General features: G+C 36.7%; 1 protein-coding gene across 1 annotated transcript; it reads right to left on the bottom strand.

Annotated features, from left to right (window-relative positions):
* Positions 1–12314: 12314 nt before the first annotated feature.
* Positions 12315–13697, bottom strand: LOC149193657 (uncharacterized). The gene is made up of 2 exons (XM_089407388.1): positions 13198–13697; positions 12315–13086 (listed from the first exon to the last, which is right to left on the bottom strand). Exons 1-2 carry the CDS (start codon positions 13695–13697, stop codon positions 12315–12317), a joined length of 1272 nt encoding a protein of 423 aa, XP_089263514.1.
* Between the last annotated feature and the right edge of the window lie 130482 nt (positions 13698–144179).

The following is a 144179-nucleotide window of genomic DNA, read 5'->3' on the forward strand; positions in this document are numbered from 1 at the left end:
ATTGCCCGAGCTAGTTTATTTACATTTCTGTTTGTAAGCATATTTCAATATTTTACATTAATTAAATGAAGTATTATTTCCGTTGCATCTTTGTATTTATGGTTATCTCTGTAATTTCTTGCGTTCATGTTTAAATCTGAATCAAGGCTAGAATAGGATCACTAGTATAATTTTTTTGAGTAGAAGATGGTGCATTCATCAAAGATGGATTGCAGGCCAAAGGTGAAAATAATTCATACTAGGCACACTAGCAAAGAAATTTTCATCAAACTTGACATCTCTCCTAACAATATTTTGTTGAATGACATTGAAGAAGTATATAACATTTTACATCTTTATAGTATCCAACGAAAATACACCTCTCAATTTGTAGACTTGCACTTTCATTTTATATTCATAGATGTGAGCCCATGCTTCACTACCAAATACACGAAAGTGGCTTACATCTAGTTTAATGTTACTTCATGCTTTTGTAAATACTATATTTTTATATATTTTGTGGAAATATGATTAAATTTTTCATTACATAATTAATGGATTATTCCTATAAATGAGGACTTAATACCTTAGATTGAATCATATAATTTTCAATTTCTTTTAATATGTGATTATTTCTCTCAATAACATCATTTTGTTGTGGTGTATGGAACAATATGTTGCATTTGAATGTCTTGAGTAGTGTAGTAAGTTGTACATTTTTTGTTAACATATTCACTCCACTATTTGTTCTTAAGTGTTGAGGTTGATGTCCAATTTTCTCTTCTATAAGGGCCTTGTAGGCCAAAATCATATAAAAAAATCAACATTATTTTTCAAGAAATAAACCCAAGTTCATATGGGGAGCAAAAAGAAATCAATCAAAGCAAAGGAGTACTTGTACCTTGCAAAGAAGGAAAAGGAAGAGAAATACGAGAATCGCCATAACAAAGCTACAAGGGTACTAAGGAATGCCAACAGGAAAAATTGTCATTCCACCCCAAAGATGTTTGTAGATAACATAATCAGAAGAAATATCATATCTATGAGAAACAAGAGGAAAACCAATCACCATATTCTATTTACATAGCTACTACAATGACATAGTTTATATGACCAAGATATTCATGCCAAATTTTTTTCATGTTATCACTATGAAAAATAAAATTGATATAGTGACCCAAAGATGTCATATTTGTACAACCTAGTAATGTTATCCATGATTTCAATTGCCAAGACATGCTTATGATACTTTAAATGTTTGATTACAAATTGATAAGATGAAAAAAATCATTGTTTTTCCTTCACCTAAATAAGTGGTTTGATATACTAATAAATGGTTGCATGAAAGACATGGAACACATAATGCATCATTAAAATGGTCATCATCTAGCTAATCTATTCTAGATCCTATGGCCCTAAGAGATGTATCATCACCATTAATATTTGTTTGTTGTTACATTCATTAAGAATATGGATTTATGCTTAAATATATGATAATATGCTTAAAAATCAAGAAACCACTCATTCCAAGAAGTAGACATTGCATTCAAATAAAATTAAAAGGAGAAAGTGCATGTTTATACAAAGAAGAATTAGGAGGATTCAAGATTTATGTTGTTCTTCTTCATTTTCACTTTTAAGAATTCCATCTTTTTTAACCACTTAGACTCAATATGACCATCACATCCAAAAAAAGAATTTAATCTCTCTCAACCTTTTTGCATTTAAGTTCCAAGGATGTTGTTTCTTCTTAAGCTTAGGGCCTTGCTTCTATTGCGCTACCAAGTCTTTATTAAATGTAGCTACAATGTTAAACAATTTAAGGTGAAATATTTTATCTTATTCCACAATCAAAGAATCACTAAAAGTGACATAAGAATGAAGTTTGCAAATATCACCTTAAGTAATAAGAGCTGCTCTAACGGAGTGAAAAGTAGGTGACAAAAATAAAATAAACATTTCCAAGTTGAGTAAGAATAACATGTATAAGTTGGCAAACTTCCTTGTTTATCTTACATTTTGCAAGGTTTATGTTCTTAAATTGATATAGAAAATACTCAATGCAAGAGAAATCATTAGGATTTAAAGCAGTTGATTTATTTAGTAATTATGTTTACCACAAACTATTTTTGGAAATTTTAAAGATGCATCTTTGATTTCAAATCCTTAAATGTAAAAGTATTAATTTTTATATATTAACATCCCTATTAATCCATATGCTAAAACACATTTATTTTCCCATTTGAATCTCATTAATGTATTAAGGAGCAACTTCTACTCCCAAGGAAGCCTAGTAAAATCCTTACTTCAATCCTTACTTCATGGTAAATCCCCATATATTATTTCCCTGAGTAGTAGTTAAAAATGAAAAAGGGGATCCACTTGGAATTTCCATATTACAATATGAAGGTAATATAGCTTCAAAATTATAAACCAGTTATTTAAATGGAAAAGCTTGAAAATATTGATAGTTAAAAATATTGGCATTAAAAATAGACTTTGGATAAGAAACTTATTGGAACTTAAAGAAAAGCATTAAAAATAGCCTTTGGATAACATTTATTAGAACTTAAAGAAAAGCATAAAAGGTAACCACGACGCCATGTAGTTGGTGGAGGTTTAAAAATAGACATTGGATAATAAATTTATTAGAACTTAAAGAAAAGCATAAAAGGTAACCCGACGCCATGTGGTTGGTGGAGGTGCATGGTGAGGAGTACACAATGAGATTGCTAAAAGTGTAAAGAGACACATTGTCCTATAACCTCACTTTTATAAATAAGTTATTTTCACAATAAAGTAAGTGACTCACAAGTGAGAATCACATTTAGAATCAAAATTCTTTATAAATTGAAATTGCATATAAAATATAACTTCATAAATAATAATAAAAATACTTTATAAGTAATCTACCCTTATAATATAAGTAAAATAAACAGGCATTCTATAACTTAAAGTTGTGTGAACTTTTTTAATATATAATAAATAAATAAAAAGTGAAGAAACAAGTGAAACGCATTATTACAAAAGATATAACACGTTTATAAGAAAAAAATTAAAACCAACACAATCTCTTCTAAGTGCATGCTTTCCCTAGATTTTATTGCTTTTGTTTAAAAAAAAATAAAAAAATAAACACCATTAGCCCCTTAGGAATTTTATATAGTCTACCCATAAAATGCAATTGTTCTATTATATTTTAATTTATCAACATTATAATTGTTCTATTATATTCTAATTTATCAACATCTTTCAAGGTATAGGGAAAATAATATATTCCAAAAAAAGTTTTTTGGTTTGTTTTTAGATCACAAAAGCATAAAACAAAAAAAATAGATTAAGAACCGAGAGAAACTGGAATATATATAAAAATAATAAATTTAAAATTTAAGGAAAAAAAAATCATAAAAATGAAATTATATAAATAGATGAAAGATTAGTATATCAATATATATAGTTAAAATATAAAAAATAGGAAAAGTTTACTATACATAATCTATTAATGAAAAATGAAAATAATCTATATAAGAATCACTTACAATTAATCCTCAAGAAATAACTATTTATGCTCTTTAAATATAAATCATGGACCAAACAACTGATAAAGAATGGATCAAATGCTATCCATATTAAGAGAAGATGAATCATTAAATTAAGTTATGTCTAGAACATAATCATGGTTGTCAAATTAAATAATTACAAAAGCGTACTAAAGAAATACAATTGGAGTCGAGGTAGAGGAATTGCCTGGACGGCCAAAAATGGTCGGAATCCAGGCAAAAAAATTTCAAAAAATCTTGTAGAGGCAGTATTTGAATTGTGTTTTTGATGGTGGAAATGGATTCAACACCACCAAAAATGTGTAGGACACCTAAAATTTTGAAGTTTAACAACTATAACTTGGATTTACAAAAATCCTTGCCGGATTTTCTCTAAATATGACCAGAATTTCCATAACTTTCTAGGCAACTCCTCCGCCTCGTTAGACTAGGTGAATACAATTTATCTAATAACACATTAATCCAATTCTAACTTAACAAGTGTCTAAATATCTACCATAATCTTTCTACTACTAACATAAACTTAGTCATAGTCTTGGTTTGTACAAGAAAACACTACCATTAAAAAACAAAGAGAAAGATATATATATATATATATATATATATATATATATATATATATATATATATATTACATCCTCATGGCTAGTCCATGTATTTTTAAAGGCTATGGTTGTGATTAAAGGGAAAATATATGAATTCCAATTAACATGATTCAAATTGTAAATATTCAATCCTTGTTCAAGGAATGACATTTTTCACCTTTTACTACGAACTTCTACTGCCATTACTTAGTTTCCTTCCTCCCTTATTCTTTTCCAAGTTTTCTTTTTTGCTTTGGTTTGACTAAGAAAACTATTAATTAAGTGGTTCTACTAATGTGACCTTACCACCTCATTTTATAATTTTTGGGATGAGTTTAGAACCTTGAGAACCTTCTTTTCTAGATTCTTTGCATATCAATAGATAACTAAAAACATTATGACAATTTTAATTAATATGGCTTAACTTTTTTTCTCGGATACATCCAAAGACATTTTAAAAGAATTTAAATATGGTCTTTTGATTCTTACAATGTTAATTTAATGCAAATCATACACCAACCATAAACTATGCCATTTTGTGCTTCAATTATGCTAATATTAAAACACTTTAAATTCTTTAACTTTATATACTACCAATATTAATGATCTTAATATTTTAATTTAATACAACTCATATGTAATAGTCTTACCCTGTTAATTTAATGCAACTCACATATAATATAATATATATAATATTATGCTTCAATTTTGTTAAAAAAAATTGAGGTAAATGGTATGGCACATGGACACTATGTGTCCATATAAATTCAAATCTCTAAAAACATGCTATCTAACCATACAAAATAATTTTAATCCAAATATATCTAAATTCTGAATAAATATAATAATATTTAATTTTTAAAAATATAAATATATAATAAATTTTCACAAATATTATAGAATAGATTTCATTTATACAAAAAAAATTATACAAGTAAATGAGTATATATCTTTGTAAAATTTTATTAACCTCACTCTTATCAGTCAATAAATAATTAATGGAAATTACCAAAAGGAAAAAAAAAAAAAAAACAAACAAACAAACTAACTAACTTAATTACCCTGAATAAGAAAGGCACAACAGCATAAAACATTCAATGTCATGAAAGACGTAGCACCCATTATGGATCGAAAGAATGCAAAATGCTCCGGTTTGGAATCACATCGATCATCCAGCCAGAGCAGAGGATTTATTAATTATAATTTAGATTATTGGATATATAATATGATTTTTCGATTAGTATCATAATAAATATGTTTTTTGGGGTCTAATATACAAACTAAAATAAATTTTAATCCACTTTAATATTATATAATATCATGATAAAAGATTAAAAGATCGCTTTTGTCAAATTTGATAATAATAATTTAACATAAATTCCAAATAACAAAAATCTTACAATGCTAAATATTCAATCAAAATCAATTGATTCATGAATTATCATTTCTCAATTATTTTATTTTGCATTCAATTTTATATTATTTGTCTTTCATAAAAATGGTCATAAATAAATAACTTATTTAATATAGTTAAATTCCAACAAAATAATATCTAATATTATTTTTTTATTAATATTTTTCTTTAGTTTAAATGTAGTTTCCCAACATGACAGGTGCATTCACTGACCTCGGTTGCAGAGACCTACACAGTTTAAATGCTGTTATACATTTAAAAAAGAAATGATAAAAAAGTTTCATCACGTCGGAGCTAAATGCCACGTGAAACACTGCCTCCTTTATTGAAAATTCCAAAAGATTTCCTGAGATTCGGTGGACAGCATTGGGCTTTTTAAAATGTGAATAACAAACCTTATTTGCCATCCCAATGCAACAGGTCGCTCTCTCTCTGGGGTCCACATTTAAAAAAAAGAATACGTTTTAAATTTGATTTCTCGATTCAGGTTCACTTTATCTAAAATCCGCGATCATTAAACTAATTCAAATCCCGAAACTTGACCGTTTTTCAACGGTCATTTGATCCCTGAGCAACGGCTAAACGTTGTTAATTACATATAGTTGTGGTTTAACAATGGAAAATATAGGAAATTTATGTATAATTCTGAAAAAATTAGGGAGAAGTATGTGTTTTTATACAGTTTGAGTGTGTTTAATGGTTAAGAATATGTGTTTCTTTTAAAAGGTCATACGAGTTTAAAATTAGAGGAGATAGAGTATGTATGCCTCTCTAGACCTAACAGTAATATCCCTACCCTGAAATGGATCCCTTATCTCACAAACAAAAAATCTCATACACTAATTTGATGTGTTGACGATGATCTTAAAATTAGATAATAATAATAATATTTAAAAATTTTAATTATAATGATCCAGCTTAAAAAAATTTTTGATTGATAAAATGATGCTGAATTTATTTCAGTCATTAAAATTATAACCACACTCTACTTAAAACCAAGGCCATCACATATGTACATTTACCATGCCATGAGATTCGATTTCTTGTTTCAAGTTCAATTTATCTCAGCTCCACGGAATTCAAGACATTAAACTAAATTCAAATCCCGAAACCAAACCGTTTGAATTAATGCAACCAGTCGTTCACATCTGCATTTTATAGACAGAGATCTCGGGATTTGCTGTTCTGATTAACAAGACAATCTGTTTTGTTTGTACTTACATGGAACTTCCCCGCGAATCACTGATGCCTACATTCGGAGTATCATCGGATAGAAACGCGCGTTAATTAATATTTGTCCGAGACTTCCTTGATTCGTAACAAAACAGTGATATTAATATCCGTAGTTTAAAGACGCGGAGGAGTTGCCTCAAAAGTTATGGAAATTTCGGCAAGGATTTTTGTAAATCTAAGTTATAGTTGTTAAACTTCAAAATTTTAGGTGTTTTAGATGTTTTTGATGGAGTTGAATCCATTTCCACTATCAAAAACACGATTCAAACACTGCCTCTACAAGATTTTTAAATTTTTTTTGCCCGATTCCGACCACTACTTTTAGCCATCCGGGCAATTCCTCTACCTTGATAGACTACTCCATTTTAATATGCAACGTCTAATTTCGAAGTTATAAAAATAGGTTATTATTAGATATAATTATTTCATAAATATCATAAATTTGTTAGTTTTAATGGCAGTTGATTGTAGATTTAATTTGATGATCCTAAGAGCTAATCAAAGTTTTTAGGTAGAAATCACAGGAGAAATTTTTGGTAGGCCTGTTTCAAACCAACAAGTGTGGTTCATTATCAAGACCAAATGATGATGGTTCGAAACTTTCTACCAAATTTTTTTCTTATATGATTTCTAAAAAAACTTTAATTAGATCATGAAAACTGTTAATTTTTTGACATCATAATAAAAGTTAATTCTTTGACTTGTCATGATCATAAGATTCCAATATATAATTTTTGCCCATTATACTATATATATAAAAAATGTAACCAAACTACTAAAAAATTATTCACCAAATTAAAATAATTAAAATATAATTAATTATTGAAATTATTAAGCAAGCCAAAATTAAGTTTCAGCCAATAAAATTCAATTTTTTTCTCGGGAGGTTTAGTAATCAAAGTTGCAGTCAAGCATTCTATATGCCATGTCACTGTTTATGGGGAATACGGCAGTTAACGTTACCCGTGTTCACATTCAGTTCATAAAACTATCTCTGCTCTGCATCGATACCGGAGCCAGAGCTTCGTTATTTGTTCAAACACACCGTCAGTTTTGGCAGTTTTGGCTTTTATGTAATAGATTTAAATCGTGTAGTCTAAGGAGGCTGAGAAGTTGCCCAGAAAATTATGGAAATTCTAGTTATATTTAGAGAAATCCAGCAAGGATTTTTGTAAATCTAAGTTATAGTTGTTAAACTTTAAAATTTTAGGTGTCTTATAAGTTTTTGATGGTGCTGAATCTATTTTCACCATTAAAAATACGATTCAAACACGGCCTCTACAAGATTGTTTGAAATTTTTTTGCTCAGATTCTGACCACTTTTAGCCGTTCAGACAATTTCTCTGCTTCTTTAAACAACTCCTATATATATATATAATGATTGATTTTGTCTTCGTAATATTATATTGATTTTGTCTTCATAATATTATATTGATGATAGTAATCATGTTTCGTATATATTTAATAAAATTAATTTACAGGGATATAAGTTTCTGATTATATATCAATGATGGTGGTGAGATCAAACTTATATCAATATGATTATGGAATCCATTTATTTTATTTTTCTTATTTTAAAAGATTAAAGTATTATTTAAAATTTATTATATATTTAGTATTTTTAGTTTTTAATTTTTAATTTTTTAATGTTATAAAATTAACATATTTTTATGTCAAGGTATTATGGTAATCCAACCACTTAAATTTTAAAAATCAGTAGTCATTATAATGTAAAGAGTTGTATAAGTGAAATATTTTAATTAAAGAGTGATGAGTGTGGGAGGGGAATGAAAGACTTGTAACTTTAAGCTAGATAATGTATATGAAGAAACCTGGGCATGGTTGTGAAGGTGGGTATTTTCGTAATATTTTTATTTTTTTTTACGGTGAAAGTGTGTATTTTTATTAATAATTTGAATAGATTTATGTTTATTTAAAAACAAAATAAAAAAGATGAGACTAAATATATTATAAAATTTTAGAAATTATATTTAGTTAATAGAATTATAATTTTTTTTTTGTTCTCTTGTATGATTATTTAGATACATAAGGGCTTGTCAATTACATTAAAAATCATATATATATATGAGTAAATGGATGACATTTGCCAAAAATTTAAAGATTTTAATAATAAATTACATGTTTCTTTTATTGAAAGTTCTTATCTCCCATTAAAAAGAATGAAGATAATTTCATTTAGTATGGATAACCTTGTTGAAATAAGTTTTTTTTTCTTTATTTATCCTAAATTTCTTAATTTTTTTTAATTATATAAATATGAAGTTTTACATTTAATCAAAACATTATATATACTATAAATAGAGCTTCATATTGTTTTTAATAAAAAATCTTTAGAAACAAATCGCAAATATCACAATTTTCTAAACCCTAACTCTAAAAACTTTGATCTAAATCCTCTAATCTTTTCTAAACCCTAACTCTAAAAACTTTGATCTAAATCCTCTAATCTAAGAGGCAGAAATGTAAAGCTAAGAGCCTCAAGGTCAAAATATTGAGATATTGATAAAAATGAAAACTTTAAGATACCTAAATTCTATGTTTAAAGAGGTAGACCATTTCCATTACTCAACTGGATAAATACTTGATTCTATCATTAACATGTCTGCTAATCCCCAAGGAGCTTTATACAACAATACTTCTTATAAGGAGGTGGAAAGACATTTTTGTAGAAAGGATTAGTTACTAACCTATGTGATTATTAAAAAAACAACCTCTTTTGAGACCCTAGCATGACTTAATTCTCGATACTAACAAAGCACATACGAGTGAAAACATGCAAATGGGTAACACTTTCTACAGTGAAGCATGATAAGAAACAATGATGAGAACACGTAAAAAGTGAAGAAGAATCTTGAGTAAGAGTTTTACAATCACTTGGACAAACGGTTGAAAAACTCTAAGGTGGAAAGTTATAAAATTCTCGTTTAAAATATTTTGTTGGTAGAGTTTTTGGTCAATTAGAATAACAAATTCTCTGATATTCTTCAAAAACCTATAAATTTAATAAAAGAAAACTCCAATAAGTTTAAAGATATATTTATTATACCCACACAAATGGGTTTATATTTAAATCTATTTTGTAATGGCATAAACAAAAAATTACTTTCTTTAAAAACTGTTATTTTTTAAATAATTTTTGTCTTCAATTTGAGAATTTTAATATTTTGAAATTTTCTTGAATGGGATAAGTCATTCTAAATCTCCAACTTGGCCAACAAGTAATATAAATTTCATGTGTTTTTATTGGATCATTATTAAAATTCTGATTTTTTATTATAAAAGTTGTTTAATTAACTTTTGTGCATCCACAACAACCATCTACGATTCCTTCGGTTATAATTTTATTCAGTCACCCGCATCTTATTTTATTGGACAAATAAATGACCCTCCAGAATAGCCATCTACATTGATGGATCAATTATCAATACATCCACCATGAGAGCCTTAAAGTAAACTATAATTGGAGTAAATCTATCTCTCAATCTCAAGAAAGGGTCATTATAGGTACATCGGATCATTATAGGTACATATATCCTTTTCAATATTAATTTAAATGTATGTAATTTGTTTTGGAGCATGTGTTTGCAATCTATTATCAATCAAACTCTTCATCATCCATAGTCATTATTATTTGTCATTGATACATCCATTATGGAGGTATCCACTATTTTGGCCTTTGACTAGCTTAGGGTTAGAGAGATGAGCACACCCTTTCCTTAAATGATATCCTAAATACATGTATCTCCTACTACCAAATAATAAGTCATTGTAAGTACATGCACCATTTTTTAAATATTGATTTTAGATTGATGATTATATTAACACTATGATCATATAGATTTTAGATATGTTAATATAGTCATGTTAAAAGTAGGATAATGGAATTTTATTTTATTAATTTTATAAGCAATTAAAATCTCATCCAACTCATATTTTTACTTTCAAAGTTTTGGAGAATTCATTCATACATATTTTAATTTTTCTTTATATAAATTAATTTTTTTAATTTTTGTCATTTCTCAAAATTACACTATATTTTTAATAGTAATGTGGACAAAATTACTATTGTATTTTCTTATATGTAGGTAATAAAGTGTAGGAAAACATGTGTTGAGAAATCAATGCTTATAGGAATTATGGTTTAATTCTTTATTCTTGATAATTATTTGTGAATTATGATGTCTTATTTTACTTCTTTATTAGTTCATCTATCATCAAGAAATTACCAAATTATATGTATATGAAGATCACAAGAACAAGAGACACAAGGTGCAAGCACTCAACCAAGGCAAAACCCCTTCAAGGGGAAAACCTAGCCTAACTCTTTCACTAGTAGATTCAAATCAAGGTGAGAAAATCCAAGGCCATTTAAACCAAGACAAATACCTCCTCCAATCACCAAGTCAGCCATTCTTTCCAAGATATTATCCATGTAAAAGTCTCCAAATGACAACTTCCCAGTTGTAACTACAATCCAGAATTTCGGTTCCCCAACAACAAATTTTTGCCCCCCATCTATAGAATTTTGGACCTATGGTAGATTTAGAATTTCGACACCAGCAACTACTCAGAAACTTCGCATTTGTGAGAGTTAGATAGCACAAGAACCCGTTTTTAGGTCTTCCCATCTTGTTTCGTCCTTCTCCAGCTACTTCGCTCTCTTTTCTACTTCTCTTTCTTGTATATCGAACTTGCTGAGTGAGTGTTCCAAATAGGTTGAACTTCCTTTCTATATATAGCCTTTCTTGTAGGTTAAATTTCCCTAATGTAGGTCGAATTCATGGGGACAAGTACAACTTGGTGTGGAAGTGACAAATAACCTTTTTAATTAAAAAATAATTCTCTTTACACAATACAAAAGACCAAGAAGGATCTAATAAAAATGATAATGACTCTATTGACTCAAGACAAAACCTAGAAGCCTTCATTGGAGGCATTGACCTAGAAAACACTGACCGAAGCATGAAACCCATGCTTTAATAAGTCATTTTCTTTAATAATGAAATTTCTTTTGAAAAGTACAATTATGAAGACCAGCACTGGTTACATTCTTCAACATTTCATCTTAATTAGGGAGGTATTCATAATCACATACACATAAAGGTACATGGAAGATCTCAAAATGATATTCAAACTACGAAGAGATCTAGAACACGCAGTGCTACAAATTAGATACTTGACCTGCGTATTCTAATTGGGTGGGACTAAGTTGAACTCAAGCTTTAGCCACTCTAGGTACCATCAAGGTTTTAAGCTCTATCACCAACCCATGGATCTAGATGTGATCTGATTTAGAATATTAGATTGTTGTGCGAAGATCCTCCTCAGATTAGAAACAAAACGCTTTCATTGTGCTTAAGGATTCATGAATTTTTGCAAGTGAAATGATGAGTTTGATGTTAATTTTATGAGCAATTTTTTTTTTTTTTTTTTAACTGAAACGAGTATTTTATTTATTAAAGGCCAAAGCCAAGCAAGTATTACAAATCCCTTTCATTGCTTTTCTCTGTTTTTCTAGTGCTCCTAAGGAATGATTGCCATTTTCGGAGTCTCTGCATTTATGCTGATCATACTTTTTTCAAGATTGCATCCTACATTTGCTAACCTGTCTGCTTCAGTGTTTAAATCTCTGAGGATATGGAAGAGCTGTGCTGATGAGAATTCCTTCAATAATCTGTTTACTCTTGCTAGCTGCTTGTTTAGAACTGGATCTTTGAGACTTTTCTTGTGTATTAGAGACCTTATCAGCAGTTCTGAATCTCCCAAAACTATAATTTCATTTGCATTTCCTTTTCTGGTCAGTTGACAAGCTTTTAATAGACTGAGTGCTTCCGCTTGATTGTTGGTTTTTATCCCAAGTCCCCAACTGAATTCCTCTTTTCTGCCATTCTGAAAGTAAATGACGCCTCCTGCTCCTGATCTGCCTGGGTTTCCTTTCGAAGCCCCATCAAAGAAGATTGTACATTTACCTTGTGACTTCCACCAATTTTGAAAATTGTCCGAGTTGTCTCTGTACTGCCAGTTTTCCTTGTGGTTTGGGCGGATGATGGCATGAGTAGTTGGCATGGGAGTATAACCTTCCAGCCACGCCTTTTCTTCATTTCTGAGGTTGCTGTCTTTGACGCTAGTTTGTCTCAGAGTTTCCAGGAGGAGATCCTTGGCCTGCCTTGCTACTGCTTCTGCATTTATGTCTTTGTGATTGAAGACAGCTTCATTCCTGGAGAGCCACAACTTCCAACAAACGTATTTCGGTGCAGCAATCCATAACTTGTACCAAAGAGATTTTTCGTTGATGCTGTGGGGGTACCGAGTTTTCCATGTCAAAAACAAATCTGTGATCTGACAGCGTGTTGGGGGACTCACATTCAGCCCTATTAAGAAGTTGTTCCACACTTTCTATGCATACTCACAGTCAATAAACAAATGGACTGCTGTTTCTGAAGCATTCTTGCAGAGGACACAACGATGCGGGCCTACAAAGTTCCTTTTGCACAAATTGTCTCCGGTCAAGATTTTGTTGTGGAATAAGGTCCAGCTGAAGAAGTTAATCTTGGGAATGCTGAAGCTTTCCCATATCTGTTTCCAAATTGAATCTGGATATTGTGACTCCTGTTTTCCTTGCATTTGGAAGTAGCCTTGTTTGACTGTATACTCTCCTGTTTTCCCCCATCCCCATTGATCTTCCTCTTCCTTATGCACATGAGTAAAATCTGTTATTGCCTCTAACAAAATTTTTGACTGTTCTTTTAAGTGGATTGGGATGGTTGGCAACGTCCAGCGCTGCCAGTTGCCATTGAGGTCCCACTCTGCTATGTCCTCAATTTTCCTTACCCCTTTGGAGATTAACCAGGCTCTCAACTCTGCTATTTCGTTGATGGTGGATAGAGGGAGTGATTCATGATTCATTCTTTCCATAGCAGCGAGTTTTTGCCATTCCCAGGAATTTTGTATAAATGGTTTCGGAAAAATTCAATCCCTCTGCAACACAGCCTCCAGGCCTGCGTTCCTTTTGGAGATTGCGCTGGATTGAAAGATGATATTGGTTGCTTTTGTAAATATTTGAGGTTCAGCAGCTGACTGATTGGGTGCGAAGGTTCTGTAATTAATTGCCACAGGAGTTTGCCTCCCAATGCCAGATTTGCATGTTGGGGATCGCGGATCTGAAGTCCGCCTTCGGTTATTGGGCGTTTCACAGTCTCCCATTTGATGAGGTGGAAGCGTTCCTTGTTACCTTTCCCTCCGCTCCAGAGAAAATTTCGAATGATGCTGGAGATTTGATCAGTAATTTGTTTTGGAGCCAGCAGCAGCGAGGCTTGATATGTGGGCAGGGCAGAAAGCACGGATCGGATGAGGGTGATTTTGCCTCCGGTGGTGAGCCAAACTCCGCCCCACGCTGTTATCTTATTTTTGAATTTAGAAATCACTTCTTCCCACAGTTGGTTTCGATTGGAGCCCCTCGTCAATGGTAAGCCGAGGTATTTGATTTTTTCCCACAAAGCGTATCCTTTGAACCCCAGAACGTTGGAAATTCTGTCTGTGGCGTGCTGGTCGATATTCCAACTGTAAATTGCACTTTTCCTTTCACTGACTAATGCACTGGTGATGTTGCAGTACTGTTGAAGAATGGTTTTGAAAGCGCTTGCAATTCTAGTGGATGCACCCCCCAACAGAATTGAATCATCTGCGAATAGCACATGATTCACCGGGGCTATGCCTTGAACTATCCTTATCCCTGGAATGGTACCGACTTGTTTCTCTTGGGTTAGCTTGCGACTTAGAACGTCTGCCATCAAGATGTATAGAAAGGGCGAAAGAGGGCAGCCCTGCCTCAATCCCCTGGTTGCTTGGAAAAAATCCGTTGGTCTGCCATTCACCATTGGGGCGATCCAAACATTTTCTATACAAGCCTTGATGAGGTTTATGAAGTCCTGTTTAAAGCCAAATGCTGCTAGAACCCTGTACAGAAAGGAACGATTAACACGATCAAAGGCATTGCACATATCCAATTTAATGATCATACCTTGTTCTTTCCGGGTTAGGCTGGAATGGAGAGCTTCTTGAATCTGGATGACATTATCCATAATTTGTCTACCTTTTACGAATCCTCCTTGTGCCTGAGAGATGAGCTTTGGAAGTAGAGGCTTGATTCTGTTGGCCAGCAGCTTGGCCACAATCTTATAAGATATGTTGCAGAGAGAAATCGGCCTATATCTGTCAAAGGTCGCCTATATCTGTCAAAGGTCCTTGGGTTTGTTTCCTTAGGAATTAAGGCTAGGAAGGTAGAGTTTATTCCTCCTCCTACTTTTGCCTTCCTCAAGATTCCTCTTACCATTATGAATAGGTCGTTTTTGATGATTTCCCAACAGATTCTGTAGAAGTGAGCTGAGAACCCATCGGTTCCTGGAGCTTTATCCGGTTCCATGGACCAAACTACATCAGTTATCTCCTCATCCGTGACTGGGGTCAACAGAGAATCGTTGTCCTCCTCTTTGACTAGGTTTGGGATGGTTGAGAGAAACTCCTCTGCGTCCTCCTCATTTCCATTTCTTTCCGCACTTAAAAGATTCTGGAAATGAGTGATAGCTGCTTCTTTGATTTGTGAAAATCCATTGTGCACCTGTCCGGTTGTGCTTGTTATCTCTGCTATGTGATTACGGGAAACTCGTGCCCTGCTCTGTCTATGAAAGTATTTGGTGTTCCTGTCTCCAGATTTGAGCCACAAGCTTCTGGACTTTAAACGCCAGTATTCTTCTTCAGTTCTGAAACAACAATATGCTTTCCTTTGGGCAGTTTTTTCTATGTCTAAATCTGTGGGAGAGGGATCTTTCTCCTCCATTTCGAATTGGACTCTTTCCAGCGGAAGAACTGCTTCTTTCCTTTGGCTAGTTGGAGTTTGCAGAGATTTTTTGATCCAGTCCTTCAGAGCTTTTTTGGTGTTTTTTATTTTTTGTTCCCACACATAACTTGGGGATCCGTTAACATCTATCCTCCAGGCCGTTTGAACAGTTTCATAGAATCCGTCTTTGCCTGCCCAGAGAGGGCTGAAGCGAAAAGGGAGAGGGCCGAGATCTTCTTCCTTTTTGATACAGAGTAGAACTGGCTTGTGATCCGATGTAAGCTTGGGGAGGATCTTGGAGAAAACCATTCTATTGTCCAGCATTAATGTGCTACTGATGAGAAACTTGTCCAGCCTAGCAGAGATTTGATTTTCTCCTGATCTGTTGTTGGACCAGGTATATTTACCTCTTATAGGTTTGAAGTCAACTAGATCCCACTGCGTAATCAGATTTCCCACAGTGTTGACGAAGGGGTCTCTAGAGTATGTTGCTCCTCTTTTTTCTTTGGGGTCTAGTATGATATTCAGATCTCCTCCAATGACTATGTTCGTAGGGTTAATTTGTTCTATATAGGCCATTAGTGTCCTCTAACACTCTCTCTTTTCTTCATAGTGGACAGGGACATACAAATTAAAAAGAGCCAAGGAGAGATTACTTACCGTATGTCGCAGATCTGTGTGGATCCAATGTTGGGTCTCTGTGGATCGTTCCAAAGTGAAAGAGCTTTTTGACCAAAACGTGCCTATTCCACCGACCGATCCCCTTGCACTAACAGCCTTTCCTGAATCAAATTTCCACTTCAACATGCTGGTGTTTAGAAGGGTTTCCCCTTCTACTTTGGTCTCTTGGAGCATAAGGATGTCCGCGGACTCCATCTTCAATAAGTCTTTGATAGCATCTGCCTTGTTGGGATTACCCAGACCCCTACAATTCCAAGAGATCAACTGCATCATTTACCACTTAAAGGGGTAGGCCCTCCTCCTTTGGAGGCCCTAGGCCTGATATTCCTCCCTAGTGTCATTTCGATGGTAGCTTGACTGCCGAGGGTTTTTTGTCTTTCTGACTCCTCTTCTCTGGTTTCCTTGTTTGATCTTCGTCCAGCCCTTTTTGTTGTCCTTTCAAATGTTTCATCATCTGATGATCCCATATTCTCTATGGTTTTCTTCTTTTTTTTATTATTTCTGCGTATGAAGGGGAAGAAATATTGCTTGGGGTGTGGATTGGGTTATTACCTGGTTCCATGGTTTCAATATTCTCCTGCTGTGGTGGTTCTTCTTCCCCTGCTTCCGGAGGATCTGAAGGAGGCGTGAGGATTTCAAAGGGGTTTTTATCCCCCTCATTGCCTTTTGTTTCACTGCTTCCAGCGTTTTGGTTACTTGTGCTTCCATTATCTACTTTGTTCTCTGTCCCTTTAGCCTTGTTTTTGTTACTCTGTCTGCTGAATGTTGTCTTCTTTGCCTGTTTCCATTGATCTTCTTTATCCTTCTCTGTTGCCTCCTCGTTTCTTTTTTTGCAGTATCTTGCAAAGTGCCCGTACTCATGGCAGAATCGACACTTGAAAGGCAGCTGTTCGTAATCAAGCTCTTGGATGTGTGTCCAGTTTGCCACCGATAGCTGAATCGCTTCGGGTAATCCTGTTTCCAGATCGACCTCCACGCAGATCCGGGCACAAGAGTATTGATCCTTCCTTGGGGCCTGGTCTATGTATTTTCCAAGTGCGTTTCCTATGGATTGAAGTGAGCTTTGATTCCAGCAATGCAGGGGAAGATGCGGGAGGCGCACCCAAACAGGGACCGCCTTGGGCACATCTTGCGCTGGATCGAAATCAGTAGACCATTTGTTCAAGTAGAGTCCTTGAGGACCCATGAAGTATGGCCCGTTTCTGAAGATCAGGCCTCTGTCCTCTGTACTGTCGAACAAGAAAACGAAATACCCTTTGCCTACAAAGTAGACTTTGATTCCTTCATTTACCAAGGGTAACCAATTCCTTTTGACCCATTCTTCGACTGCTCTCGGGGATGGCCACAAACCGGTGAACTGGCCGATCAGACCTTTTTCTGCTAAATTCAGCGCAGATCTACAGATTTCCTCCTCTGGTAAGGCAACCTTGGGTATACTGTCCAGTTTTTTGACGAATTTTTGCTGCGGGCCTGTGACCTGGCGTTTTCCTGTTGCAGTTACGAGAGCCTTAAAGGCTTCGATCTCCGGAGGGAAGGGGGTAGGGGCCACAGGGCCACCTCCAGGCTCCATGAGGGAGAGCGCTTGCAGGTCGCTCAGAAGGCGCGGCTAGGGTTGCAGCGCCGCAGCTCGGAGCGATACTAATTTTATGAGCAATTTAACATAGTTAAGAGACAAAACAATAACATAAACATGTATAGAACATAATCAAAAACACATTACAATAGAAACATGATAAATAGTTCACCCCTCATGAGCTACGTCTCCTTGGTCCAACTTCCAATGGCTTGGGCCTCTCTATTATGCTCAAAAGTGTAAAAATATGTGTTTATAATGCTCAAATTCTTTTGAAGCCCGCTCCAATGAGTCCAAAATGTTAAAAAATGGCTCTCTGACCTTTTTCTGCATCCAATTTGGAGGAAAAATAAAGAAGTTATGAACTCTCGTAGTTCTCCCAATATTTGCTCCACAAATTGCTCCATTTTCGGCATGAACCTACAACTTCGCTCCAAAATTTCCCTAACTGGGCGAAAATTTTGCTACGTGGTGGTCCATAATCTATTGGCACTGACTGTTCAATCATAAAACGCAATTGGAGGAGAACTAGTGGCATTCACACTGTTGGAATCAGGATGAGGAGAACTTTGATTTGAAGCTAAGGTTATCGATATTTTGCCACTTTGAGTTTTGAGCCTAGTTTTGAGCACCTGATCACTCCTCCCCACTAGAAGCCTTTTGGACCCCAAAAGGATCACTTTCAATTTTCCAGCAGGTGAGGGTACAGTTCCCTCACCTTTCCAAACTCTATCCATTTGTATTTTAAAGGATTTGTACCCTTGAGCCTCACTCAAAGATAATGGATACTTCCCCTTTTTGATGTCCTTATTCTTCTATCAAGTATAGTGTCTTGCTGAATCTCATCAAGGAATTTTTGAGAAAAGTCTTCAATAAATGGAATTTGAATATTCTCTCCTTGATCTTTAATCAAAGGAGGCTCATACAACCTTAAATTCTCAACATTAACAACAACATAATTTTTCATATATGAAGGCAAATCCAACCTGAAGGCATTGTTACTAATCTTTTCCAAAATTCGGAATGGACCATAACTAGTTGGTTTTAGCTTTTTACCTTCTCCTTGGAGCCCCCTTTTGTTAATCTGAATTCAAAATTAAACACCAACTTGGAACTTATGATCTTGACGATGCTTGTCGTGCCTTGCTTTGTACTTGCCTTGGCTTTTCTCAAGTTGTTCTTGAACCTTTTGATGTACTAATTGGATTTTTTCCATGAACTTTCTTGCTTTTTCTATGTCGCTATGACCTTTAATAGCAACATCTTCGCCAAAAATAAAATCCAATGGAGATTTAGGCAAGTATCCCAAGCATGCCTCAAATGGCGAAGTTTGAGTTGAATAGTGCTTGGCTCGGTTGTAAGCATGTTGAATATAGTGTAAATGTTCATCCCACAACTTAGGATGCTTGTTGCGATACCCAAGAAGAAGATGTATCATTGTTTTGTTCACCAATTTTGTTTGACCATCTATTTGTGGATGAAAATTTGTACTCTTTTTCAATTTGGTGTCCATGAATCCCCACAATCTTGAACAAAAATTCCCAAAAAAGCGAGAATCTCGATCACTAAAGATGGATATGGGCAATCCAAAATGCACCAATGCATTCTGAAAGAATAACTGAGTAGTTTGTTCAAGTGTAACTTGCTTTTTACATGGCATCAAAATACACATTTTTCTGAACCTATCCACGTACAACTACATAAAAATAATCATGACCTCTTTTTGACAATGGAAGACCTCCTAAAAAAGCCATAGAAACACTCCCCCATGGTCGTGAAGGAACCGGAAGCGGTGTGTACAATCCTAACTTCCTATTGCTAGGCTTAGTAATTGCACATAATGAACATCCTTTTGATAAAACAAGGCACACTTTCAAGCATACGAGGCCAATAACAATACCTCTATAGATGTTCCACCATCTTACTTACATTGAAATGACCAACAATAAGAGAAGTATGTGCCTCTCTTATGATGTTAATTATTTCTCCCTGTGGAATACAAAGCTTGCTAAGATGTTACAAGAAGTTATCATGAAAATGATAATCCAATTCCTCTACTTTGTTACTTTGACTCAAGCTTGCATAAACATATTGAAAGTCATTATCTAATGCATATTGCTCAATATAACTTTCATGTAAAACAAAATTATGCTTGAGTAAAGTAGTTGCACTAACAATAGGCCTAGAAAGCACATCAACAACTTTATTGTAGATACCTTTCTTATACTTGATTACCAAGTGCAATTGTTGAAGAAAATCCATCCATAAGAAGTGACTTGATTGCTGCAACTTTGATTGTGATTGCAAGTATTGCAATGGTTGATGATCAGTGTGAATGACTGTTTCCTTACCCATCAAGTAGTGTTTCCATTTTTTCAGACTTTGCACAAATGCATACAATTCCTTGTCATATGTGGGATATTTTATCACTGCACCATTAAAATTTTCTGAATGAAAATAGACAGGCTTACCATGTTGCATGAGGACTGCACCCATGTGTAGTCACTAGCATCAGTATGAATTTCAAATGACCATCTCAAGTTTAGAAGTGCAAGTATTTTAGTTTTATTGATCTTTTCCTTCAATGCATCAAAGGCCTTTTTCTGTTTGCCTCCCCACTAAAAAACCTTTTTCACACTTATCAACGCATGCAAAGGAGCTACTATAAGGGAAAAATTAGAAATGAATTTCCTCCAATATTGGGTTGCTCCCAAAAAACTTCTTACCTCAGTAACTGTCTTGGGCCTTGGCCAATTCACAGTGACATCAACCTTGGAGGGATCTATTTTCAACTCACCTCCTCCAACATTATGACCCAAGTAAACTAAAGAAGTTTTTCCAAACTGCACTTTGATATATTAAGATACAACTGTTATTTTTTTAAGACATCAAGTGCTTTTTTTACATGCATGACATGTTCATCATAAGATTTACTGAAAATTACGATGTCATCTAAGTAGACTATGAAAAATTCATCAAGAAATAGCCTCAACACATCATTCATCACATGCGTGAATGTAGCGGGAGCATTACATAAACCAAATGGCATAACTAGCCATTCAAACAAACCTTGTTTTTCTTTAACATTGTCTTCCAAATGTCTCCTTTAGCTATTCTAATTTGATGGTAGCCACTTCTTAAGTCCAGCTTAGTAAAATAATTTTCATCTTTATATTGAGCAAGTAAATCATCTATTCTAGGCAGTAGATAATGGTTCTTTGCCGTAATTTTGTTCAATGCATGAAAGTCCACACACATGCGCCATGTTCCATCCTTCTTTGGCACCAAGACAATAGGTGAACCACATGGCGAGGAAGATGGTCTGATGATCCATTTATTCAACAACTCTTGAATTTGATTCTTAATTTATGCGCTTTCCATCACTGACATCCTATACATGCCATGTTAGGAAGAGGACAATATTGCTGCAACTGTATCTCATGTTGGATTCCTCTCTTCGGAGGTAATCCCTTTGGTTCCTAAAACATCTCATCATATTCGTTAACTACGTCAACCAATTCAAATTTCAAATTTGAATCACAACTTTTAAAAGCTTCATTATCAACATCATTCTTGGGTTTGATCATTAAAAGCACAAAATTCTTGCTTGAATTCACTAGTATTTTCATTTGCCCTACATTAACAAGCGAAAGATTTATTTTCTTGATATGAGCTCTCAAAATATATTCTACTCCATCTTTGAATAAATGATATTTTTTTTCATGTCTATGGAAGATAGCCTTTTTTTCATAAAGGTACAGGCTACCCAAAACTATGCCACAAATATCTAATGGCACAACATCAAGCTCCACTTCATCTATGAAACTTGCAGTAATGGCGAATTTCAGTTTACACTTTCTAGTAACCTGGAATTGCACATTGTCAAACACCCATCCAAGTGGATATGGTTTATGATGTGGAACGATTTCCATGTTTAAACTTTTGAAAATGTTTTCAAAGATAAGATTAGCTTGAGAGCCACAATCGAAAATTGTATAAATCTTGTTATGTTTTGAGATCACCCTTATGTGAAAAAGTTTTTATTCTCCTCTTTTCATTTGGAGTTTCATTTTGTGAGAAGAACTAGTGCTAGAAATGGATTCTTTTCCTTTTGACCCCATGGATGTGATTTTAGTTTCATCACCCGAATCCGATCTAAATCTCATTGAGTGTTTGCAGTTGTCTTTTGTTTCCCCTTGTTTTTGTTTCTTTTTGGCCTCATTTCGGGATGAAGCTTCCAACAATGAGCTTCATCGTGACCCTCTTTGGAACAATGTTTGCATGTAACTTTATCTCCTTATTTTTTGATAGATTCATTTTTATTTTCCTTCCCTTTGAAAGCCTTTTCCTTTCCTTTACTCTTAAATGGATTTTTACTACCTTCTTCTGGGGTGTTTTTCCTTCTTGCCTCAAGTTGAGTGGCTTGAACACACACATCATCTAGATTATTGGGATTAAACATTAATATAGTATGCTTAAGGTAACTATGTAAATCCCCTATGTACTTCAGCAATGTGTCTTGTGATTGCAAATCTACACCTAACATTAAAGACCTTTTTCTGAATTCTTGGGTGTAATCTTGCACATTTTGACCTTTAAGCTGTCTAAAGTTATGTCGATTCATGATGGATTTCTGCATATAAGCTAGAGGGTAGAATTGTCTTTTGATTTCAACAATGAAATTATTCCAAAAAATTGAGATCTTACCGTGTTTTTTAATCTCCTCTTGGGTCTTTTATTCCCACCATACCAGTGTTACACCCTCCATTCTCAAGGAAGGTAACTGAATCTTGATGTCATCCTCTTGAAGGCTTTGAATCCTGCAATAGACCTCCAACTGACGAATCCAATTATCAAGATTCTCTACATTCACTTCACCTTTATACATGGGCAGTTCAAATTTAACATCAAGTTTTAAACAAGGTGATTTACCAGTTCCTTCTGAAGTATGATGGTGAGTATGAGTAAGGGTTGTGTTAGTGGAAGAGAGTGAAGATGCTTGTGAAGAATAAGATGAAGAAGATGGTGGAGAGGGTGGAGGTTTGTCTCCATTTCCATTACCTCCTTTTGTAGAGCCTTCTCCTTTGGTAGGTTTGGAACTTTACCCTTGCAACTTGGTATTCTTCTCTTCATAGAGGACCTTCACCATCTCTGTCATGTCAAAGAAAGCCTTTATTAAAGTCTTCTCATCTTCTGTCATGTTTGTAGGTTCTCCTTCATGAGACATGATCTCTGGAGTGTCAACTAGAACTTGAGGTTGAATTGGTGTAGGAGATTGTGGCAAACTTTCTCTCCTTCCCCTTGACCCAAATTCAGGGCTTCTAACCCGCTTCCCTTCTCCTCTTTTGAGTTTTAACCTTGTAACCATGACATAAAATTGCAAAAAGTTAAATCCTTCTTTCACAAAGAAAACCTAGTGCTATGATAGCAAAATTGATCAAATTTAGAATATTAGATTGTGTGCTAAGATCCTCCTCAAATTAGAAACAAATTCTTTTATTGTGCTTAAGGATTCATGAATTTTTGCAAGTGAAATGATAACTTTTATGTTAATTTTATGAGCAATTTAACGTAGTTAAGAGATTGAACAGAAGCATAAACATGTACAAAACATCATCAAAAACACATTACAACAGAAACATGATAAAGGAGTTCACCCCTCATGGGTTACGTATCCTTGGTCCAGCTTCGAATGGCTTCGGTCACTCTATTATGCACAAAAGTGTAAAAATATGTGTTTACAATGCTCAAATGCTTTTGAAATATGCTCCAATGAGTCTAGAATGTTCAAAAATGGCTCTCTGGCCTCTTTTTGCATCCAATTTGGTGGAAAACTGAAGAAGTTATGACCTCTCCTAGTTCTCCCAATATTCGCTCCACAAATTGCACCATTTCCGACATGAACCTACAATTTCACTCCAAAATTGCAATAACTGGGCAAAAATTTCACTGCATAGTAGTCCATAATCTATCAGCACTGACTATTCCATTGCAAATCGTAATCAGTGGAGAACCAACAGTCTTATGCTCTGTGAACGCAACGGGGCGATGTATGATTGTGATACGACGGGCTTGATGGAACTATTAACTAGAACCCATAATCTTATCATATCTGGGATCCATCGCAATTCGCAATCGGTGGAGTCAGGGGGTAATAGATACATGGGACTATACACTTCTGTGATGTGCAATTGTGATTATCACATCGCACCCTGGGTACACTGGGGGTCGATTCATCGCATCACACCTGCCGAAGATGATTCTTTAATGCTGACCCACCCACGACATGAGATTTGTGAAATTGGGGGCCAATGGAAGCATAGCACTTGGCGCTTCCCCATTCGCTGAAGGGTCCTGCCACATCATCCACTCTTGCCATGTGTCCAAGTCAAACCTAAACTTTGACTTTCTCTAACTTCTTCATATGAGCTCGGATTCGAGTGGCATTTGCACCATTAGAATCAGGATGATGAGAAATTCAATCTAAAGCTAATTTTATCAAGATTCTACCACTTTGAGTTTCAAGCCTAATTTTGAGCACCTAATCAAGATGTGTATCCAAGGTTGGAGCTCCATGACCAACACCACCTTCCCTACTTTGAGATCTAGACATCAACACATAGGTTGGCCAAAGGTCCTCCCAAGCATATTTCCATAAGATGATTCATCTCTCCCTATCAAATAAACATTTAACATCAACCAATTCAAGCACACTTCTAAAATATTCAAACTTCTTATTCGAAAGATATTTCGTCAACACATCAACCACCTATTCATCTATCAGAAGATATTGTAGCTTGACAACCCCATCTTGTGCTAAACTCCTAATGTAGTGGTACTTGTTTTTTATATGTTTTATCCTTGCATGAAATAATGGGTCTTCAGACATCTTGATGCTACTTTTATTATCACAATTTATCACCATAGGTTCCATAGGCTTTCCAAACAAATTTAACAAGGGTTTTCTTAACCAAACAACTTTTTTTCCTACTTCACATGCAACACCATATTCTGCTTCGACACTACTTAATGCAAAAGGATATTATTTTCTACTCATCCATGAAATCATTGCAGATCCCAAACTGAAATAACCATTGGTAGTTCTTCTTCCATCAGTCTCACTGCCACCATAATCAAAATCGGTAAAACTTGTTAACTTGACTTATTTTCCATCATACTTCATGAATTGATGAATTATTCCACATCGGTGTCTCAAGATATGCTTGGTAGCTATCCAATGGTCATGAAGAGGCTCCAACTAAAATTGACTAAGAAAATTTACAATAAAACATATATCAGGTCTCATATTCACCAAGTACATAATATAGCCCACCAAATTACGATAGCTTGTAGGATCGATGAGACTAGAGTCAGAGTTTCTCAACTTCTTTAGATTATTGATCATGGGAGTGGTCATAGGCTTGGAATCCATCATACCGAAATTTTGTAACATCTTGATTATGTAATTCCATTGACCAAGATATATCTCACTGGGTTTCTTCCAAACTTCCAAGCCTAGGTAATAATGCATGAGTTCCAAATCTTTCATTTCAAATTTTGTTGCCAGAATTGTCTTGTATTCTAGAATTCTATGCTACAAACTTATAATAAACAAATCATCCACATATAATAGTATAACGACAAGTTCATTATTCACTATCTTTATGTATAGGTTTGCATCGATATAATTTTTAACAAACCCAATCCTTAAGAGATATCTAATATCCATTCTTGCATACTATTCCCTAGGAGCTTGCTTCAAGCCATATAGAGTTTTCTTGAGTCTGCAAACATGTGTATCCCTACTATTTATTTCAAATCATTTTGGTCGTTCAATGTATACTTATTTCCTTTTGACATCCATTTGATGGATATTCCAACCCATAGTATCATCTAGTGAAACCAAATATCTTATAGTAGTATACCTTGCACTAGGAGCAAAGGTTTATTCATAGTCTATTCCTTCCTTTTGTGAGAAACCCCTTGTGACCAATCTAGCTTTTTATTTTTCTATGCTTCCATCTATGGCATGTTTGATTTTGTAAATCCATTTAGAGGTGACAACGAATTTGTCACTTGGTCTAGGAATGATTTCCCAAACCATATTCTTCATGATGGATTGATATTCTTCCTACATAACTTTCTTTCATTCTTCTTGATGAGCGGCTTCTTCAAAGGTAGTAAGTTTTACTTCTATTAATTTTGTCACATATGTTGCATATCTTAAATATCTCTTCGATATTTTTCTTTCTCTAAAAGATCATTTTTGTCTGTGTCCTTCGACATATTCAAGTGTAGATTTTAACCAATTTGGCCTCTTCTTTGTCTTGGGAACGATTATAGGTTAAATAGTCTCACTTGGTCCTTATTCTTCTTCTTCTTAGTTTGTATGTGCCTTGTCATGATGCTCTTCTTCTTCAAATAATGGAACATCTTCTTCATCAGATTTGATTGGTATATCCTTGGATATTTTGTAGTCATGGTTTTCATCAAATATAACATCCTTGCTAACTTCAATTTATCTTCCTTCCTTGATGTAGATTCTATAATCCTTTGACGAAAGGATATATCCAACAAAGATACATTTTATACTTGCAGAGTCCAACTTCTTTCACTTGTCTTTTGGAACATGGATGTATGTGAGACACCCAAAGATTCAGAGATGGTCAACACATGTATTCTTCCTTGTGAATTCTTCTTTCATTGTTATATTATCAAGGATTCTATGAGGACTTCTATCTTTTATATATACAATTGTCATTGTTTCTTCTCCCCATAGAAATTTTAGTAGATCTTAATCAAATATCATAGTCCTTATGAATTCTTTAATGGTTATGTTCTTACTTTCTGCAACTCCATTCTACTCGAGGTTGTAGGGAACAATGAGCTCCCTCTTAATACATGCTTCTTTACAATATGTAATCAGCTCTTTTGAAGTGTATTCCCCTCCATTGTCAGATCTCAAAGTCTTTATCTTTCTTTCGGTTAATGTCTCAACTTCAAATCTAAATTCCTTGAAATTTTCAAATACTTTTTCCAAGTCGGTCAACTTTCTAAAGGAGACAGGGACGGGCACTAGGTGTCTATCTGGCTGGTCTGCGGAATTTTCCCAGCTAGTAGAGCGGGCAAGGTCTGTAGCCTCTACGCAATTTTTGAGGGGAATGAATCCCAGGGTGGTTGCCAGGTCAAATCCTCAGTTTGACCAGCTGGAAGCTGATTGATAACTTGCGGGCAGCACAATTTGAAATGACTTGATTAGTCTTTCTGCGTTGTTCTAGATGACAGCCGATTGAGTTGATGGCGGGGTGATGGTCTAGCTGTTAGAGGGGAGCTTGGTCGTCAGAACTTCAGCAAAATGACTAAGTGTGTGAATGAGTGAAAGATGAACATGTGATCTTGCAAACACACACCAAGATGACTTGACAACGAGATGACCCAAACCATCTAGACACACATGCTCAACAAGAATGACCGACAGTGTGAGCGACAAGTGCGACACTTGTGATTGATTGTTGATTGACTGTGATGACGCTTGCGCGATAGTGATTGTGACTCCATGTGTGACTATGACAACTACTTTTATAGTGAACACAACACGTACACACGAAGTGAAGACCTTGAGCATGACTAGAACATGGTCGCAAGCATGACTTCAATATAAACATGCAAAAACTTGGATAGAATGAACAAGCAAGGTGGATGAAAAGACTCACATGGGCTCACAAAGTGAACCCGAGTGTGTGTAGTCATCAAGTGAAACACTCAAGGGAGGCTTCAAAATTGGGTGTAGGCCAAAATTTTGGAGGGTGGTTGTAGCCGCTACAACAGATTGATAAATAAAGGATGTGTGCAGCTTGTTTAAAATTCCACATTGACTAATTATTTATTTAATCATATAGTATAATCATGGTTAAACATGTATCAATTTTTGTAAATTAGACTAGAGAATAAAGATCTCCCAAACAGTTTAATCTTGGTAAATCAGTTGTTAGGTAGAAAATGACATTGGTTCAACAGTTTAATCTAAATCAATAGGAGAAATAAGTGATAGGATTTAAGTATTCTTTCATTTTCCATAAAAGAAAATAATTATGGGTTTAATAGTCTAAATGCACCCCTTTAGAAAAATAAAAATGTTAACGTAGTTAAAGGGTAGGTAGAAATAGTTTGGTTTTATGAATATATTCGTGTTTCCCTTTTATCCTAAGTCTGAGTGACGTTGTAAAAGAAAAAAGGCACAAAGAGATAATGCAAATTCATGAAATTTTTATCCAAATTTTTATCTTAAGTTTCAAGCATCATCAAAGAGGCATGTATGGAAAAAAAATTGTTTTGTCGTTTATGGTTAAAAGGGGCCACAGTCAAAGCATCAGGATTCTCTGCTCTGTAGGATCGACGGAACTCATTTATTGTTGGCCCCCCCTCTCCATCCTAGTTGTACTATTGCGGGGGTCCAAAAAGGTGGTATTTCTCTATCAAGCCCCATCATTATGTGGCTTCCTCTCCGTGTTTCGCACCCGCCCAAACCAATACCACTTACTGCCTCCTACCCCCTTTGAAAAACGTTTTCTCCCTCATCCATTTACAGTGTCCCTACCTGACACCTCCACCAATCCTATCCCGCCACATTTCCTATCTGTTGCCCAATTAAATTCTTTCCTGGAAAAATTATCGTTGAGCATTTAATTTTCCTTCCTGAGTAACTGTTCAACTTCAAAGGTCTCGCACCAACCTCCAACAAAACTGGCCATCCTTCCTTATAAAACCTTGAATAGTCTTCATAGTCACTTTCACTCACTTATTCTCCATAATTCACAGTTTTTCTGCAAAGCGACTAGTTTCAAAACATTTTCTGAACCAGATCAAAATTATTAGCATTTTGTCTTACCCTCCCTTGACGGCTCACAACCTCAAATTTGTTCCCGATAAGCTTTTCCTTCCATCACCATTAATCGTTCTTTGTTCTAAATATTCCTCCAAAGAGAAAGAACCAGGAGAACCTTGTTAATCCATTAATCCCTCCATCCATAGACTTAGATCACATTCCATTAGATGATAGGGATTATAGGATCAGTGAGACACAATGCGATTGTGAATTTTTGGAGCTTTACTATTGGTTGGAGGCAAAACATGCTAATAAAACAAATGAAATTGGACTATGGGAGTCCAATCTTCCTCACTATATTATCCCTCTAACTTTCCATGCCCCTGAATTCACCAAGAAATGCCAAGCCTATTATGTTCCTAACAAAAGATCCATTATGACCCCATCTGGTGAGATCCTTTTTTCAATCACTGCCCAATCTATAAACCAGATGATGCTAGCTCCCCTCATGGAAAATAGTGCCCCATTTTCCTTAGAATCCCTTACCAAAATATATCAGAAGCTTGATTTTGCCACAAGAGCCAAAAATTTTTATATCTTCTTACTAGAAAATGCCCAATTACCAAAAAAGAATTGTCCATACCCTTCCTCAATCCTCCCTGATCAAGCTAAACAGATCATAACCATAATTTCCTACATTTTGGGTTATTATTTTGATCAATGGGTAGATGAACCCATTCTAGTTTTCCTCTCCATCTTTTCCACAAATAGAAAACCATCTATTTTGTTTAATTTCTGTCAATTCCTGGCTGATAACATCCGTGAGAAATTTCTTAAATTTCCAACGGAACAAGTGTTTAAGTACACTTCAATTTTATTTTATATGTTTTTATATTATTAAGAAGACATATTTAGATTTTCCATGCAGAAACATATTTATTTTTTCCATGCAGAAGTTAGATGAAGAGGGAAACCAGCAGCCTGTAATATTTTGGACATCTTTAGTGATGAAAGAACAACAAGAATTTTCCTATAAAAAGTTCATTGAAGAGTTTGTTCACCCAGCTATGAATATCCTAAAGAGCTCAGCGCAACCTAGAATCAGTGAAGACATCAAAAGGATTCTACATTTGACAGATTAGGTCAGGACTAGAGATTGGTATTTATACTAGAATTATAGAGAAATTAGAGTTTATGGATGCGTGTTAGCACCATACAAGCTCCAAAAATACGTCCTTATGAGGGTTTTTTCCCTTTAATATATCAAACAAATGCTAAATTGAGATGATATTCACTTTGTGGTGGCAAAGAATAATTCCTAGCTTTTGATAAAGACATAGGTGTGCCCTTTCATAAGCAATACCAGGTCAACAGGAGAAGAAGAAGATAAAATCCTTAAAGAGATGAAATTCAGTTTGAGTTTCACATGGTCTTATGACCCTTGGTATCATTTCTAAGCTGAGAGTAGAAAACAAAACTACTCCATATAATCGTACCCCAAGGCCTGAGATAGAGAAATATGTGAACCAATTAGAATAGGTAGAGAATACATTACAAGAATCTGAGGAACAATTGTTTTTTACTTCAAATTTACAGACTCCCACCCCTCAAGAAAAAACAATTAAAAGATAGAGAGAAGAGGGATCATCATCAACAATAGATAGTGAGGCCAAAGATTTTAGATTTAGTTACAGGAAAAGAGCTAAGATGACTCCTAGGACAGATGCAGAAAAGGAGATAGAAGATCAAGTTGTCATCATAATTGGAGAAACTCCACCTGCAAGCAACAAATTTGTTACGTCTCCTACTGGAACTTCAATATCACATGGTAAAAAAGAAACAAAGCTATCTTTGCAAGATGTCCAAGGAGAAAAGGAAAAAAGTGTTTTTGATAGGTATCGAGAGATCAAACTTAAGAATGAAATTATTAAGAACAACACCTACAATTAGTTTTGGAAGTAGACTTCTAGTTCACAGAGTAGATTATTATCAGTTTTTGATACATAACAAGGAAAGATGCAGATGGCCTTCCTTGAGGCCCAAATTCCACATCCAAAGACACCAGCAGATTACAAGAGCACATCATTTGAATTCAGCACCAAAGATATCCATCCCATTGATCAAATGGAGATGCATAAACAGATTGGTGAGATGATTTCCTCTACCTTAACCAATACTTCCATGTCATTGTCAAAGCTGCAAGTTTCATATGCAAATGTTTAGTCCCAGTTAAAAATGGAAAAGTTATCTTCTTTAGCAAAGGACAAGAGGATAAAATATTTGGAAAATTTGGTAGTCAAGATAGGATATGATCCTAAGGATATAAACGCTACAGAGGAGATCGTTAAGAAGAAAAATCTTGACATTGCAACATTGAGAAAGTAGTTGAAACTCCCAGCCACAGAGGACCCCCTGACTAAAGATATTGAAGAAAATAAAACACAGAAGGCTGACATGATGAAGTTAATCATAGAGCAGAATGTTTAGATCAAACAAATGCAGGTAGAAATGGAGAAAATGATCAAAGAGAAAGAACAGAGTCAAAGGGTAGCCATATTCCCCTTGGATGATATACCCATCACTCAAGTCCTAGCTATAGGAACAAAAAATTCTTCAACTCAAGCTACAAGTGCTGAACAGGTGACAAAAACACTAGAAAATATGTCAATGTAGTCAAAAGAAATTAATAAGTTGCATGGGAAGCTCAAAGCTCTGCAGGAACAGAAAGCCAGAATTGAAACTTCTCGTTTAGTTGAAGTACAGAAGTCACAAAGGTTACTAGAGAGGTTACAAAGGGTAGAGAAGGATACATAAATTGGTCAAACCTTGGCCCAAGCCAAGGAAACCATTTGGATGGGTATTCTGGACTCCATGAATTATGTTTGGTCATCCATCCATATCATTTTCAAATAGAAAGAACTGATACAAAATTCCAGTAAAACCATTGTTGAAGTAAGGGAAAAGCTGGAAGACATGTCTACAGAAGCTTCCAACATCATCAAATTCCTGAATTCAAAGAATAAGTATGAGCTTGAAGAGATAGGAATTAGTGATAGGACTGCCATAATCTTTGAAGTCAAGAAGGTTTTGACTAAAAGAAATCTCATTAATCATCTAGAAGAGAAATGTGAAACACTGTTGTTGGGAGTAAACAGATTCTTCAACATGATTGAAGCATTAATTCAGAAAGGATTGCCTAGAATATATGTGATTTATGACAAGCTAATTACTCAAGAAGACTATGTTATGAAGATGAAGGAAGTGACCAGAAGCAATATTAAATTCAGTGGTTTAAAAGGTGGCATGACAACTAGAGAATTCTTAGAGACAATGGAAAATGACTTCTTTATCCAGCATGAGGTAAAACATATCTTCACAGTAAAGCCAACATTTGCAAAGTATATTGAGGTTGATGAGATTTACCGAAGGGTAATTAAGTTAACCATTCTAGATGAAAAAATGTGGGAGGAACTATGTGATTTATTGGATTAAAAAGCAACTCGAATGTAGTAAGAACATCAGCCAACACATCAGCCAACACAACACAATTTTAGGATGATTCAGAAACCGAATCCACCAAAACAGAGCCACCTCTTCATGTAGTTGTCCACCTTGCCTATGATTATGCAAAATATTGATTTTATTGTTTAGGATAATGCTAATAATACACTGTTAGTTGAGACAACGATTTTGTAATTATTTTGTAATTATTTTTATAAATACTTCACTATTTGAAGTATTACAGGTTGATTGTTGAATATAATTTTCCTCTGTGAATTGTAATTTCCAAGTTGCTGGAAGCATCAATAATACAAGGACATTCTTCACAAGATTCATGTGGTGTACGAAATGGTGATTTTTTTCTTCAGTTTATGTGTTTAATCATTGTTTCCTTTCTATGTTATTTATGAAAAGCTTAATTACATAACAAAATCTGATTTGAATAGGATATGTTATACTGAACACCCTATTCTGGCTGTTAGTAATTTATATGTTTTCTGCTGAATTCAAATTAAGGAATCCTTCATTGCTCCTTAGTTTCTATTGAATCTTATATTTCTTTTGTTTCATAATCCATTTAAAATTATGAAAGATCCAACTAGTGCAACCTATCTTGCCCTGTGAAACTCCTTCAAATTTTGATGCAAATCCAATTAATCTTTAGAATCCATAGCCCAATGGAATTATAACAATTTAATGAACCAAACAATCTAATAAAAAAAAAATCAGTACAATAATAACTAGCCTAAAATTTACACCAAACATAGCTAAATTTTAGAGAGAGATCCCTCTCTGAATCTGACAGGGCTAGATCCTAGCTTCCAAAGTGGTTTTGATTTTTTCCTATGTGTTTACTTCCTCAACCTCAAAAATGTAGAATGACAACACCCCCCTCCTATAACAATATCTAGGGTAAAGATTGGGTAGGATGTGGTAGGTATACTTCATATTCCTCTTCCAACCGTAAGGGTAAGCCATGCTCTAGGGATGGTTGAGTAGGAGGGTACAAGACCAAATACTTAGACAAATGCCCATTCTTAATGGTCATGTTCCTAGCCCTACAACTTTTGTAAGCATCAACAGTGGCTAGCCATGGCCTTCCAAGGATGAGAGGATAATCATTGAATTTGGTCTTGGGCTGGAGAACTAAGAAGTTAGCAGATCACTCCCAAGAATCAATAGAGACCATCACATCCTCAAAAACTACCTCAGGGGATACTTTGGATCTGTCTGCAAGATGCAATACTATTATGGTCTTTCTTAATGATCCTTGGAGATCCAGTTTGAGCATGGTCTCCTTAGTCATTACATGTATGGTAGCCCCAAGATCAATCAAGGTGTGGGGGAAAATGATGCCATCAATGTGCACATCTACCATAGGACTTCCAGGGTCTAGTTACTTTGGGAAAATCAATCTCCCAAGCATTAAGTCAAAAAAATGTACAATTCCATTAATGGTAGGGGTGTCTTTCTTTCTCCTCCTAGGATGTTTGAAGCATTTCTCCTTGATTAGCTTGTTGTAGATGGGGATATCCTTGATGGCTTGGAGAAGTGCAATTTTAACACACAATTTTTTGAATTCTCCTAGAAGTTTACTCTCTTCTAGGGTGTGCTGACTAGGATGGATCAATATTTCAGGAAAAGGAGGTTGACTGGATTTAGGAACACTCTCTTCCTTTTCCTCTTCAAGCTCCTTAGGCGGAGATAGAGGTTGGTTATCTAGAAGCACTGTTCCATACCTGAGGTTTATTTCTTGAATTTCCACCGCATAGGTAGGATAGAATGTTTCTCCACTATAGAACTATTGTTCCTATTTGTTGTTCGGGTTTGGATTTGGTTGAGCAGACATTTGAGGTTTCTTAGGTGGAGCAAGATGAAGGAGTTGTGGTTGAGATGGAGGTGGAGGCAGTAAGGCTGGAGATTGGTTGAATGGGGGCCTCCACCCTTGTGATGGGGTATTCCACTGAGGATGTGGGGGAGCATATGGCTGAAATGACTGATTGGTAGGTTGGGAAGGGTATTGAGGTGCATAAGACCAAGGAGAAGGTGTGGACCATGAAGGATGAGCAGGAGAACACCAAGGGGGAAGGGATGCATTCTAATTGGGATTGTAATATGAATAGGACACCCCTTGCATTCCATGCTAGTATGGTTGAGGTCATTGAGGCATCCTTTGGTTGATATAACAGATTTTTTCAGCCCCACCTTCAGTTCCTTGATATAAAGCTTTCAATCCAGGCAGAGAAGGAAACTTATTTGTGGAGTGGTTTTCCTCACAAAATGAATAGGCGTCTATAAAATTCAATGGACATTCATTTTTGGGGTGCCTTCTAGTGCATCTAGGGAAAATGTCAACTAAGGCTTTCTCTGCTTCTCCTGCTTCCTCTTGATCTGCATGGTGTCCATTTGCAGAGAAAGGGTATGAAACATTTCACTTTTAAAGTCTTCCAACATGTTTCCAATTTCACTCTTGATAGATGTGTTGGAGGAAGAGGAACTAGCCAAAGCTTGATTGGCCCTACCCTTCTTTTTGGTAGCCCTAGAATGATTTTTGAAAACTGTCTTGATATCATCATAAGATAGCTGATAGATGCCCCCTCCAGACAACATGTTTAGGGTTTCTAGGATATCTTCCCTGATCCCTCTAAGAAGGACTAACTTGAGTGATTTAGGATCAAGGGTGCATCTGGCCCTTTTGTAGCTGAGTTGGAACCTTTCCTCATAATCCTCCAAGGATTCATCATGTCCCAAGGTCATTCTGAAGATTTCCTCTTTGGTGTCCTTGGACCTATAGTAATCCCTATACTTGTCATTGAATGATCACTACATTTGATCCCAGGTAGTGATGTTGTCCATAGGTAAACCCATGAATCAACACAAGGTTGCATCCTTAAGGGTGGATGGGAACAAATTCAATTTCTAATCATCAGAGGTATAATCATAAGTTCTGCAGATGACAAAAAACTCAAACAAAAAGGTATCAGGGTCTTCTGAGGTTAAGCCATGGAAGTGAGGAAGGGTAGAGGGGCTTATGTTTTTCATCCTATCATCTCCATTAGTTTCTCTAATGGGAAAGACACCCTCATTTCTGTTTTCAATCCTCTTCATGTTTTCATCCATGGTGTAAATGTGTGGAATGGTTTGTTTTTCCTATTCCCCAATAGTCTCTTCAAAGATCTTTGGTTTCTCACCTAATGGGTCCTCTAACTCCCCTGCAGTCAGAGAGGGAAGCTGATAGCCACCGAAGAAGAGGGAAGGTTTATTGTCTGATGATGTGGGGGTATTTGGCAAAATTTTCCCTAAATTGTCTCTACTCCTATAAGGCATGAAAGAGATTTTCCTTCATTCTTTTTTTTAGGTCTTTTTTAGAATCACTTTCAAAACAGAAAGAAAACAAAAATTGCAGCTATTTGCTAAATGAAAATTAGAAAGAAAAAAAAGAAATGAAATCTACCTAGACACCTCCCTAACAATGGTGCTAAAAAGTGATGAGCCTCAGTATTGCAGCAAGGATGCTACAACTCTTAGGGCTACCAACTTTATTTTATCAACCCGAGGTTTCATACAAACTTGGAGGTGACAGTGCTATATACACAACAGATGCAACATTCTACTCATGTCACTTCTCACTGGGGCACTATACCACTAACATCCTAGACCAGTATTCTATTGACTAGAAGGAGTCTGACTACTAACAATGAATGTAAAGCTAGTTTTAATGCAAGAAAGAAAATGCTTTCCTATTTAGGAAATGAAATTTAGAGTGGCAAATGTTATGAAATTCCATAAATCATCTAGCTAGGAAATGACACAAATTACTTGCAGAAAAGAACTATGCTAACCTTGCAATTTATCCTCTAGCTATTAGCACTGTTTGGAAATGGAAAGTTTTTCTATCATTCTAGGACTCATACATACATGCACTAACTATCGTATTTTACATTTGCAGAAAAAGTATCTTTTAATTGTTAAATTTAGAAATGTAAATGCTATGCTATTTTTTCTGATCTTGCAGAGGGAGAAGGCATGGGAGAGTTGATCTCAAGTGGCAATGATAGGCATGGAATCCAAGATGAGGGCCTAACCTACTCTTATACTACCATCTTTGTTCAAAATAGGGTCAAACAGGTTGCTACAAGAGATCCTGTAGCTGCTATAGGAAACTGCTACAAGATGTCCTGGTTTGCTATAGGAAGTTAGCCGAAGGGCTTAGGGGGGCAAGAAAAGTGAGATGAGGTGCTAGAGAGATGTATGATGGTGATAGAAGGTGTAGGGAAGGTGCACATTACCCAAGACTAAGCCCAACACTCCAAGGAGGTTGGATTTGCCTAAGGTGGTTGTAAAATAGAGGTTCATATTATGGGCTAGTATGCCTTGGCAGAAGGTGGAGAGGACCTAGGTGAAGTTGGTTGGATGAGTTCCTCCCTGCAGATCAACAATCCCTGCAACAAAACATGTTTTTCTTTTCATTTATGCATCACTACATGTCAACATGGAAAAGATGAATTGAATTTGAGAAAGCTGATCTATCTATTGTTAAGGACTAGATCTATGAAATGGAATGCCTTTTAAGCTACAACAAACTTAAGGAAACAAGATAACAACTACAGGTGCTTCCAAGAAATCATAAACAGTGATCTAGCTAAGAATGAACCCTAAGCTATGCAATGACCAAAAGACAAACTCTGTTTTTGGGGTTGTGAGAGTGGGGCCCTCTAATCATGATCCCATGAGGGAGATGAGATAGAGGCCACTGTCACAATATTTTTTGAAGTACTTTCCTTCACTACTGCACCACTGATCTACCTCTTCAAACTAATGGAAACTAGGTTAAGCAATAATTCAAATACTTGTTAAGCTAAACAAAACATAAATAAACTTCAGCAGCTAACTATCATTTTAATCTAAGAATACATATACAAAAAGAGGAACTTTTGCTACTAGGGTTGGGCCCTAACCCAAGAGCTTCAACCCTCTAATTCAACTCAATGCTAGATCCAAACAAAATTTCTCATTATCTTCAAAATGTCAATTACAACATAACAAGAAAAATCACAATGGTTTAGCTCAAAATGGCCTCTTGGCTACAACAAATGATGGAATACTAATGAGTCCCTTAGCTCTCTTATTTATACAAAACTGGAGCTCCCAATATCTCCCTAGAAAATAGGGAGACTTGGCTCCCTAACTCAAGAATGATTCTTTCTTAACTATCACTGGCTTAGCTGCAAATGGACTTAGCTTACTTGGTTTCTAGTAACTCTGAGTTGATGGGATATGGTGGAAGAATCTTTGAATGATTTAAGGATTTAAGGAGGGAGACAAATCTCCAAAAATCTCTCTTGATTTTCCACTTCGAGTTCCTACACTTAAGTCAACCCAAAATTTCTCCAATTCCTGCAATTAATACATATTAGGCCACATGACATAGTAACTCACCTTCACCCTTCTCACTAAGAAAAATATAACAAAATATGTAAATAAATGTGAGAAAATTCAATTTTAATAAGCTGGAGAGTGGCATTGTGACCCATATAGTTTACCTATTGATGAGCCTCATCACATGTGTTGACCTTTTCTCGACCAATCAAGAGCTTAAGAGACGTATTGTTGCCACTCAGAGGGCACGACTAGATCCCACCATCCAGTATGCAGGGAAAATTGTGCAGAAATTAGCAGAAGCAGATGCTTGAAAACATTGATCATCAAGGTTATGGAAGAAGCTCAAGGGCTTTTGCAACAAGTTCATGACCAGTCTGACTGTTTGGCAAGAAAGAATCAACATATTTATCCTTTGCGTCATAATGCTAATTATTTGTTTAGTCAAGCCATGGGTACTCGACACAAGACCCAACAGAAGGAACTTTAGGCACAAGTAGATAGCCTTAGGACCCAAATCCAAAATATCGAAGATGAATTGGTCAAGACCAAACAAATACTCCAAGTCCTTCAACCACCCACACAAGCTCATCTAGTGATCTTTTATATAAATTTGAAGGTGATGGGAAAATTTGCAAGTAAAATTTTAATTCTTTTAAGCAATGGATCACTTTGAAAAAGCACTTAACATTATGGTTTTAAAAACTTAGTTAACAGAATAAAAAAATAGTCAAATATACCATATCAGAAACACATGAAGGCAAAAATGATAAAGAAGTTTACCCCTCTCCCGGGTTACATCTCTTGGTCCAGTTTCCAATGTTGGGCCTTTTTCATTATGTGCTCAAATTTGTGTTTACATAGATTTATAGTGCTCAAAATGTAAAGATTATGTCTCCAATGGCTCCAAAATAGTAAAAAACCCCTAGATGGGCTCTTGTTGGGCTCAATTTGGCCAAAAATGAAAGAAGTTATGCTCTAGAGAAGTTTCCCTGCTAACTACCTTACAATCTAGATTGTTTTGCTAACTATTCTATGAATTCTACATTTCTAGGGCGCATCAAGTGACAATTTCACCTGGCATCAGTGAGATTCCCGCCCATTCAAGTGCATTTTGTTGCTTCATTTAAATGTGCAACAAGGCCTTCTACGAAAAACTTGGGCCACATGGGGCCATGCACCTATGGGCTGGGGCTAACCGATCGCCCCTATCGGCATAGCCCCCAAGCTCTCGTCATCGGTTATGTGGCCACCATATAACTAGGGTCATTCCCCAAAAATTTTCATCCATACAAACTTTGCTATGCCTGTGCCACAGCCCTATGTATCACCATATAACCCAGAGATGAGTTTAACTGTTAGCCCCCTTGGCTATTAATGCTATAGTGTTTTGTTGTGATCCAGTGGTAATACAATCCGGGTTTTGAAACCTTGGACTGGGGCTAAAAACGAGCCTCAACTCTCATATTCTTGCAGTCCCGTGGACAGTAAGGTGATCAGGGGCAGAGTCTAGCCACGACTCCTTCCCCCCGAATTTAACCACATAAAATTTAAATAAACATTCGCCACTGTGGTTTAATAAGTAACACCCACGATCTAGTGGTAGGGTGTTATAATGCTTGTTTTCAGGTCTTGTGTTCGAATCCAGTCGGTGGCAGTTTGGCCCTTGCCAAATTTTTTTGGCTCTCAGGGTGCCATGTGTGAGCCCATGACTGGGCCACATGCAACCCATCATTGGCCCAAATAAAAACTCCAACCACTAATCAAATGCACCCAAAAATCAACCAATCACATGAGGACACTGGGCAGCCTTCCATTTCCTCATGAGGTATAGTAAGCTTGCTCAGTCACCCTGCCCAGTCAGCGTATGGACTGGCCAGTCAGTAGTCCTGCATCCAACTTATAAATTTTTTACCTGTTTGGGAAAATGATCAGAATGTGATATCAGTAGCATACGATATCGGTTTTGAGCGATTCAAGTTGTGTTAGATTCAGGTCATCAAGATCTACACTTTGGAATAGGTTTTGAGCACTTTTGAACACTATTAATTTTGAGCACTTTACTGATCCCTTGGATCACTCCTCCCCACTAGAAGATTTTGAACCTCCAAAAGAATATTTTCAGTAAAAAAAAAAGATGAAATTATAGTTCCCCCACCTTCCAATCTCAATACATTTGGATTTTCTTGGATTTGTACCTTTGAGCCCCACAAGAAGGTACTCCATGTTCCCTCTTTTTGAAGTTATTTATTTTTTTTTCTTTGTCAAGGATAGGGTCTTGCTGCAATTCTTCAAGAAATTCAAGAGAAAAATATTATATTATAGGAATCTAAACATGCTCTCCTTGATCTTCAATCAAAGGAGGCTCATATAATCTCAAATTCTCAACATTAAAAACTCCATACATTTTCATATATGGAGGCATATCCAATCGAAAGGAATTATTACCAATCTTTTCTAGAATCTTAAAAGGTCCATAACTTATTGGTTTCAGTTTTTTACCTTCTCCTTTAAGCCTCTCCTTTCTAATGTAAATCTAAACTTCATCTCCAACCTGAAAAATGTGGTCAACATGATACTTATCATGCCTTGTCTTGTAGTTGGCCTAACTATTTTCCAATAGTTCTTGAACCATCTATTGCACCAATTGAACTTGTTCAATGAATCGCTTGGCCTTATCAATGTCACTATGTCCATCAATAGAAACATCCTTCCCAAAGATAAAATCTAAAGGAGATTTTGGTAAGTATCCAAAGCATGCCTCAAATGGAGATGTTTGATTCAATGAATGCTTTGCCCAGTTGTAAGCATGTTGAATGTAGTGTAAGTGTTCATCCGAAAGCTTAATTTGTTTGTTGAATAACCACGAAGAAGATGTACTACCGTTATGTTCATGACTTTTGTTTAACCATCGGTTTATGGATGGAATCCTATGCTCTTTTTCAACTTGGTGTCCATGAGTCCCCATAAGCTTGACCAAAATTTCCCGACAAATCGATAATCTCGATCAGAAATAATAGATTTGGGAAACCCAAAATGCACCCATACATTTTGAAAGAATATTTGTACAGTATGTTTAGCTATAACCTGCTTCTTACAAGGCATCAAAATACACATATTTCTTAAACGATCCACCACAACATAATCATGATTTTTTTTAGACAAAGGCAGCCCTCATACAAAGTCCATAGAAACAATTTCCCAAGGACAGGAAGGAACTAGAAGTGGAGTATACAATCCTAACTTTCTATTGCTAAGCTTACTAGTAGCACATAAAGAACATCCTCTTACATATTGTGACACACTTTCATTCATACGAGGCCAATAACAATATCTTTGTAATTGAGCCACTATATTGCCTACACCAAAATGGCCAACAATAAGAGAAGTACGTGCTTCCCTTATGATGTTGACTCTTTCACCTTGTGGAATGCATAGCTTTCCAAGATCGTATAAAAGTTTATCATGAACATGGTACTATAATTCTTGTAGTTGGTTTCCTTGACACAAAGTTGCATATACATCTTTAAAATCATCATCTAAAGCATATTGTTCAACATAGCTCTCATGCAACATAGAATTATTCTTAAGAATAATTGGTGCACTAACAATTGGTCTAGATAGAATATCAACAACCTTGTTATAGATACATGTCTTATACCTTATCACCAAGTGGAATTTTTGCAAGAACCCATCCGTATGAAATGCCTCGCTTGTTGTAGCTTGGTTTTTATTGCAAGTATTGAAATGGTTGATGATCAGTGTGAATGATAGTTTCCTTTCCCATCAAATAGTGTTTCCATTTTTTCACACTTTACACCAATGCATACACCATTAAAAGTTTCAGAATGGTAACAAATGGGCTTACCATGTTGCATCAAGACTGCTCCCATGGCATAGTCACTTGCATCAATTTGTATCTCAGATGGTTGTCTTAAATCAGGGAGTGCAACTATTGGAAATATATTAATTCTCTCTTTCAATGTATCGAAGGATTTTTGTTGCTTGCCTCCCCATTGAAAAACATGTTTCACACTTGTCAAGGCATGTAATGGAGCTATAATTGATGAAAAGTTAGAAATGAACTTTCTCCAATATTGGGTTTCTCCCAAAAAGCTCCTAACCTCTGTTACATTATTGGATTTAGGCCAATCTACAATGACTTTGACCTTTGAGGGATCTATCTTCAATTCACCCCCTCCAACAATATGTCCCAAATACACTAATGAGGTCTTTCCAAATTCACATATAGACATATTTAAAAACAACTTTTCTTTCTTCAAGACATGTAAGATTTTCCTAACATGTTTGACATGTTCTTCACGAGTTTTGCTGAAAATAAATATGTCATCTAAGTATACTATCACAAAGTCACCAACAAAATACCTTAAGACATCATTCATAACTCTCATGAATGCTGCAGGAGCATTAAAAAGCCCAAATGGAATAACCAACCATTCAAACAAACCTTTCTTTGTTTTTAAAGTTATCTTCCATATGTATCCTTCAGCAATCCTAATATGATGATAGTCAATTCTCAAGTCCAACTTAGTGAAATACACAACATCTTTCCACTGATCAATTAAATCATCAATTCGAGGAATAGGGTAACGATTCTTTACTGTAATCTTGTTCAAGGCTCTGAAATCCACACACATGTGCCATGTATCGTCTTTCTTTGGTACTAAAACAATTGGAGACCTGCATGGCGATGTGCTTGGTCTACTGACCCCTTTATCAAGAAACTCTTGGATTTGTCGCCTGATTTGTACATTCTCCATGAATGACATCCTGCACATTCCAATGTTTGGAAGAGGACAAGATTGATGCAATTGGATCTCATGTTGGATTCCTCTTTTAGGTGGCCATCCTTTGGGTTCCTGAAAGATCTCATCATAGGTGTTAACAACCTCAATCAAATCAGATTTTAATCTTGCATAACATCCTTGGAAGCCTTCATTTTCAACATGCTCCTAGGGTTTCATCATCTAGAGTACAAAATTCTTACTAGCATTAACAAGCCTCTTCATTTGTCCAGCATTCGCAAGTGATAAATTCAACTCCTTGTTATGTGATCTAACAATGTACTCAATCCCATTTTTAAACAAGTGATATTTATTTTCATGGCGATGAAATATGGCTCTCCTATCATATAGATATGGATTCCCAAAAAAATACCACAAATGTCAAGTGGAATTACATCAAGCCCTACCTCATCTATAAACTCTACAGTGATGGAAAATATCAGTTCACATCTTTTTGTGACATGCAAATTTTCATTGTCACATATCCATCCTAAAGGATAAGGTTGAGGATGAGGAATGGTTTCCAAGTTTAATTTCTTAACAATGTCTTTTGAAATAAGGGTTTTTTTTTTTTTTATCCACTATCAAACAAAGAATCTATCTTGGAATGTTTTGAAAAGACTCTAATGTGGAAAAACACTATTCTTTCTTTTTCATGTTTAGTTTCATTGAGGCTACTTGAAAAACTAGTACTTGTAATAGAGTCCTTACCATTAAATCCCATGGCTGTGATCTTTGTTTCATCCCCGGAATCGGATCCTAAATCATGTTGTGTAGTTGTAGTAGTATTGTATTTCCCTTTGTTGTTAAACCTTTTGGGTCTCATTTTAGGATGAAGTTTCCAACAATGGTCTTCATCATGGCCTTCTTTTGAACAATGTTTACATGTAATTTTTTCTCCTTTTTGGTTGAAGCATTCTTCTTCCCTTTTCCTTTGAATTTACACTTTCCTTTATCTCCACTCTTGAATGAATTTTTGCTTCCCTCTTGGGGAGCATTCTTCTCTCTTGCTTCTAAATGCATTGCCTGTACACAAACTTCATCTAGCTTTGTAGGGTTAAACACGAGAATTGTGTGTCTCAAATAGCTATGTAAACCTCCAATGTATTTGAGTAGAGTGTCTTGAGAGGATAAATCTATACCCAAAATCAAAGTTCTTTTCCTAAATTCTTGAGCATATATTTTCACATTTTGACCCTTAGCTTGTCTAAATTTTTTCCAATCCATTATATATTTTTGCATGCATGCTCATGGATAAAATTGTTTTCTTATTGCAACAACAAAATCATTCCAAGAGGACAAATTCTTACCACTTTTCTTCATGTCCTCTTGAATTTCAGCCTCCCACCAAATGAGTGCTGCACTTTCCAACCTAAGAGAAGCAAGATGAATTTTTGTCTCATCGTCCTTGATTCTTTGTATCCTGCAATACACTTCAATCTGACGAACCCAATTATGTAATTTCTCAACATTTACCTCTCCATTGTTCATAGACAATTCAAAATTTATGTCAAGCTTTTACTAAGGAGTTTTACCATGTCCCTTTGGAAAATTTTGAGGTTTTTGTGAATGGTTAGAATTATAAGAAGATGAAGATGAGGATGAGGATGGATGTGAAGGTGGTGTCTTATCACCATTCCTTCCATTCCCTTTTGGAGTTTTGTCTCCATGTCCTTTTATAGGTTTTGAGCTCTCTCCTTGCAACCTTGAGTTCCTCTCCTCATAAAGGACTTTTACCATTTCGGACATTTCAAAGAAGGATTTTTTGAAAGTTCTCTCATCTTCATACATCCCTTCAAGACCTTCTTCATGTGCCATAACTAGTGAAGCTTAAGACATGTGTGTTCTCCTTGAAACAGTTTAAGACCTTGGCTCCAGAAGTTCTCCTTCTCCTCTTTTAAGCTTAAGCCTTGTAAGAATCATAAAACACTTATAAACAAAATCAAACCTTCAAAATAACCTTGAGCTTTGATATGAAACTGATCTTTTATGTAAATTTTGAAGGTGATGGGAAAATTTGCAAGTAACATTTTAAATCTTTTAGGAAATGGATCACTTTTCAAAAGCACTTAAAATTATGGTTTCAAAAACTTAGTTAATAGCATAAAAACATAGACAAATATACCATATCAAAAACGCATGACACTAAAATGATAAAGGAGTTCACCCCTCTCCTAGGCTACATCTCTTGGTTCAGCTTCCAATGTTGGGCCTTTTTCACTAAGTGCTCAAATTTTTCTTTACATGGATTTACAATGCTCAGAATGTAAAAATTATATCTCTAATGGCTCGAGAACAATGAAAAACCCCCAGTCGGGCTCTTGTCGGTCTCAATTCAGCCAAAAACGAAAGAAGTTATGCTCTAGAGATATTTTTTTGCTAACTGCTCTATAAATTGGACTGCTCTGCTAACTATTCTATGAATTCTGCATTTCCAAGGTGCGTCAAGCACCAATTTCTCCTAGGACCGGTGAGATTCCCATTGGTTTGGGTGCATTTTGTTGCTTCATTTAAATGCACAATAAGGCCTTCTACGGAAAACTTGGGCCACATGGAGCCATGCGCTCAGGGGCTTGGGATAACACCCACCCCCATCGGCATGTCCCCCAGGCTCTCAGTAACAGTTTTGTGGTTGCCATATAACTGGTGTCATTCCCTAAAACTTCACACCAATCCAAACTCTACTATGCCCACACCACAGTCCCATGTATCACAATATAACCCGGGGCTAAGCTTAATTGTTAGCCCCCTTGGCTGTTAGCGCTCCGGTGATTTGTTATGGTCTGGTGGTAATATAATACAGGTTCCAGAACCTTGGTCCGAGGCTAAGCCCGAGCCCTCGGCTCCCATCTTCTTGTTGTCCTGTGGCTGGTAAGGTGACTGTGGGGCAGGGCTTAGCCCCGACCCCTTCACCCAACACTTAACCACATAAAATTTAAATAAGCATTCTCTTCTATGGTTTAATAAATAACAAATGCAATCTAGAAGTAAGGCACTATACTTCTTGTTCTAAGGTCTTGTGTTTGGATCCGGTCAATGGAAATTATGCCCTTGCCAAATTTTGTTGACCCCCGGGGTGCCACGTGGTGACCCATCATTGGCCCAAATAAAAACTCCAACCACCAATCAAATGCATCCAAAAATAAACCAATCACATGAGGCCACTTGGAAACATACCATTGGCCCATGAGGTACAATCATCTTGCCGAGTCACCTTGCATAGTCAGCGTATGGAATTCCCAGTTAGCAGTCTTGCATCCATCCTGGAATTTTTTTACCTATTTGGGAAAATGATCAGAACATGATATCGGGAGCATACAATATCGATTTTGAGTGATGAAAGTTGCATTACATTTAGGTCCTCTAGCTCTATGCTTTGGCATAAGGTTTGAGCACTTTTGAAGACTTCGAATTTTTATACTTTACTGATCCCTTGGATCATCTAGAAACACTGCAGCAGATCAATGAAGAAACTGACACGCAGTGGAATACTATATTAATGACACATCTGACCTAGCCTACTACCATAATTATGATGTAGTTCCTTGCTTAGGAGGGCACCCTCATATTTACATTGCATGCAACTATCGACGCATACACACTGTTCAGAAATGAAACCATTGAATCGATCCCTGAGTTGGGTCCTTCGTTTAAAGGAACCAGTCAAGGGGAAGTAGTGATCCAAGGAGAAGCAACATAGGGAGGAGCACTAGTAGCATCATAAGCACTGATATCACTGACAAAGGATTGAATGGGGGATGAGTCAACAGACTATGGTCGAGGCCTGTTGGGTCCTTCATTTTGGGAAAAAAGGTGACACATTGGAAGGATGACCACATTTTTCCAAAGATAACCGTTGGGAAGTTGTGGAGGAGACAACTGGAGAAGAGTAAGTGATTGGTTGAAGACCAGCAGTGGCGAAAACATGGCCAGAGAAGTTGGGACTTAGGCAGCCACAACCGAGCAGAAAGGAATACTGACAACCAAGTAGTATAAGCAGCTGAAAGAGGAAAATGTTATATACCTAGGGGGGATAATATGGGGTACCAAGGGAGGTACCCAAGGTAATAATGTAATAAGGGGATGGGCCATAGTAATAAATAAGGTGGTTAACCCATGTCATGTAAGGGACCACAAGTAGTTAATAATAATGTAATGGGCCCATGGTATTAGTTGATGGTATGAGGAAACCATGGTAATGATGCATGGTATTGTATGTATGAGGCCTATATAAAGGCTAGAGACTCCACATGAAGAGGAAGAGAAGAATTATTGTATGAACAGGCATATGGCTTGTGGAGTGCTCTCCTTCCTTAAAGAGTGAATGTATGGTGTTGCCCTACCTCAAGGGTTTTGATCAATAAAGAATCATTTCATATTATTTCTGGGTTTCTTTGCATTATCTTATATTCCAATTGTTGTAGCTTTGATACCAATTGTTGTGGATCTAACCCAAAAATACTATAGATCAGATACGAAAATATAAGATAATGCAAAGAAACCCAGAAATAATATGAAATGATTCTTTATTGTCAAAACCCTTAAGGTAGGGCAACACCATACATTCACTCCTTAAGGAAGGAGAGCACTCCACAAGCCATATGCCTGTTCATACAATAATTCTTCTCTTCCTCTTCATGTGGAGTCTCTAGCCTTTATATAGGCCTCATACATACAATACCATGCATCATTACCATGGTTTCCTCATACCATCAACTAATACCATGGGCCCATTACATTATTATTAACTACTTGTGGTCCCTTACATGACATGGGTTAACCACCTTATTTATTACTATGGCCCATCCCCTTATTACATTATTACCTTGGGTACCTCCCTTGGTACCCCATATTATCCCCCCTAGGTATATAACAGAAAAAGGCGAACCATCCGAGGAAAAAGTGGCATTCCAAGCAAGTGTGGGATATAAAAGAAGACTGAGGGGAAAAATATGGGGGAGAGATAGAAAGGATACCAAAATTCTATTGTGGAGTCATTTGAGCTTGCTCTGGTTCTTATTATCTTGATTGTGTATTCCTCTTTCACGTTAGTTTCATTTTCTATCTATGAGGATTTCAATCTGGAGTACTGTTGATGGAGTTAATAGAAGAAGAGATTATAGGGATACATGAGTACTTTGTGTGTGGGTTTGTGTGGCTTTTAAAATTTTTAATATGTTTGCACATGTATGATGTTCTTTCTCCTCATGTGTTTGATCTGTTACGATTGGGTTCCTAATTGGTATAATTCTGGATTTATTGGCATTGATATATTCCATATGATTCTTCCTGATACCAGATTCCAACCCTTAACTAACTAAGTTTGTGACACGCATCAGGTGAGATGCCTTATTTGTCTTGGATAAGGTGAAAATGTTGGCATTGTGCTAGACTGCAACAAAATTTTTGTTGGCCCCTACACCTGAACCCAGGGTCTCAACCCTTCCATTATTTTTCTGCCAAGAAATACTATGCCAGGATAAGTAAAATAATTCCTAAAATTGATTGATTTGCATTAATGTAAACAAAAATATTTAACAAGAAGAGTTGTTACCCTTGGGATTCATATTACAATGTCACTTCCTATTCTAACCCTTCATTTTCCTTTATTTACATATTTACAATTTTTATCACCCAATTCATGAGGATTAAGTATCTAACACTAATACTATCTCTCCTTGGTATATATATAGGAGACAAAGTGTAAAATTAAAATTAAAGGGCACAATGAAAGGTTTTAGATGACCTCCTAAAATAACAAATAAACTAATATTAAATTCTAATTAGGGGCTTAATATAGGGGCCCCAAGGGCCTTAACAAATCAATACATTAGCATATACATAGGTAAAACCTCAAAGAGGGAAGTAATCAATGGCCCAAACCAACATGGCCACTTGAGGCATGATGTGAATGAAAAAATAAAATATTCTACATAATAGCCTAATTATAATCAATCATCAATAAAATACCCTCCATTCTATTTAAATAGAAATCATGGACCAATCAAGTGTTAACCCATAGATTGTGCAACAAGTATTGAAGAGAATATGAGCCATTGGAGATTTTTTTGTCTAGAACATAATCATGATCAATCGATTAGATAATTACAAAATTACACTATTAAAACTCACTTTATGTATAAGATACATTATACCATGTTGATTTTTCTAAATCCTAAATTCCTAAATACCTTAATACCCCTCTTACAAACAACTTGGGACGTGATTAAAAGATTTAGAAAGGTGATATAATAGGGAAAGGAAGAAGACAATTAAAATCTATCCACCCCATAGTGAAAACCTTTCAAACTCCTAACATATATTAAATATGGGAAAAGTTCACTTCTATGTGTATTTGTGAAAGCATATAAAACTTAATCATATACACCAAAATAGGGAACTTGAGAAATCAATTAAGTGTATCTCGATGTGTACTTTCTGCTAATGTTGAAATAGATATTTGATCAAATGAAGGGAACTTTAATTATTGTAGTAGAGAGTAGCTAGATGTTTTTCTAGAATCTAAACTTTGAAAGGATTTTTCAAAGCCATGGGGTTCCTTCACTTCGGTTAATTTGGATTAGTGATGAGTCCAAAACAAAGACTTAAAAATATAACTTCCACTGGACTTCCAATCATTAGGGTCACTAGTCTAATTGGAATCAATGAAATCAACCAATAAAGAACCCACCTAAATTATAGAATATCTCAATTTAATTGTAGTTCACTTTGTTTATTTGATAATGGATCCCATGGAGTATTTATATATACTAGGAAATCATACCAACAAAACTGGATATATCATTATGGGTATGATTCAGATACAAAAGGCTTCCAACTAAGTAATGGTAAAAAGTGACATCAACTTCATGTATGATATAGGAGGAAATAAGCTTGACTCTAGATTGGAAGTTAGATAGCGATGGTGTACAATAAAATTCCATTTGAATGCAACAAAAGAGGCCACATGCATACTTTAATTGGAAGAGGCAAATTCCTTCATTGGCTTGACAGATTTGGGGCTCAAGAAAATAATGTGAATTTCATAAGTTTGTCATTTCAAATTTATAGTTAAGACTATATTTCACATGGGTTAAAAGTTATGGGTCATTACTAGTGAGTATAATATCATCAACATTGAGAAAAAGTACTGTGAGGTGGTTATCAACTTTCTTGGTATAGAAATTGGGGTCAGAATGATATATAGAAAATATATTTTCCATAAGAAAGTTATCTATTGTAGCATATTGAACCCAAGGAGATTACTTAAGGACATAGAGATATTTTGTAAGGTGGTAAACACAATTAGAGTTACTTAGAATATACGTAGGAGGTCATTACATGTAAATTCCCTTTTGAAAATCCCCATGAAAGAAGGCAGATTTAACATCCATTTGGTGAACTTCCCTTTTTAATAAAGCTACAAAGGATAGAACAAAGCAAGTCTACTAATTCATTTCGCTACAGGGGAGAAGGTTTTATTATTATTATTATTATTATTATAAAACTAGAGTCACTTAGAATATACGTATGAGGTCATTACACGTAAATTCCCTTTTGAAAATCCCCATGAAAGAAGGTGGATTTAACATCCATTTGGTGAACTTCCCTTTTTAATAAAGCTACAAAGGATAGGACAAAGCAAGTGTACTAATTCGTTTTGCTACAAGGGAGAAGGTTTTAGTATTATATATATATATATATATATATATATATATATATATATATATATATATATATAGATATATGTATGTATGTATGTATGTATGTATGTATGTATATATATACATATATATATACACACATATATGTGTGTGTGTGTGTGTAGATATGTATATGTATATGTATATGTATGTATGTATGTATGTATATATATATATATGTATATCCTTCCTAAACTAATTAATCCTTATGTATTTCAATACTTCCATATGATTCATACTTATCTCTATACATCCATTTACATTTGATAAGTTTTACAAGATCCCAAGTATCATTCTCGAATGAGGAGTAATGTTCTTTATTCATTATTGTATCTCAATCTAGATAGCCAAAAGATTTGAAAAATCTTTGATATCATGAATGCTTGAAACTTAGCCAAAAAAGAGGAGAGGCTCCATGGAACTATAGAATTGTACTACATTGATATGGATGATCATTGGCAATATAAATAATCACTTCTCATGTTGTACAAACCCATCTAGGAAGTTGAGGTGTTAGTGCAAGTTCATATTCAATGGACACAAGTAGAGGATGGTGAGTAAGTAGATGTAGATTTTCATCATCACGATTATCATCTAAGGAAGAAAATACTAGAATAGGATCACTAGTATAAAAAATTTGAGTAGAAGATGGTGCATTCATTAAAGACGGCTTGCAGGCCAAAAGTGTCAATAATTCAAACTAGGCACACTAGATAAGAAATTTTCATCAATCTTGACATTTCTCCTAACAATATTTTGTATTGAATTACGTTGAAGAAGTATATAACATTTTTCATCTTTATAGTATCCAACGAAAATACACCTCTCAATTTTAATACTTGCACTTTCATTTTCTCATCATAGATGTGATCCCATGCTTCACTACCAAATACATGAAAGTGGCTTACAATGTCTAGTTTAATGTTACTCCATGCTTATTTCAATATTATATTTTTAAATCTTATGTGGGAATATGATTAAATTTTTTATTACATAATTAATGGATTCTTCCTAGAAATGAGGACTTAATACCTTAGATTGAATCATATAATTTTCAATTTCTTTTAATATGTGATTCTTTTTCTCAATAACATCATTTTGTTGTGGTATATGGAACAATATGTTGCATTTGAATGTCTTCAGTAGTGTACTAAGTTGTACATTTGTTATTGACATATTCACTCCATTATTTGTTCTTAACTGTTGAGGTTGATGTCCAAATTTCTCTTCTATAAGGGCCTTGTAGGCCAAAATCATATAAAAAAAAATCAACATTATTTTTCAAGAAATAAACCCAAGTGCATATGGGGAGCAAAAATAAATCAATCAAAGTGAAGGAGTACTTGAACATGGCAAAGAAGAAAAAGGAAGAGAAACATGAGAAACACTATAAGAAAGCTACAAGGGTACTAAGGAATTCCAAGAGGAACATTTGTCATTCTATCCCAAAGATGTTTGTAGAGAACAAAATCAAAATAAATATCACATCTATGAGAAACAAGAGGACAACTAATCATCGTATTCTATTTACATATCTAATACAATGAACATAGTTTATGTGACCAAGATGTTCATGCCAATGTTCTTTCATGTTATCACTATGAAAAATAAAAATGATATGGTGACCCAAATATGTCATATTTGTACAACCTATTAGTGTCATCCATGATTTCAATTGCTAAGACATGCTTATGATATTTTAAATATTTGATTACAATTTGATAAGGTGAAAAATTCATTGTTTTTCCTTCACCTAAATAAGTGGTTTGATATACTAATAAATGGTTGCATGAAAGACATGGAACACAGAATGCATCATTAAAATGGTCATTATCTAGCCAATCTATTCTAAGTCCAACAAACCTAAGAGATGTATCATCCCCAATAATATTTATTTGTTTGTTACATTCATTAGGAATATGGCTTTATGCTTAAATACATGATAATATGCTTAAGAATCAAGAAAACACTCATTACAATAAGTAGCCATTGCATTAAAAGAAAATTAAAAGTAGAAAGTGCATGTTTATGCAAAGAAGAATTAGAAGTAGATTCAATATTTATGTTGTTCTTCTTTATTTTTACTTTTAAGAATTCCATCTTTTTGAACCACTTAGACTCAACATGACCATCACATATAAAAAAGAATTTAATGTCTCTCAACCTTTTTGCATTTAAGTTCCAAGGATGTTGTTTCTTCTTATGCTTAGGGTCTTGCTTCTATTGCACTACCAAGTATTTATTAAATGTAGCTACAATGTTAAACAATTTAAGGTGCAAAATTTTATCTTATTCTACAATTAGAGAATCATTAAAGGTGTAAAAAGAGTGAAGTTTGCAAATATCACCTTAACTAATAAGAGCTTCTCTAATGGAGTGAAAAGTAGGTGACAAAAATAGAATAAACATTTCCCAACTGAGTAAGAATAACATGTATAAGTTGGCCAACTTCCTTCTTTATCTTATATTTTACAAGTAAAGGTCAATGTCCTATAGAAAATACTCAATGCAAGAAAAATCATTTGGATTTAAAACTATTCATTTATTTTTAAGTTTTTGGGTTGGAATCTTGTTATGTTTACCAAAACTATTTTCAGAAATTTTGAAGATGCATCTTTGATATCAAACCCTCGAAGATGAAATTGTTAATTTTTTTAGATTAACATCCTTATTAATTCATATGCTAAAACACATTTATTGTTCCATTTGGATCTCATTAAGATATCAACAGCGCAACTTCTATTCGTGAGGTAGCCTAGTAAAGTCCTTACTTCATGATAAATCCATTGTATATGATTCCCATGAGAAGTAGTTAAAAATGGTAAAGAGGATCTCACTTGGAATTTCTATATTACAATATGAAGGTAATATAGCTTGAAAATCATAAACCAATTATTTAAATGGAAAGGCTTGAAAATATAGATGGTTAAAAAAAGCATTAAAAATTGGTTTTGAATAATAAAATTATTAGCACTTAAATAAAAGCATAAAAGGTAACCATGGTGCCATGTGGTTGGTAGTGGTACATGGCGAAAAGTACATAAAGAGATTTCTAAAATTGTAAAAAGATAAATTGTCTTATAAGCTCACTTTTACAAATAAGCTACCTTCACAATAAAGTAAGTGACTCACAAATAATAATCACATTTAGAATAAAATTATTTATAAATTGAAATTGTATATAAAATATAAATTTACCAAAAAATAATAAAAATATCTTAAAAGAAAAAAATATTCTATAATAAAAATTGCGTGAACTTTTTAATTAAAAATGAAAAAATATATTCAAAGGCATTATTTTTTTTTTCTCGGTAAAACTATGCTAATATATTATGTACAGAAGACAAAATTTACATCGTATCAAAACAGAGAGAACCAGGCTCTGGGAATATCATCCTGGAGCAGCTGAGGCCAATCAAAAGAGCTAGCCCACGCAGGGGCGCCAAACAGAGAATCTAAACCATTCAAAAGAGCTAGCCCACGCAGGGGCGCCGACCAGAAATCTAAATTATCCCACGCAGGGGAGACTGACATTATCCAGCCCATTAACAAAGTTTCTAGGACACAAACAAAAAGCACAGATGCCAAAACTAAGCTAATACAGATAGCATTAGAGACCAGAAGACCAGACAGAAGAGCCATGTAAACCTTGAGCTCGGGCATCGCTATTCTTCCAGTTGCACCTCCTCTACCCGGCACCAACCGTAAGCCTCCCTTTCCGCAGCAGTGGGGGCAGTGTCCATATGGATATCTTCTGCTTTGTTGGTCCTCGCCCTCTGATCCAGCATGCTTTTCGAGACATTCTCCAGGTCTGTGGCAGGATCCTTTATTTCTTTCTCCGGGCCAGTATCAGGATCCTTTGTTTCTTGCACCTTGCTGTCAGCTTTCCCCTGCCCACGTTCATCCAGAGAGTCATTGTCTTCCTGGGAATTTTCAATGAACAGGACCGAAACGTGCGCACTGATCTGGGGGTTGTTCATGGAACTGCTAAAGTTAAAAATAGCAGAGCCGAAGGCGGGCAAGGAAGCCGAGCTCGATGCACCAGCGTCCATGAATTGACTTGAATGAAGGGGATTAGCTCCAGTGGAGCGAATGCTATGGCAATGACAACAGTGGGCGGAAGTATCAGCAACGTGAGTGCGAGAGGTTCCTCCCCTGGAGGTGCCTCGACGGCTAAGCATACGCTGTCGAGGTCTCACCATCCTTACAGGGATCGAGGAGAGGAGATTCAAACAGACAACAGAATAACCCAAACAGACAGCGTGAGGAACAGACTGCGGAATAACCCAAACAGACAGCGAGACGATCCCAGCGGAGACGGAGAGGCAGGGCATCTGAGATTGCAGAGACCTGCCAGAAGGAAGAACCAGCAACATTCCCTGACCTGACGCAGCGACATGGTTTATAGCCTCAGCTACCTCACCTTGGAACGCGCCCGCCATAACTGCAACCTCCACGCGAGCCGAATAGCCGTGCAGGGCATTTACTCTGCTCTGCTGAATAGACTTATACCAGCTACCATTTACGCTTGTGCCAGCATTAGCCCCGACGTCTGCCACGTGATGGCATATGGCCAGCATGTGACCTGCGGCACACTCCCGTCCCATCCTAACTAACACCCGCATCTGGAGTATTCAAAAGCATTATTACAAAAGTTTTCATTTTTAAATTAAAAATAACATGTAACCTCCTTTTTGTGCATGCTTTCCGTAAAAGTTATTTCTTTTGTTTTAAAAAATAAATAAAAATTAAACACCATTAAAGACTTAAAAAACAGACAAACAAGCAAATTTCCTTACAAATATAGAAACTTTATATTCTTGAGATTAGATTTCAATTACTCTACTCATCAAATGCAATTGTTATACTATATTCTAATTTATCAACGTCATTCAAGGTAAAGGGAAAATAATATATGCCAAACAAAAAAAGTTTTTATCAACATCATTCGAGGTAAAGGGAAAATAATATACGCCAAACAAAAAAGGTTTTCTTGTTTGTTTTTAGTTGGTTGAGATCATAAAAGTTAGTTTAAGAAGTGTGAAAATTTGGAATATATAAAAACAATAAATTTAAAATTTACGAAAAAAAAAATAATAAAAATGGAATTATATAAATAAATTAAAGATTAGTATATTTATATATATAGTTAAAATTATTAAAGATAGTAAAATTTATTACATTAGACATAATCTATTAATAAAAAATAAAAATAGTTTATATAAGAATTTCTTACAATTAATCATCAAGAAATAATTTTCTATGTTCTTTAAATATAAATTATGGACCAAACAACTTGATAAGGAGTGGATCAAATGTTATTTATATTGAGAGAAGATGAATCATTAAATCACTTTATGTTTAGAACATGATCATGGTTGTCAAATTAAATAATTACAAAAGCATACTAAAGAAATACAATTTACCTAAAAACACATTAATCCAATTCTAACTTCACTCCTAAGTGTCTAAATATCTACCATAATCTTTCTAATACTAACATAAACTTAGTCATAGCCTTGGTTTGTACAAGAAAACATTAACATTAAAAACAAAGAGAATGTCATATATCTATTACATCCTCATTGCTAGTCCCATGTCTTTTTAAAGACTCTGGTTGTGATTAAAGAGAAGGAACATGAAAGGGAATGGCATTTCTCACCTTTTCCTCCCAACTTCTAGTGCCATTACTTAGTTTCCTTCCTCCCTTATTATTTTCCAAGTTTTCTTTTTTGCTTTGACTTGACTAAGAAAACTATTAACTAATTATCAATTAAGTAGTTCTACCAATGTGACCTTACCACTTCATTTTATACTTTTTGAGGTGAGCTTAGAACCTTGAGAACCTTCTTTTGTAGATTATTTGCATATCAATAAATAATTAACAACATTATGACAATTTTAATTAATATGGCCTTACTTTTTTTCTCAAATACATCCAAATGCATCTTAAAAGAATCTAAATATGGTATTTTGATTGTTACAATGTTAATTTAATGCAACTCATACACTAATCATAAAATATGCCGATTTTGTGCTTCAATGATGCTAATATTAAAACACCTTAAATTATTTAACTTTATATACTACCAATACTAATGATGTTACATGCTAATTTAATGCAACTCATATGTGATGTGTTGGTTTTACTTTGTGGGTTTTCCTAATTACTTTAAACCCTAACCAAGATCTACTCCTTTGTAAGAAATTAAAATTAATGCACAGCGGAACTTACTTTCCATCTTCAAAGGCTCCTGGTCTTGACTTGAGTTATTGGCTCTTGAATCCTTCCAAGAACTTGCAATCCTTTTCTCTGGCTATCCTAAATGACAAAGTATCTAGTCTTCAATGGAGCAGACAATTTTTCTGAGATGATTGCAAGCCTTGGAGACTCAGCCCCTTTATAGCAGTGCAAAACCCCAATCCTAGGGCAGCCGAAATTTAGCTGAAACAAGTCTGTCAAGAAATCTGAAATTTCAGATTTCATCAGATTTTGAAATCGGGAACTTTCCAGAAAAAACTGAAATCAATCAGAATAGATTCTGATTTCCTTATTCAGCTCAAATTTATTACTGCTATTATTTTAATCAACTATAATCGGTCCATTAACAGTTATAATTGTTTAACATTATTCTATATGTATTTGTATCCAAATCCTTATTTAAATACGTATAATGCCATGACTTAATTAATCACATTATTTGGCATATTTTAATCATTACATAAATGTAATCTTGCTGACAATATTTGATATCATAATCATAATGCACGTATGTCCAACTTAATTATTGTAATTAGACGTCTCTAAATCCAACAATCTCCCACATGGACAAGTGCAACCCTTTGATTATATATCCTTAACTTTATTGCATGAAACTTTTCCGTCTTTACTTATCGTATTTCTTAAACAATTCCGTCCATCAATTATGCTAACAAAGGACTTATGCGGCATTTGTCACATTTATTCGCAACTAAACTAACATAAATCACGCTGCCAACATAACTAAATGACATGAATCTGATTTGGACATATAGTTTAGAAATTACACGCAAGTGTGATTAGACGTGCCTATTTCTAATTGAGTCACCTTTACTTTACTGTATGAGGCCCAAAAATTTAAACTTTAAAGAAAGAAATAATGAAACTGAAACTGAATGCAACTTGTATATATCATCAAAATTGTTTACAATTGCATTACATAGAACATCAAAAAACAGAACTTAAAACATATTTAGACTCCCACATTTTCTAATTATCCTAAACAGATATTACACCCATACAAGCAACATGTTGGTGAAACTTCTTGGGTGGTAATCCTTTAGTAAGAGGATCCGCAATCATGGAGTCTGTACCTATGTGTTTTATACATAATTCATTATTCTGCACTCTCTCTTTTACAACCAAAAACTTAATGTCAATGTACTTCGACTTTGATGAACTTCGGTTGTTCATTGCGTATAACACTGCTGAATTGTTGTCACATAATAATTTGAGTGGTTTCTGAATAGAATCCACAATTTTCAGACTTGTGACGAAGTTCTTTAGCCATACGCCATGATTAGATGCTTCAAAACATGCAACAAATTCAGCTGCCATAGTGGAGGAGGCTACCAATGACTGTTTAGCGCTCTTCCATGACACAACACCACCTGCCATCATAAAGATGTATCCTGATGTTGACTTCATGCTGTCGACACATCCTCCAAAATCAGAATCGGTATATCCAATGACCTCGAGCTGTTCCGATCTCCGATACGTGAGCATATAGTCCCTTGTTCTCTTTAGGTATCTCAACACTCGCTTGGCTGCCTTCCAGTGTTCCATACCTGGGTTACTCAAATATCTCCCTAGCATTCCGGTAATGAACGCAATATCCGGAGGCGTGCATACTTGTGCATACATGATGCTACCCACGGCTGAGGCATAGGGAATATCTTTCATGAGGTTTTTATCTAAGTCAGTTTGGGGACATTGTTTCAGACTAAACTTATCTCCTTTTGATATAGGGGTATCTCCTGGTTTGCTGTTTTGCATGCCAAATCTTGTTAGAATCTTATCGATATAGTTCCTCTGGGATAACCTCAGAATACCTTGAGATCTATCTCTAAGTATTTCAATCCCTAGAACAAATGATGCATCACCAAGATCTTTCATTTCAAAGTTCTTAAATAAAAAATTCTTAGTTTGATGCAACATGTCCTTATCGTTACTGGCAAGCAATATGTCATCTACATATAAAACCAAGAAAATAAATTTACTCCCATAGAACTTAAGGTATATACATTCATCTACTATGTTAGACTCAAAACCAAATGAGCTAATAACTTGGTGAAACTTATAATACCATTGTCGAGATGCTTGTTTTAGCCCATAGATAGATTTCTTAAGTCTGCAAACCATAGACCCTGCATCACCTGATACAAAGTTTTCTGGCTGCTTCATATAGATCGTTTCATCAATGTCACCATTGAGAAACGCCGTCTTTACATCCATCTGATGAAGTTCTAAATCATAATGTGCTACAAGCGCCAATATAATCCTTAAAGAGTCTTTCGATGAAACTGGAGAGAAAGTCTCTTTATAATCAATGCCTTCTTTCTGTGTGAAACCTTTCGCAACAAGACGTGCCTTGTATTTTTCAACATTGCCTTTAGAATCCCGCTTAGTCTTAAATATCCATTTGCAACCAACGGGTTTCTTGTCTTTAGGCAACGGAACGATATCCCAAACGTCATTGTCATACATAGATTTCATCTCTTCATTCATGGCATTAATCCACATTTGAGAGTTAGAGCTTTCCACAGCTTGTTTGATATTAACAGGATCATTTTCAAGCATGCCAATGTCAAACTCACGTTCTTGAAGATATGCATAATCCTTTGATTGTGTAGATCTTTTCTCTCTAGTAGATCTCCTAATTGGCACAGGCTCTAGATTTTCTTGAGGTTCATTTACAACTTGATCTTCAACAGGAGGAAGAACATCATTACCAACTTCTGACTCTCCCACAGGCCCTAGGCCATCAACATTTGTCATGTCAATGTGAGGGTTTGGGTTGGGTTCAGGTCCATTTGTGTTCTCTATTCCATGTTGAGTTTCTAACTGAGTTGTTTGGGATGATGAAGTTTGCACATTGTCAAAAGATGTATTTCTAAATGCAATCGGAATTTGAACAAAACTAGGACTTTGGTCCATAGTCTCATTCGCATTCGTCTCTTCTTCTTCAAAAATATTATCTTTTGTCATATCTCCCCCCACAAACTCATTATCCTCAAAAAATTTTGCACTTCCTGACTCGAAAACTGTATGTTCTGTTGGATTATAGAATTTGAACCCCCTAGATCGTTCAGAATAGCCTATAAAGTAACAACTAACGGTTCTTTCGTCCAGTTTCTTTTTGCTTGGCTTATAAGGCCTAGCTTCACATGGACATCCCCAAACTCTCAAATGATTCAAGCTAGGCTTGCGCCCAACCCATAACTCGTAAGGGGTTTTGTAAGCTGCTTTAGTAGGCACTCTGTTAAGTATGTATGCTGCAGTCTTTAAGGCTTCTCCCCACAAATTCTCAGGTAGAGTTGTACGAGCAATCATACTTCTCACCATGTCTTTAAGGGTGCGATTTCATCGCTCAGCAACACCATTCATTGCAGGTGAACCTGGCAACGTATACTGAGGCACAATTCCGCATTCCTCTAAGTATTTTGCAAAGGGACCTTGACGCTGTTCTCCTGATCCATCATAACGACCGTAGTATTCACCACCACGATCAGAACGAATGGACTTTATACGTTTGTTAAGTTGTAACTCAACTTCCGTTTTGAACTTTATGAACACGTCTAATGCTTCCGCCTTTTCTTTTATTAAGTAAATATGACCATATCTTGAATAATCATCTATGAATGTGATAAAGTAACGGTCACCATTTCTTGTAGCCTTTGGAAAAGGACCACAGATATCCATATGAATCAATTCTAAGACATCATTACACCTTTTTGCATCATACTTACGTTTATTAGTTTGTTTTCCCTTTATACAATTTACACAATCACTTAAGTTTGTAAAATCTAAAGGTTGGAGAATATCATTAGACACAAGACGTTCTATCCTTTTCATAGAGATATGTCCTAATCGCTTGTGCCATAATGTTGCAGATTTCTCGCAAGTTAATTTACGTTTTCTATTATCTATATGCAGTGCCTCTGAATGTGAAGTGTCTATATCTAGAAAATAAAGATTATCATAAGAAGACAGGATACCAGAAGCAAGAAGCTTAGAATCTTGACACAAACTGAAATTTCCATTACCAAATGAACATACATAACCATTTTTGTCCAAATAAGATACAGAAATTAGGTTCCTTCTGAAAGATGGAACCACTAAAGCATCAAAACTTAAATAAAATCCCGTCTTACATAATAATCTAAATTTTCCTATGCTTTCCACTTCTACTTTGTTGCCATTTCCTACGTAAACGTAGCGCTCTGCCTCACTTGGCTTGCGATGGCTTAGGCAACCCTGCATCGACATACTGATGTTAGTCGTTGCACCTGAATCTATCCACCAAGTATATCTGGATACAGAACTTAAATTAACTTCAGAACAAACTAAAGCAAGAGACATACCTTTCTTTGCCAACCATGCATGATAGTTGGTGTAGAATTTCTTTGTATGTCCTGGCGCTTTGCAGAAAAAACAATTCTTTTCTTCTGCTTTCGCAGAAGTATCTTCCTTCTTGCTTTTCTGCGCGACATTGTTTGCAGCTACCTTGGTAGGTCCCTTTTCCTTGGCAGTAAACTTGCGCTTCTTGCCTTTACCCTTAGGATTAGATGTTACTACATGAGCACTTTCTCCCTTAGTCATTTTCTGTCTCTCTTCCTCCTGCACCAACTGAGCCTCAAACTCAGGTAGTGTCCACGTCTCTTTTTGACAATTATAAGTCATCTTGAATTGACTAAAGTTAGACGGGAGAGACAGAAAAATGAACTCAATGAGAACCTCATCAGAGATGTCATAATTATGCCCTTTCAAGGCACGTTGCAGTCTTGTCATCTCAATAACATGCTCTCTAACCCCTTCTTTTCCCTTGTATTTTATTGTTGCCAACTTCACAAAGAGTGTACTAACATCAGTCTTTTTACTCTTTGTGAATTTTTCTTCAAGGGCCTTAAGGTATTCAATAGCGCCTGTCTCTGTATCAGGTATGATGCCTCGAAAAGTCTCATGGATCGTTTGCTTCATCACCATTATGCACATGCGATCTGAATGCTCCCATCTAGCAATATCAGCCTTCTCTTGAGGAGTTACCTCACTCTCTTTATTAGGCTTGGGGCGATCAAATCTCAGTGCTGTGTCCAATTGCATGATCCCTAAGACTAATTTCAGCTTTTCCTCCCACTGTTTGAAATTGTTCCCCATGAGGGGCTTAATCTGACTTAGACTTGACATTATGTTTGGATCTGAAAAATTCAAGAACAAGGAAATAATTTAGATACGATGCGTCACGATTTAATCATAATTCTAAAATCTATTTAAAGGCATGTGTAAAACTATTTGCTCAATTAAAATTTTAGCCAAAACACCATTCAGTAATGAAACACCTTTGGGTGCAATCATTACCTTCAGGCACTTTGGTGTAGTGAATAAAGTACAAACATGTCAATCTACCTTTGGGTCAGATTAACATATCCATGAACTAACGACCAGGCCAGTCAACGGGGGGAGGAGGATCACATACGGATCGCTTATGTTCCAAGCTCCCGATGCTTTTCTAGACATCGCTAGTCCATGTGTGTTGCAACTTATTTTTATACACTACCTTTATGCACCAAACAACTTAGCAGGCGCCAACCCTCCTTTGGGAAAGCTAACACCCACGTCCATTGCCAGCACGTTATATTAACTTGTGCTCCAAGACTTCTATAGCACGCTTGCATACTAGTTATGAGTAAGCCCTTCTTGATGGCCTTTTACCATTGGCTAACCCCAAGGGTTCAACATTGGGCTCTTTTACCATAAACGAACCTCAACGCCATGAGTCAAATCATGAACCAATTCTGGCAATATGCCTCCACCGCAATATCACAATCAAATAGGAGCAACCAGGCTCCATGATCAAATATAAGTGAGCAACCCCTCTCAAGCTCTCAGGAAAGAGCACATTAGCCCAGTAATACAATGATAATGTCAACCCTTATAAATAGAATTGCTCCGGATATATGAAGACCTTCCCAAGGCGAGACAGACATCTCTAATGTTTCGAAGTCCAATATCTAAACTCATCCAAGCATCAAGCCCCTGCTAATTTGAAATTTCCGCATCCAACATCTATTCATGGGAAAAATCTAACAGCATACAGAAAACCATGTCTATAAAGTGACTGAAAGTAATCTGGTTGATTCTCTGGCTACTGCTCAATCAGTTAAAAGACAAAGAACCCAAAAAATGCTTAGAAGTCAAAGAGATCAGTCCAATAGGTCCTGTTATGAAAACTGAAAACGTTGTCAAAGGAATCCACAACCCAGACGGAGAAGCTGTAAAGGGGCATTCCTGTAACTTGAAGATCGTGTGAACAATGAAATATTATAAACTTAATCTAGTCAACTAGATCATGCAAGTCGAGATTATATAAGTCCAGGGATATAAAGCATCCATATTGTTACTAGCTTAGTATTGAATGAAGGCAAATTAATATGATGGGCGAAGATCCAAATTTATCAAACTCCTATGATCAGACCCATAAGCAATGTCAATGACATATTTGCTTACTGTAAACAGTTTCTGCAACTTATGTATCCATCTGTTTCAATTCAATATTTTACAGAAAGCATCTGATATGCCTAAATTAGTAAAATTAACAAGCAAACAGCTCTGGAAAAAAAAAAAAAAAAAAAATTTCATGACCATCTCAGCTTAAACTATAATCTATTAGACGAGCCCAGAGACCTTGGATACCTTGATTTTGTCTTAATTTATAGTATGTCTAAGAAAAGACTAAGTAGATGAGTTATGGTATCAGCAGTATGCCAGAGTGTCAAAACTAGCTGTGTATGACCACCCAAAATTTGACAAACACTGTTAGACGTTTGACAAAATACCCAGATTGAATTTTGCCTGAGTATGAAGTTCTGGAAACATATTCAAACTATTCTCACCAAATCACACAGAATTTTGACAAAATTCCTCCGTTGACAAAATACCTCAACGAACTAATAGCTGCTCATGGAAGAAAAAAGTGGATATTCAGGCATTCAATCAATATTCAGTTACTTACATAAGGTTGCTCTGATACCAATTGTTGGTTTTACTTTGTGGGTTTTCCTAATTACTTTAAACCCTAACCAAGATCTACTCCTTTGTAAGAAATTAAAATTAATGCACAGCGGAACTTACTTTCCATCTTCAAAGGCTCCTGGTCTTGACTTGAGTTATTGGCTCTTGAATCCTTCCAAGAACTTGCAATCCTTTTCTCTGGCTATCCTAAATGACAGAGTATCTAGTCTTCAATGGAGCAGACAATTTTTCTGAGATGATTGCAAGCCTTGGAGACTCAGCCCCTTTATAGCAGTGCAAAACCCCAATCCTAGGGCAGCCGAAATTTAGCTGAAACAAGTCTGTCAAGAAATATGAAATTTCAGATTTCATCAGATTTTGAAATCGGGAACTTTCCAAAAAAAACTGAAATCAATCAGAATAGATTCTGATTTCCTTATTCAGGTCAAATTTATTACTGCTATTATTTTAATCAACTATAATCGGTCCATTAACAATTATAATTGTTTAACATTATTCTATATGTATTTGTATCCAAATCCTTATTTAAATACGTATAATGCCATGACTTAATTAATCACATTATTTGGCATATTTTAATCATTACATAAATGTAATCTTGCTGACAGTATTTGATATCATAATCATAATGCACGTATGTCCAACTTAATTATTGTAATTAGACGTCTCTAAATCCAACATGATGGTCTTACTCTGTTAATTTAATGTAACTCATAGGTAACATATACAAAATATATATATAATCCATAGTTATACAAAAAATATATATAATCCATAGTTACACGGGTACCACTCCCAGACATTGGAGAGCACGTGCCCCATGTTCCCTCACTCCTGGGAGCTTTGGAGCTAGCAGGAAACACTCCAAAATCACTAGGAGCTTCACTGCAACATATTTTGATGTTTCAGGTACTTATTTTGAGCAGATTTTGATGTTTTGGATACCTATTTTGAGCAGGGAAGGTACCATTTGTTTATTTTCTAAGTGATACATGCTAGGCCATGTGGCTGGGCTTGACTGCATGAACTTTGTAAAGTGACAAAGACGTGGAGATGTAACAAAGGTTTCAACAAAATATAGACAGTTGCTAGTCATTCCTTGACAAATTTTGTTGCAAATCTTGAATTTCAACAATTGCAAATAAGTCTACTCTTTTGAAGCCTATCTTGAAGCTTTAATGATAAGATTCAACAAATTACAGTGATGGTCAGAAAGAGAAAGAGTAGTGTGTGTGTTAATTTCATTTTATAAATTTCCAAAATTGAATTTCGAAGTTGAACATAATACAACATTGCATGAAATGACATAATAATCGAGTACCGCTTTCAGAGTTCCACATGTATCTTTGCTGGGAAGGAATTTGATTGGCAAATCATTGATGGATTAATATTTTGATTTTTTGGTTAGTGTTTCAAAGTTCAATCTTTTACATATTTCTTTGCAAGATGGAATTTGATTAACAAGTTTTGGATGGAAATAAAAAATTATTTTATTTTTATTTTTAATATATATTAAATTTTAATATATTATATTATTGTCGTTGTCAACTTGACGTTTCTAAATTTAGACAAAGCTTCTAGATACTTGTTCCTACGGACCTGCCATAAACTCATGCAACATAAATGTAATCTTATGCTTCAATTTTATTGGAGAAATTTAGCTTGAGTGGTATGGCACATTTTTGTGTCCCTATTTATGTAAATTCAAGTATTTGAAAACATGCCATCTAATAATACAAAATAATTTTTAATTGAAATATATATAAATTCTTAATAAATATATTAATTATTAATTTTTAAAAATATAAATATATAATAATTTTCTACAAATATTAAAATAATTATATAAATATATTTAATTATAAAATATTTTAATAATAAAACGAGTTAATTAATCTTAAAACATTTTATTTATTAATATATATATATATATATATATATATACGTTAAAAAATAAATTTCATTTATGCACGAAAATATACAACTAAATATATTTTTGCTGCACCTAAGTATATCTTTGCAAAATTGTATTGGCCTTATTCTTATTAAATTTATTAACCAATAAATAATTACTTTAATTAAAAAAATAAAAAACTTAATTATCCTCGATTAAAAAAGCAGATAACACCATAAAACCTTCAATGTCCGAAAACAACTAATACCCACTATGGATCGAAAGAATGCAAAATGCTCCTGTTTGGATCATCCAGCCCCAACGGAAGATTTATAAATTATAATTTAGATATATAATATGATTTTTTTTTTGTTAGTATCATAATAAATATGATATATATATTTTTTTTCTAATACACAACTTTATTCCACTTTAATATATATAGCATCATAATGAAATGGATCAATTTATAAAATTTAATATCTAATAATTTAACTTAAATTCCAAATAACAAAAATCACGTTAAAAAAATTATTTAACAAATATTTACAAGTATAAACATTCAATAAAAATCAATCGACTCATGAATTATCATTTCTCAAATCTCTTTTTTGGTTTTTTTCTTTCATTCAATTTTATGCTATCTGGTTATTAGTTTTCCATTAATGTTTTTTAGCTTTACCATATCATTTTTCAAAGCTAGTTTAAAAATTATGTATTTTTGCCTTGTAAGTTATGTAAATTTTGGTTTTTTTTGAAAAAATCTGACAAAAGGTTTAAAATTCATAATTTTAGTTGTTTTAAACGTTTTTGATGGCGTTGAATCTATTTCCACCATAGAAAAAACATGATTCAAGTAGGGGAGAGATTCCTAATGTTGTGCAGGGACCACTAATTGATATAGTACTGGTCCCACCAAACTACCATAAATTGAGACTTTTGAAACCAATATTTAAACAAAAATAAATAACATTAAGTATAAATAGGTATTAATTTATGTCCAAAATTTCCCCATACATTAACTGGGCCCACAACTGTCCATAAATAGTATTTTACTAGTTAAAACTGCAAACCATATTGACCCAACTAGAAAACAGCTAAAACCATAAAGGCTTCCAAAATGGCCTATTCTAGAAGTACAAAGCAGCGGTCACTTCAACCCCCACTCATCAAAACTGCAGCTTTGTATCCCAAAGGAATATGCCTACCTGCAAATAACAAAAGGGAATGTATGTCAGCCATAACTACTGTGTTGTTCAACAACTAAACACCCTATGTTCAATAAATGACACCCAACCCAACAATATTTAAACCCACTTTGTGCAATAAATGACACCCAGACCCAATAATTGCAATAAATGACACCCAACTCACTCTATTTCTCATTAAAACAGATCAAAGCACATGGATCAACAAATAACCAATTCCCAACCATTAGATCACATCAAATTAAATCCAGACCACACATTCAAAATGAAGCCATTGCAATCCATGTGCATCCATGTCCACCAATTAAATTCAAGTGCCCAAAACTATAAAAGAAGTCCACCCACTGTTGAAGTTGCATCTTATGCTTTCAAACCATTCAACAAACTTGAAGACAACATCACAAAATAGTTGCCAATATATTCAGGTTAGTTATATGAATTACAACTCATTCTTCTTACAGTTCTGTTTTCATTGTTTTCATTTATCAGATTTCTTACATGATCTGTCTGGCCATAACTGCTAGAAGGATACCTGGATGGTTTCACAAACAGCCATTGAAAGTCATTGTTCTTACAGTTCTGTTTTCATTTATCAGAGTTCTTACATGATCTGTCTGGCCATACTAAATATTCAGAGTAACTAAATATTCCGAGGGAGGTTTTTCTTGGTTTTCTTGAAGATAATAGGGACGCGGTTCAAAAGAGTTCCATGCTACTGTAGCAAAAATAAATTCAAAATTTTATTTAATAACCATGCGGCAACAATGATGAGAACAAGAGCAAACAATCTTGATTATAATTTATCATAAACTAGAGACACATCAACAGGGCTCTTTAGTGCCTTCATTACATAGGTAAGCCTATGTTTTTGGTAGTCATTGCTTGATGCTAGATAGTGCACAAAAAAACTCTGTTCGGCTTTAACGTTCAAATTCTCTCTGATCTAGGAGTCACCCTTGGATCTCATCATGAATTATTTTGGCGGCTGAAAGCATTTTAATTTAAATTGGCCGCATTGAGATCAAGATTAGAACAATCGAACAACAACGCATATGGAAATTTACAGAAACCAGAACAATCGAACAGCAACGCATATGGAAATTTATAGAAACCAGAACAATCGAACAACAACGCATATGGAAACCAAGATGACTCTAACGATTGCTTCCGAGTCAAAGTTCAATTCCAGTAATCAGAAATTATCCCAATATAGTTTAGCGTCAAAAGAGACTTCACTAATTTGAATGAGTATGGTATCAAAAATCATTGTGGTATTGGCATGGACCATTATCTTTGTTGTGTTTTATAGTGAGATATGGGCTCAAAGGAATCATGCTTTGAGATGGTCAAAGGAGGAAAACAAAACATTGATAAACTACTTGACAGTTATCATGGTTTTCATCACTTCTGAGATTTTGGCATTGCTTCTTTTTATTCTTCCTTGAGATTGTTGCTTGCAAATTTCCTCTTCAACTACTATTTCCAAATCAAACCTATGGTCTCTCCAATGAACGCAAAATTGAAGATTAAAAATATTCCATGCAAGTGGCATGTTTTACTTAATCAAAGTAACAAAATTTATGTGGTGTGATCATGGGTCCTAGTTATTCATGTATTTCATGGACACCTTGATATGGTATTCCATTCTCACATCCTTCATTTTTTGTGGGAATATTCTCCCATCTTGGTGAGATAAGGAATATTAGACATTTGAGGTTGTGAGTGCTATCCAAAACCTAGAGAAAATATTAAAATGTAAATCCATCAATGTGAAAACTAATTTTTGCAGGTGGCCCTAGGAGGTGAATTTTGACTGCTTGTTTCAGGGCAACGAAGCAAAATTTTGAAAATCCACGAGAAGTTGCAGTACTGAGACATTTTTGGCAATGCCAACTATCATAGAATCCTACTTGAATCCATATAAAAGTTCCTAAATTGATGAACTATGGATTTACTTGGAATGACATTTGCAAAATTTTGACACTGCCCTATGAAAGTTAAACATTTACTCTCATTATGAAAACAGATGAATACATGGAAAAATAGCTTAATTGCAAAATTTCCTGGATCACTTTGGGTTTTGGTTATAAGAATTTATAAGCAAGTGTTACATTGTCGGTCATTTGGTGCCATTGTCAGCCTACACAACATATGTACTCCACAAAGATCATAAAGAGTTACAATTGGAACTAGTGGACTCTTCAAGGAATCTGGCACAGATAGATTTAAAAGGGTTTAAAGCAAAAAACCTTAGGTTAGGTATTAATGGGTGGCATTGTCAGCCTACACAACAAAAAGATTCCATGAAAACCATGAAGAGTTACAACACGGAATTATGGACTCTGCCAGGAATCTAGAAAAGATATATTTACAAGGGTTTAAAGCAAAAACACTTAGGCTATGTATCAAAACCCCTGATCCATTGTAAGGCTATTAATACATGCAAAAAATAGCATTTCAAATGAATCTAAGCCACATCAACAAGAAACAACATCAGAAACACAAAACAATTTCATCTCCATTACAAAAACAAAATCCCACTTCACCACTGAACCCTTAATGGGATAGACAGAGTATCAGGCCATCCCCAAGGGTTCCAATATCGTTCTGGTCTCCCCCACCAAATAAAGAAGAGAGGCAAGGGAAAAAAATCCAGGTGATTTTGACAAAAATCCTCGCTCTCAGAAACCTACATCTAAACCGAAATAAGTCCCCAGGGACAATCGGGTCTGCTTCTCCGAACAACATCCAACCAAACAAAAGATGAATGAATAAAATTCATTACTAAAAAGGATAAAACTTGATCATTTCTAAGCACTCATTCCATCGACGCTTGAAAATTCACATATCAAACTTCAAAGATATGAAGTAGATGACTTGACTCGGCCTAATCAGGGTATAGATTGGTAATACTAGCATCAGATTTTTCAAAAAAACATCACAAAAAAACATAATGACTTACCAACATTGGAGCTACATGAAAACGAGTATAAAGGATCGAACCCATGACATACCTCTACAGAGAAGTTGCAGTACTGAGACATTTTTGGCAATGCCAAACAACAAAAAAATGGAAAATGATAATTGAAACAACTATCATAGAATCCTACTTGAATCCATATAAAAGTTGCTAAATTGATGAACTATGGATTTACTTGGAATAACATTTGCAAAATTTTGACACTGCCCTATGAAAGTTAAACATTTACTCTCATTATGAAAACATATGAATACCTGGAATGGTGGCGATGTACTGCAATGGAGAAGTTGCAGTACTGAGACATTTTTGGCAATGCCAAACAGCAAAAAAAATGGAAAATGATATTTGAAACAACTATCATAGAATCCTACTTGAATCCATATTAAAGTTGCTAAACTAATGAACATGCAGGCAATTGAGAGACCACGAAGTAATTTGCAATGAGAGACTACGAAGTAATGCAATAAGTAATGCAATTCGATTTCCTGTAACATACATGTTGATAATTTCCTGTAATAAAGGAAAAGTATTTTTGCAGAAGTAATAAAGCATAATTTACAAATATTCTAATGTCTAAATGCATGCAATAATTTTACAGGTTGTTGCATCTATGGCAAAAGGAAGTTACTCTGCTCGTACAAGGAGAAGTGGTAGGAGAGTGACAAGGGGTCTGTAGCTGCGATGCACATCGTCTGATGATGACAGGCCAGCTGATGTTAACACACCATCAGCCACAGAACCACCATCAACAACAGTCCAAGGGGCAAGCTCAACTAAAAATATCAGTGCTATAAGAGGATGGACAAAAGAACAAATATTAGTTGCAATTGACGACATAGAGTTTCATGGATACTCAGTTTGGGCATCTGCAAAAAAACATGGTATTCCTCCCTCATCAATACATTATTGGATAAATGGACTGACTCATACAAAACATAGAGGGCCTCTTACAGTTATGACTAAGGAGGAGGAGGCCGAGGTGGTTGAGTGGTGTAAAGAGATGGCCCAACTGGGACATGGGCTAGAGTTGATACAACTCAAATCAACAGTTGCTCAAATCTGTCAAGGGAGGCCAAACCCATTCAAAGATGGGTTTCCTGGTAAATCATGGTGGTTTGGGTTAAAAAAAAGGCATCCAAAACTTGTATTGCATACTGCTGAGGGCCTTGACAGAGACAGAGCATTAAATTTGCGCCCTGTAGTTGTGAAAAAGTTCTATGACACACTTTCTAGTGCTTACGATAAACATTCTTATGGAGCAGACCATATATGGAACTGTGATGAAACAGGTTTACAGGCAGGGAGGAATTGTGGCATGCGGGTAATTTCCAAGAGAGGGAGCCGAAATGTGCCAAAGATTTTGCCCAAGAGCAGGGAGTGGATAACTATTTTATGTTGTGTCAATGAAATTGGTACTTCAATCCCAGGATTTTATCTATTCAAAGGTAAAAATCAACTGAAAAACTATATACAGAACTGCGAACCAGGTGCATGCATCACTGCACATCCCCATGCATGGATGACTAAAGAATTGTTTCTAAGTTGGCTTTTTCACTTTGCTGCATCAGTACCAGGTGGCGTCTTGCCTAATAACAGACACCTTTTGATATTAGATGGCCATGGGAGCCACATGGCTGTACAAACAATTGAGGAAGCAAACTATTTAGGCATTGACTTGTTGACATTGCCAGCTCATACCACTCACAGACTGCAACCCCTTGATGTTAGTGTGTTTAGCCCTTTCAAGAACTATTTCAGGTCGGAGCGCGCTGCATGGGTGGCAAAGAATCCAGGGGTTGAGGTGAAAAGGTTTGAGCTAGCAGAGCTTGCAAGTAAAGCTTTTAAAAGGGCTTTGACACTATCAAATATCAAGGCTGGCTTTAGGAGGACAGGAATCTGGCCACTAAACTATGATGCTCTTATGCATGATACTAGTTGTAGCCAAGCGTTTCATGTGGATGGTCAGGAAGAAGGGAATGCCCAAACAGGTGTTGAAGTGCAAGAAGTAGATGACCAAGATGATGTTGTTGTAGCTGGTAATATGATTTCCCTGTCTCAAGGACACTTATATGCTGAAGATGATGAAACTGTATGTGAAACACAATATAACAATGAACAAATTCGCAGTAACATGGAGATTGTTCCACCAACTCAAGAACATGAAATTCCTGTTGCTGATATTGTTGAACATGCAGTTGACAATGACCAATTGACATTGCCAAGCCAAGTAACCCCACCTTCATGGCTAGCAGAAGCAATGATCAATATGAATGCACATAGTGTCTCAGCAACCAATGAAGAAAGCATGAACATGCCCTCACAACCAGCAGAATTGAACAGTGAAATTGTTCATTTTTTTGTGGACAATAGATCAATGGAAGAAGATGAAGGACATAATGAGGCATCAAATGAAGATAATGATATAGTTTAATCAGTTCCAATAGATACTGAAAGGGAAGTACCAAGCAATGACATGCAGGTGGGAGGGGTGGAGAAGACACTTGGACGGTTCCTAAAGCTACCAGTATAGAGAGTATCAATGAAAAAAAACAAGGTGCACTGGGTAGTCTTCGTCTGGGCCGAAGCTCACAGTGACTCACCTTAGAGGACTATATAAACCTGTTAGTTGAGTCTGAAAAAAAGAAATTTGAAATGCAAGAATTAAACAGAAAAAGAAGGATCTAGTCAAGGAGAAGAAGGCAGCAAGGATTGTTGCAGCACAACGTTGAGCAGATGAAAGGATTAAAAGAGATAAAGCAAGGCAAGTTAAGGACCAACAAAAGCAAATGGCAAGATAGGAAAAGGAAAAATGAAAGGCACAACAAATGCTTGAAAAGGAACAAGGGATGATCAATATGGTTGACAATGATACAAGAATAGCTGATGAAACCAGGATTATTTCAAACTCATTGGACTCCATTGCAGATAATACACCATTATTCCAAGATCTCATAAACATTCAAGTGCCTCACTATCAAACTGAGGGTTTACCCACTTGCCTTATTCCTACCAGAGTTGGTGCCAATTCTATGTATGCTCATTACACACCTCCACTTAATGCAGGGGTCAGTAGTGCAAATGTGAGGTATGGGTACTCAATACCTCCATGGTTGGAAGTTGCAAATTGGAGTCAATCATATGGTAGCAATCAACCATTTCCTAATCAACCCTTGACAGGTAGGCCAACCTACCTGGCTCAAGAAGGTAACTAGGGGAGTTTTGGCACTCAAGATTCTTAGGGCCATAAAGAATAGGGGTGCCATATGTTTTTGGTTGTAACCATATTATGATGTGGATTTTGGATGGATTGTATCTTTTCCTTGTCACATAAACATTTTGGCTTACAACCTAGGTTGTTTTATTTCATAATGTGCGATACATTGTAGCCAAAATCCATTTAGAAGGAACATCTATAGTCTATTATAATGTAGAAATCTTACAAGATTCTCAGGGTCCTAAAGAATGGGGGTGTCATATGTTTTTGGTTGTAACCACATTATGATGTGGATTTTGGATGGATTGTGTCTTTTTCTTGTCACAGAAACATTCGGCTTACAACCTAGGTTGTTTTATTACTTTGAAACGCTAACGACATTATGGTTCTATGCATTCACTACATTGAAAAGCCAACAGCATCTTGGTTGGTTGTAAAGCAATTTTATTTGCGAGCTAAGCACAAATGTTTATAAAAAATTGATTATTAACATTGAAAGACTATTTATTACAGTGGAAGAAATGCTAGTACCTAGAAAGACAAAAAGAGAAACCAATGAAGTCTGCCACCCAATGGATGCAAACATAATAGTTAGACCTGAAACCAATGGCTCAAAAAATACACCAACCTCTGAAATATTTAAGAGAGGTGATATCAATCCACAAAAGATGCTACAATGATAACTTAGATACTTATTCCCCTTTTGAAATTGTTATGTCAATTCATATTATGCCTTGGGGCTTCTTTTTCCACTGCAAAGATGAACAATATTCCACAAAATAAATCACTTAATACTTCACCGTTAGCTTCAAAATGATGCTCCCAAGACTGATAAGTGATTTCTTATGGATATTGAACTTTAGCAAATTGATTTCTTCTTACTGAAACAAGTACACTAGATCTCGAAAAGCATATTTCAGATATCAGAAAACATATACCAGACCTTAGAAAAACACTATGAAAGTCACCAACAGAAAAACATATGACTTTATTAGCCTCTTATGGTCAATGTGAAATGGTCTTAGGCTTATTATTATTGTCTTATGGTATTTATTAAGTCATAGTAGCAATATGCTTTAGATCTAATTATTCATTGCAGTCAACAAGGATCATAGAAAGCAGGCCACTATAAGCAGTTTTTCAACTTTGAAAGAATAACCTAGATCTAAGTAAGCTTACCTACAACATCTAGAGCTAAGAGAATGAGAGGGAGGATATGTCGATGTGATCCTTCATACAGCTGTATAGTGGCATGGTCCATTGCAACAACATCAAGGGAAACTGAAAAGGAAGCTAGGGGTGACGATGCCTGAGAGTAGGACAATGCCTGAAATGCTTTGGATCTAGCAGTTCTTTTAGATGATGAGGAAGTAATCATCAACAAGAAGAAACCATCCAGTTAGGTTCCATGTCTCATATCCTGCTAGGTCTCTTACTATAATTTGACCTCTGCCCCGACAAAAGACAAATTAAAGAGGACAAATACCTACTGAACTGCTTGGGATCTATCATTTTTTTCAAATGACGAGGAAAGATGAAGCAATCATCCACATCCACACAATCTCGAAATCATTAATCGACATGCTTACTAAGTTCATTCACATCCACAAGCCTATCTCCAAGACGATGGTGTGGAAGGAAAAGTAAATGTTAGCAACCCTCAACTGAAAGTAGCTAATTTAGAAACTAAAAGCCATGCACAAAAGTCACCTTTATGTTAATTTTAGATCTGACTTCTATAAGATTCCTTCTCTACTTTAATAATGCAACAATTTTGGAACGATGATACGATGATAAGTATAGGAAGGATATATTATGTAAGAGTTAATATTCCTGAAGAGTAGCTAGAACATGTTGTGTTATATGAAAAATACAAATCAGAATGTCAATGTAATGTTTTGCAATGAGATGAGATGCAAACATGCAACGCTCAAATAAGAAAGACAAAAAGAGAAACCAATGAAGTCTGCCACCCAATGGATGCAAACATAATAGTTAGACCTGAAACCAATGGCTCAAAAAATACACCAACCTCTGAAATATTTAAGAGAGATGATATCAGTCCACAAAAGATGCTACAATGATAACTTAGATACTTATTCCCCTTTTGAAATTGTTATGTCAATTCATATTATGTCTTGGGGCTTCTTTTTCCACTGCAAAGATGAACAATATTTCACAAAATAAATCACTTAATACTTCACCATTAGCTTCAAAATGATGCTCCCAAGACTGATAAGTGATTTCTTATGGATATGAAACCTTAGCAAATTGATTTCTTCTTACTGAAACAAGTACACCAGATCTCAAAAAGCATATTTCAGATATTAGAAAACATATACCAGACCTTAGAAAAACACTTGGAAAGTCACCAACAGAAAAACATATGACTTTATTAGCCTCTTATGGTCAATGTGCAATGGTCTTAGGCTTATTATTATTGTCTTATGGTATTTATTAAGTCACAGTGGCAATATGCTTTAGATCTAATTATTCATTGCAGTCAACAAGGATCATAGAAAGCAGACCACTGTAAGCAGTTTTTCAACTTTGAAAGAATAACCTAGATCTAAGTAAGCTTACCTACAAGCACATAATTCTGTAAAATATCTTAACTCTCAAACACATCCATCTTCTATTGAATACAAAAAGAAGTTAATACACAACAATAGCTCAAAACCAAAACTTACTAACCAACACAGTGGCGCACCCTACATTTCCTTTCTCAGATAATAGAATAAGGTAAAATAATGTCTCTAAACACATGTAATAAGAACTTGGTTTCACTGTGTCAAACCCTAACCCTACTCAGAACACCTAGTACACCCTAGCTCCATGGATAACTACACACCAGGCAAATCTGTTGGTGCCTCCTATAGAACTAAGCTCTCATCCAGAAATAGACAACTCCCATAAAAGCACCTTGGATAGCCTAAGGATGTACGCTATTTGAAAAGCAGACCATGCATGCACCCTCAAAACTGAACTAAACTTAAAGTCAAACTAAACAGTAACAAAAGACAAACCAGAATTGCTAAATCTGAACAACCTGCATAATGGAATTAATTGAAGGTGGAAACACACGAAAGATATTAAGATTCGCATATGCATGTTAACACAAGTATGCACCCTCTACACAATGTTCAACCCAAAAAGAACAGTAAGGAAATGGTTAAGAAACCAGTGCACTTTCCAACAATAAATTTCTTCATTATGCTCAGTCCATTGTTGTGAGATGGCTATCAATCAATACGAACAATCACAATATCCTTACAATGCCTAGGGAAGGTCATTATTTTACAGTTGATCACGCATATCCTAGTTTGTGTGCTAAGCAGGTATTATCAGACGACATAATTCATCACATTATCGGGAGATAAGCTTTAACTCTTGATGTTGTAAAGAGTGAAACATATTGAACTCCAATTTTGCAAGTTCTAAAACCTTTTGAGTCTTCATATTTGGCGTCGTGGAAACAAACAAATGTCAAAAACATTAATTGAAAAATTTACAAGGAGCTAAATTATTAAGACAGATTTTTAGTGATACAGGTTAGAAAAGCAACAACATCCCATGGCTTAATTGACAAAACCGATTTTTAGTGATACAGGTCAGAAAAGCAACAACATCCCATGGCTTAATTGACAAAACCCAGAACCTGTCTGCAAAATTTAATCTAATTCCAATAAACAAGGTGAGGTGTTGAAAAACACATCAGAAAATGGCTGGTAGGATTAAAATCCTACCAGATAGAAGCCATGTCCAAGTCCAGGGCTCGCCACACCTTTGGCGGACCTTCTCCAGCGCTCGCCACACCTGCCACACCTCCAACAAGTGGGAAATTAGCAAATGGAGAAAAAAAAAACCAAAAAAACACACAAAAACCACCAAAACCTGTAATTACCTGTAAATGCCACCTTCAACCTCGAACTGGCTGAAATTGGTACTGGCTCCTCCCTGCGAATTAAACAACCACCCAGGAAACCTTAAACCACCAGCAGTCCAGACTGAACAACAATTGCAGGCGGAAAACCACAAGAACAACAGAAACCCTATTCCAACCATGGATTCATGCAAGCAAACAATGGCGGACATCAGCTCAACCATGGCGGACATCATGCGTAGGTAATGGAGCCCTCCCGCGCCATTGTTGGCGGAGGGCTTCGAACAAACACCGGACTTGAACAGAAGACCCACAGGGAAACCACACATCGTGGCAAAAAGGCGGAAACGAGCGGGCGGAAGGTCGACAGTTGCAGTTTTATGGCCTGACACGCTGCACAACATGTGGCAGTCCAAGCTGGATGCGTGTCGTACAACGTCGCGTGGTGTCCACGTGCTCGTAGGCCAGGTGGAGGGGAGGGCGCATAGGTAATGGCGTCCCTCCCCTAATGCATCTACAATTTTTTTTGAACTTTTTTACCCAGATTCCAGCCACTTTTAACAGTCCAGACAATTCCTCCACCTTCATGGACGGCTCCTTTTTCAACAATATAATGGAAAAAAATATCGCTTACTTTGGTTGCAGAGACATAGTTTAAATGCTGTTATACATTTAAAAAACAAATGATAAAAAAGTTTCATCACGTCGGAGCTAAATGCCACGTGAAACACTGCCTCCTTTATTGACGATTCCAAAAGATTTCCTGAGATTCAGTGGACAGCATTGGGCTTTATAAAATGTGAATAACAAACCTTATTTGCCATCCAATGCAACAGGTCGCTCTCTCTGTGGAGTCCACATTTAAAAAAAAAAAATTACGTTTAAATTTGATTTCTCGTTTCAGGTTCATTTTATCTAAAATCCACGGAATTCAAATCATTAAACTAATTCAAATCCCGAAACCTGAACGTTTTTCAGCGGCCATTTTATCTCTGAGCAACGGTTAAAGGTGGCTAATTACATATAGCCGTAGTTTAATATTAAAAAATATAGGAAAATTTTTTACAATTTTGAGAAAATCAAGTAGAAATATATGTTTTTTATACCGTTTGAGTACGTCTAATGGTTAAGAATATGTGTTTTTCTTAAGAGGTTCCATTTTCAAAACTAAAGGGGTAGAGTTTTTTTTGTAGATTTAGCAGTGATATCCTTTCACTGAGATAGATCCCTTGTCTCACAAACAAGGGACCTCACACGCCAAGTTGGTGTATAGATTGACGGTGACCTTAAAATTGGATAGTAATAATAATATTTAGAAATTCTAATTATAAGTGTCAAGACTCAAAATTTTGAAAGACAAAATAATTTCTGATGAAGCTGAATCTATTTCCACTATTAAAATTCACCCCATACTCTACGTAGAGCCAACACTATTACCTACCTACATTTACCATGCCATGAAATGAAATTCGACTTCTTGTTTCAAGTTCAATTTATGTCATATCCACGGAATTCAAGACATTAAACTAAATTCAAATCCCGAAACCAAACCGTTTGAATTAATGCAACCAGTCGTTCATATCTGCATTTTATAGAGAGAAATCTGGGGATTTGCTGTTCAGATTAACAAGACAATCTGTTTTATTTGTAGTTACATGGAACTTCTCCGGGAATCACTGACGCCTACATTCGGAGCATCGGATAGAAACGCGCGGTGATTAATATTTGCCCGAGACTTACTCGATTCATACCAAAGGAGAGATTTTAATATGCAAAGCCTTTTCTGAGCGGTAAGTTCAAACTTTCAAAAATTGGTTGTTACTATTACTATTATTATTATATCAAATATAATAATAATATCAGATATAATAAATTTATAATTTTTTTATAAATATAATAAATTTATAGATGGCGCGATGATAAAATCGTTCACAAAACAAAGAAGGGCAAGCATTATTTGCCAATTTTATATATTTTCCTAATTTTTAAATATCATATTCATGATAGTAATAATGATTCAGGTGTTTTAAATAAAATTAATTTACATTGATATAAGTTTCTGATTATATATTAATCATGGTGGTGAGATCAAACTTATATCAACATGATTGATTATGGGACATGGAAATGTATATTCACGCAAAAAAAAAATTCAATTTATTATATTTTAATTAAAAAATGGATGAGTATGAGAGGGGAAATGAAAGACTATGAAAAAGAAACTTGAGGTATTATTGGGGGTATTTTTATTAATATTTTTATATTCTGTATTATAAAAGTGTGTATTTTATTTTTATTAATAATTTTAATAGATTTATGTTTATTAAAAAAATATGAAACCAAATGTATTATAAAAGTTTAGAAAAGTGTATTTATTTAGTAAAATTATAAATTTGTATTTTTTTTAGGATTGGTGAGACATGTTTAGTGGGGTTGAACTTCTAATTACTTGAATATACAAATGATTGTCAATCTCATTAGAAGTTCCTTTATTTTTTTTAAATATATATGATTAAATAGATGATATTAGTAAAAAAATTGGAGATTTTAATAATAAATTACATATTTTTTAAATTGAATATTGGCCTACATTCTATATGTATATACACAAAAAATAGTAAATCCTTGAAAAATACTCTACATATTATAATGCATTTATCTTACATGACCATCCAATGGATATTAAGTCACTCTAATCACGAGTATTACAAACTTATCTCTCATTAAAAAAATGAACACAATTTTATTTAATGTGGGTAGCATTGTTGAAGTAAGTTTTTTTTCTTTATTCATCCTAAATTTCTTAATTTATTTATATTTTCTATATAACTATAAAATTTTACATTTAATCAAAACATTGTATATACTAAGAATAAAAATCAAGTATTAAAAAAAAAAAATCCTTGAAACAAAAATTCTCACTATAACAATTTTCTAAATCCTAACCCTAAAAACCTTGGTCCCAAAACCAAACCCTCTAATCAAAATTTTTTCTAAATCATAACCCTAAAAACCTTGGTCCCAAAACCAAACCCTCTAATCTAAAAGGCTGAAATGGAAAACTAAGAGCCTCCATCTAAACCTCCTCAAGCTGAGAATATTAAGCTATTGATAAAAATGAGAACTTTAAAATGCCTAAATTCTATGTTTAAAGATGTAGACCATTTCAAATGAGTGAAAACATGCAAATGGGTAATCTAGAGTGAGGCATGATAAGAAACAATAATGAGAACGTGTAAAAAATGAAGAAGAATCTAGAGTAAGAGTTTTACAATTTGGCCAATAGTATGTTCATTTTAAATAATTATATTATGAAAAAATTTAAGTGGGAAGTTTATAAAATTTTCATTCAAAATATTTCTTTGGTCGAGAGTTTTTTTTAACTAAAATAATAAATTCTTTATTATTTTTCAAAAGCCTGGAACTTTCATAAGGAAAAACAACAATAAATTTTAAAAAGCCTATAACTTTAATAAAGAAAAACTTCAATAAATTTAAAGATAATCTATTAGACCGGCACTAATGGGTTCATATTTGAATCTATTTTGTAATGGTATAATTTTTTTATTTATTAAAAATTATTATTTTTAAATAATTTTATCTTAAATTTTGAGAATTTTAATATTTTGAAAAATTCTTGAATTGGATTTAGTTATTTTAAATCTCTAATAGGACCAACAAAATTTTAATATTTTAAAAAGTTTTTGAATTAGATCTAGCCATTCTAAAATTTTGATTTTTTATTATACAAATTGTATAATTAATTTTTGTGCATCCAAAAAACTATATATTATTCTTTTGCTTATAATTTTATTCAGTCACCCACATTGTCTTTTATTGGACAAAAAAATGACTCTCCACAATAGTCGTCTACATTGATGGATCATGTTGGACACCTAATCCTCTATGGTTGGTGTGGAATGTGAACAGCCACCGGAGTCCAAGAGACCACTTGGAATATGAATCCAAGGGTCACACCATGTACTATAAATGTATATCATCTCAATAATATATGTACTCTAATGATTATCTTCCACATTAGTTGTTTGCATTCCATGTGAGTTTAACATGGTATCAGAGCGGGCGAATTCCTGCCTTGCTCATGTGTGAGCCACTATGTGTGTCTGGCCTTTCTTTACTTGTCATTCTGGTCACTGCTCTTGATATGTGGGATGTACACATTGAATTGTGTTGGATGTTGTGAATTTGGTTGAAAACATTGAAAACTTGGACACTGCATTCATTTCGGTCAGCTGCGTTGAGTTCTGTATGCTGGTGTTGAAGCGTTACTCAGAATAAAGCGATGAAATAATGAATTGCAGGATTCGTTTTTATAAAATTGATTTGGAATAAAATCCCAAGACCCCAAAGCGTTGTTTTTGAGTTCCTGTTGTATTATGAGGTTGTCTGTCGCTTTGCAGTGCCATGGAGGATTTAAAATTGGATCTTTGATGCCTTGAATTGGTCTATTTATTACTGCTGCAAATTGTATGCATGTGTCCTTGCTGAGAAACCCATTGTTGAAACCTTAGGCTGATGGTTGCAGTCTTCTTAAGTGAATTGTGCCCACATCTAAGTTTAAAAGGTTGTGTCATTTGTTTCAACTAGAGTTGTGCCAGTTATTTTGACCAGTACCCTCTCAAAATTCTCATGGTTCACATCACAATAAGCTGGGAATTCCATTTTAGCGTCCCTTGAGAAGCCTCTCCCTTATGTTAACCTTTCACCTCCATTTCCATGTTCATAGTTGAATGTCATGGCATTTGAATCTCAGGCCATCAAGAATATGATTGAGGATACAGACTCTACCAGCGCTATTCCATTGCCAAACGTTTTTATAAGATATTCTTGAAGTCTTATTTGAAATACTGAGGAAGAGTTATAGATTGTGGATCAGCCTGATTAATGAACCATTGCAACATTTGGTTTTCCCATGTGAAATTTATAGAGTCAAGCCAACAATATGGGCCTGTCATACCATTGCAGCTAGAGTAGAACCTCGAGCATTGGCAAGCGTAGAGATGCATAACAGTCAAATGTGCATTGAACGATATGCGGATATATTATGGTCATATTTTTGGTTCTACGTTAACTCCTGATTCAATCTATAAGTTGTTGCACTCTCCCATGGAACGATGTCGAATTGGATAATTTATTACAAAATTAAAATCTTAGTGGGTCATATTATTGTGGCTGTAGCAGACTCATCATTTTTAAAAGGGATCAAAGTATTCATCCATTTCCTATCTCTGTATATAAGAAAAGGATTGAATCATTGAAGGGAGTCGAATAGTATTTGTTTATTAATCAAGAGGAGACCAAATTCAAAGGAGTCATTGGTTGTTTGTGATCCAGATCTGAAGTTCCTCTTGGAACCATTTTTCCTATCCCTGTAGCAACTTATAATTGGAAAATACGAGTTGGTTTGATTCCAATAATAGTTTGTTTAGAGAGTTGGGTTGGTTTCAATAACACCTCCAGATCAATAAATTCAATCTTATTATCAGTGGGATCTCATTGCAAGTGTTCTATTCCTAGTGGCAGCCATATGATATATTTTCATCAGTTTATTGCATCATATACCAGAGGGTCGAATTTCCTTTGGAGGGTCGAGTCACTCGCTTCAAGGGACAAATTTTTGGATGATTTATTGGAAGGAAAATTTCCATCCCATGGTATCATAGGAAAAATTATTATCTTCACCTCTACTATACTTATTGTGCAGAGCCTCCATCAACTGGCACAGGAATACTCCATCAAGGGTATTTTTATTTATTTTTATCATTGCAACCACTTTAGCCATCTAATTCGAGAGATTCACCTGATTTGTTCAATGAAAATGACCAAAATTAATATAGTATTAGAGTTCTTAAAAAATCTGATACATTCCTCTGATCATGACACAGTCGAAATCAACAAAACCACTCTTGTTGACATTCAAACATGTCTGCATCATACACAGGAAAAGGTACAATTTTTGGAGCTTGAATCTCAGCTTCAACAAGAAGAATTACAACAATGGAGTCATCATTTTGAACATGTTTCTGTTCAGAACATTGAGATAGACTCTCGTCAGCAACAAGAATATAAATTTGAGGTTGATTCACATTCAGTGCTTAGTTCAAGAGAATAATTGCATGCAGAAGCAAAAATTCAGCTTGCACTTCCCAAGAAAATCATCAAACCTTGGGAAGAGCTTTTCCACAATAAGCACAAAACTGGACTTGGATATGACAAGGAGGTTTCCTTTCATATTCCAGATTACTCAAAGCCCATCCAGTTTCAGAGTGCTGGATTTCTTCATCACAGTTCACCTTCAGCTGTTTCAGATTATGTTCCTTTTCCACAGCAACAACAACAAAATGTTAAATTCCAACATTGTGAAAGAGTTGACCATATGAAATATCACAAATCTAATCTTCATCCATGTGAGCACTGTCATAAAACCACTCATTCTTCAAACATATTATTCAGAAACAAGCCTCTTGGAAGAACAAAGATTCATATTAGATGGATCGCTTCTTGGTAATGGGCATCAACAACCAAGAAGATATTTTAGTCGTATGTCAGAACTTGTTCTAGAGTATTGAACAATATTTCAGTTGAGTTTTATCCATCATCTCACCTTGTATTTGATAGGGGGGGAAGTGATGGTCGTCTACAAGCTTCAAATCCACATCAAGCGAGCCTAAGCCACAACCTTCCATACCAGATTCAGAGTTCTAGCTAGAGACAAAGATGCCCCTGAGCATACATTCTGTTGATAATCACACTTAAACCATATATGCGGGGTTGAGACATCTCTTCATAACATTAGGGACACTTCCTCTAGCAGAAGACTTCAACTTCTTGTCAGTTTTGGAAGAGTTCTAAAAATTGCATTAAGCATTCCATAGTTTTTGGTCATCCTTAAACCATCACAGGTTGAGACCTTGTTATAGACATTTTTGTGCCCTACAAATCCAAGCATGAAATGTCCATAAACCAAGGGCTCCTAAGTCCCTAAAAGTCTTGTTCTAACCCCTAAAGGAACAAGGTCAACAGATTACAGCTTCTCCCAGAAGTTCTCCACCAAAAACTGCTCAGAATTGGTCAAAACAGGATAATTGCAGCTGCTCCACTGGCTAGGTGCGTTGCATCTCACCCAAATGCACTGTGAGGGTGCATTGCATTTCAAAACTCCCTTCTGTAGGGTGCGATGGGCGAGAAATGACAAATGGCAGTGTCATTCTGCGAGGTGGAGAGGCAATGGAAGTTTCCAGAATCTTCTCCTGTGACACTTGCCTCACTGAATTCGACCAAGGATGAGTAAGAGGCCCTCAGTCTCGAAGTGGAAGAAAGAACTGACAGAGAGAAGACACTAATCAAATCACAAGCTGACTCATCCTCCTTACAGATATCTATATATGGATCCCTCATCCCAGAGATCCGGGGGCTGGAATTTGGCATATTGTAAGGAATTGATGTTGGTTTCTAGAGACAAACATCAGATTGTTGGGTGATTTATGCTTTGTTTAAGGTGAAGAGGGGCTTCTTTGCTAGGAGGTTGATGCTGGGTCGGAACCACTGGTTGTAACTCCTCCTGGATTTTTTCTTGTTCATCAGTAAAAGCTATTTGAGTTCTCCTCCATCTTTTTATATCATTGATGCTTGTTACATTTGTATGGTTAACTTAAATCTGATCCTAAGTTGTTTATGAATATAGATCCATGTCTTTGTATAGTGCTATGCTTATGTGATCTTTCAGGTACTTTGTGAAGCTGGGCGTGCTAGTGAGCAAGTAGCTGGAGACTATCAAAGAAGAGAGGGATCGAATCAAAGGATTAGCGCAAGACACAGGTTAGTTCTTTCTATTCCTCTCTATTTATAATTCATAAATGAGATACAAAAGTAGCTTTTATCTGTTTGTTTCTAAGGTAGCTGTCACACCTTAGTGGGATAGAGTAGTTCTAAATAGACACTTTTCCCTATAACAAAATGGCGACTCCATTGGGGACTGTCTAATTAGTTTGTTTGTGTATCATTCTTTGTTGTTTGTTTCATAAACTTATAAGTAGCTTTCGAACTGCATTTGCCATGACAAATGCAAAGTAGATAACTGCTGCTTCAATCCATTCACTGAATCTGTTTATGATTCAAACAGCTGATTCACAAACTATCTGATTGCCCCTGTGATAGCTCTCAGATCCTCCTTAGATCTACCCCTGATTGTTGCATTACTAATTGCTTTTTACTCGGCCAAAAACCAAGGACTAAACTGCAAACTGTGACCCGGAACCCGGACAGAGTCTCGTTTCTGGCCCAGCGCAGGTACTGTTCAAAGATCCTGAATTTCAGCGCACTTCCTGAAGGGGCAACCTGCGCTGCATTTCAGATTCTCTGTGTTACAGGTGCGCTGATCAGACTAGCTCTGTGCAGCTGTGGTTCTTGTGCTTCATCCTTTCCAGTTCTATCCCTGAATTTTGCTGCCTGTGATCAGTATATGTCTGTTGAAACCTCTTTTCCTTGCTATTATTCTGCCTCCTTTGTACAAAAGAACTGTAGATGTTTTTGTGTGTTTGTTGAGTCGTTTACAGTTTTCCTTTGCAAAAGTAGCATAGTCGTATTGTCGTCCTTTGATTTGAATCTGTTGCAAGTGTCGATTTCGATCATAGGAGAAAGTTTGATTGCTGTTGATGGTTGATTATCCTGCTACTATTGCCTTTGGTCTGAATTTGTAATTTTCTAGTGTCAAGAACGAGTGTTCATTTCAAAATCGTAAGGTGTCGTAATCATCTCTGTTTTTTATTTCGAAAAAGAGCTTGTTTATATTTGTCGCTTAAAAAGAAATTCAGATTTGTACATCAACTTTCCTTTTAGCATCAATACTAAGAAAGTCGGAAAAAAATACATGCATGTGCATTTGCATATAGACAGTCTGTTTGGCTTGATTTAGGAAAGTGCATTTACAGTGTGCTCTTTGCTCTTTTTGAAAAGATTCTGTCTTTCTTTTCCCCTAGTAGCTAGGATTTTCATTGCACAAAAGAGATAAAAGTTTGTTTATCATCTTTAGATTGCATTTTAGGAATTACATCTACATCTCGTGGTGAACCCGAAAGGCAAACTTCAATAAACAAGATCAACTTAAAATAAATTCAATGAATCTAACAACGCTTTGGAACTTAACGCACAACATTTAGAGGTCTAGGCTAGAGACGTATTCCGGCATCGTAAAGTCTGGTAACTGTTGTCCTCACTGATGGTTGGGTGATTCCTCCACTTTGAGATGATAAGTGCCAGTACGGACTTGTGCTCCCACGTACCGTCGAGCATATTTTGGGAGACCCCTATAGGATTAAATCGTTTATCCTTACGAAGCCGTGTCTGCTGCCCTATTGATCGCAATGCACTGAACATAGCATTCGGGAAGATTGACTACCGTACCGTAAAAAGTATTCTGTAGTTTTGTGATTGGTTTGGTACTCCCTCTACCTGGATCTCCAGAGCAGTCCCTTTCGTTCCTTTTCAGACTCCTTAACGGAAAAGGTCCATCTGAGCACTTGTCACTTTAGGCTCATTAAAAATCGAAGGAGACTAGAGTCATCTTTTTTTTTTTCTCGACTCTTAAAAACTGAAAACAAGTTGTGTCGAAGCGTCTAAAATTCATTTAATTCGGAAACATACTTCCCTTTTATTTTAGTTGATCGAGTAATCTGCAATCATGGAAGAAATTCAATTGAAACCCCATCGTTCGCGGAGGCTTACGAGTCAACCGTCTTTGTCTCCGAAATCGAAGCCAGTACGGACAAAGCGAACTCGTTTAACCGGTTCCAAATCTCCTATTAAAGTTAGAACAAGTGTTCCAACGACATTAGAGACTCGGGTTACTCCAAACATTTCTAGGATCCTTGCCTCTACAGAAGAAGTTCAGCAACCACTGAAGGACAGTGATACTGATCCTAGTCTGAGAGTAAACACTTGTGTTACCGAACCAGTTCCATCTACAATCGGTTCGGAGAGTCTTACTCTTCAAACATCTGTCGCTGCCAATTTCACCCCTTCTTCGGCACCAGAAATATTTTATGGACCTGACGGTCTTCCCCTTCCACCTGGTCTGATTGCCATAGAAGAAATTGTAGAAGATCCTCAAACAAGTACTCGAACGCAATTTGGAGTCGGGATTACTCTATATCCTTCTTCGTCAGAAGTTAGTCTACCACCAGCGGAAGCTCCTGTAGAATCGCCAGGTAATATTTTGGATAGACTACAAATTTCTGAACAACCGTCAACATCTAGGACTGTGTCGTCTGACACAGTGACAAAAGAACTCCCTGCTATCACTCCGACAATGTTCGCCGGTATACCATCTGTCCCGACTAGCTCTCAGCCGCTAGAAGGAGCCCACTCAGGGGCTATTTCGACAGTATGGTTCGTTCCTGTTTGTTCATCCGGAATAATATCCGGAAACTCTTATGTTGAGTCTCAACAAATTGATCCATTTGGAGTTCAATTTGGGCAGTCCGGCCCCCAAGGGTAGATAATTCCCTTGAGTTCTGAATTACCACCGTATGGGGGGCAGTATACCCTTTCATTATCCCCTCCGGGAGGATATCCATACGGGAGCTCACAGCAACATTCAGGTTATACTGGAATTACCTCAAGTGGTTGGGTACCTATACTACCTCAACAACCAAGAGTTGTATACTCAATGCAACAATGCGTACCTATGTCGAATATCCCGACTACGCCAGCTATTGTGACGGTGTCGCAAGTTCAAGCGCTACTTGTTGTATGCCAACCTCAGGTTTCTCAGGTTGTAATGCAACAGCCCCTTGACCCTACGACTCAACCACAATCGCTGACTAGTGGAATGACACAAGTTCATACGGGTACAATTACCCCTCATCTTGGTCAAACTGTTAGTATCGGGCAACAGCACATGGCTTCACAACCATGGCTGGTGCAATACCAACAATCGCAATTCCAACAAGTATACCAAGGTTCTGAGCAGCAAATCTTTGCTAACAGTGGACAGCCGTACATTCAAAACGGTCAAAATCAACCATTTTACAATGGTCATGTCCACTAACCTTACCAAACATATCAGCATCAAATGCATTATGCCGATATGCAAAGACCAACTGCTCAAGCAATCCCATCTTACCCTGGGTATGCTTCACGTAACCTGAATCAACAGTTACCATTTGTGGCAACTGTGGAGTTACCTGATTTAAACCGGTTAACCAATGATCCAATTGCTTACGCCCCTTGGTGGCCAGCGATTTCGCATAAACTTCCATCAGACATTCCTAAATTTAATGGAAATCCGGGTGAAGATCCATCGAATCACGTGATGACCTTTCATCTATGGTGTTCGTCGAACACCCTAAATGATGATTCGATAAGACTTCGCCTCTTTCAGAGGACGTTAACGGGTCCGGCGGCAAAATGGTACATCGAATTGCCTAGAGCTTCGTTCGACAACTTCAGTACCTTAGCCACAATCTTTTTAACCCATTTTCAATTACCAATAAGGTACGAAACAGGAACATAACTTCTTACCAATTTCAAACAGACAACGGCCACTCACATATCTGATCATATACATGAGTGGCGACGTCGTCGTAGGATGGTAAAAATGTATGTCCCCGATCAACTATTAGCTGAATGGTTTATCAAGTCATTACTGCCTTCCATCACGGAAGATGTGGCTAAGGGGGGAGTCGTAACAGAAGAGCAAGTTATCGCTCATGCGCAATATCTGGATTTGATTTATACTCAGTCCAGCACGCTCTACGATAAAATACCTGACGCCCCTAGACCGGAATTCTCAATTCCTCCTCCTGCTAAATCGAACAATGACTCTCATGCCGGCGATGGCGTGATTGGCACAACAGACACAAAATCAACAAAGGCTACATCCAAAAAGTCCCGTAAGATTTCAAGTCAAAATGCAAAAGACGAACTTCTTGCTTCGGAAGTAAATGCCGTATCGACAGATAAAGGCAAAGAAACCAAACAACCAGGGAGAAAGAAGAAAGGCAAAGGGAAGAAGAAGAAACAGGAGGAATCATCACCTGAAAAATCTTCTTCAAACCCTCTTGGAGATAGGAAACCAAAAAATCCATGCTTGATATGCGATGAGGATCATTGGACCGCAAGTTGTCCACACAGAGCTGAGGTTAAAAAATTCTTTAAGAATTCGAAAACCTCCGCAGTGTTAACTGATCCATTTCCAAATCCAGGAACAAATCTGGTTGAAAGTGAAAATGCTTCCCCGTCTCAAGTGCTAATGTTGTCGGTTTCAAAACAGCAAAATGATGCTTTGATATCGATAAGGAACAAGGATTATGGGAATCCACAGCTGTCGAACAACAAGGATAAAGATCAACCAAGTAGTTCGACAACAACTTCGACAGAAGTTGTGCCACCCACCATTCCTGAATTGACGATAAAACTGCCAAAGGGAGTAGTACACAAGTCGACATTTAATCCCCACGCTAGAGCAGCACAACATTATAATATAGTGGAATATTTGGCCCAATCGCCATCTGCTATGTCGAATCTTGAAGTACTACAAAATTGCCCATCCCAAAGGCAGGCTTTATTATCAGCCATTGGTGGGATAGACCCAAAGGATTCCAATCTAGTATCCTTCGACCATAAAGGATACGATCCTCAATTGCCAGCTCAACTAGCTTTCCTTGTTCAAGTGAAAGCCCTCAACAAAACTATTCATCGAACGATTATTGATGAGGGAGCATCTACATGCATTATGTCGATGAGTTGCTGGAAAACTTTAGGATCTCCAACCTTGTCGCGATCTTCGACGACATTAAAAGCATTCGACGGAAGGACATATACCCCATATGGTATCCTAAATAACTTGAAAGTTGAACTAGGAGGGAAAACGGTAGAAATAGATGTTGAAGTCATCGATGGGAATCTTGATTACAACATCCTACTAGGAAGACCATGGATATATGCCATGACAGCTGTTGTGTCGACCTATTTTAGAAATATTGCATTTCCCTTTCAAGGAGGGATTACAATCGTCGATCAACAAAACTTCCTCCCCAATGGTTCTCAAGTTACTGGAAGCATTCCCATGATCCATGGAAGCCCCCATTCGCTTCAGAATATCGGAGTAGGCCTACTAAAAGATCCTATACTAATGGGAACTTTCGTTCTTCCACCCCCAATCAATCTGGCGGAAGTAGCGTCGATAGGAACCTGCAACATGATATCTTCTAAAAAGATCTCAGAAAACGATATCGACATGGATCATGCAGTGGTTTTTCCCCCAAGCCCAACGGAAATATTGTAGCAATCAATGTTCCTAGCATGGGAGGCAAACCCAAATCAACGCTCATCAAGCGTTTGGATAGATAGGTCCAGAGAATATGGTACCCCTTCAGACCCTTGGTCGCAAGTGCATGTCACCGACGAAGAAATTGTCCAATCTATGGTAATTGAAGGGACACCATGGAATGATTCCCACCATCGTTCCCTTCTTCCGGATTGTGGAGAAGATAATCAAGATGACCTGTATCATCCTTCAGTTTTTGAATTCCTATCAAATACTGTAAACACGGTGGATTCTGAGCGAAACTTGTCCAATATTGAAGAGACTATCGCCATAAATATCTCGACCAAAACAGATGTTGTAGAGAATATTTATGTCGGCAAATGTTGTTCTCCTTCAGAACTAGAGATATATAATGCTCTTTTTCGCGAATTCAGAGATGTCTTTGCTTGGTCATATGATGAAATGCCAGGCATTGACTCGAGTATCGTTGAACACGAAATTAAGATGTATCCCGATGTCAAACCAGTACGATAACGGATACGGCAGGTGCACCCCAAGAAAGCCGCTGCCATTAAGGCAGAAGTTGAAAAACTTCTCCATGCTGGTTTCATCTACCCGGTTCCTCTAACCGATTGGGTATCGAATATTGTCCCCATTATGAAAAAACAAGGAACAATTAGAGTGTGCGTTGATTATAGGGATGTAAATCAAGCTTGTCCAAAGGACAACTACCCTACACCCTTCATTGACCAGATAATTGATGAATGCGCCGGATGCGAAATCTTTTCATTCATGGATGGATTCTCCGGGTATAATCAAATAAATATCCGCCCACAGGACCAGTCTGATCCAGATTTAAACAGTAACGCAATAAAATACAGATATAACCATAAATATAGATATGCAACGGAAATAATACTTCATTTCATTACTGTAAAATACTGAAATATTCTTACAAACAGAAATGGAAAGAAACTAGCTAGGGCAATGGTAGCTTATCTCTGAGGCGAGATGTGGCAGCTACATGCCTTTGAACTGTTCTAAAACTGTATTACAATGAGGCTCGAAGGCCTATTTATTGTTGAGAAACAATGGAAAACCCTTCACATCCTGAAACCTAACCCTAGAAGATGAAACACCAAATTGTGGGCCCCGTTTGGGTAAATTGGTACATCAATTTCCCGGGGTCGTAACTTTGGCATACGATCTCCATTTGACGCGTACGATAGCTCGTTAGAAAGATCTATCCGAGTACTACCACTTTGGGAGGCAACGTCGATCCAAGGACCCATGTTGCCCCAGATTTCCAAAAAAACGTCGTTTAGGGCCTCAAAACGGCTCCGGAAGTTCAGGACCCGAAAAACTACTAAAAATAGTAAACTGTGCTACAATTTAGGAAACTAAAAAAGCTGAAAGAGACAGTTGTGGGGGTCCAAATGGGATAGATGTGTGGCCACAAACATCCACCTGGATCATTCCTCCCCCCTTAGGAAGCAATGGTCCCCATTGCGTTGAGTTCCTCCATATGCTGAACTTGTCCTGCAATCTCTGATGTGTCCAGTGATGGTGGGAAGCATGGTCGACGATGGTCCACATTGAACATTTGGTGTAGGCGAAGGAATGGAGGAATGATGTGCTCCAAAGCATTGTTCCCATAGCCTTGGTACTGCTGTAAGGACCATGTCGGAGTGATCTGAGCTTCTGATGGGTTCTGGTAAGACGTTCTTTCTGTCGATGCAACCAGAATTTGTTGCCCACCTGAAACTTGTGTGGTACCCATGTGGGTGAGGAGAAGTTGTTCCTATGTTTTGTCATGATCGTATCCCTTTGCTGTTGCTGCGGCGTGGAGGAACCCTTTGCAGGGGTCATGGATGTAGCAATGATCTTCCCCTTACTTTGGGAGTGAACTAGACAGATGAATTTCCTGGTCTGTGATATGAGCTTGCTGCCTTTTTTGGTAGTGATCAAAGATGTGGTAGTAGGTGGGGCTACCTCCGGTATCCTATATAATGAATTATTCAAAGAAATAATGACAGCACGAGGCCTGGACTCATACACAACATGTCACCTCCACAAGTATGGCTGGCCTAATAATACATCACAAACATCTAGAGGTGTAACATCACACCATACCTCGTCTGTGAAGGGTTTGATATTGTAGGGAAGGCGGCACTGCTGACGAACTTTTAGATCTCGTCCTTCATGAAGCCACCCGATACTGTACGGCTGTGGGTGTGGTGTAGTGGGTAGGCCCAACCGCTTCACAACCTCTGCTGAAATGAGGTTATTTTGGCTGCCACTGTCGACAATGAATTGCAGCGGTGAACCCTTCACCCACATTTGTGAGTGGAAAAGACGCTCCCCCTCTTCTGGATCTGTAGGTTCATTCTTTTGGATCTTGGTGGTGGCAATAGTGGCACTGGGATCTGCATCAATGATCTGCTTCCCTTTGCCGTTCCCCTTGTCGGGTTCTCGTTCAGGGTCGGAACATGCATCTGATTCAGAAGCCTTCAACTAGGCCACGAGCGACTGCTTGGTCCGACACTCACTTGTGTTATGAGTGGGACTCTTGTGGAACTCACACCACTTTCCTGTGTCCTTCTTCGGCTTCATGGTGTTGTTCTTTTCTTGTGGCTTTAATGGGTTGTCTTGGGTCACCCCGCCTTGGCTTTGTCCTTTGGGCTTCGGATTGCAGATCCAAAGTCTCGCTTCTTCTGTTTGAACTTTTGCTCAATTTTGACAGCGTATCGGTATGCTATGCCGAGTGAGGGGATGTTCAAGAACCCTATCTCTTCCTGGATGTATCTGTGTAGGCAGCCACGATATTTGAGTACCATATGCAGCTCAGAATCGTTGATACCCAACTGTGTGCGAAGGGTATGAAAAATGTTTGTGAACTCCAACACATCTTGGTCTCCTCCTTTCTACAGTGTGGTCCATTTGATGTATTTGTCCTCATAGCTTCCCACAGGGTAGTACTGCTCCTTTATGGCATCCCGGAAGTCATTCCAAGTGGGTGCGGTTGAAAATAGTGAGCCTGTACTTTCATCCTTCTGCTCGCAGTAGGTTTCCCACTAGTCCTTGACGTGGGGGGCTACTTTGAGAAGAGCGAAAACAATCTTTTCCCAACTTGAAAATTCATGAACAGAAAAATACCCATCTAGCAGATTTAACCATTTATCTACGGCATCTGCGTCTATTTGACCCTCGAAGATGGGGATTTCAAAATTAACTTGTACCTTAAATGGCGTGGCGTTTCCAGAGTCGCTGTTGGAAGCCGATGCGTCGCCTCTGGGTAGCCGCTGAAGGATCTGCGCAAAGATGTCCATCATCGCGTTCCTTTGCCGCTCGAGGGCTTCTTCAAGCAAGATTTTGATAGGATCTCCTGCCCCCTCGTCTTTCTTCTCATCCGCCATGGGAGGCCATCGGGATTTGCGAGGCTGGTCTTGCAAAGGTTCGACCAATTCAAGCCCTAACTCCCTATATCCCGACCTCGTTGGGGACATGCAAAGAAAAACAGAGAAAAAGCAGACCGCTCTGATACCACTGATCCGGATTTAAATAGGAACGCAATAAAGTATAGAGATAACCATAAATACAGATATGCAGCAGAAATAATATTTCATTTCATTACTGTAAAATACTGAAATATTCTTACAAACAGAAATGGAAAGAAACCAGCTAGGGCGATGGTAGCTTATCTCTGAGGAGAGATGTGGCGGCTACATGCCTCTGAACTGTTCTAAAACTGTATTACAATGAGGCTCGAAGGCCTATTTATTGTTGAGAAACAATGGAAAACCCTTCACATCCCGAAACCTAACCCTAGAAGATGAAACGCCAAATTGTGGGCCCCGTTTGGGTAAATTGGTACATCAATTTCCCGAGGTCGTAACTTTGGCATACGATCTCTGTTTGACGCGTACGAGAGCTCGTTAGAAAGATCTATCCAAGTACTACCACTTTGGGAGGCAACGTCTATCCATGGACCCATGTTGCCCCATATTTCCAAAAGAACGTCGTTTAGGGCCTCAAAACGGCTCCGGAAGTTCAGGACCCGAAAAACTGCTAAAAATAGTAAACTGTGCTACAATTTAGGAAACTGAAAAAGCTGAAAGAGACAGTTGTGGGGGTCGAAATGGGATAGGTGGGTGGCCACCAACATCCATCTGGATCACAGTCAAAGACTGCATTTATTTGTCCGTGGGGCACATTCGCATATCGAAAATTACCCTTTGGTTTAAAGAACGCAGGGGCGACGTTTCAGAGGGAAATGAATTATGCCTTCCATGACATCAAAAACATCGTTAAACCATACCTCGACGACCTTCCGGCTCATTCGTGAAAGCGGACTGATCACCCGCAACATTTAAGAGCGATATTTCTACGTTGCCGACACTACAAGATACGACTCAATCCACACAAATGTCTATTTTGCGTCAGTTCTGGTCGTTTACTTGGCTTTGTAGTCTCGAAGGACGAGATTCGTCTTGACCCATGTAAGGTCTAGGCAATCATAAATTTGCCTCCACCTTCGAATTTGCTTCAGATTCAGAAACTCCAAGGGAAAGCGAACTTTCTGAGGAGGTTCATTCCAAATTACGCCGAACTTGCTAAAGGTTATACACATCTTTTGAAAAAGGAAGTACCCTTTGTCTGGGATCAGGTTGCCCAAGCTTCCTTTGATGCTTTAAAAGATTCCCTAATGAAAGAATCATTAATGTACGCCCCTGATTATCAAAAAGATTTTAACCTGTATCTGGCTGCAGCGGATATGACCATCGCAATGGTTTTAGTTCAAGAAGTCGATGGAATTGAACATCCTATATATTATTTAAGTAAAAACTTAAATGATACAAAAAGCAAATATTCTTACGTTGAAAAGCTAACACTCGCAGCTGTTCAAGCAATACAGAGATTTCGACACTATGTCCTCTTTCGAAAAACTACCATTCTGTCAGATTGCAACCCCATGACTTATATATTGTCGCGACAGTTGCTGCGGGGCAAATATTCAAAATGGATAGCAATCCTACAAGAGTTTGATCTGGAATTTGTAAAATCCAACTCAAAGAAAGCTCTAGTTTTCGCAGAATTATTGTGTGATCTCCCATCGTCATCCAACGATGACACATCCAAAGAAACAATTGTGGATGAAAGTTTGTTTCTGATATCTGCAAGCAATGATTGGTATGGAGATATAATCATTTATCTCTAAACTCAAAAATACAGGCCAAACACCTCCCACTCCAAACAAAAACATATTCGATACCAAGCAAAAGACTACATGATCATCGGTGATACACTCTACCGTCATGGTATCGATACAGTTCTGAGAAGGTGCCTCACCCATGAGGAGGCCGAAAAAGTCTTGAATGATTGTCATTCAAGCGCGTGTGGGGGGCATCAATATGGATATGCTACGGCACAAAAAATCTTACGAGCAGGATACTTCTGGCCAACAATGTTCAAAGATTGCATAACCGCAGTCAGAAGTTGCCATGCTTGTCAAATTTTCGATAGCAAAACAAGAAGACCACCCACACCTCTGCAACCAATAGTTGCTATTGGGCCATTCGCCAAATGGAGCATCAATTTCATGACATGTAACCCCACCTCGACCGGGGGGCATGGGTACATGGGTAAATCATAGTTGCAGTTGACTATTTTACCAAATGGGCCGAGGCGATGCCTACATTAGATAATACTGGTGAAACAGCTGCCCTCTTCTTTTTCAATCATGTAGTCGCCAGATTCGGTGTGCCGCAGGCTATAGTCACAGATCATGGATCGCATTTTCGCAATCACATGATGGTCGAATTAGCTGCCAAACTAGGGTTGTCTCACGACAGCTCTACTCCATATTATCCGCAAGCCAACGGACAAGTTGAAGCAATCAACAAGGTCCTCAAACGCATGCTAGAAAGGATGATTGGAGTTCACAAAAGAAGATGGCACCTAATCCTGTACTTAGCTTTGTGGGCTTACCGAACATCGGTAAGGAATGCAACCGGGTTCACACCTTTCCAACTGGTATATGGCCTGGAAGCAGTCTTACCAATCCAGTGTGTACGATCTTTGAAAGGACAAAGCTATTTATGGTAAAATCAAAACAAGACTGGATTAATCGAGCAGTTTTAGCACATAGTTCAAGCTCGTTAAAAAATAAACATAAGACATGAGCAAATGTTTCCACCCGCGTTTAAGCTCATTAAAAAATGAACTATTCCCCGGTAAATAACCATCGTGAATGTAGTACTTCAGCCGTTAAAGCCTTGGTCGTGTTTGCACCGTCACCTCCACTTTTCATTGGCCGATCATTCACCTCCATTTGATTGTTTACCCATTTTGAGGAACAGCTGCGAAGAGTGATTTCACTAGCCATCCTTGTGACACTGTCGTGATTGGAAAATTCCAAACCTTACCTGGAATCAACTGCTACCCGTTTTATCACTCGTTCCTCAAAAGACGAGTCTCCTTTAAGCTCTTTTCAACTGACTCGTAAAATATGAAAAGATTGCCGAGCCATTGGCCTCTCCAGCTCGTTAAAGGGATAGGAAGTGCTATCCCTCTAGATTTTAATCTTTTTGGACCTGAGGGATTATTACACAAAAAGATCGAGCGGTTGTTTTGTTTGGCTCGTTAAAACTATCGAAAATTCATCCCTTCTGTATTGTTTTATACTTTTTCAGAATTAAGGGATTAGATGACAAAAAAGGAATTTTGGAGTTACCTTTACGTCCCTTTTCAGACTCTTTAAAATTGAAAAGGACCGAGTTATCTTTGTCTTTAAACTCGTTAAAAATATTAATAGCGACAAACTTGTCTTTAGACGAGAACGAGTTTCACTATCGCTAGGCTCGTTAAAACATAGCGATGGGTTTGCCTGAAGGGAAAATTATAGAACAAGAATATGTTATCCTCCTCAAGCTTGAAAAAAATAAAGAGGTACTGGTCAGCAATGACTCGGGAAAAATTGGGAAGAAAACTTAAAGAAACTTTGTTGGTAGTAAGTCGCTCTTGAACATGACACTTCCACTCCGTGTCCGAGTCGGGTTGGGTTGTTTCATTCACCGATCACATCACCATGGTCACGCCATACCATCCACATTTGGGGTTAATGCTACCAATACATCACATCAGTGTCGCCGATATGTTCAAGAGAAGTCGTCCAGAGAAGTCACCTGTGTCTCACCCACTACCATACATTATACTCCATTCTTTCATGACCGCCACCCTGAACCTTATATCACCAGATCGTTTTCACCTCCATCAAAATCATTTGCTCCATTCCGTGTCATTGATGTGGGATTCATTAAGGCCCTCCTGTGACGGATCACTTCTTGTCGACATCAACTCATTATCCAAGAAGTTGATCTAGGAACACCCCATTCAGTACTTTGAAGCTTGCATGCCTCAATGGCAAGTTTCTCACTTCCGGCAACAGGTTTACATCAATGGCATTCAACCGAAAGATTTTGCGTGGTGTTCGATGCCAAGTCCTTTATTCACACCACGTGAATTGTACTGTAGTACCTTGAGGATCATTATCATTATCGGTGATTCCTCTCGCGCTTGTTAACAATTTACATCATTGACTAGTAATCAAGCGATGTCTTTCCATGTTCGACTTCAGAACATTTCTCACATGGATCGACTTGTACTTCGAGTGAAGATCAGACGAGATTGAAGACCCCAGATCTAGTTTCATCCATCCAGGCTGTGATATATATTTAGGGAAATAAAGACATTAAATGTACAACATTGCAGCTCAGATAATCATCCTACCAAAAGGATGATGGCTCTATCAGAATCATCAGTCTACACTCAGACAATTGTCTGTCCTATGTACATGAAAATGAATTTATAAAGCTGAGCATGGGAATGCCCGCCTCAACTAGATCATGAAAATAGTATGAAGATAATGTATTGTATTGTATCTTATTACAGGTCTCCTCCCAACATTGAAAGAACTTCAGATCCTCATAATAAAGCATTTCACCCGACACCAAAAGGTTGACGGCCTCATACTTTAGGGGGCAACTGTTATAGACATTTTTGTGCCCTACAACTCCAAGCATGAAATGTCCATAAACCAAGGGCTCCTAAGTCCCTAAAAGTGTTGTTTTAACCCCTAAAGGAACAAGGTCAACATATTACAACTTCTCCCAAAAGTTCTCCACCAGAAACTGCTCAGAATTGGTCAAAACAGGATCATTGCAGCTGCTCCACTGGCTAGGTGTGCTGCATCTCACCCAAATGAACTGTGAGGGTGCGTTGCATTTCAAAACTCCCTTCTGTAGGGTGCGATGGGCGAGAAATGACAAATGGCATTGTCATTCCATGAGGTGGAGAGGCAATGGAAGCTTCCAGAATCTTCTCCTGTGACACTTGCCTCACTGAATTCGACCAAGGATGAGTAAGAGGCCCTCAGTCTCCAAGTGGAGGAAAGAACTGACAGAGAGAAGACACTAATCAAATCACAAGCTGACTCATCCTCCTTACAGATATCTATATATGGATACCTCATCCCAGAGATCCGGGGGCTGGAATTTGGCATATTGTAAGGAATTGCTGTTGGTTTCTAGAGACAAACATCAGATTGTTGGGTGATTTATGCTTTGTTTGAGGTGAAGAGGGGCTTCTTTGCTAGGAGGTTGATGCTGGGTCGGAACCACTGGTTGTAACTCCTCCTGGATTTTTTCTTGTTCATCAATAAAAGCTATTTGAGTTCTCCTCCATCTTTTTGTATCATTGATGCTTGTTACATTTGTATGGTTAACTTAAATCTGATCCTAAGTTGTTTATGAATATAGATCCATGTCTTTGTATAGTGCTATGCTTCTGTGATCTTTCAGGTACTTTGTGAAGCTGGGCGTGCTAGTGAGCAAGTAGCTGGAGACTATCAAAGAAGAGAGGGATCGAATCAAAGGATTAGCACAAAACATAGGTTAGTTCTTTCTATTCCTCTCTATTTATAATTCATAAAGGAGATACAAAAGTAGCTTTTCTCTGTTTGTTTCTAAGGTAGCTGTCACACCTTAGTGGGATAGAGTAGTTCTAAATAGACATTTTTCCCTATAACAGACCTCCCTTTTTAGGTTGAGGTTCTCCCTTTTTCAGGGTGGGGCCTCCCTTTCATGGTTGAAGGTTTCCCTGTTGAAAACATGAGGAGAACTTCCTCTAGCAGAAGACCTCAACTTCATGCTAGATTTGGAAGAGTTCCAGGAACTACACTAAGCGTTCCTGTGTTGGTGGTCATCCTTAAGCCACACCCTTATACCAACATTTCAGAGAGCACAATCAGCCTAGTGCTATCATGAATTTTTTGCACATTTTGTATTACATCTCTCTTATTGGACTCATACATGCCCCTTCAGATTAAGGGGGGGAATGTTAGACACCTAATCCTCTATGGGTTGGTGTGGAATGTGAACAATCACCGGAATCCAAGAGACCACTTGGAATATGAATCCAAGGGTCACACCATGTACTATAAATGTATATCATCTCAATAATATATGTACTCTAATGCTTATCTTCCACATTAGTTGTTTGCATTCCATGTGATTTTAACAGATCAATTATCAATACATCCACCATTAGAGCCTTAGAGTAGGCATGACAACACCTTTGATCTCTTATGTAAATGTATCTCTCAATCTTAAGAAAGGGTCCTTATATGTAGATATATCCTTTTCAATATTAATTCAAATGTATGTAATCTGTTTTGTAGCATGTGTTTACAGTCTATTATCAAGCAAACTCTTGATCATCCATAATAATTATGGATCATTAATACATCCATTATGGGGTTATCCACTATTTTGGCCTTCAAGTAGCTTATGGTTAGAGGGATAGTCCTTAAGTGGTATCCAAAATACATGTATCTCCTACTACTGAATAATAAGTCAATAACTCATTGTAAGTACATGCACCATTTTAAAATATTGATTTTAAATTGATCATTACGTTAACACTATGATCATATAGATTTTAGATATGCTAATATAGTCATATTAGAAGTAGGATAATGGAATTGTATGGAATTTTATTTTATTAATTTCATAAGCAATTAAAATCCCATCCTAACTCAGCTTTCCAATTTCAATGTTTTTGAGAATATATACATCTATATATATATTCAATTTTTCTTTATAAAATTTTATATAAAGTAAGGTTTTTTTTTTCATCCTCAATTTAATATAAAACTACATTACATTTTTAACATTATTGTGGATAAAATTAGTATTGTATTTTCTTATATGTAGGTAATAAAGTGTAGGAAAAGATGTGTTGAGAAATTAATGCTTATGGGAATTAGGATTTGATTTATTTACTGGATAATTACTTGTGAATTACGTTGGATTTTTTACCTTTTTATTAGTTTATCTTTCATCAAGAAATTACCAAATTATATGTATATGAAGACCACGAGAACAGGAGACACAAGATGTAGGCACTCAACCAAGGAGAAACCCCTTCAAAGGGAAAACTCAGTCCAACTCTTCCACTAGTAGATTCAAATCAAGGTGAGACAATCCAAGACCCTTTAAACCTAGGCAAAGACCTCCTCCAATCACCAAGTCAGTATTTCCTTCCAATATATTATCCCTGTCAAAATTTCCAAGTGACAGCATCCCAATATCAACTACAATCCATAATTTTGTCCCCTTGGCAACAGATTTTCGACCCCTAACTATAAAATTTTGGATCTATAGTAGATTCAGAATTTTGACCCTACAAATTGCCTAGAAACTTTGCATGTGTGAGAGATAAGAAGCACAATAAATCGTTTTTAGTTCTTCCTAACTTCTTTCATCCTTCTCCAGCTAATTCGCTCTCTTTTATACTTCTCTTTCTTGTAGATCAAACAACCTCTCTATATATAGCCTTTTTGCTGGGTTGAATTACGCTAATGTAGGTTGACTTCATAGGGATAGGGCCAACTTGGTGTGCAGGTGAAAAATAACCTTTTTGACTCAAAAATAGTTCTTTTTACAAGATACAAAAGTTAAGAAGGGTATAATAAAAATGATAATGACTCTACTGACTCAAGGCAAAACCTAAAATCCTTGAATGGTGACATTGACCTAGAAAACACTGACCCAAGCATGGAACCCATGATTTAATAAGACATTTTAAGTAGGTTTTAAGCCTATATATATGAATTACCTACAAACAAATTCTTAAAATAGAAAATATAAAATGATGAGAAAATAAAAAATAACACAAAGATTTTCCCTTAGATCCCAACATTGGGACTACTAGATTGATTTTTCATTATATTCATTTCAATGTTAGAATACATATATATACATGTTGAAGCACACCCCAATCCATTAACCCTGGATTAGAACATAATTGTAGTTCCCTTGACTAGATCTACAAAATACCATGGGTAGAAAATCATCATGCCTAAAACTATGTGTAAAACCCACGCACAAAACCATAGGTAGGTCCGCCCACCTATTATAGTGTCCAAATAAAAAATCTGAGTGTGACCCCAAACGTCGTGAAGGGGGGCTACCGCCCCCCAGTAAATCCCCTAATAGGGGAGACTGTTGCCCCCCACCCCTATGACCACCCTGCTGCCCTCGACACCACAAACCCGGGGGGGGGATATCGCCCCCCCTGTGACCCCCACGTGTGTGTGACTAGTCGTGGAAAGAATATAACACACACCAACATTCTCCCGCTTATTGGTTTCTTTTCCACACAGGGGGTTAGGGGAGGCCTTATTCATTGGTCCAACCCTGCAACGCCCATTGTTTCTCTATACCAAGAAAAATTCTCAGTGCTCACATACTTCATCAATACAACTACAACATTCTTCAAAATGTCCACCATTACCAGCAACATCTTTTTGTCCTCAACCATATCCCTCACAAAGTGATATTGAATGTCAATATAATTTGTCTTTGAATGATGAGAAGGGTTCTTTGCCAAGAAAATTTCACTTTGGCTGTCACAATATATCATTATAGCTTGTTGTACTAACACCATAATTAAACAAAATCTATGCAACTAAACTACTTCCTTGCTTGCATGAGTGGCTTCCATGTATTTTGTCTTTGTAGTTGAAAGTGCCACTATAGAATGTCTCTTGCTCATCCAACTGACTACTCCTCCAAATAGGTTAAACACATACCTACTTGTAGATCTTTTCCGATCTAGATCTCCAGCCTAGTCTGCATCAAAAAATTCAAAGATGTCCAAAACTCTATCTAATCCTGGTCTTCCTTGGTAGCACAAACTATAATCACTAGTGTCATGCAAATACCTAAAAACTTACTTCACTGTTGTTCAATGCTCCTTCCCTAGTTTTGACATAAACCTGCTTAATACTCCCACTTCATGTGCAATGTTTGGTCTAGTACATAACATTGCATATATCAGGCTACCGATTTCACTTTCATATGGAACACGAAATATTTCCTCTTCCTGTTCTTATGTCTTGGGATACTATTCACCAGATAAATTTACACCTACAGGAATAGGAAACTTCACCAGTTTACTATCCTACATATTAAACCTCTGCAATATTTTCGCAACATACTTCCTCTAGTTTAACCAGAGATTCCTCTTTGCCTGATCTCGTTTAATTTTCATGCCAAAAATATAGTTTGCAGAACCAAGATCCTTCATGTCAAATTTGGAGGACAATTGGGTCTTCAAATTCTGGATAATTTCTTTGTCATTTCCAATCAACAACATATCATCCAAATATAAGACCAAATAAATAACATGGTCACTGATTAATTTAAAATACACACGGTGATCTTCTTTACTTCTCGTGAAGCCAAGTCCCCGTATATATGTATCAAATTTTTGATACCACATCCTTGGTGACTGTTTTAACCCATACATAGACTTTTTTAACCTGCATACTAGTTCTTTTTTGCCCTTCACCATAAATCCTTCAGGTTGCTTCATGTATATCTCTTCTTCCAAATCCCTATGAAGAAATTTTGTCTTCACATCCATTTGTTCTACCTCAAAATCAAAAGAAACGGCAACAGATAAAAGTAATCTAATTGAAGCTAACTTGGAAACAGGAGAAAAAATATCACCAAAATCAATTCCCGACACCTGGAAATATAACCTTTTGCTACAAACTGAGCTTTGTATTTGTCCACTTTTCCTTTTACATTCATCTTCTTCTTAAACACCCATTTTCTTCCAATGGGTTTCCTTTCAGCCGGAAACTCCATCAAATCCCTACCTCAATTTTGTCCAAAGATGTCATTTCATCAACCATGACCTCTTTCCAAAATTTTCCATCCTCTGAATCTATTGCCTCTCTGATAGCTATGGGATCATCATCAGTAATACATAAATAAATTTTCGAATAGAAAGCAGATGGACTATACCTTTCTAGCTTCCTTCTTTCTTGAACTGATCTTCTCAAAGATGGAGTTTGTGGCTCTTCCTCTTCTGATCCCAGTTCTGTTGTATAGTTTGATTGTTCCTCCTTTAGATCAAACTCTATCTTCTCATGCTCCTTAGGTATAAATTCATATTTAATAACATATTTCACCTCTCTAAACACCACATCTTGGTTGTACACAACCTTCTTTGTTTCTAGGTTCCAAAGCATATAACCTTTTAAACCATCCTTATACCTAATAAAGATGCACCTTTCAGATTTACTATCCAACTTGGTTTCCTCCTTTGGAACATTTACATATGCATCAAAACCAAATACCCTCAGATGTGACAGAGAGTGTTTATTACCAGTCCATATCTCATGTGGAGTATTATCCTCTAACATTGATGAAGGTGATCTCTTAATCAGGTAACATACACTCTCCAATGCCTCTGCCCATCATTCCTATTCTAACCCGACACCACTGAGCATGATTCTTTCCTTTTCCATAAACTTCTTGTTCATTATTTCTACAACTCCATTTTGTTGAGGTGTGTATGGAGTATTCTTCTGTCGTTCTATACCACACATCTTACATAACTCTTCAAATTCCTTCTGCAGAACTCTCCACCATTATCTATCCTCAACACCTTGATCTTCTTCTCTGCCTGATTTTCCACCAAAGTGTTAAATTATTTAAACCTATCAAAGACTTCAGATTTCTTCCTCAAGAAATATATCCATGTATTCCTTGAGAATTCATCTATAAAGGAGACGTAATACACATACTTACCTAGTGATTGAATTGACACAGGTCCAAACACATGACTGTGCAAAATCTCTAATATCCCTTTCACCCTCTTAGCACCACAGGGGAAACTTACCTGATTATACTTCCCATATACAAAATGTTCACAGAAATCAAAATTTAGAGAGAAATTAGACATACATTCTACCATACCTTTACCATGCCATATTTGGAGGCTCTTCTCTCCAATATGTCCAAGCCTTTGATGCCATAACATGGTATTTTCTCCAAAGACCACTAGGTTTTCTGCTCCACTTTCAGGAACCATAGAATTGTTTCGCTCATTAATAATAGTTATACCCAGAAGCTTGTATAGAGTTCCAATCCAAACTCCCCACATCAATACCAATTCTCCCCAAACCATCTTGCAGGTATCTTTCTCGAACATTATTTTTACACCTGCATCATCCATCTTGCTTACAAAAATAGATTTCTGGCCAATGTAGCAGTATGCATAACACCAAGAAGTATTCTAATCCTTCCACCTTGAAATTTCAATTTGAATTTTTATATCTGATGATTTTGGTCCTATCATCCCCTAAGAAGACATCAACAACATCATATTTCTCATAGTTGAAAAACCACTCCCTACGGGGACTGAAGTGAAAGGATTCACCTGAGTCAATCAACCATGCCTCATGATTTACATGTGTACTCGAAGAAGAAGCCAGGTACACATCCCCACCTTCATCTGAGGTGGCTTTTGCCTCTATAGAAGGAGAATCATCAGATCCCTTTCCTTTCTCAAGAGCTTTAGATCTACAGTCCTTTTTGTAGTGTCCTTCCTTTCTTCATTTCCAACATACATTTACAAATTTTCTTGGAGCTTTAGATATCCCTCTAGATGTAGATCTCCCACTCGAGGAATTATTTTTGTTTCTGTTCTGGGACCGTCCACGTACAGACAAGGCATCTCCATTTTGGCTCTCCATATTTTTTTGTCTCATCTCCTCTGACAACAAGGATGAGACTATTTCATCAAACTTCAATGTAGTTGTATTTCTACCTATAATAACAACTAGAATATCCCACGAATTTGGTAGAGAACAAAATAAACTGATGCACTTATCTTCGTCTGAAATTTTTATATCAACAAATAACAACTGGCTTACCACGGTATTAAAGGCGTTCAGATACTCTGTTGCCAAGTCTCCATCCTTCATCCTTAGGTTATATAACGTTTTTTGCAGGAACAAATTGTTCACCAAAGACTTATATTTGTACAAAGTCCCTAACTTGACCCACAAATCCTTCATCATAGCTTCCCCTAATACATTCAACAATACTAAATCTAAGATACACAACCAAATTGTGCTCTTTGCCTTTTGATCCAACTTCACCCAGTCTTCTGCTAACATTGTCATTGGTTCAATACTTGGATCTACTGTGATCCATTGATCTTTTTCCACCAGTAGATCCTCCATCTTGAGCTTCCACAACTCAAAAATCTTACCATTAAATATCGTGATCTCTATCTTTCCACTACTCATCATCTTCTTTCATCTCAAGAATCGATCCCACAGATCTCCCACTAAACATGGTCTACCACAGACCCGAGAAAAACCCCTTAGCAACAAAGCCATCCCCTTGAAGTTGAAACAACTCTGATACCAAATGTAGGTTTTAGCCCTGCACAAAAATTAACTGCAAGTGAATTCTTAAAACAAAAAATATATAATGGTGAGAACATAAAACAAATACACAGATATTTTCCCCTAGATTCCAAATCTAGGAATACCAGATTGATTTTTCATTATAATCCTATAAATGTTACAATACATATATATACATGTCAAAGCATTCATAACCCCCAATCTATTAACCCTAGATTAGAACATAAACATATTTCCCTTGATCGGATCTACAAAATACCATGGGCAGAAAACCATCATGCCCAAAACCATGTGTAAATCCCATGCACAAAACCATAGGTAAGTCTGCCCCCTATTATAGGGTCCAAAAAAAAAATTGGGGTGCTGCCCCAGAACCTACGTAGGGGGGCTATCGCACCCCTATGACTTGGTCGCACGTGTGACCAATCATGGAAAGAACATAACACACACCTAACATTAATCACATCTAACTCACGAAAGGGGGGAGACTGTTGGATATAAGAAAAACCAATGCTCGCCGTGTGTTTCATGACATGTGCTTAACCACCTCTCATGGATCCATTAACTCTGTCGATGCATCCATTTAGTAACACCTGCAGGTTTTGGTGTAACCGAAAATGTGATTCCAACAAGTTATATTAGAGCCAAAGGTCTCGAGTTCGAATCACACTCGACTCGCACTAGGGGGAGATTGTTGGACATTGGATAAACCAATGATCCTTGTGTGTTTCATGACATGTGCTTAACCACCTCTCAAGGATCTATTAACTCTGGCGATGTGTCCATTTACTAACACCTGCGATTTTTGGTGTAACGAAAATTATGATTCCAACATTTTCTTTAATAATAAAATTTCTTTTGACAAGTAAAATTATGAATACCGACGCTAGTTACATTCTTCAACACTTCCTCTTGACTAGGGAGGATTCATAATTACATGCTCATAAAGGTACATGGAAGATCTCAACATGATATGAACTACAAAGAGTTCTAGCACACACAATGCTACATATTAGATACCTGACTAGGGTATTCTAATCCGTTGGGGCTAAGGTGAACTCAAGCTATAGCCACTCTAGATACCATCAAGATTTTAAGCTCTATCACCAACCCATAGATCTAGGCATGTATCCAATATTGGAGTTCTATGACCAATGCCACTCTCCCTACTTTGGGATCTAAACATCAACACATAGGTCAGCTAGATTTCCTCCCAAGCATCTTGCCATAATATGATTCATCTCTCCCTATCAACCAAATATCTAACATCAACCAATTTAAGCATTCTTCTAAAAAATTCAAACTTCTTATTCGGAAGAGATTTCGTCAACACATCAGCTACATGTTCATCTATTAGAATATATTGTAGCTTCATGACCCCATCTTGTACCAAAATCCTAATGTAGTAATACTTGTTATTGATATGCTTTGTCCTTGCATGAAATACTAGGTTTTCACACATCTTGATGCTACTTTGATTATCACAGTTTATCACTGGTGAGCCCCAGTATTGTAGCAATAATGCTACAACTCCTGGAACTCCCTTCTTTAATTTTATCAACCCGGTAGTTCGTAACAAACTTGGAAGCGACGGTGCTGTATGCACAAGTACTAGCTCTTGTCGCAACTGTCACTTGGTCAGCTGGCACAAGTCCGCTAGGGCTCAAGCCAACTTCTATAGGCTCTCAGAAGAAGCTTGTTAAATGATGGACGAAAGCTAGCTCAAAGAAAACTAATCTACTTGGCAAAAATGAACTGAAAGCAAACCAAAGCATGGAAACCCTAGGAAACCCTAATCTGACTAGTTTAACCTCTATGATGCAATAGTGAGAGTGCAGATGTCTAAGAATGATGCCATTACCTCTAGTTATGTGAAATGCATGAACTCAAACTACTTTCATGAAAAAGGACATTGTTTTTATGTTTTTGCTTGAATGGTTGGAGTGATTGTGATTTTGTTCTTATTAGGGTTTGGTTGTGCAGAGGTGGTGCAGAAGGAAGGAAAGCTTGGGAAAGGTTGGGGAGGCTAGGAGAGGTCCCCAGGGATCCTTAGCATCCGTCCATAGAGGTTCCTCACGTTCAGATGCTCAGCAACCGAGTGTGTGGGCTCCTACAGGATGTCTGCAGGGGATCCTACAGGAAACTCAGGAATTTCTACAGGAAGTCTATTAATTTCTACAGGATGTCCTACCGTGGGTGTTTTGGGTGATGGTGAAGTGATGGAATGGTATGGGAGGATAGGTGAGATGGAGAGGGAACTGGTGATGGCTCAGGAGCAGAGAAGTCAGATGGAGAAAGAGTGCATGCAGTGGGTTGATGGCTGGAAGGATGGGATCAACGAAAGGTTAAGTAAATGGAGCTTCGTGAGTAATGGAAGAGCTGGAAGGTAAACGAGCTGAACAGAGGTCGGTTGAGTGGCTTTAGGTGTGGTTGACAAGAAGAGGAAGGTAATGGAATGGTGTGGAGCAGTGTAGATGAAACAAATTGTCTATGAATGTCACCAAAAACGAGAACTCTTTAACCTATGTTAACTGTGCTATTTTGAACCAATGAACAGCAGTGCAATTTGTGAAAGAAACTCGTGCATGGAAGTGGAATGAAGAAGTAATGATCAAGACCAAAGTGCATGGATGGATCTACGACTAAAGTAACTGTTGCAGCTTGCATGGAAGTAAAAGACTGCGTTTCTTTTTGGTGGTTGGTATAGACTGCACCCCCAACCTCTAAACAGAGATGGCAGTGAAGGCTCTCTCAACCTTTTCTTGGAGCTCAAAGGAACACTAATCCTCCTACTCTAATTCAAAACAACTAGAAGCACTTAAACCATAAACTAATCCTACTTCAATCACATAAAACAAATCAAATCAGCAGGCTGGAAATTCTAAATGCATGACAAAACAGAGGAAATAAAGTGCTGCAAGGAAAAAGAAATAACATTACAAGGAGGAAGAGGTCTATTGCTCTCTTAAAAACTCAGAATTGGATCAAAAGCTGCCTGTCTTTATTGAATAATCATGAGTCTAATGACATGCCAAAACTGGCTTACAAGGAGCAAAAACCGAGCTACAACATGACTAACCAAATTGACTAACTAGCTAACCCCAAATTGACTAACTAGCTACACAAAATGACTACCAACTAGCTAACCAAAATGAGGCCCCAAGCCTTCTTATTTATACAATTTGAGGACCCAACAGTCCTCCTAAAAGTTAGGGACTTGGCTGCCCAAGACTTGGAGTTAACAGCAGTCCTACTTGACTTGCTTGGCTGCCCTTGTGCTGATTGATTCGGTGGCCCTTGAACTTCGAGCTGATGGTGGAGAATTCGAGGTAAGGGCCCATAAATGAGGGGGACACCTTCCTACAAATCCTCTAGCTTGTTCTCCCACGAATTTGGCTGCCAAGTGCTCATTAAGACCTTCCATTTTGTCTCCAAGTTGACTAAAAAGGCTACACAAAGCACCCATTAGACTTGTTGGCATAATGACTAACCAAATTCACTCTATTAACATAAAAATAATCAAAAACATGCAATAAACAAATGAGAATGGTGGACTAAGCCAAATTAGGAGGTTGAATGAGCCCAAATAATTGTACATTTTTGGGGCTCGTCAATCACCGTAGTTTCTAGAGGATTTCAAACAAATCTAACAAGAGTTTTCTTAACCAAACAACTTTTTTCCTACTTCGCATGCAACAACATATTCTACTTCGAAACTACTTAATTCAATAGGAACTTATTTTCTACTCATCCACGAAATCATTGCATATCCCAAACTGAAACAACCACCAGTAGTGCTTCTTCCATCAGTGTCACTGCCACCACAATCGAAATCAGTAAAACATGTTAATTTAACTTATTTTCCATCATACTTCAAGCATTGATGAATTGTGCCACGTAGGTATCTCAAGTTATGCTTGGTAGCTATCCAATTGTCATGACGATACTCCCACTAAAATTAAGTAAGAAAATTTACAAAAAAACATATGTCAAGTATTGTATTCACCAAGTACATCATAGAGCCCACCAACTTACGATATCTTGTAGGATCGACAACACTAGAGTTGAAGCTTCTCAACTTCTTGAGATTAGTGATCATGGGAGTGGTCATAGGCTTGGAATCCATCATACTGAACTTTTGTAACAACTTGATTATGTACTTCCCTAGACCAAGATATATCTCACCGGGTTTCTGCCAGAATTCCAAGCCCAAGTAATAATGCATGAGTCCCAAATATTTAATTTCAAATTCTGCTACCAATATTATCTTGTATTCTATAATTCTATGCTCCATAGTTGTAATAAACAATTCATACACATATAATAATATAGCGAAAATTTCATTTTTCATTATCTTGATGTAGAGGTTTACATCGATAGAACTTTTAACGAACCAATCCTTAAGAGATATGCATCCATTCTTGCATACTAAGCTCTAGGAGCTTGATTTAAGCCATATACATCTTTCTCTACTCTACAAACATGTGTATCCCTGCTATTTATTACAAATCCTTCCAGTTATTAAATGTATACTCATTCATCAATGGTTCCATTTAGAAATGTTGTTTTACATCCATTTGATGGATATTTCAACCGATAGTACCAACTAGCAAAACCAATGATATTATAGTAGTATACCGGAAGTAGGAGAAAAGGTTTCTTCATAGTCTATTCTTTCCTTTTGTGAGAAAGCCCTTGTGACGAATCTAGATTTATATTTGTCTATGCTTCCATCAATGGCATGTTTTATTTTGTAAACCCATTTTGAGGTGACAACCAATTTGTCACTTGGTCTAGGAATGATTTCCCAAACCCCATTCTTCATGATGGATTGATATTCTTCCTACGTCACCTTCTTCCATTCTTCTTGATGAGTGGCTTCTTCAAAGGTAGTCGATTTTTCTTCTACTAAATTTGTCACGTATGTTTCATATCTTGAATATCTCTTCAGTCTTTTTCTTTCTCCAAAATATCATTTTGCTCCATGAACTTTGGCATATTCAAGTGTAGCTTTTAACCAATTTGGCCTCTTCTTTGTTTCAGGAACATTATAGGTTGAATAGGCTCACTTGGTCCTTCTTCTTCTTCTTCTTAGTTTGTAGGTGCCTTGTCATGATGCTCTTCTTCTTCTTCATTAGAATCGATTGGCGTATCCTTGGATCTTTTGTAGTCATGGTTTTCATCAAATATAACATCCTTGTGTTAAGAAATTTACGGCGCAAAGATATATTATTACTGTGATTTACCGAGATTTATAGAGAGGAATAGTAAAATAACCAACAACAATAAACATAATATTTATCCACAAAAACCCCAAATTTGGGGAAAAACCCAACCCAATGAGATCTCATTAGCATTGGCCAAAACTCTGGTCAATCTGGCTAAGTGAGCCTTCACCACTCACCTCCTGGCCTACATTACAATGAAGTATTCCCAGCCTTTTATAGGCTCCATTACATGCAATACCACAGACCATAATACCATGGGTACACTATACCATGTGCCCAAAACCACTACTATTTAACTAGGTCAACCTTGACTCAAACCCCAAGTCAATTTTACCTAACAATTCCCCCCTTAAAATTGACTTGGGGTTCCTCGACTAAATCCAACCAAAACCTGCTAAGCAATCCCGCTCACTCTAGCCCTTACCCCCTTCAAAGTTTTTACCTGGGATTTGTTAACTCAACATCCCCCTATTACCTAGGTTTAACCCAAACTTTACCGTTAATTACCCATGTTACGCATGCCTTACTAGGTCTTATAGTAGTATGCCCATTTACATGCAAATTACAAATTTCACTCAATTATAATTTTTTTTTTTGTTTACCCTAGTTGTTGTATTTGTACATATGACATCAATGTCCATATAAAAAGAACTCATCCATGGAATTACATGGTTCACCAACCAATGTAACAACTAGTTATCTAGGCGTTCTTTTCAGGTACATGGTTCATCAATTAATTAATCCATGTGCACATATCCTCCTCATCCACTGAATCACTCATGACCCAATAGTGTGCAACTTTGCTTCACAATCTATGGCTTTTGATCTAGATCTGCAAGAAAAACTTAATTACATCTCTATCTACCAGGCCAATACAAACCCTTGGCAACAAAAAACAAGCCAACTTAGCTCTGATACTAGTTGTTAAGAAATTTATGGCACAAAGATAAATTATTACTAAGATTTACTAAGATTTATAGAGAAGAATAATAAAATAACTAGCAACAATACACATAAATATTATACACATAATATTTATCCACGAAAACCCCAAATTCGGGGAAAAACCCAACCTAATGAGATCTCATTAGCATTGGCCAAAACCCTGGCCAATTTGCCCAAGTGAGCCTTCACCACTCACCTGCAGGCCTACATTACAATGAAGTATTCCCAGCCTTTTATAGGCTCCATTACATGCAATACCACAGACCATAATACCATGGGTACACTATACCATGTGCCCAAAACGACTACTATTTAACTAGGTCAACCTTTATGCAAACCCCGAGTTAATTTTACCTAACACCTTGTTAACTTCAATTTATCTTCCTTCCTTGATGTAGATTCTATAAACCTTTGACGAAAGGCTATAGCCAACAAAGATACCTTTTATACTTGTAGAGTCCAACTTCTTCACTTGTCTTTTGGAACATGGATGTATGTGGGACACCCAAATATTCAGAGATGGTCAACACATGAATTCATCCTTGTGAATGATTCTTTTGGTGTCATATTATCAAGGATTCTACGAGGACTTATATTTTGTATATATACTACTGCCATTGTTGCTTCTACTTATAGAAATTTTGGTAGATCTTGATCAAATATCATAGTACTTATGAATTCTTCAATGGTTTTATTCTTACTTTTTGCAACTCCATTCTACTCGGGGTTTTAGGGAATAATGAGCTCCCTCTTAACGCCTACTTCTTTACAATATGAAATCAACTCGTTTGAAGTGCATTCCCCTCCATTGTTAGATCTTGAAGTCTTTATCTTTCCTTCAATTAATGTCTCAACTTCAACTCCAAATTCCTTGAACTTTTCAAATACTTCAGCCTTTGTTTTAAGAAGATAGAGCCATTTTTTTCTAGAGTGATCATCAACGAAGGTCACATAGTAAATATGTCCTCCAAGACATTTATTAGACAATGGCCCATACACATCGAAATGAATGAGGTCTATTATTTCTTTATATCATGTATTACTTCTTGTAAAAGTTTTCCTAGTTTTCTTTCCCAAAGCACATCCCTTGCATACTCCTTCATGGTCTTCCTTGATGTTGGGGATTCCTTTTACCATTTGGCTAAGAGAGGGTATTATCTTGTAATGAATACGCCCATATATTCTATGCCAAATTTCGATAGGGTTGATCTCCACATGAACTGGGGCTTGAGGAGATGTGTTATAACTCTATATAGTCTTCCTTCATGAACTCCAATAACCTTTGCCTTTTTAATACTTGAATCCTTTCCTCAAGCCAAAAATTTACCATCTACAAAAGAAACCCTATATATTTTATCTTATAAACAAGAAATGGAAATTAAATTGCTTTTCAAACATAAGACAAAATATTTTTTTGAGGTGTAACTTTGCTCCACTTTCCATCTTCAATGATGTAGATCTAAGGCCCTTGACTGCATAATTGTTTTTGTCACCTAGCTCCGCTACATGTGATGATGGTTCCCTTGATAGAATATGAATTTTTCCACTTTATCTTGTAATATGTCTTGAATCTCCACTATCAATGATCCATGCATTGTCATCATCAAGAGTACCTGTAACGACAGTCAAGAATATTTCACTCTTGGCTCTCCTAAATAGATTGTAGATGATCCTTCCAATCCAACTTCCTGTAACTTTCATGATATTGAGACCCACCTTCAAATAACTTTCTATAGAGGGAGTAACCTTTTCTTCCAAGACTTCTTTTTCCTTCTTTAAATAATAGAAAACAAAATGATCTTCAACCTTCTTCTACGATGGCTTTGATACCATGTTGAGAAATCAATGTTTATGGGAATTAGGGTTTGATTCCTCTTTCTTAATAATTACTCATGAATTATGTTGCCTTCTTTTACTTATTTATTATTTTATATTCCATCATGAAATTACCAAATTATATGTATATTAAGACCACAAGAACAAGAGACACAAGATGTAGGCACTCAACCAGTGAAAAACCCCTTCAAGGGGAAAACCTAGTCCAAATCTTCCACTAGTAGATTCAAATCATGATGAGACAATCCAAGACCCTTTAGACCCATACATATACCTCCAATCACCAATTCAACCCTTCCTTCCAATAGACAATCCCTGTCAAATTCTTCAAGTGAGAGCTTCCTAGTAGCAACTACAATCTAGAATTTCAACACCCCAACAATATATTTTCAGCCCCAAGCTACAAAATTTTGGATCTATAGTAGATTTATAATTTCAACCCAAAAAACTCACACGTCTAAGAGATAGATAGCCCAAGAACTCGTTTTTAGGTCTTCCCATCTTCTTTTATCCTTCTCTAGCTACTTCTCTCTCTTTTCTGCTTCTTTTCCTTGTAGATTGAAATTGTTGAGTGAGTGCTCCACATAGGTTGAACTGCCTATCTATATATAACCTTTCTATTAGGTATAATTTCCCTAACATAGGTCGACTTCATGGGGACAAGGCCAACTTGGTGTGGAGGTAATAAATAACCTTTTTGAATAAAAAATAATTATTTTTACATGATACAAAAGCCCAAGAAGGGTCTAATAAAAATGATAATGACTCTATTGACTCAAGACAAAACGTAGAAGCCTTCAATGGAGGCTTTGATTTAGAAAAAAATGATCTAAGCATGAAACCGATGCTTTAATAAGTCATTTTCTTTAATAATAAAAGTTATTTTGACAAGTACAATTATGAAGACCGACACTAGTTACATTCTTCAACAACATAAAGTACATTTGTTTACATGTCAATTCAAAAAATTAAGCACACAATTTTTTTTACGTATTAAAGTTTGAATGTACTTATTTTACCACTAATTACATGACCTTGGTCATGAAACTCGAGGGATATCAATCTAAAATATAAAAATTATAAATGTATTTGATGGTTTAATGATAAGCATGAGGTAGGTAAGAAATTTGATTTACTATTATTTTCCACACTTTAATGTTTCCAACAATGGGTATTGGGTATGAGTTTGAGATTTCAAATAATTTTAACTATATTGCTTATAGAGAAAAACATGGATGCAATTGCATTAGCAAGTCTCACATATTGCATAAACCCCATTGGATGTGAATGTTTTGACAAATTGAACTTTTTTTAAGGTATTCAACTCTAGGTAAATTAGGATCAATAGATCATGGCATTTCTTAACAATCAAGTAAATAGTTTATGGTCATAAATGATGAAGAACATATATAACCTTTAAATGGTTGCAAACTAAGACAGTTTGTGTATGGATGAGTAATGTTCCTAGAAAGGTTATTTCCCTTAAAACATTATTTGATTTATGAGATATTTTTGAGAAAATATTTAATGTGAAAGAAGATGCCTCATCCACATAGTGAGGTTATCAATTTTGATATGGAAGCAAGCCTAACACTAGAACTTTGGTCATTGTGTTTGAAATCTAGAAGAAGGTCTTACATTAAAGTATGGAAGTAATCCAAGGACATGTTATTAGGGGGTATTGGGAATTGAAGTTATATATTACTAGAATATGTCATGTGATACCTCTCAATCCAAGAAATGTTCCCTTTCATTGAAGTCGATGAAATATTTTATCCATCACTACAAATCTTCCAACATGTGTTTAATAATGATGTGCTCTGTTACTGGGACGAAATAGAGAGAGAATCATTTGAGAGAGTTAGTTTGGCCATTAATGCTACCACAACCTTGTGAAGTTTGATTTCATTATCTTATTAAGGTTGATTCCTACTTAGGGGTGACACCTATGAAGATGGTTACATTGATTAGGTAGATATTTGACCCTTTGCATAATTTCCCCCGGCCCCGCACCCCTTCACCCAATTGATTTATTGAAGACTAGCTCATGATATATTATTCCAGACTATTTTGGGTGCTAGAGAATAGCTAGCTTGATCTTGGAATTATGTGAGATATAGATTTTAGGTACTCATATTGAGTATTTAATTTGAATTTCTAGTTAATTGATTGATGGTATAGTTTCATGATTATTTATGGACCATTGAAATTCCTCTTATCTTGGGCACTAGATAGATTGTGTATTTGTGCTTTGGCCAACCTAGATCCATCTTAACTCCCAATATACCAAACGATGAGAGGGATCAAATCTCAATTTGGGTAACATATTTAATAAATATTAAGGATTTGGATCTTGTTAGAGTAATCAATTTAATAAATGCTTAGTCTAACTATTATAATTTTTGACTTCTTTCTTTATAATCATGCAATATAATCAAGATTGTGATTTTTAGTTGTTTAATTTCATTTTTGAATGCATAAATGGGGGTACCAAAAAAACCCCAAGGAAATAGTATTACACATATTACACTGTAATGTCACTATTCCAACAAATCCCTACCATATTGGAGATCAAATTGATATGAAAATATGCCCCCAAAAAAGTCCAAATGTCTACTAATTATCACTCCACATACAACTTATTTATTTATAATTTCCCATAAAATGAAAAGTATAAAACACCTATCATTATTGTAAGAATTTTTTTACTTCAAATTGTTTTATTTTCCTTTATTGCGTCTAGTGGAGATGTACAACCTAGTATGATGGAGATGTTGTCAAGTAACCTTATATTTCAAAATAATAAAATAATCCCTATATTAACATATTAAAAAATAGTAATTACAAAAAAAAAATTAATGTGGGCTATAAATAAAATACTTAAATTCATACTTTTATTTTACATAAACTTTCAACAATGTAAACTTTGAAATGGGAACTATACCCTCAAAACGGGAACTCTGGCCAAAAAACCCCGAAAAAACATAAAAAACAATGTTAAAAACGAAAAGTGTGTATACTGAAACGATGTTTTTTTTTTAGGGTCAATTTTGAACATGTTTTAAAAATGGCAGTGAAAACGAAATTTTCGTGCAAAAAACACCCTGAAAACAAAAAGTGTTGATACTGGAACGAAGTTTTTTTTTTGGGTCAATTTTTAACATTTTTAAAAAATGCTAGTAATACCAAATTTTTATGTGCAAAAAAACAGCTATTTATGAGGAAAAAAAACACACTAATGTTTTTGGTAGAATAACATTTTTCTTTCCTAGGTATAAATTCAACATGTTTTAGTAATGACCATACAGATAAAATAATAAGATTTGAAATACATTAAAATTCTATTAGTTTTCATCCATCTTGTTAAACATATAATAACATCACACTAAAGATTGCTAAAATTCTAATTGTTTTCAACCATAACATTAAAGATACAAAAAAATTGGAATTTTTTCAACCATAAAATTAAAAAACTATGACATTATGAACAAATTACATGACTAAATTAATAAAAAATGTCATTACTTGTATATTGAATGAAACATACATTATATCTCTAATTTAATGTTGCATTGTAGATATTCTAAACAATAAAAATCATCATAATTAAGACATATAATCCAACAACATAAAAATGACTCATAACTTCTGATTTAGCACCATATGGAAATCAAAATTTTTATTTCAAGATACGATGCAAACATTAGTTATATAAATTGCCTTAGACAATTATTCAAAATCACTCATATTTTCTTACACACCATCAGAATTCACATCTTCAGATGAATGACTAGATGTAGACGAAGATGTTCCATATTCTTCTCTTCCATCAACTAGTGCCCCATCTGAGTCCACATGCATGCCCACCATTGTTCTAGATCCACAATTGGTTTGAGAAGACTCCCATCTTAACACTATTCCTTCTGGTAACAACCTTTTCAAAATCTCTATCGTCTTGAAGCGAAGAGTTCCTCTCTTTGTTAAATTGAAATCATAAACAAGTATATCAACATCCTCCAATTTTAAGAGGTTTGTGTGGCGACAATTTATATTTGTACCCTTTATTTTTCTCTTTCCGCCATTTTTTTTGTCAACTACCATCTCTGGCTTATACACACCATTGAATGGATGTGTATTTGTGGCATACCAATGTACTTAAACACCTGTAACATCCTCATTTGCTGTAAAGACCTTTATAACCTTAGTAACCCAGAATGGATAGCCATTGGGATCTCCATCTGCTAGCACTGCGATCATGCAACCCTCCGTAATATCCTGTACTGAACCCCTGTAAAGGTCTTCCATGGCTTCACGTTGTGCACAAGATCTTCTAGAACCAATATACATCTCTCTTTCCTCCGCCTTTGAAGAATTAATAATACCTTAAGATTGTTACTGTTCAACAATGTTTATTTCCTCATGTTCATTTGACACATTTTGTGGCCAAATAAATGGATTTTTCAAAGGTATATCTTCATTTGTTGTTGATATCACTTTGATTATTGAAAAATGACTCCCACCAAACTGAATCAAAAAAGTCAAAGTACTCATATGTATATCTAATACATTTTTTAATTTATTCCAGGAAATTAGTATAATTTATATCTCTATTCTGTCTGCGTGCATTATAAACTTCACCAACTGATTGTAATAACAATATTTTTGATGCAAATATTGGATGATCTGGAATGAACTTCAAAAATTCCAAACCTGATGACGGTGCCCATTCTGTAGTAGTTAAAAACTTCTTAGCCCATATTAGTGTTTTCCCATCAATTTTTTTGATACGAAATTGATGTTGAAAGCTAATTTCATTAAGTTGTTCAATGCATTTCTCCTCACCATGCGATCCCAGAATAAACCTTCGCATGTCAACAGTTTCTTCCAACACATCAAAAGTAGGATCTCACATGTATGATTTCTTAATACATTCAATTAATGATGACAAGATCCCAACTTCCTTCCTCCTTAATGTGACTGAAAAATGACTGAACATCTGATCAATATGGTCATGAGTGTGACCAACAAGAAGGAAACCAACCTTTACCTTCTGAAAAATTCTCAATTCAACAAGCATGTTTAGATATCCAAAAATAACCTGATTTTTGTTTTCACGGCAAGTGTTGTCCAATTGTAGATACAAAACTTCAGGAAGATTACCAGACCAATGAGAAAGCACATCATGAATTATGGTTATTGTCAAATTTGCATCATTATCAATATTTGGAGTTGTGAAGTACACCCTTGGAAACATTTTCCCATTGAAGACCATACAACCGACCAAGTGATACTGAATAAAATTTTCCTGCTGTAAATTTTTGGGTGCGCGAACAAAATGTGGTAAAAGTGTTTTCTTCTGGTCCATACCATCAATTATCAAACCCAAATATTTATTCAGATTATCATAACACTTCTTTCGATGCTTGTACAACTTTTTCCTTTCACTTGTTTGTTGTTCATGATGCTCCTAAAGTTCTTTGACAATTGAATCTACACAACATAAAAGAAAGCCATTAAGAAATATGTTTTCATAGTTGATGACTATATAATTTTAAAAGTTAAAGTTATGAATGCTTACCTCTTTCTGACCCTTCACATTTGTCCCTTTTTTATTTAAGAGAAGCACATGTACTGCAAATCCCCATCCTTGTCTTCTTAGGAATACGGACATTGTTGAATTCTTTCTTCCATAACTTCACAAAATATTGATATGTAATAAACCGACCGTGTCCCTCAGCACCTTCTGCATATTCTTTGTATAAGTTGTAGATTTTGGTCTTGAAAAATTATCTGGAATATGTATTGTCTCTCTATTTGACATACACTCTCCATGCTTTGAAAATAAATCTTTCATCCATGACATTGTAGTATTTGATAATGGCCCAAACTGTCGTTTATGATGTACTTCTGAATAAAATGTGGGATTCTTTTCCAAATTTTCTTCGATTCTCAAAAGATGAAAATTACCCATTGAATGAAACATTTTGAAAGCCTTTCTACAGATAAATAAAGACCCAATATGATAATCATAACCTGACAATTTAGATTGCATGCACGCAACTAAATATGAATTTTGCATGCTTTTATTCATTGACAAATATCTCTTCCTTTTCTCTAATGCAAATTTGAAATCCGTATGTTTCAAGCAATCTTTTTGACAACATTCACTTGAAATGAAATTGCTGATAGAACTTCTTCTCGTAAGATATTATACTCTACCCCTTGTATAACTAGAACATCTTGCATTGATACGAAAAGGTCTACTCCACTCCTCGATACAATATTTCTTGGCAACATCTCCATCATTGGATCATCATTTGTATAAGCATTTTCATCATCATTTTGAGGAATGTTATCCACAATATGATCAGTTGTGCTTTTCAAATATTGAATTGGAGGATATTCTTCATCTTCCCCTTCTTTAGTGCTACTGTCATAGTCCTTAGAATTGGGATTAAATGGAAAATTTGACTCAATGTTTATTGGATATTCTTCCTCATGTGCATTGTCAGTGTTGTTTTCATAGTCCATAGAATTAGGACTATGTCAAAAATGTGATTGTTTACTTACTAAAAATGCTACATCCTGTCCTTTGTCACTACTACTCTCATAGTCCTTAGGATTAGGACTAAGTGCTTCATCATGTCCTTCATCACTACTACTTTCATATTCCATAGAATTAGGACTAAGATGACACTGTGACACTCTGTTATTTTGGAAATTTTCATCATGCTCTTCATCACTGCTGCTCTCATAGTCCATAGGATTAGGACTAAGTGGACACTATGACACTCCATTCTTTTGAAATTCGTCATCATATTCTTCATCACTGCTGCTCTCATAGTCCATTGGATTAGGACTAAGAGGACACCATGACACTCCATTCTTTTGAAATTTTTCATCATGCTCTTCATCATTACTGCTCTCATAGTCCATAGGATTAGGACTAAGTGGACACCGTGACACTTCATTGTTTTGAAATTCTTCATCATGTTTTTCATCACTGCTGCTTTCATAGTCCATAGGATTAGGACTAAGTGGACACTGTGACACTCTATATAGTTGAAATTCTTCATCACTGTTGCTCTCATAGTCCATAGGATTAAGACTAAGAGGACATTGTGACACTCCATTATTTTGAAATTTTTCATCATGCTCTTCATCACTACTTCTCTCATAGTCCATAGGATTAGAACTAAGTGGACACCGTGACAATCCATTCTTTTGAAATTCGTCATCATGCTCTTCATCACTGCTGCTCTCATAGTCCATAGGATTAGGACTAAGAGGACACCGTGACACTCCATTCTTTTGAAATTTTTCATCATGCTCTTCATCATTGCTGCTCTCATAGTCCTTAGGATTAGGACTAAGTGGACATCTTGACACTCCATTCTTTTGAAATTCATCATCATGCTCTTCATCACTGCTGCTCCCATAGTCCATAGGATTAGGACTAAGTGGACATTGTGACACTCCATTCTTTTGAAATTCGTCATCATGCTCTTCGTCACTGCTACTCTCATATTCCATAGGATTAAGACTAAGTGGACATCATGACACTCCATTCTTTTGAAATTCGTCATCATGCTCTTCATCACTGTTGCTCTCATAATGCTTAGGATTAGGACTAAGTGGAAACCGCAACTCTTTGTTTATTTGAAAATTTTCATCCCCTCTTTCATTAGTGCTACTCTCATAGTCCTTAGGATTAGGACTAAGTGGAAGAATTGACTTTCTATTCATAGTGGAAGAATTTCCGTTATATTCATTAATATGAAGAGAGTTGTTATGCGAAGAAGATGTTGATGCTTCACAAAGAGAAACTTCACTATCAGAAGAATCCATCCCTTTCAAATAGAAGAGGTTGAATGATACAAATGCAGACTCTCCTATTGATATTATATAGCTTAAAGAATGAAATTTTCCCTCCAAAAATTTTCGCTAAAATTTTTCCCTCCAAAAATTTCATTTCATGTATTTCCCTCCATTATTTTATTCTATAATTTATTGAATTTTTTATTTTATTTATTTATTTATTTATTTTTTATGAAATAAATCTTTAAATTGTAAATTGTAAACTAAATCGTTTACCTAAAGTAATTTAATAGTTAAACTATATAATATTTACTAGACAATTGAATGTTTTTTTTTTAATTTTTATAATACCTTCTAAAACAAATTAATCCCACATTCACCGTGCTGTAAAACAATTCCATAATATTCACTTTATCATAGTTTCCTATATCGCCATAACAAAATTAACATGTTAAATTCTTTTAACAACAAATTAATTCCACATTAACCGTACAGTAAAACATTTCCGTAATTTCACCTATATAATAAATTTCATTATCACTATTACTCACATCACATCAAGGTTTTCCGAGGTTCGTTAAAAGACTTGGAGCGAATTTGTGGAGAAGCTACATTGTTATCAACAACATATTCAATGGAGGATTCTTGCATTTGAAAGGTTAGTTAATTTTTCTGCTTTGCAAATTTTAAAATTAAATAAGTTTAATGAAGTTTATTTTTTTTTTTTTAAATTAAAAATTTTTGTGGGCCAAATTTACCCACTACATCCGCAGTGGGCATGGTGGGCCCAGTAACGTTAACCGCTACCAAATGGGCCCGTTGGGCTGCCGAGGTGGGGCGGAGGGCTGTGGACAGCCGCCGCCCCACCTCGGTGGCCCAAAGGCCCACGGGGATGGCAAGGGAGTTCCGGGAATCACCCCACCACCCCTGTGAACCATTGGGTCACCGGGGTGGGGCGAACGGCTGTGGATAGTTCTTGCCCCACCCCAACAACCCAATGGCCTGCAGGGGTGGCGGGGTGATTCCCGGAATCGCCCCACCACCCCTGCGGGCCATTGGGCTACCAGGGAGTGGCTAATGGTTGTGGATAGTCCCTGCCCCACCCCGGTAGCCCAATGGCCTGCATGGATGGCGAGGCGATTCCCGGAATCACCGTGCCACCCCTGCAGGCTGTTGGGCCTCTAGGGTGGGGAAAACGGCTGCGGACAGTCCCCGCCCCGCCCCGACGGCCCAACGATCCATAGGGGTTGGGCCGCCGGGTTGGGGTGGGGCTGGGGTTCGAGAGGGGGGGCAGTTGTTGGGCTACTGGGGGGTCGAACCCAACAACTGAATTAGTTGGCCAACCAATTTTTAGGTTTATAAAATTAATTATCATTTATCATTTTCGTTGTTAATTTAAGTTATTATTTTTTTGTGATTTACTGATTTATATGTGTCTTTTTTTTAGGAAAATGGCATCAAAGAAGATTTCTGTGAATCTTTCTGGACCAAAGACTCTTAAAGGTGGATCTTCAAAAAACATTGGTGAACGAACCCCACCTGAGCTGATGGCTACAAATCTTTCAAGTGCCTCAAACGATAAGAAGATGATTTCATACTGGAAGAAATCAAAAGAAGTGAAACTTCCATCAAATGTTTGGTATGTGAAAGAAAGAGAAAGCCAAAATGTGCAGATATATCTATATGTTGATATACCTAATGATAATGGAATTTATGAGGTGATGGGAAAGGTCATAGACATGTGTTCGGTATCGGAAAGTGAAGTTTACATACTTACAAAACCTCCCAAGTCACATGAAAGGATTAAATACCAGTTATCATATTCATTGTATAACACAAGAGAGGTATCTACAAAGTTGTGTAAACAAATCGTAAATGAGATGACACAAAATATCGTAAGTATTGTTATTTATATTTGTGTTTTGCGTTCTTGTAACTGTCTCACTATATTTTTATAACTTTGTTTTTATTGACATATGATATTTTGTTTGGTAGAATTTTGTTGAAAGTTGTTCAATTAGGTTGGGAGGCATTCATTTCATAGAGCATGATATTACGAAAGTTGTCAATAGTTTCTCCTCAGTGTCAAAAGAAGATATGGAAAACAAGAAAAATGTAGTAATTCATGATGCTACAAAACTACATCCAAAGGATTAGAAAAAAAAGGCCTCTAGTGGATAAATCTAGCAAAGGTAGACAAGTTACTTTTGAAGACGAGGAAGTTGAAACTGGCAGTGAAGAATATGTTGTCATTACTGAGGATGACATTGGAACTGAGAAGAGTCGTAAAAGACCAATATTAACAATGCCCAAGAAAAAATCTGTTCCAGTTAATGATGAGAATGTTATGAGGAAGAAAAGTAAAGTTGAACATTTTGAAGTAGTCATTACCAACAGTCAAGAACCTAGTGAAAATTCAAAAGAAAGCAGAGAAATTATTACACCAAGAGCTGATTTAGAGGATGGCATTATCAAAACAAAACAAAATGCCATTCGACAAAACTTGACAAAGAGAAACTTAATTGAGGGTGGTCATACATTTCACCTTAATATCAGACAAATTTATAAGGCAAGTGAAGGACAATGTAAATATCAAATCAGAAAGCCACACCATCTGCATGTTCACAACTTGAACACATTGATGAGGTATAATCCATATGCTCATGTGGTTAAGTATGTGCTTCTTGTTGATCCAGTTCAAGTTCCCAACAAAAAAACATTTGATAAATATGTAGAATATCAAAAATTCAAAATATCGACCTTCTTCTTTAAATATGCAAAACAATAAAAACCTCACTACAAAAAAAAATTAAAATAAAAACAAGAAAATATTAAGAATAAGACCACTTAAAAAATTATTAAATTTAGAAAATAATTATTTACATTTCATACATTAAAAAATTTAAAGTAAAAAAATAGGTCTTTTAAAAAAAGGGCTTGATGCAGAATTACCACTTTTTTAAATCAGCATGAAAATCACTACCATTCTAAAATGCAATGTACATAAAAAAATTTAAAGTGCCAAAAACTATGCTTTAAAAACAACATGTGTGTTCTGCATCATCCATTTTCAAAATCGGGTCACCTTTTTTCTATCTCTACAAAATTGGTAACAGTATCAGTTCTCGTTTCAAGCTTACATTGATTTTCTATAAAGAGGTAAAGTAATTGAAACTAAAATAATTTAATTTAATTTTTAGTATAAAGGAGATATGTGATTTCTTCATTAAAAAGATGGCATGGCAGTGTTTTTGTGGCAATGGTGTACCAAAAGACACCTGTAGTTGATTGTTTCCTGCAAAGGATCACATACATAATTGGTGTTGTTAGTGGACAAACTTAAATAAACACAAGAACATAAATAGTGGAATAAATGCATACATAAACATAAACTAAAACAAATAGGTAAATACACAAACAATTCTCAATGGAGCAAACAAGTAAAAAAAAATAATGGAAAAAACTCCCTTTATTCACTGCTCATAGTAGAGGTTGAATATAATAGATGAATCTTAAACACTTGGAGAGAATTCTTTGAGCTATGGTCTCAAAAATCCTCAGTAAGGGAGTTTATTTTCCTCAATCTCTTTGTAACTTTCTCCTCTCTCTCAAATAAGTATGAAGACTTTCCATTGGTGGATTCCTCTTTTCTCGCTGGGATGATGGATTTCTTAGAAGCAATATGGCCAGCTTACTAGGGCCCTTCCATTCTTTGGCTTCAACAATGGAATGGTGGTTTTCTCTGATAACAATTTGACCAGCATAACAATATCTCATATTTTGGCTCTCCCATGGCCTGTTTATATAGAATTTTTGAATCCACCTTTCCCCTCATGGTTCATGCATGATAACGACACATGAGTAGGACAAGATCATTCCATTGAGGGCTACATATCTTCAGGGTGACTCAGATTCAGTTGTACTGGACTGAGCTCATGTCAAAGAATAGGCCTCAAGTGTGTGGAGTGGTCCCGAATAGTTGAGTCATCCATTTATGTGACTATGTGGATTTTGAAGGATATTCCATGCACACACGTTTATCGAAGAAATAGCCGCACGAAATCACATTTTTACCTTTATAAACTTTGGACCTTAGGATAAATTCAATTTTTTAAACTTCATGATGTATTTAGCTAGAAAATCTTCACCTGTGCATTCTACTAAACACCTTTTAGTGTCTTCTGGAATGTACAAACATGGTTACAACTGGTGTTAACAAACGGCATGTAAAAATAATATTATATATTACATAATGTGTAAAATGTTTAACGTGGGTTATAAATCCAATATTTGAATATGCATATTGATTCTCAAAGAGTCCCACTTTCTTTCTAATTCAAGTTATGAGGTAGATTTGTAACTCTAATGTTTAATATAGATTTGATATGTAACATTTAAAAAATAATAATAATAATAAACTATATATATATATATATATATATATATATATATATATATATATATATATATATATATATATATATATATATAAGAGATAATAACCTATGAATATATTTTGTAATATAAAGGCGCACATATTAACATTTTAGTGCAAAGAATGTGAATAATAAATAAAATATTTCAATCTCAACTACCTATATATTATATAAAACAAGTGGGGAAGAACTTGTATATTAAGAACTTGTATGTTGTTATATTAAGAATTGAAATAGTTTATTTAAATCTTGCAATCAAATATTTTTTAAATTTATAAGGTTTAAACATCTTAGGCACACTTTTATTTACTTCTAATCACTATATCTCTCTTTAAAGTTGATATTAAATTTTTCCATCGTGTGGACATGGAAGTATTTTATTAATGACTGAGACTGAATGAAATATTTTTACCACATTGGTTTTTAATATCAACAATAAATCAAGTGACCATAATGCAATTGGAATTATTGATTTTTTTATAATGATTTTCATTAAAACTAATTAAAGGTGCATATTCAATTTTATTTTTTATTATAACTGCCATTGATTTTTTATTTATATAATATTTTATTTTTATTTTAAGAGGGACATGTTTCAACTCCACATTGAGCACAGACGAAATCACACATCCCCATCATACTAGGTTGTTATAAAGTGGTAGTAGATTCCAAGATCTGACAACTAGATGCCACTAAGGAAGAGGAAGAATTAATGCACCCTTGTGGTTGTAATGATTGGTATGGGAATCTATGGTAATACTCATGGATGAAAATTCAAATGAAAAATAAAGTGGACAGCTATTAACTAACTTCTTATCATTGTATTAACTAGCAGGGATTTAATTTTGGTTATTTTATTGTTCATTTTTTTTTATTGAAATTTTAGTTAATGGTTTGTTTCATTATTAGTTTAATAGTAAAATAAATATTTTCTTGTATTTTCTTGTTCATCACTAGATTAATTTTTGTATAGTCAAAGTTATGGACCACATACCTTAAAAGTGATTTGAAGCCAATAATTATAGTCCACTTCAAGGGGGAAACATCCTTTTACAATGAATACAATGTATAACATAAGGTTTGGTAATCCTAAGATTAGGTCTCCCCAATATATGTATATGAAACAAAGGGTAAAGTTATAATGAAGGGGTACAATGAAATGTTATTTCCTACATAACAATATAACAATAGAAATGTAATAAATTAATAGCTAGGGCTTAATAAAGGGTTTTGTTGACAGTGCTGGACTGACCAACTTTCATGGCATCTCCCAGGTAAGAAGTCCCAACTAGACCTTAGACCATTTGGAGTGGGATTCCCAACAGTGGGTGGTAATGTAGTGCCTTGACCGTGGTAGCACACAGAGATAAGTATGATGAATTTTATCAGAAGCAAGTGTGTGACCTTGCAACGAGTCAAGTGAGATGCATGGGGGTTCTAACACACAGAAGTGAAAAGGAAGTGTGCCCCTTAGAAGCCTGCAATAGTATGCAACATGAATAAAACACACGAGCGGAATGAAATCAAGAGCTGAAATGCAGAATAGTCCACAAACCAAAGTGACGGGTTAATCCAACAACACGAATTCAACAAGATTCATACAATTGCATATAAAGTAATTCATAAGAAAATGTGTAAGTCAAACAACATACATTGCTAAGGCAACCAGAATAGTCCAACTACAATAAAAAAATATGCATGAAAGTGTATTGGCCCAATTATTATTGTTATAAGTGAAAGTTCCATCCATACATACACCATTGAAAACCACTGGCCCCAATAGTGGAACATTACATTCAATAACACCTACTCCTCTAAAGAAGTATACTCGCTCTATGTAGTGGAGAAGCCAAGGTTCATCACAATACTCCCAAGCCTTCTTTAAGCTTAAGCCTAGCCAAAATCTTGGCTCCCAAAAGCTTGTTCTATGAGTTATGAGGTTCTATTTATAACAAAGGGTGGGATGACCCTTGAAATTCCCCTTTGTGACTCTTTGACTACCCTCATGACTCTGCAACTTCCTTACAAGTAACTCATTACATAACATGAGGACCTTTCACATTCCACTAATGACACTTGGAATTTCACTTACAACATATTTACAAATAATATTACATTTTCGACATGTACCATGTAATGCAAAATAGGCTAGAGACATCCTAACAAGAAAAAACACTATTATTCCAAAGTTTGGGGAAAGACCAACTTGGCAACCTCCACTTGGTGCTTCTTGGTCACATACTGATGCCAAGCTTGGTACTGCATGATGATGTCCCCAAACTGATTGATGGTGTCTTTTTGATAGCAGACCCTTGCCTCAGTATCATGTGGGTATATTTTCTTGGAACCCATTTCCAACTCGTTCTAAAGCATGTGCAACATGGTGTTGACCATGACAGGACCACCAATGTACTTCTACATGTTATGTGCACTCAACTCCAAGTCTTCCCTGGTGACCTCTTGTCTTAGCTGCTCAATGTACTCATCGATCTCTAGTCGGACTTGGTTCTTGTGTTTAGCATTGATGATGGAACCTGTATTTTTTCACTCTTTTCCTCAACTGCTGGTTGTTCTGGCTCAACAATCTATATTGGTGTTGTTTGCTCTATCATTGCACCTTGCCTTTGTTCTTCTCCTCATTTCTGCTTCTCTTCACGTTCTTTTCTCCTCAACTCTCGTCCTTCCTTCGGTTGTTTTTCTTCTTGCTATGATCTCAATTTTTCTATTTGCAGGCTCTGCTTTTCTCTCTTCCTCTGCTCTGCTCTATGTGTCCTCTACTTCCTTTTTCTTCTACTGCCAGAGATACTTGCATGAATATTGAATCCACTTTTACTCTGCAACTTTGTTCTCCCTCTATTATGTCAGTAACTTCCTCTTTCCCTGATATTGTACTAAATTGTTGCCTACTACTACTACTATTGGTCTTGCTTCCATGTTAGTGTTGAATCCTTTTCTATGAATATTTTAGTGTTCACATATATTGTCAAGTTAATTGGTGCTTGCTTAACTGCTTCCCTAGTACTTATTTCAGTGGTCTCTCTTGAAGAAGTTCCCTTTTGGTACCATGGTAAAATTAATGCTGGAGAGAAGTGCTTCACGAGTGTGGTACCTGTGGGACAGAAAGGACACACATGGAAAACAAACATTAGCTCTTACAAATCTAACTTCACAACATGTTCAAGCAACAATCATGGCATCTGATGAGAAGGATTGCAAAATTTTGACTGACAAGGGTGACTAACTGACTGTAGGAATTGCACACTGCGTAGTCCCAGTAGTCAGTGTGGAAGCTTGATGATTGGAACTATGTAATGCACAGTTCAGTCTAGGCTAAGGCATGGGAGAGACTGTGCATTGAGCAGTGTCAGTGGCTAGGATGTGATATTGGCTCCTCGAACTGCACAGTACATAGTTGGAACTAGCCTAGGACAGGCTCTGTGCAATTCTAGAAGCCAAGGAAGAGGCCTTAATCTCCCAGATTGTGTAGTGCAAGCAGTGAAATGTGAGATCCAGGCAAGGGGACCTAGATCTGAAGGATGATGTGATAATGGGTGAAGACCCGACTAAGTGTTGATGCATGAATTTGAAACAAGTGCAGCAATTGATAAAACCGAAAGACAACGAAGCATGTGAAGAGAGTTGCCACAACAACACCGTTGGTGCAAAAATGGGAAAACTCATGTGACACTTGGGAAAGGAAATGTATAACTTGAAACAACACTTATAAAAGCTAAAACAAGTTAAAAAGCTAGTGGTTGTGCAAAGAAACATGTGAAACAACACTCTCACAAGCTAAACAACAAAAGTGATAGAAAAGCGGCAAAAAAATGATAAGAGAAAAACTCACCAGGAAAAGAAACGACAATTCTCCTAAGGCTCCTTGATCTCCTTAGGAATGCTAGAGCTTGATGATCTAATGTAAAAATGAGATCTAGAGGTGTCCATCCCATGTAATTGAGAAAATTGGAATTTATGACGTACATGCCTGAGATCAAGGATAGAAGCGACACTTGGTGGAAACTTCTAATGATAGAAATGTACCACCTTCGAGAAACTAATAATAGATCCCTACTTCCTAGGGATGATTATAGCCCTTTAGTTCTATTTCTTTTCTGGGGGGGTGGGAAGGGGGACCTGCCATGCATTGCCAAGAAATATTGCACAGTTCTCGGAAGGACTAGGCAAATATCTAGCTGATGCACTGCGCAGTTTTTGAGCACAGTGAGGTCCTGCGGAATTTCTGGGCTGAGTAGCTTTGTGTTACCTCTCTTGTTTTGCATAATTTCCTAGCTGAAGGTTGGTTTTCCACTAGCTCTACACAATTTTGGAGCTGAAAGCTCACTATCATCTTGAACTACATAATTCCCGAGAGCAAGGCTGGTTTCCCTCAAGGATTGCACAATTCTCTAAGGCAAGCACAGAACTGGGTGAAAACCAAGTCAAGATATTGGTTTATGGGTTAGAAAGTAAACCAAGTAAGAAAACACAAGCCATAATGCAAAGGATGAATCTCAATCAAAGCACAAGTACCTAGGTTAGTGCAATATGAGCTGATGTAGTTTAGAAGGGAGGTTCCAAAACAAAGAAAAGGAAAATTTTTTGAGGGTGTTTGTAGCCACTACAAATTGACAACACACTAGTAGAACTCTAGCTCTCTATATGGACCTTGTCTCATATAAATCGAGTCTAACTCTTTCAGAATTATAGTTTGATTCTTCGATTGTCATAGCTTTTTCACTAGCTTGAGTTAAATATGTAGTCCCTACCATTCTCTTTATCGGCAGAACACATACCAAGCCAAGTCAAATGAGTTGTTTTGATTGGGGATGAGGGGTATATAAATGCATAAGTAATATAGATTGTCATATTTTTAGTTTCATCTCTGGTGTTGCTTCGTTTCCAGCAGGCCTGGACAGTACCCCGACAGAGTCACTTTAAGAACAAAAGAATTTATCTGATGCTAGTGAACCTGGACATTACCCCGGTGGAGTTATTTGCTTCACCTCTCTTTGCAAGAAACCTTTCTCTTCTCTTTCCTTTATTTTATTTTTCATTTCATTTCATTTTCATAGAACTGTGCATAGGAACTTATTTATTTCATGAGGCGAAAGAGGGATCTTGACTTATTGAGAGAAGAAGAGGTTATCCATTTAGAGAAGGATTTTTATATCTACGTTTGACATACTTGTTAAGGTTTTCCCCCTCTCCTTACTCTAATTGACTGAGTTTAAAAGGGTTAAATGAACATAGAAAACCGATTAGAGTAGGTGGTACTAGTTAAAAGTGCAAGCGTTGTGTTTTCACCAGGACTCACTTTGAAAGGAACATATTTTCCATCAGGGTATCATCGATTAGAATAAAGGAAAGATCTTCATAAATAGATGGAATAGAAATATAAACAAGTGTTGATAGTTGTACAAGTGCTCTCAGGTTTCACCCTACTTGCCTTAAGAAGCCAAACTTAGTTTCATGTATAAACTAATCCTATGGGTGCATAAGAAAAGAAGAAAATGAAATAAGTAAGACAAAGAAAAATAGAGTAAGAAAAGAAAAACAGAAAAGAAAACACTACTTATACTCCTAATATAAGTAGAGCATTGGCCAACTCACGTGAAGTGATATTTTCAATGCAGTCATCGACACATTGGTTGACCCATGTAGGTGATGGCATGGTTGATGAGAAAGATATTCAGGCATACCAATAGACAAGAAAGATAAAGCAATGCAAACCAAAACATTCGAAGTTTGAATGAATCCACAGAAAATAAAAAATTGAAAGAACATGAAAGGCACTTTGTAGATGTATCATGGTGTTGTGTCACATTGCACGTGGATGACAAGAATGTACACACCTTCGAACTTGACAAACAAGCAAACATGAAGAAAGAATTTTTTTTGTTTCACAACATTTCTTGATACATATGAATCATCCAATGCATGACCAATACGATCGTGTGATTCTGGTGGTGGATACAAAAACTGTGAATTGGATTTATTTTCAATGTGAACATGAGAGTGACAAGGAGCCTGGGGAGATTCAACAAATTTATGATCGGAAGTGGAACTAACCTTAAGGATACAAGAACCTAATATAACCATCAGTTTAGGAAAAAGTGCATCGACAACTTGAGGAGTTCCACTTCATCAAAAGATGGATCATCAAATACCGGTGGCTTAGAAAGATCAATAGTTGGTGAATCAGAATCCTTATCACATGAACGAGTAAAAAGATCACGACCGCCATGATCATAAAATTCAATATGGACAATGACATCCTCATGATATGATGAATCATAGAGAGGGGTTGATGAGAAACAAAATGTTTCACCCTCTGAGTTTCTAGAAATGAAAGATGAGATATCGAGTGGATCTAGGAAGAAATATTTGTCCTCTCCGCAATTAGATGATAAACTGACATCCCGTGCATTTTGTGAATGATCGGAAGTGGAAAAATTTGGAGATATGTTTTCACAAGATGAATAAGAAATGGAAGAATCACAGAAGATGTCAAGATAAAGTGTACGAGGTGAATATCGAAGGAGGTTGTCCTTCACCACAACTTCTTGTTCATATTCCCACACATACTCATAAAAAATAATAGCGCAAGTTGGTTTTTCAACACCAACTCCATCCATAACTTGATCCTTGCAAACATCACATGTGAAGTCTGGGACAGATGAACACAACACACCAAAAGCTGGAGGATCAAAGGAACCAATGGACAGAGACTAAGTAGGTGAGACCACGTGACAACCATTAGGCTTGCAGTCCAAATCTAAGCATAAATCTAGAACATATGGGGTAGGAGGAGATGGTGATAGTTCAATAGGTAGGTTCACAACTTCTCCCACCTCATCCTGTGGAGCTAGACCTGTTTGATGAGAAGGGGACAGAGAGTCACTTGGGATAGCAACCTTGTCCATCTCATATTTCAAAGCTCTAACACCGAGGTAGGTTGGGAGGGGTTCGAAAGATTCTAACTCATGTGGATTTTGAGAGATGTGAACAAGATACTGAAATATTTCATTCAAAAATTTCTAGTCAACTTCATCTTGTGGAAATTCAATAGTAATGATAGAAACAATCATAAAAGTGCGTAATTGAGTCGTCGGGTGCTTTTCGCAATTTTAAAATTTCGTGATGAAGTGCTTTACAGTCATAAAAGATGAAAGCATGACCTAATTCTCTTATCATGTGCTTGAAAGAGTGTATAGAGGCTATGGGCAATGTGTGACACCATTGCTTAACACACCCTTTGAATGTGAAAGTGAACAACCCACAGATAATGTTGTCTAAGGGGACCTCATTCCTATCGCAGAAACCAAGAAAGGAAACTATGTGAATTAACAGGGATGTTTCACTTTCTCCATCAAATTTGAGTTGTGAAAATTCATCTATAACATCCACTGACACATCGATATCAGTAGATCTAGAAAAACATGTCGTGGTTGTGATTCCGATATAAGTCATGAATGATGTACATAAATTCAAAATAGACTTCAAGGGATCGGCTTGTCATTTGGCCCTCCTTCTAGCAACATAAATTTTGTTGGTGTTGGACCTACCAACATTTATGGTATCTCCCAGGTAAGAAGTCCCAACTAGACCTTAGACCGTTTGGAGTGGGAGTCCTAGCAGTGGGTGTAATGTAGTGCCTTGACTGAGTTAGTGTGCGGAGATAAGTATGATGATTTTGGTTGGAAGCAAGTGTGTGACCTTGTAGCAAGTGAAGTGAGATGCATGGGAGTTCTATCGCATAGAGGGGAAAAGGAAGTGTACCCCTTAGAAGCCTGTAATAGTAAACAACTTGAAAGGAACACACAAGTGGAATGACATCACAAGCTAAAATGTGGAATAGTCCACAAACCAATGTGACGGGTTAATACAACAACACACATTCAACAATATTCATACAATTGCATACAAAGTAGTTCATAATAAAATGCGTAATTCAAATGACATACATTTCTAAAGCAACAAGAATAGTCCAAATACAATAACAACATATGCATGAAAGCATGTTGGCTCAGTTATTATTAGTATAAGTTAAAGTTCCATCCATACATACACCATTGATAGCCACTAGCCCCAATAGTGGAACATTATAGTCAAGAAAACCTACTCCTCCAAAGAAGTATACTCGCTTTACGCAGTGGAGAAGCCAAGGCTCGTCACAATACTCCCAAGCCTTCTCTAAGCCTAAGCCTAGCCAAAATCTTGGCTCCCAAAAGCTTGTTCTATGAGTTATGAGGTTCTATTTATAAAAAAGGGTGGGGCGACCCTTGACATTCCCCTTTGTGACTCTTTGACTACCCTCATGATTGTTCAACTTCCTTACAAGTAACTCATTACATAACATGAGGACCATTCACATTCCACTAATGACACTTGGAATTTCACTTACAACATATTTACAAATAATATTACATTTTCAACATGTACCATGTAATACAAAATAGGCTAGAGACATCCTGAAAAGACAAAACACTATGATTCCAAAATTTGGGGAAGGACCAACTCAGCAAGCTCCACTTGGTTCTTCTTGGTCACATATTAGTGCCAAGCTTGGTACTACATGATGATGTCCCCAAACTACTTGATGGTGTCTTTCTGATAGAGGACTCTTGCCTCCATAGCATATGGGTATATGGTCTTGGAACCTATATCCAACTCATTCTGAAGCATGTGCAACTTGGTGTTGACCATGATAGGACCACCATTGTACTTCTGCATGTTATGTGCACTCAACTCCAAGTCTTCCCTGGTGACCTCTCGTCTTAGCTTCTCCATGTAATTATCGATCTCTAGCTGGACTTGGTTCTTGTGTTTAGCATTGGTATGAGAACATGAATCTATTCACTCGTTTCCTCAGCTGCTCGTTGTTCTGCCTCATCAACCTGTATTGGCCTTATTGGCTTTGTCATTATGCCTTGCCTTTGTTCTTCTCCACACTTCTACTTCTCTTCATGTTCTTTTCTCCTCAACTATCATCCTTCCTTCAGTTGTTGTTCTTCTTGCTGCGATCTGTTGAGAATGCAACAAGATGATGGAGCTTAGTGGAAAGGAGTCGCCTTCACTAAGTGGGCCCGCAAGAAAATTATGGCGCAAAGTCTATTTTTAGACTATGTCTATTTTTAGACATATGGATCATGTCTATGAGTTGGAGGATGCTATTTATGGATGATTGGTCATGTTGGGAAAAATAGATGGACTTCTATTTTTGGATCACAGCAGGAGTGATCAGAGTCTATTTTTAGACTGCTAGTCAAAAATAGAAAAGTCAAATATTATAGTCTCATAATAATATTTGGACTATAAACATTATCTTATCCTCTTGGAGCACTTCAGTTTGAGCTACAGATGTGGCACATGCAGCTGTCAGAAGGAAATACGCTTTCTTTGTGGGTCAGTTGAGCTATTGCATGCATGACTTCAATTAGAACTCAAGCAGTTGAGTTTGGTGGAGTTGGATGTGGAGTTGATGGAGTTGTGTTCAGTTTGACTTGGTTAAACTAGTTGTAATTAGTCTAACTGAAAATAGACTAGTGATGAGTTGTGTGAATTAATTATTAACTCATAAAGCAACTAAAGAATACATCAGTTAACTCAGTTGCATGTCAGTGCATGTACAGTTCAGTCGAGATAGGTGTTGGAGGTTGATATTGCTATCAGTTGTGATTATAGTTGTGCATGAGATCTTGCACAATCAAAGTGATTGAGTAATGCCAATGAAGACTGAGTAGTGTGGGCCAATACCAAGTATTATAGCCTGTGCTCACGTGATTTTCAGTGTGAGTGATTCTCTTCAAGCATTGTGCAGTGGAGGCAGGCAAAGCAGCGGAGGAGATTTGAACCTGTGACTTGTTCGGATTTGAGCTAGTTTTGTGTGTAACAGGTGGAGATAGTATTGAGTACTTGTGAGGAGTATTGTACTATGTATTGTTACATGTTATCAATCATTAATATACAGATAGTGTGGGGTTTTCAGTTGTAAGCTTTACCCGGGTTACATACTATGTTAATGTGTGCATGCTATTAATGTTTCATTGTTTTTGATGCTACTAAATTGATGATCAACGTAGAGGAGATTATGTATTGTGCATGTATTCCGCAATAGTGTATAATCGGGATAATCTCTGTGAATAAGTGTCATATTATTCAAAATTTCTACATGGTATCAGAGCTCTTGATCATCAGATCTACTATTCAAGAAGTGTTTACATTTATTTCTTCAGGCAGAGTCTGTAATCGGGCCAGGTAGCCTCTGGATTCATCCTTCATTTGGAAGGTGAGATATCCGGTAAAAGCCCATATAGTCAATCTTTGTACGAGAAATACTTTGTTCTCACGAATCTTAGATCAGAGGCAGTTAAGTTTGGAGCTGGTGGAATTCGAATTTGCAGTAGTGTTTTCTTGGTATCAACATGGCAATGTCTTTCAACGGATTACGATTGGAGTATGCTCTTGAGGGAAACTCAAACTATATTGCATGGAAGGACAGGATGGAGGCAGTGTTAAATGATAATGGGCTGAAGGATTTCATAGAGGCTGATGTCCCAAAGCCTACTGATGCTGCGCAGGTTGATGCTTGGCAAAATAAGACAGCAAAGTGTCGAAGGATACTATTGGAGGGCTTGAAGGATCACATTGTGTCCAGCCTGCATGGAAAGGGTTCTCCATACTTGATGTGGAAAGCGTTGACAGATCTATTCCAAAGCAAGAGCGATCAGAGGAAGCTGGCACTCAAGGATAAACTCAAAAACATCAAATGTGAGAAGGGAGACAGTATGCCCAAGTATCTCACGAAGTTCACCCAATGTCGGGATGAGCTGGGAAGTGTGGGGGTGACTGTCGATGATGAGGACTTGGTGAGCTTGGCTCTCCTTGGTCTTCCGAAGAGTTGGCATTCCTATCAGGACTCTGTCAATGGTCGGGAGAAATTGCTAGGATGGGAAAGACTTTGGTCAGATCTTGTGCAGGAGGAGATCAGGCGGAATACCAGGGATGGATCTTCATCAAAGGGAACTGATGAAGAAAATTTTCCTTTGGATGCCAAAGCAAAGAAGGGGAATGTTACACAGCAATTTGTCACCGTTTGTCACCGTCCCTGTTACCCCTCACCTGTACACTGGAGGACTCATTCCGGGACCTGTGAGAAGTGACATGACCTGAAACCACTTGCATTATATTCCTCTGAGTATGAGCTTCATTTGCCCTGAAGACATCTCCTCCAAAATACTCATGAAAACAACTCTTTTTGCATTAGCGCGGGTCCACAGTTCACTGCCCGCGCCAATGAGGGAAATCCTCTAAAAAGGGTGCACCATTGGCGCTCTGTCCCAGAGTCGCACTCACGCCAACCGAATTGAGTAAAGTTTTTAACCAACAAACTCCCGAAGGTTCTCTTCAACCCATTCACCAACTGAATCTATGTTGAGCTAGGATGGTTTGGCTTCGAATCTCCATAGAAGGGAAAGTGGTTTGCCACCTTTCATGGAAGTTTCCAAGTGATAAAACCAATCCCATGAATAATGTGGTTGATCCTATCTTTTCCCTCTCTATCTATAAAAGCTTGTCTCTATGCCTTGAGCAAGCTAGTTAGAATTACAGTAGTTCCAGGAGTTTAAGAGTTTGAAGCTGCAAGAGCCTTCTTTGCACCCATAAGGCCAAATCTAAGTAAGGAGATTCTTGTCACCCAAAGAGAGAGAGGCCTGTTCCTCATCCCAACAAGCTTTGCAAGACTTGTGTAGCTGACTACCCAGCCAAAGGAGGATTTGATGTTAGAACAATGGTTGTATTCTTCTTTGTTATTTATTAATAATAGATGACTATCATTATGGTTCCACTCTCATTGTCTTATGTTTGATGTTGAGTTATATCTTTTCTGACTGATATATAATTGCATCTACTAGATTTTATGCTTGTTTTCGTGTTGTTCTTTGCATGTGCAGGTGTCCAATCATGGAGATCGTGAGGATCGTGACCGGCCAAGGCAAAGGAACGAGGGCGACATCTCTTCGACGAATACTAGCGTTGGAATCCAAGTAGGTTCTCACCATCTACTTTGTATTTGCAATTAGGAACTTGCGTGGTAGCATTGTGTGATTGTTGCTAGACCCGGTCTGGGCTAGTAGGAATCGTCTCTGTCCACAGAGAGGATTTACCTCCACAACATTTTTGGCGACTCCGCTAGGAGTTAAATCCTCTCTGCGGATAGAGACGATCCCTACTAGCCCAGACCAGGTCTAGCAACAATCACACAATGCTACCACGCAAGTTCCTAATTGCAAATACAAAGTAGATAGTGAGAACCTACTTGGATTCCAACGCTGGTATTCGTCGAAGAGATGTCACCCTCGTTCCTTTGCCTTGGCCGGTCACGATCCTCATGATCTCCGTGATTGGACACCTGCACATGCAAAGAACAACACGAAAACAAGCATAAAATCTAGTAGATGCAATTATATATCAGTCAGAAAAGATATAACTCAACATCAAACATAAGAAAATGAGAGTGGAACCATAATGATAGTCATCTATTATTAATAAATAACAAAGAAGAATACAACCATTGTTCTGACGTCAAATCCTCCTTTGGCTGGGTAGTCAGCTACACAAGTCTTGCAAAGCTTGTTGGGATGAGGAACAAGCCTCTCTCTCTTTGGGTGACAAGAATCTCCTTACTTAGATTTGGCCTTATGGGTGCAAAGAAGGCTCTTGCAGCTTCAAACTCTTAAACTCATAGAACTACTGTAATTCTAACTAGCTTGCTCAAGGCATAGAGACAAACTTTTATAGATAGAGAGGGAAAAGATAGGATCAACCACATTATTCATGGGATTGGTTTTATCACTTGGAAACTTCCATGAAAGGTGGCAAACCACTTTCCCTTCTATGGAGATTCGAAACCAAACCATCCTAGCTCAACATAGATTCGGTTGGTGAATGGGTTGAAGAGAACCTTCGGGAGTTTGTTGGTTAAAAACTTTACTCAATTCGGTTGGCGCGAGTGCGACTCTGGTACAGAGCGCCAATGGCGCGCCCTTTTTAGAGGATTTCCCTCATTGGCGCGGGCAGTGAACTTTGGACCCGCGCTAATGCAAAAAGAGCTGTTTTCATGAGTATTTTGGGGGAGATGTTTTCAGGGCAAATGAAGCTCATACTCAGAGGAATATAATGCAAGTGGTTTCAGGTCATGTCACTTCTCACAGGTCCCGAAATGAGTCCTCCAGTGTACAAGTGAGGGGGTAACAAGGACGGTGACAAACGGTGACAAATTGATGTGTAACAGATGCCCCTTAAAGCATGAGGCTCGAGAGAGAGAGGGGTGAAATGCTTTACAAGAACATGCGTGACTGAAAACACGGCCGCTGGAGAACCTGCGTAAAGAAGTACAACCGATATCTCAAGTACATGATAGAAGCAGTATGGGCGCAGCCATCCATAATAGAGTACATAATAATCTAGATCCAAGGTATGGGTGCAACCATCCAGAGAGGATCGATAAATAGACTCAGGCATGGTCGCAGCCATCCAGTGAATGAGTCATGTAATGATCATAATAAGCCACAAATCGCAGCCTGGAACCCAATAGACAAAATCCAGGGTCTTGCGCTCCATCTCGACCCGAACAGAGTACAAGTTCAAGCATGCAAATGCATGAGTTGAAGTCAAACATGCATGAACATCGTCTGATTACCAGTCAATAATGAAAACTGTTAACAGACGCGAGAGGTACCACCAATAATGACAATGGCCCTCAAGGTACTATGGGTACAATCTACGGCGTGTGAATCAATGAGTTGGCGTCGAACACCCGCAAAATCATTCAATCGGAGGCCAATGATGAAAACCTCTCGTCAAACGTGAAGAACCTGCCATTGAGGCATGCAGGCTCCAAGGCACCGAATGGAGTCTCTAGATCAGCTTCTTGGATAATGAGCTGAAGTCGACAGGAAGTGATCTTGATCAAAGGTGGGCCATGGTGTTTCCCACATCATTGACATGAGACAGAGGGAAAAATGTTGTGGTGATGCAAAATTATGTGAGGTACCAGAGGAGGTTGTATTGCTGCAGAGGTCAACTTCTCTTGAACATATCGGCGGCACGACAGTGGATTTGGCAGTATTTGACATCAAATGAGCAGAGGTCATGGTGACAAGGCAATGAGCAGATGAGGGGCCAAATAGGATAACCCAAACCCAAGGAGGCTAGTGTAAAACAAGATGAGATATCCCCACCCCGACACGAATGCAGACTAGTGCCATGTTCAAGAGCAACATACTGCCGACACGATGACAATTACGGATCCATTTCCCCACCATTCCTGGCGAGTACCCTAGTTATTTTTAGTAAGATTGACGGGGATAGCATATGCTTGTGAACGTCATTATGACGGAATCCGATGTCATTAAGTTTTAACGAGGCTGACAAAGGAAGAACTCGACGTCTTTTCCTATTTAGAGAGTTTGAAAAGACAACAAAAAGAAAAACTCCAGGGGGGTCCTTTTTCATAAATTTGTGTCTCCCGAGCCCGAAAAAGTATAAAACAATGCTCGAAAGAACCGCCCGACCATTACGATCGAGGAGTACTTTTCATTTATAGTGACATCGATCCGAAAAAGTAGAAAAGCGATCAACATCACGTCATTTCATAACCATTCACGAACTGGAAACGACAAGGGTCTGACAATCTTTTTGTTTTTACACGGTCGGAAAAGGGTTTAAAGACGACCGCCTCTTATTTACTTTTAACGAGTCAAGAGGAGTAACTCAACAATCTTTTCACTTTTAACGAGTCAGAAAAGAGCTGAAAGATAACTCCATAATGACTTTTTCGTGTATTTACCGAGTCCGAAAAAGTATAAAATATAACTCGTTTCACCATCGAAGTTGCAAAAAGGACATGTCATAGTACTAGAAACAAGCGTAAAACCCATTTTCGACCAAAAGTATATTAAAATATTCAAAAAACAACTTTTTAAACCCTATTACAAGTCAAAAAGCCTATAAATGTGGTGAAAATGTAAAAAACAAAATTACTTTTACTTTTTACCTCTTGCATAGAGGTAGTGGTCCATTTGGGGTGCAAACTTCGAGCAGCGATTACCACCAATCCGGGCAACCATTTGAGATTCCGCCAGTTCCAGGTAAGAGGCACTTCCTTCAGCTCCATTTTCAGACTTGTTTTATGCATTTTGTTCCTGAATTGAGCCTCCGCAAGGGGGATTTTAAAATTTAGGGTTGCGCCCCATTGGCGCGGGTATCCGGCATGGGTCCTCGCCAATGGGGTGATTTACCCAAAGGTGCCGCGCCATTGGCGCGACTGTTTTAGAAACAGTCGCGCTAACCGCGCGACCTAATTTTAAACTTAAATTTTCCCATCATTTCTGAAATTTGTCCAGTGTATATGCCTACCAGGGTTTCATTAATGATTTATTCATCCTTGTGGGTGCAGGAAACAAGTAAAAATGGTGGTGGAATCGAAAGAACGGGAGCATGATGCCATAGATGCCTTGGCCATCATGGATGAGGGATGCATGAATGCTTTGAGAGATTGTGGCCTCAAGAAGTTCTTCCTCACCTCTTATCTACGAGCTCAACCAGAGCTATTACAGTTCATAGTGGATGCTTGGGATGTCGATGACCAAGTATTTCGATTACGGGATCAGACCTTAGAGATGGATGTATCTGATGTGTACTTCATTACTAGGCTATCACGGAGAGGGGCAAGCCCCATTTTGACCGAAAGCAGGCCTACCGAGGAGAAAATAGGTGAAGTGAAGGCTCGTGTGTGCCCAGAGGCACAATTTGGGAAGAACAGCGCCAAGGTGGATATCGCCACCATCCATGATTTGGTTCTTAAGGTGATACTGTTCACCATCACACGTGCAGCTGGGGTACAGGCGCCCCATGAGGCAAGTAAGAATCATCTGTTACTGGCGACAGAATGTCTCAGCCCCACCATTTTTGACTGGGCTACAGCGGTGACTATAAATATCAAAAGGCAGCTTACAAAGTGTAAGCGCGGGGGAGTGAAATAGTTCGGGTATGGCTCGATTGTGGTGTCATTCTTCTTGGAACGATTACCCTTATTCCAGTACCAGGGAGCTGTAGTAGCGGATCCATTACCACGAGAGCCTAGGATGGCTCGCTGGGCAGCATTGATGCCCAGAGGAGGAGGGGGCCAGTAGATGTCTTCGCGGCCCGAGTTCTTCATATGGCTTCGCCGCCAGCTGATCGTGGTAGAGGACTGGCCATACGCGGGAACCAACTTCATGGGGGACCCAGACCTCCCACTGCCAGAGGGAGAGGAATGGGAAGAGGAGCTAGGTATGATCTTCTCTTTTTGATGTTTTTTATGTATTTATTATTATTTTTTTTTTGTCAATACATGCATGTTCTGATGACAGTTGTATATATATGCAGATGTGGGCCTAGAGCGACCAGCTGGCTTATCTCCTATAGCGCGGAGGGACCAACCTGCAGCTGACCCTCAGGCAAGGGGTGCCGTGGGGGAAGAGCTGGTGCAGAATCTCGAGGGACTTACCCAAGGGATTCCAGGCTATGCTAGATTGGCGAATGTGCCGTTCGCATACTAGAGGCACACTGTTACACAGTAATTTGTCACCATCCCTGTTACTCCTCTTGTCGTACCTTGGAGGACTCATCTCGGGAGTTATAAGGAGTGACAAAGTCTAAAAACACTTGCATCATGTTCCCTTGAGCATATACTTCATGTTTCCTGAAGACACCTACTACAGATTATCCCTGAAAAGTGCCCCTTTTCCATTGGCGCAAGTCCACAGTGTCTTACCCGCGCCAATGATGGAGATCCTCAAAAGAGGGCGCGACCACTGGCGCTCTGTCTTAGAGCAGCAGTCGCGCCAACCGAGTTTAGTCATGCTTTTTGCCTTAATGCACGTCCGACTGTTGTTTCCTTCATTACATGGAGCTTTTTGAAGATAAAAAATCAGTCTTATGTCGAGCTCTATCCTATTTCCATCTTTAGTGGCTTTCGGGAAAAAGATGCTAATCCACAATAGGTGTCCCGGTTCGTTGTATCCTCCTCCCTTCTTCATCTATATAAGCTTGTCCTTATGCATTTGACAAGCTAGTCGCTAGTGCTAAGAGTCAAAGTTATGGAGTGTTAGATGTTGAGTTCTTGAGTTCTTGGAGGAATGCTAATGAGAGCTAGAAAAGTTATGCTGCCGGAGAAGAGACGCGGTGCAAGACACATATAGTTACTCGCCCAGCCTGGAGAGGTTCAACGTCAGAACCATGGTTGTAACTTTTCCTGTTTAATATTAATTGATGAGCGACTGCTATTATAGTTCCAATCTCATTATCGTTTATGGTGTTGATTTATTTCCTTTCTGACTGAAATATAGTTGTGCTTTGGTAGATTTTATGTTGGTATCTGTCTCTCCTTTTGCATGTGCAGGTGTTCGTTCATGATCTGCTAGAGCGAGGGAGCGGGAATATCAGCTCTACTTCAAACATAGCGTTGGACTCCAGGTTGGTCTTTCTAATCCACCTTTGATGCATAACTAGGAACTTGCGTGGCAGCGTGGTTTGATTGTGGCTAGTTCTGCTTTAGACTAGTGGGATCACCTCTGTCCGTAGAGGGGATTTACCTGTCCAACAATTTGGCGACTCTGCTGGGGAGAAGCTATTGAGTTTGTCTTGCATGATTGTTTTTCTCTCGCTTGCCTGAGTTAATGAACTTTCTGAGTCAATTCTGAATTTGCTATCTGCTGTTTGGTCCTTCTGAGCACTGTCAGTTAGACCCTGGGTAGTTATATTTTCTTTCTGAGTTAGTAAACTCGGTTGGCGCGTTTTTTCTTCTTACAGTCGCGCCAGTTGGTGCAAGTTGCTCCATAGACGCCCGCGCCAGTTCACTGTTAGCGCGAGTTTCAGTTTCACAGTCGCGCCATCTCTGTGAATTTTTCCAGTTTGATAGCTCAAAGCTCCTTAAACTCATATTTTTTGTTTTCCATATCTTTTGCCTGCTTCTGGAAGTGTGTTGGACCTCTGTGTGACTGTTTGTTACTTTCATCCTTCAGTTGTTTGCTTATTTCTATCGATTTTGTATCCCAGCCCTAGAGTACCTAGTGGCTGTGCATGTCGAGCCTTCTGTGGGACGTAGTGGTTCGATCATCCAGTCAGCTTCTTGATTGTTTTCCGCACTCATCTAGTGATTCACTTCTAGCTTGCTTGGTTCTTGCTTGACTTCATTTGGTTCATTGAACGTCTTTACGTTTTCCTTTGCTTT

The sequence above is a fragment of the Pinus tabuliformis genome, chromosome 2_2 (genome assembly GCF_031772625.1).
Source record: "Pinus tabuliformis cultivar Carrire ecotype Pingquan chromosome 2_2, CPIR1, whole genome shotgun sequence".
In the NCBI taxonomy this organism is placed as follows: domain Eukaryota; kingdom Viridiplantae; phylum Streptophyta; class Pinopsida; order Pinales; family Pinaceae; genus Pinus; species Pinus tabuliformis.

Bases quoted from the DNA above. Each gene is read 5' to 3' on its own strand.
- LOC149193657 (XM_089407388.1), bottom strand. From the start codon at position 13,697: ATGAATCATGAATCACTCCCTCTATCCACCATCAACGAAATAGCAGAG. The intron at 13,087-13,197 runs GTATGCATAGAA...GTACCCCCACAG, and splicing joins CATTTGTTTATTGACTGTGA to CATCAACGAAAAATCTCTTT.